This window comes from Diadema setosum, chromosome 22, assembly GCF_964275005.1.
Source record: "Diadema setosum chromosome 22, eeDiaSeto1, whole genome shotgun sequence".
NCBI lineage: Eukaryota > Metazoa > Echinodermata > Echinoidea > Diadematoida > Diadematidae > Diadema > Diadema setosum.
In genome coordinates, this window is record NC_092706.1 from 22,947,535 (window position 1) to 23,091,713 (window position 144,179).

At 38.6% G+C, this 144,179-nt stretch overlaps 3 protein-coding genes and 1 long non-coding RNA gene across 6 annotated transcripts; 2 read left to right on the top strand and 2 right to left on the bottom strand.

Moving 5' to 3' along the window:
* Window positions 1–16,520: 16,520 nt before the first annotated feature.
* On the top strand, window positions 16,521–50,253 carry LOC140245419 (tyrosine-protein phosphatase non-receptor type 23-like). Its single transcript, XM_072324997.1, has 23 exons — window positions 16,521–16,647; window positions 20,297–20,371; window positions 21,070–21,182; window positions 22,888–23,014; window positions 24,041–24,172; window positions 25,551–25,766; window positions 27,849–27,953; window positions 29,216–29,354; window positions 30,720–30,900; window positions 31,906–32,048; window positions 33,194–33,285; window positions 34,062–34,263; window positions 35,741–35,901; window positions 36,567–36,718; window positions 37,161–37,348; window positions 37,739–41,286; window positions 42,491–42,587; window positions 43,461–43,663; window positions 43,883–44,073; window positions 44,547–44,651; window positions 45,282–45,420; window positions 45,940–46,000; window positions 47,000–50,253. Exons 1-23 carry the CDS (start codon window positions 16,561–16,563, stop codon window positions 47,872–47,874), a joined length of 7,332 nt encoding a protein of 2,443 aa, XP_072181098.1. The 5' UTR covers window positions 16,521–16,560; the 3' UTR covers window positions 47,875–50,253.
* Window positions 50,254–51,953: 1,700 nt separating this feature from the next.
* LOC140245013 (lupus La protein homolog) lies at window positions 51,954–77,077 on the bottom strand. 2 transcript variants are annotated; one of them, XM_072324604.1, is made up of 13 exons: window positions 76,977–77,077; window positions 71,266–71,367; window positions 70,272–70,341; window positions 68,345–68,451; window positions 66,505–66,606; window positions 63,838–63,945; window positions 61,867–61,967; window positions 60,318–60,389; window positions 59,393–59,435; window positions 58,147–58,287; window positions 56,764–56,953; window positions 55,532–55,684; window positions 51,954–54,218 (listed from the first exon to the last, which is right to left on the bottom strand). In XM_072324604.1, exons 2-13 carry the CDS (start codon window positions 71,332–71,334, stop codon window positions 54,106–54,108), a joined length of 1,269 nt encoding a protein of 422 aa, XP_072180705.1. In that variant the 5' UTR covers window positions 71,335–71,367; window positions 76,977–77,077; the 3' UTR covers window positions 51,954–54,105. The 2 variants fall into 2 exon arrangements, with proteins under 2 accessions (XP_072180705.1, XP_072180704.1); XM_072324603.1 differs by having other exon boundaries at window positions 71,266–71,408; window positions 76,977–77,072.
* Window positions 77,078–81,299: 4,222 nt separating this feature from the next.
* Window positions 81,300–95,290, top strand: LOC140245215 (uncharacterized). The gene is made up of 5 exons (XM_072324803.1): window positions 81,300–82,269; window positions 82,848–82,966; window positions 85,587–85,753; window positions 88,306–89,021; window positions 94,304–95,290. The coding sequence occupies exons 1-5, from the start codon at window positions 81,300–81,302 to the stop codon at window positions 94,597–94,599; spliced, it is 2,268 nt and encodes a 755-aa protein (XP_072180904.1). The 3' UTR covers window positions 94,600–95,290.
* A 24,967-nt stretch (window positions 95,291–120,257) lies between these two features.
* LOC140245064 (uncharacterized) lies at window positions 120,258–126,816 on the bottom strand. 2 transcript variants are annotated; one of them, XR_011902316.1, is made up of 4 exons: window positions 126,695–126,816; window positions 123,959–124,034; window positions 121,923–122,075; window positions 120,258–120,310 (listed from the first exon to the last, which is right to left on the bottom strand). It is a non-coding gene; the product is annotated as an uncharacterized lncRNA (long non-coding RNA). The 2 variants fall into 2 exon arrangements; XR_011902317.1 differs by having other exon boundaries at window positions 126,700–126,806.
* Between the last annotated feature and the right edge of the window lie 17,363 nt (window positions 126,817–144,179).

Here is a 144,179-nt window from a genome sequence, read left to right on the forward strand (position 1 = left end):
CATTGACGCACGCGCGGAATTTTGAGTTTGACGGGCCCGTATGACGTCATATTGAGTCGGATCGACTTGAAACTTGGTAGAAATATTCCTTGACATTTTGGACATCCCATCCGTGTAAAAAAACTGAAAATTTCTATTGCATACTAGCTGTGCGTGCGAATATGTGCGCGCGCGTACGCGTCCGTCCAATTTTTTCAATTTTTCAAAAAATGCTCCAAATGATCTGAAACGTGTGCAGAAAAATTTTGAGCTCGATTTGAGCATACAAATATTTTAACGCGCGCGTACGCGCGCGTTTTAAGATAAATATGAATTTTTGAGAAAATGAGTAGAACCCGCTTGACTTGAAATATATGTGACGTAATTTACATTAAAAAATTCCATTCCATTTATGAGATATGCATGAAAATGTGTTTTCATATAATGACGTCATAGTGACGTCACGGTCGACTGATCACTATGATTTTACTTGCGCTGTCGTCTTTGCGACATGATACATATATGGTATAAGTTTGACATTGATAGGCAATGCACTTTCTGAGCTTACTCTTGCACAACTTTTGCGGAGAAATAAAGAAATAAAGAAAGAAGAATAAAGAATCAGTACAGATACAGAAGGTGATCCGAGAGGATACTCGGATCACCTAAAAATAACAACTAGGCATTACTAAAAGTATTTATTTGAAGAATCTTCTCACCCCCCTTCAAACGCACTTACCACAATGACGATCAAACTCATCGTCAAACCATGTTTGTAGAGAATCTTCGGGATGTCAGCAAGGGTGAGTCGTCGATGGACATCCCTCGAGTGAGTGACAGACAGACGGACAAATACACACACACACACACACACACACACACACACACACACACACACACACACACACACACACACACACAACACACACACATACACATACTGTTGCAACTGTGCAAGCAAAATGTGTTTACATGACGTACACTCGGTGGTGTACGTTTATAACGCAGGGGAACAGGGAATTTCCCACCTCATACATATTCAATAAGGCTTCGGCAGTCAGCGCGCCAGCTCATGAATAATTAATATCTGTGACCTTTGGTGAAACTACTTCCCGCAGAGCATTCTCGCCTCAAAAGTGCCTACCATCGAAAACGGGGGAAAAACAATTGTACGTAGTTCTTAAAGGCGATCAAAATGAAAATTTCTAAAGCAAATTTTTAAATTGATTTTGTATGAAAATAAATAAATTCAAATCTAAAAAATATTTTTGTGACATTTTATTTGTATGATGAAATATTGTTGATAAAACACTACAACTATAATTGTTGTTGTAAATTGGCACTGCAAGTTCGTCCGAGTGGGAAATCCCCGCCGCCGCCTCCCCGATCCGATCGCGTTTGTTTAAAGACGGCACAGTTTGGGGCATGGCGTGTATTAAACCTATGGGAAACACGTTGGGTTAGGGCTAGGTTTAGGGTTTCCCTAGGGTTCGGGTTAGGGTCCCCAATCTGTGCCGTCTAAAAAAAACACGCCCCCGGGCCGCCACGACTGTATGCATTTCGCGTGTCGACAAAACAACGAATGAGCGTATGGTATGTATACAGTCGCACTGCAAACGGAAAACCATGGTAGCTCCATGGGGCAAAACTGTCAGAACCCGGTACCTTAAACTCCCGCCATAGTTAGGGCGGTAATCATTTCACCTCCCTGCACCAATAGAAGGTATGCACGATCTTTACAGGACCATGGGGTCTGTATAAGGAATCATGTACCGAAACCTCCGTGTCATGTAGCATCTCAAGCTTATACTCTCTCTTTCCCCCTCCCCCATTTCTCCCCATGCGCCCGTCTTAATTGCCTTCTCCTCAATGAACGCTTTGTCATGTCGGCAAATCGTTAGAATGATTAAAAGCGAGCCTCCGTTCGTAAGAACGTTCAATATTTGCACCGTTATCCCCTATCAGTGACTTTTATCTAGAATGATCAAGATGAAGGTAGAACGGCAGTTCTTCCAAATTTTCTTTGTCAAATATAAGGGTTATCGCCAGACATGAAGATTCTGATACTGTCGCTGGTTTATAAACAGCTGGCTGGTAATGAAGGCTGTAGTCACTGCAATTGGAAGTGTCTGGTGACCGGGTTCTTCCATGTTTCACCATGTTTCACCCACAGGGCTGCCAACATTGGAAAATAGTTGAGAGTGAGACTCCTATAGGCCAATACTATAATAAATTAGGAGTCAAAAAGAGTGAGATCAATAGAAGTGCATTAATGTAAATGAAATAAAGTTTTAGAGTGAGAAAGGACCAAAATGAGTGAGTCTCACTCTCAATGAGTGAGAGTTGGCAGCCCTGCACCCATGAGTTTCAACTTGTCAACATACTCAATAAGCTATAAGCATGACGTGGCTGCATGACATATTGGTAGCCCGTGTGCACTTAGACTCTAGATATAGAAGTACTATGTACTCGGATCTTTTTTTTCCTCCTGAACACGACCCATTCGATTGTACCAACTCAATTAGACCTTAGAATAACGCTCCTCAATATTATAGGCTATCGCCTATATAGCCTACAACAAGGTAGATCTACTCGTGTTTTTCGATCGAAGATTTCACTGCTTTCTGCTATTATTATAGGAAGAGATCTAAGTGCTTTCAAATGAGAACAAACATTAACCAGCACCAAAACACCCTTTTACTAATAATTTAAGCAAAATGCTAAAGCTTGTTCAATATCACCAGTGTTTTCCTCTTTTTATTTCCACATTCTCAGGCCATCATTTCATGCATATGGGTTTACGATGTGCGGTTTGATGCATTTCCCCTTCATAGACTGATATTCCTTTCATTTGCCATCGATTATAGTCATTGTTGATAATGAATTTACTTAAAGTAAGTTCTGTTTATATTGTGTATCTGTTGTCAGTAATGTTGAAAAAATATAAGTAATGTCATTTTTTAATGAAATGTTGAAAATGCGGATTATGTTTCTTTCTCTCTTTAAAAACAAAAATGAAATAAAAATCAAACAAACAGAAAGATGGAAATTTCATTCAAATCAGACACGAAGTGAGAAACTTTTGGGATTCAAAGACCCATTCAACTTTCGTATCATCACCGCTGGTCGTCAATTTGGGAAGTCAGTTGTAATGGTGTTATGCCATCCAATCCAAAAGCAATACCCTTTAAGAAACCTTTGCCACAATTCCTCTTCGATGAAATAAAACATATCATTCATTAGATATGTAACAAGATAAGCATTGCTGACTTGTAATGGGAGGGTTTAACAGATACTGTACTCAGTGTACAGACCGGGACTATTATTAATATACTTGTACAGTACACAATAGCAGTGGGATATGTTCAGTGCGTCATGCAGTAAGCTTGTTGAAAATGTCACTATGCTCATTTCTCATTGATGATTACACGTTCTTAACCCAGATTCAATCAATAGTGTTGTTCTCTGTTCATGTTCAAACAAAAATTCAAATTAATACTACTTAACAATATAACTTGCCTGATTGAATCATTTAACCTGTTATTTTTTATCATCCTCTTATATGTATGGTGGATCAATTTGAAGTGTAGACACCGCGTGAATTGCTTTACCTCTATGGTTACAGCGTTTATGCTCTCATAATCATAATCATTACACTTAGTTCTCATATCCTGAATTCGTTATGAACTTGATGGTATAGATATATGCCCGAATATTTGTGTATTTACATGCTGTTTTTTTCACTCAGTCCTTATTCTTTTTCTTTTCTTTTTTCCTTTCTCTTTCTCTTTTCTTTTACTTCTTTTGCCCTTTTCATCTTGCAATTTTAGCTGTCACATAGATTTGTCATTAGTGCTTTGTGTCCTATATCCATTGCAAAACGAATTCACTTTTTTTTTCATGGAACCCGTGGTTAAAATCTTTGCTTTTGCGGTTCCTTCATATTTCACATTTTATTGAGAATTGTTTTTTTTTTAATGTAATAAAATCATGGTGACACACTTTCTAGTCATAATCCACTTTATATCATATTTTGTATCTTGCTTGTATATATATGTAATATATATATATATATATATACATATATATATATATATATATATATATATATATATATATATATATATATATAATTGGCATGGTATATATTTATATATATAACATCAATGTCAAGTGAATTATGAAAATAAATGCGCTTGAACTGTTCACCGTGTCTCGAGTGTAAGACCAGTGCAGTTTCAGTAATTCAATTCATTTCAGTTCAGTTCAAGTCAATTCAACCAATTATTTAAGCCTATAGATTTACTCTGAAATGTTCATCTCCGAAGCTTAAAGTAGAATGGTGACGTCTCGACAGAAATTTGATACTAGAAATTACAAGATTTATTTTCCCCCACAATGCATAGAATTTCATTGCAAGTGTCAGGAAGATCATTACATGACTATTGTGTATGATTTACCGCGCACTTATACTTACAGTCAAAATCTGTAATGTAATGATCGCTTACGGGAAGTTAACACATTTTGCATGCTCAGTAGGCGTTACCACATACAGTTAGAATGTGACAAATAAAGCCAATAAATTTCGCATTTCATCTTTAATCATGATTTTAGCTATATCACACAGTACAATATCACCCCCGTCCTCTCAGTTTTACTGATAAGACTCACAAAAGGGAGAAGTTGCATAACTATAGTGCAGAAAGTTTCAGCTTGCGGTAGTTTTCAGGTATTAGTGGTGGACCAAAGTTTGGTAGAGATTGATTTAACAATTAAATGTGCATTATATATGCATATATATATATATATATATATATATATATATATATATATATATATATATATATACATATATATATATATATATATACACACACATATATAGGCCTATATAGTATTCTAACACGGAAGTTCATTAATCAACAGTAAACGACATTGAGGTATCTCACCTTTTAGATATACAATTTTAGTACCACACCATGTACTCATAATCCAGTAGTGCTGAAAGGGAATGGGTGATTAACAACGGCAAACTAATCTTCCAGTGCACAATGTGAACGCGACACAAGCAAGAGAGAATGTAGGCAAACTTGCTCTGGAATAGATCGCTACGGACCAAAGTGTTCTTCGCAAATCAGGTGTCACAACACAACTTGTGGAAGAGCGCGAACGAACCCGGTTTACCGATGCGCGCGCAAGACATTATGACGTACCCAATCGCAGCCTGACCTTGGTGCATAATATTATCTTAAGTGACGTTTGTCATTGGTAGTCTCTGGTACGAAGCATTTTCTTTCTGATGCGGGTAACGTTGGACATGTTTAACTTTTTTTAAAGGAAACCAAAACCCAAAGAGAAATATGGATTGAGTGAACGCGGCAGCATTAGTAGAACACATCAGTGAAAGTCTGACGAAAATCGGACAATCGATGCGAAAGTTTTGAATTTTGGTGTCCGGGAACCGCTAGATGGGGACTACTAGAGGTTATGACGTCATGTGTGGAGAACAATTTAAAGAAAATATAAAGGGAATTCCACAAAAGTTCACTTTCTACCACAATGAAAGAGTACTTGTCTAACCGCTTTCAGAAAGCAGCGGGAATAATAATTTGCTACCCTTAACATGTGTCAGTATCAAGTTGATGGAATGTGTAATTTTCATGAAAAAATGAATTGGTATTATGTGTAAAAGTTACTCTATTTTGATTACAGAAAATCAGCAACATTTGTAATGTGAGAAATAGATAGGCCTAATAGAAGACAAAAATAATAAGAATATTTACTCGTCCACTTCCTTTATAAAAAAGAATGAAGTCATATTGAATTCAGTTCAGGTTTCGAATTTCAATCATCAATCACAGCGCATATTCTTTTCTTGCTCTTTTCCCCGTGAATAATTCATCTTCTGTTTACGAGACAGGTTGATGACGAAAATCACGAAATGACATTTCTCGCGGGGAAAGCAAAATCAGGCTCTCCTCTTCCTTTTGTAGGGACTTACATAATTTTGTATTGGGCCTGCTGGGGAAGCAAATTTTATCCCCCCCCCCCGCGCTCGTTTTCAATCTACTTTGCGCAACTATAAGAAAATGCAGCATATATTATAATCATACTAGGGCTCACATTTACACTATAAAAACACAATCTTTAAAAAAAAAATGGTTTATTAGATCCTCGGTGTATTGGACTCCTGCATAGGTCCATCGGCTTGTTACTGAGCAGCAGAGGAGCTTGGGGCTTGAGATAGAATCAAATGGAAGGAGGGGTCTGAAATTCAAGAAAAAAAAACACACACACACACACACACACACACACACACACACACACACAAAAGAGGGAGAGAGAGAGATAGAAAGAGCTGCCATAGGTACAGCGCCGCTAAAGAAACGATGCTATGGAAATCCCCGCGGGCTGAGACGGGGAATTCCAGCTTTTAGAATTGGAGCTGTTTGGTGAACTCCAGTACTGTCCCATAGATTGCGCAATGTGTGGGTGAACTTTGCTACTGCACCGCGCACATTTCACAACCTTTGTTTTCGTCGTGATGTTATTGCGTCGTGCTTACGCTCTTTGTTCCGCATTTTCCTGTTTTTCTCCAATCTTTTATGAGAGTCTGTCTCAATTGTACGATAATATTCCATTACTTTCTTCATTTCATACAAGACTAGAACTCTCAACTGCAAGATAAACTTTTAAACAAATAGAATGGTTGACCAAGATCGATAAGGTATTCAAATAGAGTGTTTTCATTCAAAAGACAAACGATTTCTTGTGAATAAAGGCAATGTGATAGCTGTACGGTATGTTATGCACTTTACAAAGTGTCTAACTTCTCTATACTTTATTTCGACTGCTCATTTGTATTTGTCCTTTAGTTTTCTATTTTTTTGTTTTTTGTTTTGTTTTGTACTTGATAACTGAAGTATTTTCGGCTGTAAATGCCGGAACCAACCCCGAGAACTAGTGAGCCCTGAGAAAGACCAACAATGTATAGGTATCCCACAGTCTCCCTACAGATGAACCTATTATTTACAAGATCGTTAAAGCTTTGCAGTACGTTCCTATAGCTCCCACTTTATAGACCAAACACACTTTTTTCCTTTTTTCTTCCCATCATGATCGATGCTTATAGCATATCTAACTTATATTTTCAGATTGTGTCCATTATTGCCTACTTTAGAACGGGTAACTACTATCTTTAATTGTCTTTCGCGTTTGTCACTGTTCCATGTATGATTCATCTCCGGTTATCCTTCAAGCCTCTTCAGTTTGTGTCATATCTGTATACGCGACAAAAGGTAAATTGAATTAAATTCTGGAAATAAACGTCTGCATGTCATGTGAGAGTCTCCTGTCACAGTGTAGCTATACTTCCGTTTGTTATTGTTTTTTATCAATCTGTTTCGACACTAGTTGTTCTTTGCTTGTATAACTTTATCGGATATTAAAAAAAAAATGGAATAAAACGAAATGAAATGGCAAATAAAATCTTTATTTAAGTTTCTTGATGTCTACAATATTAGATGTTGTGCCAAAATGATCTGACCGTCTCCTGAGATTAAACCTATATTCTTGCTTTCGGGCATTCCTTAACCATCGATTCCATTTTGAAAATCCTTGCAGTTACTGTCGTTCATGCTATCAATGGCTTTGATGATGTATATCATAGCAATGAAGGGATTGAAAATATTTAGATTATAATTGAAATGCTTTAAGAAGGTTGAATTATTCTGCGCATGGTTTATAGGCTACCATGTTGTTACTTTTCGAGGGTTTACATTACTTTAGTGTTAGAGTGAACCGTTCCGGTGCTGTTTATAGCAAAATGATATTTCAGTTTTATTCACAGAATAACTTCATTGAAAATGGCAGCATAATTATGATAGACGTTACAACGGCGAAATCATTAAACAAAATGCCTTCTAATAAACTCAGTGTAAGAAAATGCCCGTGAAAGAGGTCATATAATGGTAAAAGCTAAGGGTAGTCAAAATTTGTAGTAAATAAATGGCCTTGAAAACGTTAAGGCAAATCTTCATGTGAGAAAAACAAATGGGACTTTGCTGGTACATACATTTTCTGTGGAAGTATAGGTATTGCGGACACCGTAGGCCTACATCATTGCCACTACTCGTATACGTGCTTACACAGAGCGAACATGAAGCGATACCAGCGAGGATGATCTTTTGTCGAGAACGCGAAGCTATATATTGTTCTTAAATTGCGGAGTAAATGAGTTGTAGAAAACAATTTGTTTTTTTTTTTTCTTTTTTTCAGAGGATAGTAGATAAAATTAGTTAGAAATCAGCTATAATATCGTTGCAAGTGATTGTCCTAAATCGACGTGATTTGAATAAACTGGAAGGCACTGCTGTATAATACAATCTGCACAAACCGACCAGGCGTAAGTTTACGAGAAGCATTCTAGGTAACTGTTGCTGGTATGATGGATGATCAGGGGCAAATGGACTTTATGGATATGATGTCACTTTACCATTATGATTTACTGTATGTTATAGGTATCTCTTTATGTATTCACATAGTACCCAAATTGCTTGGGTATTATAGTTTCCATTAAAGAAAAGCGTGCGGGGTAAGACCCATGGTCAATGCTTTAAAAAATTATCTATTATCCCAAACTAAACTATACAAGGCTGAACTACACTAAACCTAACTAAACTAAATTACATAACTAGATTATAACTGCTTGCAAAGAAAGTGAAACTGACCAAAAAGGTATAATATTGAACAATAATAGTATAGCGATATATTTCAAACAAAATTCAAACTGAAAAAAAAAACGGTTTATAAAAGATATATTTTTGTAAATCTCTTTTTTTATTCCTTCCAATGTTCATGTTATTTCACTCATTCCAATTATTACGTTTCCACATAAATCATATTTGCCAAAGATATATACAAAACTCATCTCGTGCTTATACATTTACCCATTCTCGAAATACGAAATCAGGATGTGGTATATTAGGAAAATGTAAAATGGGGAAACAAAAGAAAACTAGAAAATAGAAAAGTAAAAAAGAACAAATGAATAACAGTGAGAGGAAGCGATCACTTTTAAAAATGAAATATCAATTCCTATACAATTGTTGTCTTATATTCTTCATTGGGCTAGCAGATGTTGTTGTGTATAGAGTACAATATGGATATGTGGTGTCGTACACAGGATAAACTTATTGTTCAGACTATTTCTCTCCAATGGGAAAAAGGGTAAACTTAAATGAAATACGTACACCTTTATGTAGTCTTTCTGAGAATGCTCGACCGGGAATTCCCAAGAACTCCTTTTTGGTATTCATCGTTGCTGATGTGGCTTTTCCGAAATACATGATGGAATGCGGGATTCTATAAACCATCAAAGGGCAATTGTTGTTTGTTCATTCTCCGTCTGAGAAGATGGCTGGATAGCCCATACTCAGCTACACTAAACTGGTCTTCCATGGGGTCCAGTTGGATGTGACGCTGTGAATGAAAGTTGCTGAATATGAGTTGAATAAGAAGAGCGGAATTGCTGGAATAAACATTTCATAAAATCGGACTTAGGAAAGCAAACAGGTTATACTTACAGGTCGTTATTTTACATGATATGCCAATTCCTAGACAATGTATGAAACTGTCCTTTTTTATTTTACACGTGAAATGAAATCAGAAGTTTGTATTATTTACATAAATAATAACACCATTGTTTATACGTTTGCTATTGATCATACTATAATTGGTAATTCAGCTCTTGTATAGCGAGTAGTTAGTGATGAGTGTCACTGTCTCTTTGGAGCATTGCTGCTTAATTATCCATCATTGGCAGTATGAATCATTACAGTTTTTACAAATACTATCATTATTGTTTGTGTTCCCACAGCCAGTATTTCTGTCATTGTAATTATCATAATTTGCATTGTCATAACTGATTATCATTAAGTCGTTTTCAGCAGTATAAGCCATTTGGGAGTTACATGTGCACATGGGTTCAAACAACTTTCCTTTTTTGTTTTTCATCTAATTGCACTTCACCTGCTTTCAAGGCGACTAAAATGCCCAAGCTTGCTCGACGCAACAATATTATTTATAGAAATCATCAGTAATCGTATATTAAACGAAGTATAAATTGTACGTAGACCAGGTGATCACAATGGTCCATCAATTAACACTTCTTCCTTTTTTCCAATTCCAGTTCACTTCAATTGTGCTTTTATTTTCATCCAGTAGCAGGGTATAATGTAAGTAGTGGCCTACAAAGTATACATTAATGAACCATATATTGTTAACAAATTGTAAGCAATGCAGATCATAATAGTTTAGGTCTAATGTATATATAGATGAACGAATGAATAGAAAGGAACTTGGGAAACTCCTCAAAATAAGTTCTGCACTTAAAGTTTGATATATCATATTTCTCTTATGCCCGCATTATCTTAATTAAGTATGACATCATAAGAAAGCCTGATTAATCCTCTTTAAAATTACACCTCACTTGCTATGACTGGGTATTCCTGGAATGCGCAGTATGACTGACTATGAGGAAAGGTCAAATGTGAAATGTTGGAAAATAGAGCAAATGTGTTATGTCAAACAGAATAATTCCCATTTGCTTTGTCCTTTCGTGGAATTAATGTGCTTGAAAAGAATGCATTTTGAGATTATCATTAGATTCCATGGCAGGCTTCATCCATGAATTAAAAACTGCAGGATTAATATCTGTAGATTAAAATTAAACATAAAGGTTGACCAAACAGTCATCTAATGTGTAGGAAAAAGGTATGGGAGTTTTTGAAAGTGCTGTTTTAAGCATTGCTTATTCCAGTGGCCTTTTTTCATCAAAACTGTACATTGTAAATAGCAGAATTGTTGCAACTTTTCACTTTTGATCTGTCCCCATACTCAGCTGTTTTGCACATTCCAAGAACACCCAATCATAGCAAGTGAGGTGTCATTTTAAAGATGATTAATCAGGCTTTCTTATGATGTCATACTTAAGATAATGCGGACATAAGAGAAATATGATGTATCAAACTTTAATTGCATAACTTATTTTGAGGAGTTTATTTCAATATTTGCATGGAATATATTAACAATCCATTTCTATTGATATTGCCAAATGCACCACTTTTGCTGTCAGGTGGATGTGCTGACAATCATCATTATATTTTTAAGGATTACATGAATAATTATTACATAACAAATGATTATATCAGTGAAACCAGCAAAGTTACCTATGTGGTACCAACGGCCACCTGCGTATGGCTTGGTATAAAAAAAAATACCATCCCATGTTTTTGATTTTCCAATTTGAAGGTATACTTCACTTTATTGTGTTAATATAGAGTGAACCATTCAGGCAAAATGATATTTCAGTTTTGTTCACTATAATATCAATAATTGAAAATTACAACACAGCCGCTACAACAGCGAAATCATCAAGAAACATATTTCATAACCCAAACTGGCTTAATGTTATCATCATTATCGGAGAGAGGATTTTTACTTTTGCACTTAACTTTTTTTTTTCATAATCAATAATGACACACAATGCCCCGCATAAAGATATTTTCTTGTATACATCGTCATGTATAATCTTTCTATCAGCATGACATGAATACTAGAGAATTACTGCCTTAAGAAATACGTTGTTAAGATTTTATAATCCAATTATACCTTTTTTTAACTCGCTTTGATGTCTGACAGGCGTCTTCGCCACAAGTATACACTCAATAACAATTATGATAATAATAACAACCGCAATTTTTTGCGCATGCAAGGCGACATGAACCTACCCCTTTAGATAAAGTCATCTTAAACTTTGGGTAGAATGTATTTACTTTATTTATTTTTTTTTTTGTGTGTGTGTGTGTAGAGCATGACTTCATTACTAAGGTCATTAACACGAGCCGAAAATCAGCCAACACAGTCACACGAGAGAGAAACTATGAACTGTGACGTCCGATCCATGGGACGGGTCGAGGAAGGAAGTGTATAGGAAAGAATGTGCCAATGTATTTCCGTCTATGGGTCGTTTTTATAGATAAACCACTGTCAGTCATGACCGGATGATGTTTACATTATGATAATATGTTTAATCTTTAAGCGGCGGTGAGGGGTCGAGCAAGACTGGGAATTCCCACAGCTGTGCATGTATGTGGGATTCCCCACTTACTCCCTGCATTGTCTGCGTGCAAATGCTATAGATTCCACGAAGCTTTGATCAATATTATTGGTGTCAGGTATAATATGAAAAGTATAATGGCGTATAGCTATGAGGATGGAAATCATAATTATAATGATAAGTTACAATGTATTATCATAAATATATTAAGATTATAATCATGACTATGATTATAATCATGATCATGAACATGATCATAATCATAATCATAAACATAAACATGTGATCATAATCACAATCACAATCACAAGCATAATCAGCAATGTATGTGTTCTTCTTTCAGACACACATAAGGGTTCGTATGATGATAGTGATCTGGTGATGATAGTTACGATAATACCATGGAAGAAAAGGAGGGAGAAGACGAATAAGACTTTCAGTAAAGCATACCTGATACTTAGCAGAGCTAGACCTGTTGATCAATTCATATTCTTTGCTTTTAGCAAACGCTAATGTCATTCGCATACGATAGAGATTTTTTACCGTCTGCAATAAGTTTTTTTTTTTATGTGTGCTTTTTGTAATTGACGGTAACTAGATATGAATAAAACTTAAGAGAAGGTTACATCAAAATGATTATTATTTTCTCCATTATGTCTAACCTTTAAATTTAGCCCCATCGTCCGTCCCCCCCCCCCCCCCCCCCCTGCAAGAGGCAGTTTGATCCCTCCACTCTACGAGATCCGCGGACGGGTCGTGCATTGAATGGGAAATAGGCCTATCCTAAACATGATGGATCTATATGAATTCAGAAATATCATTATAGGAGAACACACCAGCACTGAAATTTGAGAAAAATCAATTTCTAACCATCTGTCTTCATCGCAGGATGGGAAGACTATAACAATTCGTGACGTCAAATGTTTTGCCAACCATTGTTCTGGGGCCTGTTGCATAAAAGTTACAATTATGGTAACTATGCTATCCAATGGTAACTACCATGGCAACAATACTCAACAGCCAATCAGAATCAAGAATTCCATGGAAGTTACCATTGGATGGCAAAGTTACCATAATTGTAACTTTTATGCAACGGGCCCCTGGTGAGAGAAATCGGGGCAGCATTCTCATTTTCATGAATCTTGTTAGTCACTGCACACATTTGTTGTAAGCTACTGAAATCCTCGCATCTGATTGGCTGAGAGCAAATTTGTCAGTGAAAATCCGTGACAAAGCATTATTGATGAACAGGTACTGTTCCCTGGTGCCTCCCATAGGCCACAAGGCGATGTGCAGAGAGAAGGATGTCGAATCGAAGATGAGTTTCTATTCTTCACCTCCGTGGTGCAACCATTAAAACGACAAAAATATGAAGAGGATTCTACTTATGAAAAGTTTTTTTTTTTTTTGTGAAACGTATTCGTTTTTTCGACTCGTTTCTTACTTCTGCATGTTTTTAATTCAGTTTTTAAATCAATCATTTATTGACTTCCTGAAAGAAAATACATATTTTACTTAAGGCGATCAATTCATCTTTTAAACAAGTTGAAAGAACAAACCATTACGTATAATACAAAATTGTGTACATTATATTGTAACAAAAGGAGATATGGCGATGGAAAAGAGTGAACCACCTAAAATCACAACTTGCAGAAAGTGGATCACTTGAATGAAAAACAAACAACAACCCCAATACACCAATGTAACGTATTTATGCAGCCGTTGGAGCATACCATTGGCGATCATCATGGTGATAACGACATAACAGTATATCCTTATCAGCATTTTTTTGCTTAGAAGTACAAACAACATACAAACTCAAGGTAACAATCAATCATAAGAATGTTAAAAAATCAAAACATATGCACGCATGAACAAAATTCGCAATACACTGTACTCATTATTACGCCTATACTGCGCAACGGAGAACTCATCATGTTACATGCGAGGTATATTAAACTGCCAAAATATTCATACTATACTTTGTATTATCTCAAACGCATACCCAAACCCTAACTCCCGAAGTACGGTTTCCGGATCCCTATACAACAACACATTCACAATGAAAGCATTGCGTTCGCACCTTCTGAATACTTGGTACGCGTGTATACATTAGCGCAGTATACCATCACTGCGTGGAGCACTATACGTCATTGCCTCTATAGGGCCCTAATATAGACAAAGAAATTCAACAACTTTAAAAGCCAATCTATTCAATTCCACTTTTTATAGTTGGTAACATCACAACACAGCAGGAGATTATAATATTGTATTGCTGTAGAAAGTAATGTAGATTTTTGCGCTAAAAAACAACTGAGTATTCAATAACGTAAAAACCTGTTGTTTTTTTTTTCTGAATGTGCTACAATGATCGAGAGATGTTTCAAATGAGGTTGAATATGAGACAATGGCGATGGTGATAAAATTGTTAATGATTGTAATGATTGTGATGATAATGATAATGATAATGATAATGATAATAATAATTTGAATAAATAATGATGCTATCTACAAGAGTAAATAAAAATAATTACAATTAATGGTGATAATCACGTATACACATGATACACGTATGTTTATTATTATGTTTGTTTATGAAGTCAGGGAATTTAAAGACCCTCTATTAGCCGATAAGGCTGCATATTTTCTAGAGAGGCCGTGAATTCGTAACAGATGAGATAACATATTAGGGCGTATAATGATATTATATAGGCCCTACATGTATGTTCTGCACACATTGATTAATTGATTAATTGATTAATTAGGTCCCTGCAATGATTAGTATTCAAGCCCTGTTGTTCTAGAAATTTATAAGATAGATATATATATATATATAATCAATATATAGATTAAAGGCTACCAAAAAGTGAAACGAGTGTAAGATAATTAAAATGCAAGAAGGCATGTTATATCAACTATAAAATAGTGCATACCAGAGCATTTCTTATCTAATAACATGAAGGACATTTTGTGACATAAAGGGCCTAGATTGCTGTATGCCAGAGGAAGGGCACGAAATCTAAGCGCCATCTGTGGGAGCATTCCGTAACCGCCTAACGGTTGATCACAGTGGCTAGTCATTATTTCTTCAAATTTGTTTTATGTGCTTGTAAATATCTGTAAATAAACTGTATTATAATGTAAATAACACAGTCTGCAAGAATCTTCAGTTTATTGAAGGAGGCAGACTTAACCAGGGAAGAAGAAGAAGAAGAAGAAGAAGAAATTATGTGCTCCATGAATGTGTCTAAATGTCGTACAATTCCAACTATTTTCAAATCGATGTCCAGGCCTATATTATAATCTAGACTATGCTGCATGATGCGGGCGATGATAAGATACATTTATAGTAATGTATATTTTACTTTAGGCCCTATATGGGGCCTACTAGGCCTATTTTGTTTGTTTGTTGTTGTTGTTGTTTTTTGAAAAGAAATGTCTTGTTATTTTCATTTATTTATCTATTCTTATTTAATTATTATTATTATTATTTATCTTTTTTGTTGTAAGAGTCAAAAGAGCGCATAATTATGTGTTGGGGAAGGAGGGGTGGGGTTTTCGTGGTTGGTATTGGGGGTTGCACCCCGCCCCCCCCCCATTCCTCAGGCCCTGCAATGCACCACTATGCATTACTTCCATAGTCATTATGTCTTATGATAAATTATAAAGCTATATAACAACAAACGAGTGAAGCAAGGGGGTTCATAGTTCAAGTGGTGGCCAATGGGGCCAACGTATCTATCTGGACAAGATTCTGAACCTGTACTTTTTAAAGTTAATGCAGTAAGTATTATTTGAACAGCCTTATAAAACGCCTCTTTGCTTTAAACGTCTGTATTTTCAACAGATATTTAACGGATCATAATGAGAGAGCAGTGATTGTCAAGTGTGGTACGTGAAGTAACCCTGCAATTTGGTTTTTGTTTCTATACCTAATAAAATATGATTATCTCTTTCGTTCTTCGTCGTCTTCTAATTCTCTGCTTTATTCAGCATCGCTATAAGAGAGACACGGTATTATATTATGCTTTAATTACTTTATTCTTCGTTATGATTAGGTATTTCTGCATACCTCTGACCCTTTTGGTTTACACTATTTTTTCGATGATGATAATTTTGATCCTGAACCATTCTACTCGTACTCTTTTATACCGAGTACTTTGCGCTGCGAATAAAGATAGCAAGAATACGTCATACGAGTACTTGGAGAGGAAATTATGTCAGTTCCCGATAAAGTAACATTACTTCGCTGCTAGATGGCGCACTACTATCTCGTCGGGGCGGATCGAGTTCGTACCTGGCGCTGGCCGTGATGGGCATGGTTATGCAGCATGCAGTAGTAAAGGGTGTACACCACCACTGACACTGTATTGTATTCTGCGTAGACGGATTTACAGGGCCGGGACAAGTACATACAATGCGAAGTTAGCCAGCCAAAATCACCTTTTTTACCACCTTCAAAAATGGAGGCGCTGCCTCGCATGCAAATGCTGAGCGTTGAGCTCAAGGAGAGCGCAGAGAGAGTTGAATTTGGGCCCGAATTAAAACAGGTAGGTGGTGTTATCACGTTTCAGCTTTCATCCGTCTAAAATTTATGATTCTACAACACTACACAAGGCCCTGGGGTAGGGGCAAGGCTGCCATGATTCAACAACAAGTGAACTAGCTAGAACAGAAGTTGAACCTTTCTGGTGTAGTGAGCGTAATTTTTCCTAATCCCATTCATTATCAACATGGTTATCGACCGAGCATTATGACGATGTGGGCCAAAGACAAAGTTCTATTCCATTAACAAATTATTCATCACACACCGATTGAAGAGGCCGGGGTGTGTTCTGCAGTTAACACTAACATGTATTGTTGGGGCCTAGGTGTTAATAAAGAGTGCTTGTTGTGGAGGAGTCTCGACTTCAATATTGATCTGAAGAGAATGAAAGCGAGGGGGAAAATAGTGCAAAGTTGACAAGCCAGCTGCCAGCATGATTTGTGAACACCTGTATACTGACTATAGACCAATAGCTAGAGAAAAATTGCAGTAGACGTCTAGTCTTGACATGGACAATTTACCACAGCTCTGTATGCAGCAGAAGCTGTGGAGTGAAGGGGTGCTAGTACCGGTAACCCTGGAATGCTGTACGTGTTGGGGTCGTCGATGCGGTTAGGGCGCTAGTAGTAAAGTTAAATGTACAGGGTCTGCAGTATCTAGACCCGAGGCCCTAAGTATTAAACTGTTCGTCTACTTTCGTTTCTAGTAGGTATCTTGACTTGTACTGAACCAAATTGCTCCAAAATTACAGGATAGATTGGATCAAAATACTGGTACCTGGTAACTTATTTTGCAATCATTCGTGAATTTTATTCATTATTACTGACTGTACCAAAGCGTCAATATCGACTTCAACTTTTTTAGGTCGTCGCTCAAAACATAAATCAAGTTGCCATGAATGTGGCAAGTTGAAAGAAGGCGATTATTGGATGTGTAAGTCTGTCAATCAGTCAGTCTGTCTGTCAGTCTGGGGTCTTGTGAAATCTAGGATTATAGGAACTGTATTTCTCATCTGACTTTATTCAACTCGACATTGATAATTTCTTACATTGTACATTGATTTTGTCCTGGTTACCTGAAAGATTCGTCGCATGTAGATAGCTCACTTCAACTTCAGATTGTGCGGGCAGCATTCGCTGCAATTGCTTGTGAAAAGTGAGTTGTTTTGAGTGAAGACATGAAAGTTGACATTGATGTCGATGCTTCCCGGTGACAGATATTCAAATTCATGTGAATGTTTGCAAATATTTAATTTTTTTCTGTGATTTTTTGTGCAATTTGGTTCAGTGGAATTTGAGATGTATATCTCCATAGATACGAAAGTACTTAGCACTGCAGGAGGTAGCAGGGCTTTTTCTCTCTGAGAATATCATGTCAAAAATTGGACCACTTAAGTGTATTTTTAGTGTTATGTGTAATTACGTACCAATAGTTTTCAAAATAAAAAAAAAGAAACATAGTAATAGAGTCTGATGTACCATTACCAATATTATTGTTACCTTGGATGATAACAAAAAGTATGTTTACAGTGAGGATGTCTACTTACTGTGAAAGTATGAAATTTGTACAAAAAAAAAATGATGCAGATGTAGACACAGGGTTCATCCTTTGTACATACACTGTAATTGTAATGTCTAATGTAAGAGAAGTGAGGAGAAGATTGTTGTTATACTGGAGATAGTCTCAAGCTAACAGGAAGAGGTAGTCAAGCAAGAGGGCCTTTAAAAGACAAGTTTTCTCCAAAATACCATGTGGATTGAGTGAATTCAACCATATCAGTAGAACGTTACATCATTGAATTTGGAGGAAATTCGAACTACATGTTCAAAAGTTATGAATTTCAGTGTCAGTGCCGGTAGCCCCATCATCTCTGCATGAGAAGACTACAAGTTACAGTTTGTAACATCAATATGTAGAAAACATGAATAAATACAGAATCCAACGTACAATTTTGTATGTTCATAATTTCTCGCAAAATGAAAAAGCATGTGACTTTCCTCTTTCAGAAAGCAGGTGCAACGATATTGCCCTTAAAAGGTGTCAGTTATGAGTTGAGGGAATGCATGCTTAAACTTTTCATAAAAAATGAAATTTTGTGGCATTGTATTCTCCTGAATATTTTTCTTATCATACTGCAGCATTGTCACAAACTGTTGCAGTCTTCTCAACCAGTGATGGTGACATTGAAACTTTGAAAATTCATAAGTTTTGAACAGATTGTCCACTTTTCCTCATAACTCTGATTGCTACAAGTACATTCACTCAATTTACACATACAGTATAATTATTTGAGTGAACTTGTCCTTTAATTAGACCTGTTCGATGTCTGAATTTCTTAATCTACAGATTTGTATGTCTTTGAATTTACCGAATATTGCATCCATTGTTTGGAAGTCTTTTTCACGATCGTGAAGAATAATCACAAGAACTTTTGCACCTTTCGAAAGGCTTGCACTTGGCTATGACTGTGAGTGTTAACAGTATGGCCCTTCAGGGTCTATTGAGAAAGGTTTGTAGGTGAAGACTTGTGGGTGCACTCATTATGGCTTTCCCTTGACCCCCCCCCCCCCCTTGTGTTCTTTTTGCCACCAAATTATATACCATTCAAACCAAGGTCTTGTCTCTGGAATGGAGGGTCTGGTAGGTGCTGTACTGTGGATTCAGTGATGTAAACAGTGAGACAATTGGGGTATGAGGAAACTCTGCTAAATAGATGTATGTACACCTGCAGAGTTTAGGTTTAATGTGCTGTTGTCTGCTAAAGGTAGCCTTTCGACAGTATTTGATGTCAGTATAGTAGAAAAGCTATAAGAAAAAATGTCACTCATCTCAATTTCTTTATAAGGGAAGGCATGAAAAGAGCTGCTGGTACAGCCTGGGCTGTAGATAACCTATACCTTCATTGTACATAATGTACGGGACAATACAGATGAGTAAAGTGATCACATTCAATGCTAGCAAAATGTAGTGCTTTCAAGTCCTGGAAACTTCTTTGCAAAATGTTTTCCCCAATTTTTACACTATTGGGGAACACTTTCCATTTTGTAATGGTAGCATAACGGTGATACCCATGAGCTGGCTAGATTCCAATGTATGTTTTCTTTTTTTTTCTTTTTTTCTTTTTGAATGCCAATGGATGCCAAATTCTGTTATGCTGCAAGAGCAGCAACAGGATGACTGTGTAGTCACATTCTAGTAGTCCAAGATTTGTTAAATTGCTTTTTAATTTGTCCTGTCTTCTGGCACTGAGGTTGTTTGTGCTATTAAGAATCCAACACTGCAGCCATTTTGGGTGCTGTCGCTGGGAAATATAAAATGTAGTTTAGAAATGATGACATTTGTGAATGTGCATGATATGACTGCAGTGGATGACTAAAATGCTAAGTACTGCAAAGTTCTTGGAGTTTCAATTCCCATCCACTCATACATTCATATATCAAAATTAAAAACGTGAGATCTGTTTCAACAAGCTTTCCAATAGTTTACCATACCTTACTAGTGTAATACTTATGGATCATATCATAATACACTGCGCACTTGCTTTTGTAATGCACAGTTGAGTATGTTGTATCCTTTGCAATGTACGTTAGTAGTAGCTGCACATCTTAATTTTCCTTAATTATCATTGTCATTATTTCCACTATTTATTACAGCACATCTCACAGCATTACATGGAAGATGCCTCCAAGTACAACGAAGAGATAAGACAACTTGACCAACTCAGAATTGTAAGTGACAGTTCTAATGAGTTATGTCATTCCTGTGCTTCGAGTATAAAAGTAGGCCTACCTCCCAATAAAGAGTCTTGGATATTTTACAGTTTATGAGTGACCTGTTTCGGCACATTTTATGCATACTGGTATATACAGTCTGTACATTTATACCAAATGTTTTTCCATAATCTTGCCTTACCTGACACAAATGCATGCATACTGAATTTCAAGTGCTGAAATTTATTTGTGATGAACTTGGGAATGGAAGAGTGTCTAATTGACTCCTAGTGGGCACTACATCTATAAATTTGAGTGTCGGTAACATAAGCTATTGAATTACACAGCTATCATTATGCAGTATGTACACATAGCTACATATTGATTGATTGATAAGGTTTATTCAACACTTCTGTAAAAAGAAAAAAGAAAAAAAAGAGAGAGATAACAGAAATAGACGGCATTGCAAACAAAATCCATGAGAATTACAAAACAACAACAATCATGAGAAATATGGGAAGCAAAATACAGGTAATTTGAAAAGTGTAAGTAGACAAGCAGGAAAGCAGTGCATTATATTTAAGCCTGTCTCTGAATGAAACAATTGTAATCAAGGTATTATCATGAATCATGTTATTAAGAATATTGTTTTGTATAAAGTACACAAACATAACTCCTGTTCATAATGACAAATTTCTCTAATACTCTTTGTGCAGAATGCATGTAATGTCACAAGGGACTTCAATGGGATCAGTACGCTCAAGAAATACTATGGCCAGCTCCACTTACTGACCAGTCGTTTCCCAACAGATACCCTCACATTTTCCTGGTGAGTTTAATATGATGTCATTGGTGTAATGTAAATTGCTTTTTGATTGGCTCAGATACAAAGAGCTAGGTTTATAGCATTCATACAATGTGTTCATTTGCTTTTAAAGGGGATGATAATTTCTTTCGTTGCTTTTTTTTTGCCTTAGAAAGTGTGTGTGTGTGTGGGGGGGGGGGGGGGGGCGTTCAAATAGCGTTAGTTGGCATATTGTAAGGGGGTCCAGTTATTCAAATTAATTGTGCTATGGCAACATCCAAAGTGTAATTGCCTGTTGTACAAGGTCTTGTCATAAGATTTTATGCATGATGTCTATGACCTATGTGCTGTTTTTATCAGACTTTTTTTTTTTTTTTTTTTCAAGCCTTGTCCAGCTTGGTTTTATTGATGATTCATATCGTATCAGTCAATATGATTCCCAGCTTGTTTTAGTAGCACTGCATGTCATGGGCTTCTATCTTCTACAATTTCTTCAGTGTCCAACTTTATACAATTTTGTTGCTGCCCAAGCCTTGCTTGCGGACAGAAGAACAAAGAAATTGACCAGATATAATATCAGACATAAAAGTGTGCTTGGATTGGTGCTAGCAGGAAGAATGACTGAAAAGAGATCATTGTCCCATAGCATGAAATTATAATGAATTTACTGTTAGTGGCAATTTTGCAATAAATGGCTATTACCATACCAACACTATTCCATGTAACCAAATATGATAATAGTATACTGCTTGTACGTACATGTGGAGGAGGAGAAGCAGCAGCAAAAAAAAAAAACAAAAAAACAAACAAAAAAACTCGCTTAAGAATTCCAGCCAAAGCATGTTGTACTGATTGATTGGTACATGTACAAATGTACATATTGTACATGTATGTGGGTTTAGATGCATGGAGTGGAGATAGACTGCACCAACAGCATGCTGAGGTTTTGGTGTGTGGTGCATCAGTACAGTCTCTTAAAGAAATTATTTCTGTGCTGGTAATCTCTTCAGGAAGGCCAAGATTATGCAAACTGGGATGGAGGGATTTACACAGGGTGAGGATTGGGCCATCTTGCCGTAGGGTAGAGACCTTATCCCCAATGGCAAGTGACATAAATGAAAGTGCAAGTGCGCCCTATGTTTAAGATGAAGTAAATATTCAGATCAACCAAACAGAGTTGTAGAAGTTTCATCAAAGTCATGATGAAGAATTTACGGACCAAAAAAAGAAAGAAAAGTGGTATTCCATGTTGGTAACATTGTCATTCATGTGGGTATGAAAATCAACAAAACTGTTTATGTGTAATTGAGGGCTGACATGTAAGTTGCCAGAATATAAAGTCATATAAGCTTATTAATAGGTTATGATGTGAATTTCCATGTTTTTGTTGATGTACATATTGGATATAGAGGAGCAACACACCATATCAAAAAAGAAAAAGGAAAAAAAAGTGCAACTGTATGATGTGCTTCTAGGGGAGAGGGCAAAATTTTCTGAAGCAACTTGATCATTATCATTAGATGTTGTACAATTGTACATTGTATGTTATCAGGATTAAGGATTGTTATGTAATACATGAGTAGTACGTATTTAATTTTTATGTATTTTAAATCTACTGTATTTATAAAAATTCATCTTTGGGGGATTGTCATTGGTATTTCACTATTAGCCAGTGAAAGGGAGGAAGTGTTGATGGTAAACATTGTTCTTCTCTATGCAAATTTTGCAGGATTGACACTTACGATGAGGAGCCATACACACACACTGATGTCCACTTTGAGCAGTCCTGTATACTGTACAATCTGGCTACGCTACACTCTATCCTTGGCGCAATTGAGTCGAGAACATCGGAGGAGGTAATGAGAATATCTCTGTGCAACTGATTGACAAATTGCCCTACATCGAAGTCGATGTAGGGCAATTTTGTCAATCGGTTGCAATGGAAGCACCTTGAGGGAAGAATTTCATGAGTTTGGAGAATATCTCTGTGGTAGCATATTCATTGTGCTTCATCAAAGTTGCCTGGCAGTGCTTAAAAAAAAAACAACCAAAAACAAAACAAAACAAAACACTCCAAAAAACAAAAATACAGACCCAGAATAGGTCTGTAGGAGCATATCCTCAAAGCTTTCTGTCTTCAAACTCTTTATTTTGAAGTATCATTGCTGTACTGTATGTCACTTGAGCTCTTCAAATATGAGTTCTGCTACCAACCATTCTCAGATTACATACATACAAGTGTACATAAGCACTTTCAGATTTGGTACTCCATGGAATTACTGAAAGGCACTCCAGGGGGGCGTTTCATCAACGAGTTCGTCGGAGATTTCACCGACAAATTTGCTATCAGCCAATCAGACCAAGGATTTCATTAGCTTTCAACAGTTGTCAGTGTAAATCCTTGCGTCTGATTGGCTGATAGCAAATTCGTCGGTGAAATCTCCGACGAACTCGTTGATGAAACGCCCCCCTGATATGCAAATGTTTCCAAGAATTGGAAAAATAATTTTTTTTCCCCAATGTTAACATTTGCAGAACATCTTCTATCTGTTATTATGGATAATTGCTAATACTGTTATAAGGGGAATTGCCATTCATCAGTTTGTTTCTTGTGGTATTTTAAAGAGTAGATCTGTACTCTTGAATGCATTGTTTAATATTAAATATCAGTATGTTACTGTAATTTCTTTTTGAAGGTTAATAGTTTCCCTAGAGGGGCTCAAACTGCTGCAAAATGTACGTACACAAGAAAAATCCAACATTTCGAAAAAGATGTGATACAAGTGGTGCTGTATAAAAGTGTTCATTACAATAATATTGTACGCTCATGAGATGGTGAACGTGTAGACTGGTTACCAAGTTCTGTCATTTTTCTTGCACAGGAAATGAAGGTAGCATGCACGCATTTCCAGTGTGCAGCAGGAGCATTCACCTTTCTCAAGGACAACTTTCAGTGTGACCTGAGTCCCGACATCTCATTTGAGTTGATGAACATCTACATCAACACAATGCTGGTAAGATGCCCAAACATTTCCTGTGTACATGCCATTATTAGACTGTTTCTGTCATGTACAATTCATTGATGTTTCTTTTTTTTACAGCCTTAATGAAGCACTTCATTCACTTGCTTCCTCTAATTAAACTCCTTAGGTAGGAAATCACATACATGTACTTGTTGGTAGACAAGGCAAGTCTTGTGGTTGTTACGGTGACTTATGTGAACAAGCCATGTGTAGAATTTAAACATATTGCCAAAATGGCATATTCCCAAGCATGTTACTAAGCATCTGTGATATGATGATTATTCATGTATTCCTTATAAATGGTGCTTGCCAGCACATCCATCTGACAGCAAGCCTGGTATTTGGCAATATTTACAGGAAAAAGATTAATACACTCAGTGCGAAATAATGAAATGGCTGCTTCCCAAGTGCTTATTGACATTATTCTGGTTACCTCGTCTACGTAAGTTCATTCTTTATTTGAAGATGATTGATGAATTCATAAACTGTGATGTTCTGCAAGCTTATGCATTTTGTCCGGATCAGTCAAGAAAAATACTACTCAACAGAGTAGATATCCGACATTTGAGTAGCTTGAGCCGTGTGCTCTTGACTGATCGAACAGCTTTGAAAATGAGAAAAGTGCCCAACCAACTGAGAGAAAAAAAAGAAGGCCATTTGTACCAATGTGCACATATGAGCTACTGTACCTCTGAACTGGCTTATCCCAGTTGCTCTGTCAAAGTGATATCAGAGTTAATTTATCTCCCAAAGTGGAAAAAAGTGGAAATTTTCACGGTGTTGAAATTTTCGCGCATTTCGCGCAACCAGAAACTAGCGCGAAAATAAAAGCACACAAATATTTTTGCTTGCTATATGTGCCTGTGCGTGATGTCTTGATTCCGCGGAATTAAAAACATGCGGAACTCTTCTTACCCGGCCAAGCGCGAAAAATTAGTCGCGTGAAAATATCCACTTTTACAGTACACGTATGTCCTCATCCCATATCCTTTGCTCAGAATAGAATCAAATATTTTGCTGAATTTTTATTTATTTATTTGGCTGATATTTTGCTGTGCTACATGTCTGGTAGATATTAGTCATTAATTTAAATGGATATTCAATGTTATGTATAAATTGTGTATGAAAGCAGTGGTAGGATCAAATTAAACTACAAAGAAAATCTTCAATATCAGATGTAGACTTCCAAATGATATTGATTTATATTCATATAGGAAGTAAGCTTTATACATTGTTGTATGTGAGAAATAAAAGAGATGACCATTTCATAGATGGCTAAATATTTCTGCTGTATCCATGACCTCCTGACCTGTGACCTTGACCTCTTTCTCTTTGTGTGTGTGTGTGTGTGTGTGTGTGACCACCACAGGGGCAGGCGCAGGAGTGCCTGCTGGAGAAGTCAATGCAGGACAACCGGAAGAGCTCCCTGGTGGCCCGCATCAGCATGCAGGTGGTGGAGTACTACCGGCTGGCCCTGCGGGGTCTGGAGGACTCCAACGTCACCAGCCTGATGGGGTCTCGGCGGAGCAAGTGGTGGAAGAAGACCCTGCAGATAAAGGCCCTCCACTTCACCAGCATTGCCTATGTGAGTTCCTTTGCCCACTCAACCCTTTAACCCGTTAAGGATGGATTGAATTTGCGACAACACGCATTTCCCATTGACACATGCCCGAGTATACTTGGGACTCGTCCTCAATGGGTTAACCCTAACCAGGCCGGGCTTTTTTGGGTGTTCTGTGGCCGGGGAGGGGTTGATTCAACCCCCCCTGAGATCTCGGCCATTGATCGCGCAATTGCCATGAAATTTGGCACGTGCATTACCTGTGGCGTATTCTACCAAGCTATACAAAAAGAAATGGAAATTTTCGTCATGATAATTAATTATGCTAATATATGCATAAAATCATACATTTTGCTCTAAATCAGAAATTAAAGCTCCTAGAATCCCAATTTTTGGTGAAAACATTCTTTGTAGCATTCCTAACAATGTGCTTGAAAAAAAATTTGGTATCAAAATCAATTTCTTATGTATTTCATTGTTTTATGAATTTCTTATGTATTTCTTTGTTTTTTCGACCTTTTGTTTTATCATTTTTTTTTCCACAAAATTTATGACAGAACCTATTTCAAGCGTAATTATGCTAAAATTAATTAGTTTCAGCCTATGAAAGTGAAAATAATCATATCTTTATGAATAAGAAGAGAAAACTCCATTTGCATAGACTTTATACACAAAATCACGTTTTTGAGCCATTTTCGGTCTGACAGGCATGTATAAAACGTCATGCAGCATCGTAACGGTATGCGCAATTTTTGCGAAAATGGTGTCAAAAGATGCGCGAGACTTAAAAGTAAAAAGTCAGCGAAAGGCGCGGTCAAAAAATTTCGCGCGGCGGAGTAGTCGCGAAAAATGTCGAGGGGGGGTTGATTCAAAGCCCCCCCCCCGGCCTTTTTAGGGTTAAGGGCCTGTAAGGATTAATCCTAAACTCTTACAATACACTATGCCACATTATTGATGGTACTGAAGGGCATACCTGGAAGAGGTTGCTGCAAAAGTGGACATTTTTGTGGTGTTGAAATTTTTTGCACAATTTGCATGACATGGAACTCGTGCTAAAGTAAAAGCATGCAAATTTCTTGTTGTATCTAATGATATCTTATATTGTCGTGTTGCAGAATTTAAAACATGCGAAATTCATCTTTCCCGTCTAAAATTTCTGCTTTTACAATAATCTGCTGTATGTGCCTAGCGTTTATCCACTGGCTTGCTCCCTTTGCATTTTAGCTTATGCGTCATGAAACTAAATGACAGTCATTAGAGGCGAGAGGGCTATGGGCATGGTTACACCTGAGTGAAACACAAATTATGGTTGGGGGGGGGGTGTGAGGGAGGACGTGTATTAAAAGGGAATGCAAGAAAATGGTTTTGCAAATTACAGTTACGTGCATAGGCATGTAAAGCCAAGCTTTAATGTTGGCATTCGGTTGAGTTCTCCTAGACAGTGGCTGTGAAACACAACTGGATGAACCTTCTGGTATATTGCCTGACAGTTACTCATAAAAGTCTTTGTCCTGCAAGAGGGACAAGGAGATATGGATCATTTCCATTCATTGATGGCTGGTTCTAGGACATTGCTCAGGTCAGAGAACAACAAGCACTGGCTGAAGATAATACAGTCATCAAACGGAGCTCAGACAGGGCACAAGAAGTATAGATATGGTTGACTACCTCTTTCTATAGACACTGAAATAATTTTGAAAACTCATTCCTGTCTATGGACTTTAGTAATCAAAACACGATTCTTATTTAAGAGTTAACTGATCTATGATTGTGTCTCTTGGAAACTGAAAATATCAAAACAGATTCTGTGTATCATTTTTTTTTTAATGCTCCAATGCATTTTCCATTTAGTTTGATCAATAACATTTAGAAAGAATGTGTTCAGATGTAAAGATTTTCAATAAATGTTGCTCTGTTCTCACAATATATAACTGTATGAAGTTGTACAATACTAGGTTTTTAAAGACAACAAGAACAAAATAAAAAAAAAAAATCTGCTGCTATCCAACTCAGTACAGTCTATCAGTAAAATTTCACTCAATCGCATGCAATGTCTGCTTTCTGTGGTATGTTATTTTGCATGTTTTTTCGCTGCTCCCTTTCCAGCTTTACATGAGCAACCAAGCAGAGGAGCAGCACAAGTATGGAGAGAGGGTTGCATACCTGGCCCATGCCCAGAACAAGCACAACGAGGCAGTCAAGATGAGCAAGGTTGGGGTCTTCCGTTCATTTTCATTGCATTTTTTTTCACATTCCCAACAAAAATCATTAACACAACATGAATATCTGAATACAAAATAAGTCAAATATGTACATCTTTTTGCAAACTGGTATATAAGAAAGGAAGCAAAATGTAAACTTGGTCATATGGACTTACAATGTAATTCTTGTATAAAACAATAGGTAATTAGGTATGGTATTGGAAATGGAGGGGACTGCGGAAATCACATCGACATTTTACATATGCCGACAGACATCCCCAAATGAATGTGTGCTGATGTGTGATGACATGCGAGAATATGAATGGTAAGTCTTTCCCATGCCTGTTTCTAATAGTCCATGGATTAAATTTAATGTCTAAGGCCCATAAATCACTACAGTGTATTTGTTTTACTGATCCCTATATTGGCAACATATTTTAGAGGATTAAAGTGAAAAGATAAGTGCATCTTAATATATATGTGGATTGAGTGAATGCAGCAGTATCAGTAGAACACATCAGTGAAAGTTTGAGGGAAATTGGACCATCCATTCAAAAGTTACAAATTGTTAAAGTTTCTGCATAGTCACTGCTGGATAAGAAGACTACTACAGTTTATAATGTCACATGTGTAGAACAAGATAAGAAATATATCAAGAGAATATGACACAAGTTCATTTCTTGAAAAAAAAAGTACACATTCCTTCAACTTATTACTGACCTATGTTAAGGGTAATATTATTCCCCCTGCCCTCTAAAAGAGGAAAGTCAAGTGCTCTGTAATTATGTGAGAAAAGTGAAAATATGTTGAATTTTCTTTGTATTTTCTGAATATGTCGTTCTACGCATATGATACCACAAGCTGTAGTAGTCTTCTCTAACAGTGATGGTGGCACTGAAACTTCAAAAATTCATAACTTTTGAACAGATTGTCTGATTTTCTTCAAACTATTACTGATGTGTTCTACTTAAACATTGCTATGTTCTCTCAATCCACATGTGTATTAAGGTGAATGTGTCCTTTAATCTCTGTTCTTCAAAATGAGAGTTTGCTAGATTTTTCCCAAGTTTGTGCAGATCTCATGAATTTCACTGGCTCCATGTTACCTTTCAGTAGTATGTATGCAGTGAAATTCAGAGTTACCAATTTGATAACAGAAAGATGATAAAATCGGCAGCAAAATTTTCTTAGTACTTGGTGGTTAAGAGTATCTTCTGTGCAGTGTCAAAGAAAGAGCATGTGGTCATTAGCATGAGATATTCTCCTGTGCAGGGTCAACCTGAGAGCATCATAGAAGCGCTCAACTTTGCCAAAGACATCATTGTGGGAAAGTACCAGTCAGCCCAGAAGGACAATGAGTTCATCTATCATGAGAGCATTCCAGCGGTGGAGACCCTTCCTGAAATAAAAGGTGAGAAAAGCAGAACTGTATCCACTGATTCTCTGTACAGATTTGGAACAAGTTATGTCTATTTCATTTTTTTCTCCGACTTGATTTATTTTGCATTCTGTTAGAGACATTTCAGTCGATAGAAACTGTTGCTCATGTCAATTCTCAGGACTAAATTGTGAGGTATTTATGATTTTGGAGCAGTAACTAATTGAGAACATTCTTGTTTTGATTGGGGTATTAACCCTAACAGGGCTGGGAGGGGGGCAGAATCCGCCCCCCTCGACGTTTCGCGCTCTAATTCTGTAACGCGAGAAGGCCTCGTCACGAGGCTTCTTGACTTTCTTTGTTCAAGTCTCGCGCAACTTTTGAGACCAAATTTGCAACGTCCGTGCATACTTTTTCGAAGCCATGCCCATTTTTGTAACGGCATGTCGCCCCAGAACGTGCACAATTTTGTGATTTTGTGTACATTTCCTATGGAAAAAAGTGCTCTGTCATGAAAGTCATAAAAACCTGATTATTTCTACAATTAATCACTTTCATTGATTGATTTTATGCTAATTATGGTAGAAAAATGGTTAGTGACAATTTCCAATAAAAAAACAAAGAAAAAACAAAAGTTGAAAAACGGAGAAATACATAAGAAATTCTGAAAACAATAAAATACATAAGAATTGAAATGAGTTTTGGAAGTTTTTGTGGTGTACAATTGTTGAATATGCAAAAACAGATTTACAGACCAAAAAATAGACTCTCAGTGCTTTTAACTAGGCCCAAATATGATCTTGAGCTCAATTTGCATAATTAATTAATTAAAATTAGAAATTGATTGTTTCATAAAATCTTATGACATAATCTTGTAGACTATGACGTGGGTGTCACGCATGCCAAATTTCATCGTGATCACACCACTGGAATCCGCCCTCCTCCGGTTTTAGCATAGCCAAAAAAGCCCCGCCTGATTAGGGGTATACTAGTAGGTATATTATGAAGCTTGGAAAAATATCAACAACCCCATTTTGAGATGTTGTGACTGTGATGTAAACTTCAGTGGGATTTTCTTTTCCCTAACAGAATGCAGTTTTCTCAAAAAGTCATCATTCTTTGAAATGACGTACTACAAATGAACTCAAATTGACATTTGGGGTGAGGATAATTTTTTTCGCTTCAGTATGATTATCGTCAATTGAATGTGATTTATACAAAGTGCACACACAGATATGTATGAGTGGGACTGTTAGGAATTGTCGCATGAGTTCCTTCTTTATGTGTGTGTTTTGTTCTTTAATGATAGTCTAATCAGTAGGATTAATTTAGAAATCAGTGTGAATTGAGAGATGGTGCAGAATTCACGGGAATGCTCCAATCTGTTTAAATTTGCAGGCGCTTCGCTCGTCAAGGCGCTGACGTTCCAGCCATACGATGAGGGTGTGGCCGGTCCGGACATCTTCCGCAAGCTGGTTCCCATGGAGGCGCATGAGGCATCATCCCTGTACAGCGAGGAGAAGGCAAAGCTGCTTCGCAGAATCGGGGATGCCATCGAGGAGAAGAACAAGAATCTTGAGTATGGAGACTTGAAATATGAGTTGCTTTTATTCATGCAACTCCCACTCTCCCATAAGAAAGATTAATTGTTGCATTTTGTTCTTTAGGCAAATACAAATACATACATGTACGTATAGATTAATCAAAGCTCAGGCATAACATCGCATCATTTTGTTTACTCCTATCATGTTTATGCTCATGAGGGATTATCATGCTGTCATCAGCCAGTCATTTTGATCTTGGCAGATTGTGTTGTTTGCGTAACATGACGTACCTTTAGCTCTTGTGAAGTACAACACCCTGTTCTTGTAAATACAGTCAAACCTGTCTTGGTGACCACCTGTCTATTGACCGATTCTGTGACGCGCTATGTGTATTTTTGGCATGGGCAGCGCCATTACGCGGTGTCTCAGCCGATCCCCCCTTCCCACTCCCCACCCCTCTCCCTACATTAGCACGCGCGCAGAATGAAAAACTGATGCATGGTTGCTTTAGCCAATGGGCGTCTTGTACTGGGTGCGCGAATGCTTGCTTAGTGCGCGAACCTTTGTTACAAGTGCGCGATAAACATGTTGCCCTTGGGGTGGGGGAGAGCAGGGGGGGTCGACTGAGACACCGCAATTTGAGCTCATGGCTGCGCCCAGTGCCATAAAATGTCTGCTGCCCTCAACGAACCCGAATCGGTCAATAGCGGCCACTTGCTGTATATGACCACTGAAACCAATTTCCTCTTAGAGAAAAAGCTTGTTATAAAATCTGTCTATAACAGCCACTTGTCTGTAACAGCCACTTTTTTCATCTCTCTTGGGTGGCCACTATAGACAGGTTTGACTGTAGATACAATAATCAGTGATTTTTACTAGGAATAAGGGGAAATTAGTATTCACTGTTGATATGTTTTTCCTCTCAATTTGTGCATGTTTGATGTCAAGTATTTGTAACTTAACACAGGTTGTGATTCTTCGGCCATAACCACAAACTTCCTTTAATGGGAATGATTTTTTTTTTTCTCTCTTTCCCATAGTCAATTTCTGTCAGCCATCCAACTGGAACAACTCAGACTACCTGGCAACGATCCAGAGAGATTGCCGCAGGTTCTACTGGAGGTGTGTGCTGCCCTCAGTGTCAAGACGGAGCCAATCAAAACACTGGTCAATTCAATGCAAGGTGAATGTTATTTGATGGTAGAGCCATGTGAGGTATACACATCAAAAGGGAGCCCCTCTTGTATTTGATTGTCATTACCTGCTAGTGCTAAGTGATTCCCTCACCAAAACATGCAATTTCAGGCATTCTTTTTGAGTTCATGGCAGACATACTGAAAGCCCCCAGATTACATATCTTTTTGAATTTTTGTGAATGTTATCTATTAGAAATCTGTGTCTTTTTCATTTCATTAGTCATTGTATCCAACGTCCCATATTTTTTTTAAGTGTTTATTGTGAGTATAGAATGAAATCTGAAAAAAAAAACTTTGTGTAGACATGTGCTTTAAAATCACCAGTAAGGGTATTGCAGAATATGAATTCCAATATTTTGAGGTAATACTTTTTGGTAACAAATATATCTGCAAAATATGATCCAAGCTTTGATGTGGCTTTTACTCAAAATTGTTAGTATATTTATATGGCTTGCCAGTGCTTTTGGGTGAGAATATACCTTTGCTCATTTGCTGCCATAGTTGCTTGCTTTGGAGGCAAAACATAGACACATCCCTTACCAGCTCATTCTACTGAAAGTACTGCAAGGCAAAGACTTTGTGCTAGCTATAAATATGCACCACTCAAAAATATTCATAATTATTTTCTTCTTTAAAAAAAAAAAAAAATTGCTTCTACTTCCAGAAATGGACAATATTTGTGCAATCTTGTGGTGGGTTTAAGTTGTGTAACATTACCTAAAGCATTCATGTAAATGTAGATTGGTATATAGATGGCCCCTGCATGCACTCAGTCCAATACACTTTTATACACCACATAAATGCTGTTAACTCCATTAATTCTTTTTTTTTTTGTCTGTATTCCTTTCTTTGCAGAATCATAGTCATGCTATAATTGATGGACATGTGTTTTTAAGGCAAAAACAGATAAATGAAAGCTTTCCTGAGTGTGCATACCACATCATAATATGTTTACATACAAACAACAACACTTTTAAAGTTTAGGTGCTCTTCCTCTTGCCACAACTTCCATGCTGATAGAAATGCGCTGACATTTTTGCTCTCACAAAATATTCCAATTTTTACGGCACTACCTTGTTATGTATGGTAAGAAAGCTATGACTACCACTAGGCTTCCTTTTTGTCTTTTCAGAGCTGTCCGGGGTGGTGATGGATGTTGACTCCTCACTGAAAGAAATTGAAGGGCTCCTCAAGGAGGAGGAGAAACAGGAAGCGGAATTCCAGGTACTGGTGGCCTCTTCAATGACCTTATGCTTTTGTGATGAAACATTATATAGATGATGACTGGCGGGGAAGGGAACATACCGAATGTTCCACCTGAAGGGTTTGAAATGCTATTGAGGGAGGTTATAATTCGTCTCGGGACTTATAGCCTCCCGAAATAGCATTTCAAACCCTGAGGGTCGAACGTTTGGTATGTTCCCGACAACAAAAGTCATCATCTGTTATATTATATGGGTTAGTCAATTGATTTCACGCTCTGAAAGTGGCGCATCAAACCGTACACCGTACCTTATTGATATCATGGTACGCTTAGCGTAAAGCAAAGAGCGTAGGTTTCTACGCTCTTTGGCGTAAAGGTCCAGCACATGCACAACCACTCGATCGCGCTAGCTTGCGCAGAGCCAAATTCACTGTTTGCGCGGGTATTTGTTACGTGAAAATGTTTTCCCATGGGAGAACTTAACAAGAATGTTTGCCCATGGGCGAACATAACGAATGTACCTCCATCACGCAATGTGTTTAGCCAATCACTAACCGGTATCACTAACCGGTATTTGACTAACCCATTTGATATAATATTTTATTTGTTGGAACGTCAAGGGGAAGTCCACCCTTGATATATATTTGTTGAATGGAACCAGGATAGTGACAATCTAACCAAATTCTGATTAAAAACAAAAAAGAAATTTAAATTTTGATGATGTGACCAGTCAAACAGAGATTGAGAACTCCAATTTACCTTAGCCTTTGTTCTTCTGCATTTTCATCCGTAACAGAAGGAGTTTGGAACGAAGAGTGCAAAGTCGCTGGGCGAGATGAAAAAGGACCTTGCAAAGTGTCAGGAGCTGCATACGACAGCCAGCCAATCCAACACGGAGCTCCACAAAGCCATGCAGACCCACATGGAGAACATCAAGCTGCTAGCGTCTCCCGTCGAAACCCTCCAGGCGGCCCTGCCATCCTGTAAAGGTGCCAAGAGTGAGTCCTCTGTCTCATACTCTTCCCTGTCTGTCCGTCCGTCTGTCCCATCTGTCTGTCCATCTGTCAATCCCTCTCTCTATTTCTTCCAGTGAAGTCCATTGTGGACAAGATGGCAAGGTATACATCAATATCCTGGATTGCACAGACAGTTGTAGTCTAAATTCTGGATTTTTAAGAATAATATTTTATTTGAGCTGCTTAACCAGTGATGGCACATTCCCGAGAACCAAAGAAAAAAAAAAGAGTACAGACTCAGCTTGTAACAGAGGTCAAAAGTTAACCACATGCACTTGTATTTCGGTTCCATGACGTTTGCTTCAGTGACAATTTCTTCCATGAGATATTTGCACGCTAAGCCAAACATGTATTGTCTACCCACAAATATGACCCTAACCCTAATCCAAATCTTTGCATCAAACTAAACCGAAAACTCTATCACAGCTCTAACTCCAGAGCTGCCAAGTCTCCCTGATTCTGCAGGAGTCTCCCTGAAAATGTCAACATCTGTTCATGTCTGAATAAGAGAATATCAAAATCTCCCTGATTTGGGAATTATTTTCACCCATTGAAATGCATGTAACACACAGATATCTCCGTGATTGCTGTGTGGAAGCTCCCTGGTTTGGATGTGGGAATGTTTGCAGACCTGTAACCCTAACCTTTTGTCCTTGGAGAAAATAAAACTGGAGCAATTGTCCAGGAACAACTGTCTTGTCACTGTAAATTATGCTTACGCTCCTTCAGAATTCTTAGAGAAAGTCATGAGCTGAGAGCGATCAGTCTTGACTCTTTCCTTTCTTTCTCGTTCTTGGTACTGCTCCATCACTTCACTTTGACGCATACTGGTTATGCAGTGCTTGAATAACGATATCATAAAAAGATTCCAGAATCTGTCCTACTGTTATAGAAGCCTTTAACATCAAGTCAGGATCTTTTTTACTTCCATCTTGTATTATATGCATGGTCTGCCTGCACTGCAGGAAACACTCATTACACTTTATTCCCCTCATTACACCGCTACATTCAGAGTGATGGATCCTGTCAGGTATCAATGTAGAAATATAAAACTCATTGAAGATGAGTCCAGAGTGTACTCGGGCAGGTGTCTATGGAAAGAGAGTGTTATAGCAATATCGGTTCCTCCTCAGTGAACTGGCAAAAAGTTTAGAAGGGTAACTCTCCAAATTAGCTCTGTCATCATGTAGAATGGCATGGAGTGAGTTTGCCATTTCATCCCCTCCCTTAACCCGTTGAGGACGAGTCCCCAGTATACTCGGGCGAGCATCTGTGGGAAGTGCGTGTTGTAGCAAAATCAAACCGTCCTCAACTATTAAAGATTTTATTGGCCTAAATGAGCCACCAGGAAAAAAAAAAGAAGTTTGTGTCAAGTCCAGAGTATCATGATTACACCATGTCAAAGCAGTAGTATCAGCAGAATACCAAGAGCTCTGCCTCTCTTTCATGCCGTGCCCAGATGAGGGAGATGAGGAGGTGGAGAAGAAGATGCAGAAACTCCTGGACAAGGTGGAGGAGATGAAGACACAGCGGCAGACGTTGGAGCAGCAGCTCAGGGACCAGATCAGGAACGACGACGTGACGGGCGGCATCGTGACGAGGACGAGGGGAAGCATGAAGGTCAGAGGTCAAATCAGTTGTTCCATCACACAGCTGAATTCCATTATTTTTGCCTTTCTTGTCCAATTCTGTGCTAATTGGGTAGCATTGTAGGTATTGTGTTCAGAATTACAATTTTGATCTGGGGAAAAAGAACAACAGGTACAATTAGGTGAAACTATTAGAAATTAAGCATGTAGATATAAATGGAGAAATTAAGCATGTAGATATGAATGGAGAAATTAATAAATAAATATATACATTATTTGTGTGTGTAATATCTATTCATGAACATGAAAAGTAAAGTGTAGACTGTAAAACCAGAAATGATTGTGTTGCACGAAAGTTTTGCGAATTGTACAATGAAATACAGTTTGCAAAAGTTTCTACACAATCCAATACATGTAGTATACTCTGAATATTTCCATTGTTGACAATTCATGAAAGTTTGATGCCGCAAATATTTCGGTTTTTACAGTAAGGTGGTTGCGAATTGAAAGTTTATTGAACTGTGAATTAGCAATAAGACTAACATAATTACAGTCTTCTGTGATTTCTTGCTTTGTTTGTTTGTTTAAATATCTTTGCAAAGTTATCTTTGTGGAAAGTGACACTTCCTCATGCTGCGTGGTAGATGCTGAAAACTAAATTTGTTGACTTCATCTTGGTTTTTACTCTCACGACAGGAGTTTTTTGCAGAGGAACTCAAGAAGCATGACTCCCTTGTGACATACATTGAACAGAATCTCACGGCCCAGGACAACATCCTTCGAGCCCTGACGGAGACAAATGCAGCATATGCCGACAAACGCAAGATGGTTACTGATCTAAGCGCCAAGTAAGTCAGCATGCTTAGGCACTTCTGCGTGATTCACAGTGAATTCCTTACTTGTATGTGTGGGCAATGAATGAAGGTTGCATGAAATGACTCAGAGTTTACTTGACATGTGACTGTAAAGAAAAGTAACATGAACTACAAATTTGGTGAATGTTTATGGAAAAAGTCTACTTTTCATTATGAAACTATATTTTGCTTCTAAACCTTTGGTTGCATGTGTGACAACTTAAAAATACTGATAACATCCTCATTTCATATCCATAATTTTTCTACAATTTATCAATCGATTTAGCCTCCGTCAAGCTTGATCTTAGCCAAAAAGTTATGGTGTTTAAATCCTAGTGGAAAGACCAAGAAAACAGAAAAGAGCTTCATCTTTTTTCCACTTTGTGTCCATGGGTCACTAATGGGTGCTCTTTGTTTCAAACTTGCGTGATTGCAGAAGAGAAGAGAAGATCGGAGAGCTGGTCAGCTCCTACACCGTCTACGATGACCTGATAGAGAAGTCGAACAAAGGGATTGGATTCTACAAGAAGCTGGAGGGTACAGTGAGCAAACTGCTGGCTAAGGTCAAAGGTCTGACTAAGGCCAACCAAGAAGAAAGGCAGGAGAGGTACAGGAAGCGATACCGTGAGTAGACCAGTGGCCATAATTCTGCAGGTTTTTCTTTTGATACAAGTGTGTATTTGTGTGAGTGTCATGGTGGCTCAGACACAAGTGAAGTGGAAATATGTAATGGTGATTATGTTTTGTGTTAATTATCTTGGGCTCTTTTTGATATGCAATTTGTCTCATTGTTTTGAGCAATCTGTTGATGAAAATAGCACCTTGTGTACCAGAAGCAATTAGTAAGATTTGTTCCTCCTGAGAGCCTGCTCAGACAGGAAATGCTGTGGGTACAGATTTTTTGGGGGTTTTAGTTTTAATTGGAGGAATGTAAGGTGTAATTTTGTGTTCAATGAAACAATCTCTGCTTGGAAATTGATTCAAACAAGATATCCAATTATCCTTCATGTACAGCTCCACAGAGACCAGCGGCACCCAAACCAGCAACTTCCCTGGAAGGGTATCCTGCAGGGTTTCCTGCTGCAGGAGCAGGTCTGGCTGGAATACCAGGTGTTGCAAGCCAGGTTGGGCCTATGGCTGCTGTTGGACCATTGGGATACACGGGGCCATCAGCTCCCGACCCTTCAGCGCCTAAAGGACCAAAGCTCTCAGACTACTGGAAGCCCAAGACAGGACGGACGAGCAGTAGCGCCACCCGTCCACAGCCTCCACCATCCCAGCCCAATGTATACCCGGGAGTGTCTCTTCCAAACTCAACAGCAGCGTCTATGCCTGGGCAGCCTCATGGTGCTTACTCCCAGGGTGGCATTCCTACGTCAGGCGCACACCTTCCCCCTGGCTCTGCGGCTAATGCTCCCACTCCATTTACTGATGCAACAAGAGGAGCTGCAATACCACCAGGAGTTTCGAGTGCTCCGCAAATGAGTATGGCTCAGCCAGGAATTGCAGGTGCCCCGCAGCAGTACGTGATGCCAAACAATCTTGGCGGTCGTCCAGTGGCTGCAGTTCCAGCATCAGGTGCTGGACAGAAAGGCCCTGTCCCCTCTTCTCAGCACCCTGTGCCATCCTGCTCTCAGCTCCCGAATCAGATTCCCCACATGCCACCTCAGAATGTATCTCAAAGCCCACAGCAGTCTCCCAGTCGCCACGGCATGGTCCCACAACACCCTGCTGCTGCCATGACCAGGCAGGACAGCTTTTCCAGTAACACGAGTCAAAGTCCAGTGCATGTGCCACAGCCAGTGCCTTTGGGAGGCTACGTGCAGCCAGTGGCAGGGATGACACCACCGATGCAAGCACCTGCCTCGGGTCATCCAGGGACACCTCCCACACATGGCACAGATGCGAGATATCCACCAGTTGTACCAAACCAGGCTTACAAACAGCAACAGCAGTTTAGTCAGAACCAAGCTGTGCCACCTCCATCTAGTACACTGCAATCTCAGCAAGGCCCCCAAGCAACTCCCAGTCCAGTAGCACCCCAGGCACAGGTGGGACAAACCATGACAGGACCACAGGTGCTGTCATCAGTACCAAATCAATCTCAGCTGGCGCATGGTGTTCCTCCAGCATCATTGCCAAACCAGCAGCTGCAGCAGCCACCTCCCATGTATGGGTCCAAGGAGCATGTTGCTGCCAAAGCTGCCAGTATGGGCCTGTCCTCTCAGTCACCACACCCTGGAAATACTGCACAGAATATTCCTCCTTCTGCATACTCTTCTGCCCATTTGCCAAGTTCCACTAATACGACTGCCAGCAACATGCCAGGATACGTTCCACAGAATCAAGTTCCTGCTGGACAGCATAGTTCTGATCCTAGAAATATTCCAAGGCAAATCAACGCAGCTCCATCAAATAGTGGCCAAGGTGCCCCTGGACAGATTACAGGAACAGGTTCATACCCCAGTGGTGGTGCACAGGTAGGAAACATCCATATGCCATCTCAGTTAGGAAATCCACAACATCAAGTGCATGCCCAACAGGGGCAATGGCACCAGCAGCAATATATTGGGCAGCAACAGTCGCAGCAACCACGGACACCTGCTCCAGCAGCTGGTCAGCCCACTCCAAATGTTCCTCATCTTCAACAACAGGGCCATCAAGGACTGCAACCACAACCTGGTACTTCTCAAGCACCACAGCAGCAAATCATGCCACATCAACCACAACAGCAGCAGCCAGGATACCCCACTGCAACTTGTCAGAAGCCATTGGCGCAGCAAACCTTCCCACCTCAAAACTATCCTCAAGTTCAGGGTTCACATGGCCAGCAAATACCAGTATCTCAGCCACATTTGAGTGGAACCCCTCAGCAACTACATCCTGTGCAGCCAGCACAGCAGGATTCAGGTTTCTCTCATTCACCTCAGCAGTTACATCAGCAACATCCTCAACAACCACAGCAACATCAACACCAGCTGCAGAACCAACAACAGCCACAACCGCAGCAGCAGCAGCAGCAGCAGCAACCACAACAACCACAGCAACCACAACAACCGCAACCTCTACAACAGCAGCCAGGGTATCAGGTCCCAAAGTCCCTACCCACTCATACTCCACACACTATGTCGCAACAACAACCACAACACCAACAAGTGTACCAGCAACATCAACTGCAGAATAATTATCCTCAGCAAGGGTATAACCAGGTTCCTCAACCTGTAAGTCAACAAGCTCCACAAATACCATATTCCCATGGCCAACCACCAACATCCATTGGACAACAAATCACTTCTACTAGCAAACAAGACATGCAGCCCAGGCAATCACAGGGACATACCCCAATGAACAGTGGTTCACCTCACGTTGCTGGTCAAACAAATCATCAAAACATTGTCAGACCTGTACTGAACCAGCCTTATCAATCAAGCCAACAGCAGCCAGCGCAGATGCAACATCAAATTCAAACACATCACCAACAATCGCAGCACCAGCAATATCCGCAACAGCAAGTGCAGCAACCTCAACAACGCTATCCCCAGCCACAAGTACAACAACAGCAACAACAATATCCACAGCAGCAGACACAGTCACCACAACAAACCTATCAGCAGCAGCAGCCTAATTCCATGCAGCCTGGTGTACCACAAGGGCAACAGCAGGGATTTTCTCCACAACATGTGCCCCGACCACAACAGCCGTATCACCAGCAACAGATGCCAAACAATCAGTTTGTCCAGCATCCACGAATGCCACCACCAAACCAGGCCTATGTTGCCCAGCGTAACGCAAATACCACGTTCCCGTCAAGTCCCCAGCAGCCTTTGCAGCAGCGTCCCATGCAGCCAGTCAACCCTGTGCAGCAGATCAGCCAGCAACAGAACTTTGAACAGCAGAGGTTGACTCAACCGGTATTGCAGCCAATGAAGCCTGGTAACAAGCCAGCAACTGACCTTCTGTCTACAAGTCCAGATAGACAAAATCAGCCTCTAAAAGATGTCCTTGCACCTCAGACTGCCCCTGCCTCTTCAGAAGGGGTTCCGTCACTAGCTGATCCTACTTCAAATGTCTCTGTTCTTGCTAGTATTGAGATGCAGCCCAGCAACATTCCACTGACTCAGCCTCAAGGCGCGGCCATCCAGGCACCGCTATCCAGTACCAACATGGTGCCGACAACAGTTGCGACAACAGCAACCGCAACAGCTTCAACGTCGTCCACCACAGAGCTGTTGGCATCTTTGAAATTACAGCCGGCCCTGTCAACCCCACCGGCTGCAGCATCGCCAACACCTGTGTCCAGCGGGCAGCAACTGCCTCCATCCGGTGGTGCGTTGCTCTCAGGAAACAACCTGGCAACGCGGCAGGCAGTGCCACAGGCGCCAGAGGCAAAGTTGGCAGCAGGGTCAACTGTGGGAGATGGGAGACTGGCAGAGAATGATCCATACGCTAACAAAGACTGCCTGGATAAGTTTGTGGAGGAGGTGGATAGATTAGACAAGTACGTGGAAGGGTTAAACAGGAAGATGCTGAGTGGGCCGACAGTTATTGACAGACTGTGGAAGGTAAGAGAAAATTACGCATTGTCAATTTTGCTATCTGTCTACTCTAATTTAAGTGATCATCATTCACATCCCATTGAATATAAAACGGAGCTGTGTGTCATTTGCAATTAAATGCCATTATGCAATCTGTAATCGAATTAAACAATTTTTTTAACTATAGCATAATCAGTTCTTGTTATAACTTTCCTTAGAATAAAGCTTATGTCTGTTTGATATTTGATATAATGTTTTTACTTGTTACATGAATTACATGTATCACTCAAGTATCAGTTGCAAGCCTCATTTTCAAAGCTTTGATATGTTTGAGTGTATTTTTGTGTGTGTGTGTGTGTGTGGTCTTCAACATGTCCAGCAAAGTTCATCATTTCTATTAGATTGAGCCACATAGCAGACTTGTTAAATAATGTACCGTATGTCTCCCCTAAAAAATTACAACGGTACCTCCGCACTGATAACTTTTAAAATAGTGAATCAATCCAAGTACAATCTCAGGGTGTGAAACTATAGCTTATTACTCACATTTAAAAACAAACAAACAAACAAAAAACCCCACCAACATTCAATTTGCTTCAGTGTTCAAAGAGAAAGGAGGATTTTTTGTAGAGCATGTTAGGAACCCCTTCCCTCTCAAGTTCTGTTCATTGTGTTCATACATTAATATGCAGTTCCAAGAGCATCCAAGTGCTAAACTTGGAATAATCAAACCCATGACCTGCTTTACAGCAATCTACAGTTCTCTGTGACAACTTAACGAAATTGAATGGGGTTTTCTGTAAAATATAGCCAAGATGTAATATCTAAAGACCCTGAAAGAGCATGCAGATAGTTTAATCATATCGGAAAGTATCAATGCAAAAATCTGATTGTATTTTTTATTTTTTTTTTTCTGGGGGGGGGGGGGACGTACTGTATTTAAGACTCATATAGCAACCTTTTGTATGTCAAATTATTATCTTTTGCAAAGTTTTATTGATGTCACTGATATCCTCACAGTGTTCCAAGTCATTCTTTTACTTACAATAAATGCTGTGGATAGAAAATGTCATATGATAGAGGGTAGTATGATTTCGTAGGAGGGGATATCGGGTCATTTTAGGGTGTATAAAAACAACAGTATAATCTGTGGGGGCATATAATTTCTTTCTTTTTTTTGGTAAAGTCTCTTTGAATTACTCTATAACTGTTCCTTTATACATTCACACAGGAACTTACTGATTACCAGGACCGTGAGACGCGACAGTTCTCCATCGCCATCGCCAGGTGCTACTCAGTGAAAAATACGCATCCTGATATCATGCCATGTAAGTCAACAGCATAGTCTTTATATTGCAGAATATTTCCAGAATTTGCACCTGGCAACAGTAGGCCAGTGTACTGTCACAAGTCACGAGTTATGAGCTGTTCCTGCACTTCATTCCACACAGAATACATTCTATTACTGTATGGCCCCCCCCCCCCCCACCCCCCCCCCAAAAAAAAAAAAAAAAAAAAAAATTACACTGGGACCGACCAGCAATGATAACTTTAAAAATAGTGAATCAATCCAAATACATTTTCAGGGTATGAAACTATAATTTATTACCCATATCTTACAGAAAACCTCATCCGATTTGCTTCAGTGGTCAAAGAAAAATGAGGATCTTTGTAGAGCATGTCAAGAATCTCTTCCCTCCAAGTTCTGTCATTGTGTTCACACATTAATATGCAGTTCCAAGAGTGAAATTAAAATGCATACAGACATTCCTCATTTTACAGATGATGATTTTACCTGATTGCATAAGTGAGGAATGGAAATATGTATAATGTTGGTATTTAATGTGCCTTGATCAAATATATGTTTTTAGGTCATATACACATACATGTAGCTGCAGTGAGTCAATTTCTAGAAGATACCCATGTGAGATTTGTCAGAGAGGACAGCCTGTTAAAACATGCTCCACAAGATATTTTATTGTGATTGAACAGAAGTTTGCATTTATAGACTAATTGTAGTCATTTGTTTGTAGCAAGGAGTAACTTCAGTGTCTCATTGTGTATGATGTCGTCACTGAATGTTTACCCACCCCCTCTCTCTGATCCTCACACTCACCCCTTGCCCCACTTAGCATGCCGAGTAAATTTCTTCTCTGTGACCATAACGTGTCGACGGTGATTCCCCCCTAATTTCTTGACAGATGACCACAACAGGGTGTGTCTACGAGGAGCAAGGGATGACTACATCAACGGTAGCTTCGTGCAGGACCTGGTCCCATCAGGCCCCTGCTTCATCGCCACCCAGGCCCCGCTCCAGCGATCCGTGGCCGACTTCTGGCTGATGGTGTATGAGCAGCAGGCTTCTATCATTGTCATGCTACTCTCCAAGCCAGCTACAGGAACAGTGAGTTTTGGATATTCCAGATTTTGTTTGCTAAATGTATGATCAAACTGGCAATGACCAGTACTAGCAAAGTCAGATCTAACCTTTGAAGTGTATTTTATAGGAATAGGTAGTCTAAAAAGCCTGTTGCTACATCCTCGGGGGACATTTTTACATACATTTGAACACATTTACTAAATCTGCCTTTTCACACTGTCTACCTCATTTGTCCACATCCAGGGTTCCTTCAATTTCGTCACCTACTGGCCAGAGGACCGAGGGGCACCCTTGAAGTTTGGTGACATTTCTCTCAGCCTGCAGTCCAAGCGGACGACAGACTACCACGTGGAGCGCATCATCCATCTCACACATCTACCCACGAGGCAGATGCGGACCATTACTCACCTCCAATTCACAGCGTGGCCAGAGTTGTAAGTTCGTCATGATTCATACCTCATTGTCGTAGTTGTCTACTTTTTCACTCCTACGGAAGGGTTGAGAAGAATTGTCATTTCTGTTCAGTTCAGAGTTCATTTATATCCAGGAAACAAGATAAGTAAGTACAAATAACATTTCAATCAATTTGATCATGCTGGGGGCACATCTCAAGAAGTTAAGATTGTGTTTCGAGTGGGCCCTGGGCATAAATGTGAAATCAGTGATATATGAAATTATGCTACTGTAAAAGTGGTTATTTTCATATGAGTAATTTTTCATGCTCGGCTGGGTAAGATGAATTTTGTGTGCTTTTAATTCCGCGGAATCAAGACTTTTATTAGTGGAATATATGACGTGCAAAAATATTTGTGTGTTTTTAAGTTTGCCCTGGTTTTGCGATATGCGTGAAACTTTCCACACCGTGAAAATGTCCACTTTTACTTTTTCTCCCTGTCCTCTTTCACAGTGGTGTTCCAGCGACCCCCGGAGTTCTCCTTCAGTTCATCAGTGAAGTGCAGAACTATCACACCCAGCAACGGAAGCACCAGATCCCGCTGGTGGTACACTGTAGGTAGGTGATTCTTGCTATGAAGCCAGTTGTCACAGCTTTGGCTGATCTCGATCTGTTACTTAAAATTTTAAGGCCTTGGCTTCTTTGCTCCACTTGCCTATTCTCCTTTCTTAAGAGAACAATGAAGACAGGAGCTGTTGGGGGGAAAATCCTTTATTCTACAGGGTAGCAGAAATTAAACTTTGATGGGTGGCAAGCAACTGATACTGTATATGCCATATATTTTTGGCAAAGTTTGCAAGTCAGCTGCTGTTTGAGAATTTAAGAAGATGCAAAAATGTCAACTCTAATCCTGACACGAATGTCACACACACACACACACACACACACACACACAGTTGTGCATGTACTGGTACGCAGTACACATTAAACAAACAAGATGCGTGATAACATTGTATCCCATGATCGTGAAATTAAACACTCGCAAAATTGTCAGAAAATACTGATTTTTGACCCCCCCCCCAAAAAAATTAGACTCGCCAAGTATATGGCCTATGCAGTATATAGCTATTGTAATGGAAACCTCATATACTTGTAGAACTGTCAATCCGAATGTTGAATATGAACTTGACTCTGCATATGCCCATGTTCTCTGTCATAATATATTTTACTTTGTTTTTACTCATGCAGTGCTGGGATTGATCGGACGGGAGTGTTCTGTCTCGTGTACACAGCCGTGCAGGAAATCAACCAGGGTCATGGCATAGCAGACATTCCGCAGATTGTCAAGAAAATGCGTCTGCAGAGGAAGTGGATGGTAACAGAAAAGGTGAGAAGAGGAAGAAGTTCAAAGTGTCTAGATTAGACATGTCTGTTATTTCTTGGATTAAACCAGTGTCATGTTATTTCCTCAACCAGTTTCTCAAGCAGCAAAAAAAGCTTTGGTTGGATGGATAAAGTTACAAGAGTAATGGGAGTGGATTTTGTTTGTCTGACTGCCTAAAATCCTGTTCTAAGTGACATCGCAAGACATTCAGGAAAAAAGAAAAGAAACATGTACTCTGTCATATAAACAACAGAAAATCAGGTGGGAACTTCTTGTGATTTTGATAAGAGTATGTGCGTCCTGTTTTGGTAAAAATTGTCAGAAAGCTTTTGTTTTTGGTAATGATTCCTTTTGTATTGCTTGTAATTCCAAATTGATTCTGATTACCATTCTGTAAAAGATAATATGACAATAATTGAACACATATAAAAATTGAGAAAGATGCTCGTAAAGGTATTTTTTGACTTAATTGAATTCAGTGTTAGGTTTTACATGCCTTAAATGTTTCTTTGCTTTTTCCAGGAACAACTCAAATTCAGCTATGATGCGATCTTGTGCTATGCTCAGCATGCTCTAGCAAAGCGTAAGTGGATTTTCAACTCTTATCTTCTTATGTGCCCAAGCTATAAGATTAATTTACAAAGATCTTTCTTGCAATATATACCATGTAGATAGATTTTGCATCATTTAATGTTTAGTGTCTATGTAGTGGGATTTGGTTTTCTGCCAGTGCTCGTTGGGACATAGAGTAATGCACAATTACTGTAACAATGCTAATTTTTATGCCTCCACCACGAAGTGTCGCCGGAGGTATTATCAAATTTCATTTGAGATATTTCGCTGTCCTGGTGTTTCGTTAAAAGTTGCAAATTTTTCCTCCTATTTCAATCTGTATGTGTCAGAGCTGACCTTTTATGTATGTATTCAATGTGTAAAAGCAAAGAATAGGTAATTCAAGTGTCCCTGCAAAGGAGAGTTCAAATTAGACTTATGAAATGATTTGCTGCTGCTCAGAAAGATAGAAAGTCCAGAAAAGCATTGCAAAAAAATTGACTTGCAGTCAGTATGCCAGCACAGTATGTCATTTGTTGAAATGCAAACCTCATACAGATGTGGGAGTAGACCCTCCCAGGTCTTTAAGGGTATTGTTTACAATAATTGGGAGCAGCGATTCAAAAATGTTTGAGTTATCACATTTGATGCACATGTGTAGGTCAGTTGTATCACAAAACATCCTACCATTAAAAAAAGAAATTGCAATAAAGCCTGAAATTTAAGGACAGATCATTATTTTTCTCAATAAACCACATTACTGTAGACGGTTTATTCTAGAAACAATTTAATTACCGGTACAACTATTGTTCACATTTTGTATATTTAACAATACTCAACATTGATTCTACTGATTAGAATTTTACATGGGTGCTTTCTATCCCTAACTCACATTTAAGAACTATTTTGAAGGACTAAAGCTGGGTTTCAGTTTCATCTGTAAATGGTGAAATAATGCCTTTAAGAATGGTATGAAGTCTGTACTCTCACTTGTATCCACCAAGTGTTTTTATGATTCTGTTGGTTTCAGGTGGAATGTCCCAGAAGGCTGTAGCTCCAACCTCCCCTCTGGATGCCAAGATGAATCCATCGCGGCTGAATTCCTTTGATGTCATCATGGGATCCGACTGTGTAGACACACTGATTTCCCGCATCTCCAAGTTCAGCGTTAAGCCCAACCAGCCGTCAGGCATGCCAGAATCCCAAGTGGAAGCACTCAAGACCGCACCTACCACCACCACGGATGGAGCACCGGTGAGTGAGGTGCCACCTGCAACCGCAACTGTAAGTGCATCTATGCCTGCACCATCGGTGGCACCGATGATTAATGCATCTGGGGATGGGACAGGGCTTGAGGGAGGGGATGTCCTAGAAGGAGGGCTGGTGTTCCAGGGCATCCCAGAACAGCCAGGGGTGGGGAATGACCAGGATGTCCAAAGTCACGTGCCCCAGGACACGCCTAGTGATGCTGCTAGTGGCACACCCTCAGGGCCCAGCTCTTTCTCGTCCTCCCCAGCCCACCCCAGCCAGAAGCCCAAATCCCTGGACCAACTGCAGGCGAACAACCTGGAGGTGTTCTCGCAGACGCTGCAGAACTTTGTCGCACCGGATGTCGTGGAGTCCAGTACGAAGCAGGATGCCAGCGACACCGCATCCGATGGGGTGGGGTCACTGGATGGGTCAAACTCCTCTCTCCCCTCCATCCTGGCCGACCTCACGCCCCAGAACTTCTCCATCAAGGAGAAGGGGCAGTCAAAGCAGAGGGTGTCGAAGGCGGACTTTCTGGCCGGAACCAGTGGCCTGAAGGACAGTGTGGACAAGGCTGACCCCAGTGATCCTTTCAGCGGAATCGACCCTTTGTGGTCCCTTAAGTCAAAGGGCTCAGAGCAGCCTAAGCAGTCCTGATCCCAAGCAGTTTGTTGTTGTTGTTGTTGTGAGAATGCCTTTTAGTTTTAACCAGAGTACATGTACATTGAGGACAGCGATGCACATTGTATCCATCATGCATTATGATAATCACAAGGACATTTCTTTTTTTTTTTTTTTAGTGTAGTGTAGAATGTTATATGAGTGCAAATTGATTGATTGACGCTGTACAAAGGTGTACATATAACTACATTAGTTGGCTTTACATTTCCAGTGCTTGTGGTAATGCTATGAGGGAGGCAAACTGCTCACTTTGAAGTACAGAAATGAAAAACTGGAAATTAGCATGAGTGCTCATCAAACACTAGTTTGGGAAGGGGATTAGGTAGAAGACGTTTACCTGTCTCATTTATAGTAGAGTAATAAAAGGAGTGAAAATGTATGTTCTAATGAGATAAGGGGGGTATACACTATATGTATAATTGGTTGATATTGCAATAGATTGATATTATTTCTTTTGGAAGAGAGGATATTGTACACTGTACATTTGCAGAAATTCAAAAAGAAAAAAAATATTCCTACCAAATTTAAACAGATGGAAACTGACAGATAAGGTGGGATATTAATGTATTATATCAGAATGTAGATGCCCTTGAAGATGTACATTGTACCAGGCATACTTGGATTATGTTCACTGATTGTTTGTATGTTCATTATTATGCAGATGACATGCATGCTACAGATTCATTCCTTTTTCCCCCTTAATCTTTTCATTTAATTAATCTTTCTCATGAAGCCCAGTGCCAGGGAAGTTGCATAATGGCATATAAAAAGTATGCACTCTGTGCGTAATAGTATAGACACAGCATGCACAAAGATCTTCTTCTTGTTGTGATTGCATGTTATGGAAAGCAACTCAAGAATTCATCAAATCTGTGCTTTCAAAAGGTTATCTATTTCTTTTCACATGAATGTAAACACAAATTTGTTTACATTAGGAATACCAAGATCTGTCACTCAGAGACATATTCATGTTTTCTCATTTTAGTTGTCCTAGAGAGTGAGACAGAATTTATCTGTGGTTGTAGAGAATGATTTTGTCTTTTCTCTCGCAGCTCTGCTTACAATCCTTTTAGTAGCAATGAAATATGTCCTTCAATTAATCTATTGGCATCTTACAGAAAACGCAAAAAGATGAATGATGATTTGTTTTTCCCTTATATTTGGATAGAGGAATATTTGTCAATAATGATGCATCCTTACAATCTTATTTCATTTTGAATGTACCATGATAAAGAGCAAAAATTGTAAGGCATGTGAGGATTGTCTATACATTGCCATCATACAAAAACAAAAACAAAAAATATGGTACTAAACTTTTTGATGCTGCCTTTTCATACATAGAATCAAATTGCCATCCGCTCAACAGTAGTCCATTTAAAGTACAAAGCTCATTAGGGCATTTTGAAAAGGACTTGGGACTTAAAATGTATATCTCTTGTTGAAAGAATCAAAATTGGTGGTCCTGCTGTATTTTGCAATACTGTAAAAACAGGAATGTTCACATGCATTTTATTTTTGTGAATTTTACAAGAGCCAATAGATTTGGGAAATGAAAATGCATGTGAGAGTTCTTGCCTACATTATATGCATTGAATGCCAGTGACAATTCACAAAAATTTCTGCTGTGAAAAAGACCGTTGGCTCCAACTCGCAAAAATTTAATGCAGCGAAAATATCCCACTTTAAAGTACATATGTAATCAAAGTGAAGCTATTTGCTGTGTGTCAAGTATATGTAAACTTCAGTAGTTGTGAAAGAATCTTTTGTGCCATTTCTAGTGTAATTAGCTGTGCTTGCATATTATACTGTATATTACTGCCAAGAACCATCTGTTTATATTGTTTCCATTCCTGTTTATGTAAATATTCTATGTCATATCATCTAATATATTTTATATGGAGCTGTATTGGTGCAGGACAGCCACATTTCATTTACGTAGTTTTGAAGTACTGAGCTCTAAAATAATGTGCAATTAAGTTTATGAGGGTCAGCTTACACATAAAAGTTTGTGTCAAAATTTGCTTTTGTGCCCTGATTGTATGCCAGAATAACACAACATATGAAAAATATGTATCTTCGCAATTGTAATCCCAGACATGAGTGCTAATTGAAATACATCGCATTTAGTAATGCACGATAAACTCTTATTTTTGTGTATGTGTGAATTCATGTTCGTTGTAAGTTACAGATAAGTTACAAGTCTTGTAGTTCCAATATTCTCTCTGTTTATGGGGAACAAGTTGCAAATTTTATTACACACCAGTCTTCAAATAATAATGCTGCTTCATTTATACAAGTGTGTAGGTGTTGTTTATGTATGGATGTGTTGTGAAGTGAGAAATTATACTTAAAACTTAAACATGCATGAAATTTGCAAAGTTGGTAAGCTGTCCACTGAGTAGCGCATGCAAACGTGGCACATAGAGTTACACTGGAACAAAAATAAAAGAATGTAATAGGAATGGGTCCTGCAAAAATTACCTCGTTATAGCAGGTATCTCGCCATATCGGGCCTTGTTACGGTATTGTGAGGTTCCACTGTAAGTTTAAGTTGTGCGGTTCTTTATAATCACTTTAAAAAAGATCATGTTTGGAAAATAACTGCTGAAACATTTCAAATAGTGAAAAGTGTGTAAAAGGTCAGATTTCATGAGCGAGAATGTTTGTTTTCATCCATTTCATCATACGGCTCAGTCACTGAAGTTCAACATTTTGCAAGACATACTGAGACAAAATACAAATAATTTTTCTCTAATTTTATTAAAAAGTATCCCAATAAATGGCTTACTATGACACATACATGTCAAAGAGACTTAAAATCAACACTAGGACAACAGAAGCAAAGAAAAGATACACAGAGCTTTTATATGTGCATACTTACACTTTCAGCGCTGAATATATCTGCCTGATGATGTAACAGGCATATTGATATGCATAATAGATGGCACAAACCCCCTATCCACTTGATATGCCAAAAATAAAATTGACACCTTGATTCAAAATCTGCGCAAATATAGTTTTTACAAGGAAAAAATGAATGACACATGAATGTTTAATCTCATAATTAAAATCAAGAGGGGGTGGATGGAATAAAAATAATATAGAACAAATAAGTTTTACTCCAGAAATTTATTGTTACACTGTGTACTTAACTGCTTGTCTAGCAAGCAATTGCTCCTGAAAGAGTGATCAGCACAGGGTTCGCTTTATCTTTGTGCGCCTCACCTGTACACACATATTTAGGACAAACTTGTAACGATGCACAGTGCAACCAGAGGTCTGCTTCCCATACATCTAACACGTAGGGCCTACATGCTTGAAGTTAAAACACCTACCAACAGACAAAGATTGAATACACTGTACATGTCTGCAGATAGCCATTTTGTGGTTTAACATGTTCAGACTTGTCATGTACACTGGTAGGGCATCCACTATTAATACAGAATGAAACTTTTGTATCTTGGTACATGTATCATAAAAAATGGCAACAGGTAACAGATTAGGGCTTTTACAAAATGATCACTGAGTTATGTACAATCATGCCGAGATTTTGCAGTGCATTATGTTATATATTACAATAAAAGAATAAAAAAAAAAAGAAAGAGCAGGCAAATTTGAGAAATTAAAAGAATTGTTTGTACTTCCTTGAGTGTGTTCAAGAACTCAACATTAAGGACATTACTTTCCCTCGACTCTTTCTTTTGAACGAACTAGTAATAACTGTTCAGGACCACCAGTAAAACCATCACATCTCTGTTTCCAGCATGTTCAAAAATCTTGATGACTTCTCGAGCATCTCTACGTATGTACACATGGCTGTGATGTGACACACCACCACTAATGTCGGGATGCAGAACTTGTAGAAGGATAAAGAAATTATCAAACTTGATTTCATCCCCCCCCCCTCATTAGATCTTCTGTAAATTCTCCATCCAATTCCACCATTAATTTTGGCATGACATGACACGCTATTCTACTGTCCCCTGAGATGTCCTATGTTCTTAAATCCCTCCCCCCCCCCCCCAAAAAAAAGAAAAAAATAAGTAATACACATGATTAACAGTTCTCACTATGATGAGTAAGGAAAAAATTTTACACATTGATTCCTGATTTTGATGACTGTTCACATATTTAGCATACAGTATCTTTGAATTCTTGACAACACAGAGTAAACAAACTATTTGCACATTTTTCATATTTGTAATATGTGCATAAACAGCCACACCAGAAAATATTATTAAAGGATTGCCCTCACTATTTAAAGCATTTTATGGCTATGCACACTCCTGATTGATGCACAACTTCCAAAAAAGAAAGAAAGAAAAAGAATAACCATTACTACTTAGTGCATCTAATCAGTAATGACAAGGAAATCTTACTTCTGTGCATACTGTGCATTGGAAACTATTCCAATGCACAGTATGCTCAGGAAACTTCCTACCTAACATCAGAAACAGAGTAGCAGGCTACAGAAGACTCCAAAAATAATACTGTAAAAACCAGAAATGTTTGCATGCATTGTCATTTCACGAATTTTGTGAGAGCCAAGATTTGCAACATTGAAATACATGCAGAAGTTTTTGTCTACTTACTTAAACACATTAGATGCTAGTAAGAATTTGTGAAAAATTCATGTGGTGAAAAAGGATGTCGGATCCAATTCACAAAAATTTCATGCTGCAAGTATTTCTTGCTTTATGGTATCAATGAAAGTTACATGCAAATGCAAAAAAGGGCAGTATTTTACAACATTCTCAGGGGATGTTTAAGTCGCTTGAGCAAATTCTGTAACAGAACCAGCTGGAACAAGTGGAAATGGAAAATTTGAGAAAGTGCTGATGAGCTTTCAAATTCACAGCAGGCTGTCACTGATCTCCAGCCATTACGGATATCCAATTTGACTGGTGACCATCAGGAATACTGGTACAAAAGTACTTCATAGCTGAGCACACTGCAATGTACACAGCGATGGCTACATATGAGATCTTTAAAACAAACAAGCAGTTTACAAAGCATTTCATGGTTTGTTTGAGACTGAAAAGCCAAATGATACTTTTTTCATATCATGGCACGAGTAGAGACAAGAAGGAAAGTGAATTATCATGCCATGCATTTCGCCAGCAAAATATTTCACAAAGTGGGACTTGTAAGACAACTGTGTGTGTGGCTAAATTTCCAATCAAGAACCATAGTGAGGAAAAAAAGAGATATAAGCATTATCCCAGTAAAAATAAAAGAAAAATGACAATTTTCTCCTCTATGAGTTAACATGCAGTGCACTTCTGTTTGGAGAGGCAATATCTTTTCATGCCAGTCTTTAATTTCAAGAACATCAGTTGACACGCAAAGTTTGACAAAATAAACATACTGCTAAACATTATTTTACAGTATCTGTCCACACAACGTTTCTCCTTGAGTTTTTTTTTTCCAACATGTCTGAAATCACCACCGCTGAGCTGCTTTTGACATTTAAACATTGCCCACTGAACTTATCTATATGAGTAAGCCAGTGGATAGAGATTTACTGTCTCTTTGTTTTGCCTCCTCTCAAACTATGTGATAAAAGTACACTGCTGCTGAGCTGATACTGTCAACCAAAGTATTCTCCACTTTATAGTTTGCTTTTTCTTCTTCTTCTTTTTGCAACAAAGAATGGCAGGGAAAGGCAAATATCTGCACAAATCATTTATCCATACACACTACCTCACTGTCACTGAAAATAAATTCCATCATTGTGCATTATATCAAAGCGTTGTTTGAGGTACATCATTTTTTTGTTGTTGTTGCTGCTGTACAAACAAGTGGAGGGAATTTCATTCTTTCTTTTTTTTTCACTTTAATACTCATACATATTCCCATGATTTTCTTTCCAAATGAACTGATGTTGGGCAAATGTTGTCCTTTGACACACTGTTAACCCATTGAGGACGCGCTGATTTTGCTACAACATGCACTCAACAGGGTAAACATACATTCCCTGTCTTTTTTTTTTTTTTTTTTTAATTTACAAGGAGAGGAAAAGAAGAAGTAATGTCTCTATAAACCACACATCTTTGTTGCTTGTTTCTGTCCTGGAATCACAAACTGCAAAACAAGCATTGTCCCTTGAGATCCAGCTGCTAACGTTGTACCTCTATGCTGAGGGTGCAGGCCCGGTCTTTGCTTTTCCTAATTATTACCACGTCGGTCATCAGCGACAATCGTGGGCTACGCTTCCTCCTCCTCTTTCTTCGTTGTCGTCTCCTCCACTCTCCCCTTCTTCTCGGCCGGCTCTTTAGCACCATCATCCTCCGCAGATCGCTTCGTTCCCTGACTCTGTCCTAGAGTGAAAAAAGAAAAGAAAAGGGGGAGATGATGTGATGCTAATCTCAGGTCGAAGACAAATTCAACCTTGATGTACATTCCCTACACTTTCCCCTCAAGGTCTGTCATAAAAGGATGAGTTAACCTTAAAGGGATGCTACAGTTTTGGTGGCGATGAGAACTGGGCTTTTAACTTTTTTGCGAGATACCAAGAAAACACTTATGAAATAGTACAGAACACACCATTCTAACAGCAATTCAAAGTTTATTTGATGAAAATCGGGTTTGGAGTGTCTGAAACATCCAAAAACAACGTAAAACAAAGTGATCATAATAAAAGTTGGGTCCCACACTTTATTAGGATCGCTCTGTTTTGGATATCTCAGCCATTTCAAAACCAATTTTCATCAAATAAATGTTGAATTCCTCATGGAATTACATGCTTTTTCATATTTCATAAGAGGTTTCTCATTATCTCACCAAAAAATTTTACAAACTTGAAGGTAGGTCTCAACCGAATCTATATGATCCCTTTAATATTCACAAGAACTGAGAATGCAGCAATATAAGTAGAGCACATCACAGAAAGTTTGAGGAAAATCAGACAAAATCTGTTCAAAATTTAAGAATTTTTGAAGTTTTATTGCCGCCATTTCTGGACGAGAAGACTATGACAGCTTGAGATGTCACTTGCGCAGAACGATATGCAGGAAACATAAAGAAAATTCAGCATACACTTCGTATTTTCAGTTTTATTGCATAATAATAGAGCACATGACTTTCCTCTTTCAGTAGGCAGGGGAAATAATATTACCCTTAATACACATCAGTAACAAGTCAAGGGAATGTGTACTTTTTTTTTTCAAAAAATGAAATTTTGTGGAATTCTCTTCATATTTTCCTTATATTATCTATGCATAAGACATCATAAACTGTAGTCTTGTCATCCGGCAGAGATTGCATAAAAACTTTATAAACTCATAACTTTTGAAAAGGTTGTCCAATTTTCCTCGAACTTTCACTGATGTGTTCTACTGATATTGCTGCATTTACTCAATCCATGTGTATATTGTGCTGAACTTGCCTTTCAAACTGCATCATAACTGTTACTTGTCTTCTCTTAGCCATACACAGCCATACGGGAAACTCTTCATTCAAGATGTTCTGCATGGGTCTAGGGCAATTACCTCCTGAACAATTACCCTGGCCCTAATCCTAACCCTAACCTAAATTCTAACCCTAATCTTTACTCTAACCTTACCACTAACCAGTATTTAGCCAGGGGGTAATTGTCCCCAGAGGGTAGTTGCCCTGATATGGTTATGCATACCTTCTGTGTTGCCATTGGGAGCATCATCGCCATCACCTTCATCGTCGCTGTCAAACTTGATCTTCTTGTTCTGGGGTTGATTTCTGCGGTTGCCCCTGTCCCCTCCTCCTCTCTCACGTCTGTTGAATCCTTTCTGCTTCTTACCCCTCCTCCCTAGCAAACATGCAAAGTTTCATCCAAAAGCATCACAAAAACAACCGATGAAATGAACACAAATGATATTGGAAAAGGAACTTGAGTGCAACAAAGTCTCAAATCAGTCTCTTGGACTATTCATCTATCTACACAGCTATATTGGTATCGCCTATCCCTCTGCACTGAGCCAAAGTAATTTGGGCATTTCAATGAAAAATTGGAACCGACATTTTCTGGCAGGTCATAGACAATTAAGTGAGATTATTTACTTCCTTTGTAAATGGCCATGCAACATTTGATGCTTTCAAACAGTTCTTACCATTTCTTGGAGTTTGCACAAAGACTGATACATACAGTGGATCATCCCATTCCTTCTTCCCTCCTCCTCCCTTTTCTTCCTCTCCCCTTCATCTTCTTATTCTTCTTTTTCTTCACAGTTTTCTACTTCTTCATTTCCCCCTCCTCCTCATTATTTCCCTATAATTGTAACCATTTTCTTCTATGTCCCCGACAGAGACAGAGAAAAGTTAACAAAACTATACAACACACTGTTTTTCATGCACACAAGAGGGCCACTAAGGAAAGAGAAGGGTACCACACATCAATACAACATCTGCAGTCGCAGCAGACCCTCAGCTTAAAGGCATTGTTTACCATTTGCAGATGAAACAAAAACCCAGCTTTACTGCTTAAGAATAGTTCTGAAATGTGAGTTAGGGATAGAAACAACCAGTGTAAAGAAATTAATCAGTATAATCAATGTTAAGTATTGTAAAATGTACAATATGTGAACAATAGGTATAATAAAATTGTTTCTAGACTATTCGTCTACAGTTATGGTTCAGTGAGACATAAAGTGATATCTCCTTATATTTTAGGCTTTATTGCAACATTTTTATATGGTAGGATGTTTTGTAATTCCACTGACGTACACATATGAATCAAATGTAATGACTAAAACATTTTTTAAATCACTGCTCCCAAAGGTAAACAGTACCTTTAAAAACTACTAAACCGGCACCAAAGACATCTGCACAATCATTAGTCTGTATTTCAGCATTTTGAAAGTTTCTCTGCACCCCACTGCCCTCACTCACCTTGCATCTTTTTGATTCTGGCTCGCGACTTGTCCTCAAAGACCTTCTTCCAGTGCTCCTCTTCCTCCTCCCCCTCCAGGACTCTCAGCGTCAGCTCACAGTCCCGGATCTTTAGGACGCCCTCATTGGCAGCCTTGGCCTTATCCAGCACCTCCTGAGCTTTGGTTTCCCCACTGAAACGAATGGTGCCCTGGAATTTGGGGGTAAGTAAAGACAAAGGCTACATATCACCGGGCTACCATTTTTTTTTTTTTTTTTTTTTTTGTAAAAGCATAAATTCAGGCCCTGGTAGCACCAAAGTTTGGGCCTATTCTATTTAAGCAGATTCTTGTAGATGTAGCGTACTTAAGGTCCTCTCTTTCATTCTAACTGGTATCGCTGATATCAGTTATTTCAAGACTACATTTGCATCAGCTGGGTCTAAACTGTACCTGTCACAAACAATGAGGGAGCTGTTGTTGTTAACAAGGCATCATAGGAGTGCCACTTGGAGTCATGTAAGAACTTGAGAGGAAAATGAATCCATACAAAACCTAATGAGTTGCTTTAAAAAATGATTTGCAGGTAATTGTCGATGTCAATTTTTCCTCTGCAATCGACACACATTCGTACAAAATGTGTGGAGTAATGGTGAGAGCACATGATTTCAGTTGGGTAACGTCAAAAATGCAAAATATTCGCCAATAAGGTAGGGCGACAGTATTGCAATCTCAGAACATACCTGATTGCAAGGCTTTACCATCGATTATTGATAATCAACAAATTGGGTCATTGCAGTATCCATCAATTTTCCATGTGAGAATGAATCGCGTGCAACTCCACCACTGCCAGGGCATCAATCGTCATGTACCGTTTTACCCATTTACTACTAACTGGTGAGGGTGCTTCACAAACAGAAGTCGCGTACTCCGATCTGAGTCTTGATCACAAAATACTCCAAAACAAATTTGTAATTATCCTGGCAAATCGTTTCAGCCAGACAAGTTCCTTGGAAGACCCTTTTGATATATTGCAAGGAAATTCAAAATGGTGGAAGACGAATTTGAGCCCTTCTGATAACTATTCTATCTTTCAAAGAAAGTTCATATAAAATACAGGGTTTGACATTGGCAGCGGTCCAGTGGCCCGAGGCCACTAAAAATTGATGTCCGGCTATCAAATTTATCTTTGGTTGGCCCAATCAGGCAACTAAGATTCAAAATGGATAGTTACTTTAAATAGCTGCTTTTATTTCAGGCCACCAACATTTCAGGTTTGAAGATTTCAGTGGCCTGAACCAGCCACCAGACAAAAAAAGTTAGTGTCAGGCCCTGTTATGTTTTGCCATTATGTTAGCACAAAGATGTCGTGGGCAGACAAATGTCCATTGGTCAATATACCAACCTCTGTCTGACCTCTAGTGAAGTCCACCCACTGGATATCGCCGTGGTCACCAAACAGTTCCTTCAGGTCCTCCCTCGATGTCTGGTCGTTGACCCCACTGAAGTGAATGACGCAGCCCTTCTCGTAGTCGTCAAATTCGCTCTGGTGGAAATTCATACGATATTGTCAAATCAATCACTAAACAGGAACCACATGCAGCCAGTATCACTTTCTGAACTGTATTTAAGTATTATCTATTATGGTTTTCAATTTCAATTAGTCAAATAATCAGAAAAAAATATAAATAAAAAAAACAACAACAAATAAGGAAATATGCCCGGTTACACCTTGAGCAAACTATGATATCCCCGGTTGAGCGTCTTACGAGAATGTGTGTATGTGTATCTGTGCGAGTTTGTGGCAGATCACCTAATACAGGATTGACACCTCCCTCTTTGCAAGAAAATTAGGCCTGAAAAATACAGCCTCCTTTTGCATGTCAGACAGAGTGTATCAGTCTCTTACCAGAGAGGATGGTATGGCAGCGTGCAACAACACTCAGCTGGACTCAGACATGAGCCACATGATTGCAGGGCAGCACAGTACCCAATTCACCACCCTTAGTATGCCTTGAATGTTGACTACTGTACAAGCTGAAATTTTCGCGTACAGATATTTTCGCGAATTGCTACTTGGAGGACATTTTCGCGTGTAGTTAATTTCGCGGTTTCGAGGGTCTAACTGAACTTACTTATTTGCGTGTTGTTATTTTCGCAATTCGCGAAATTCGCGAAAATATAACCACCGCGAAAATTTCAGCTCGTACAGTATTTCATAATGGAGTAGAACAACCTTAGAGTTACAGGGCTGCCAACATTGGAAACTAGTTGAGAGTGAGACTCCCATAGGCCAATGCTATAATTTAGGAGTCAAAATGAGTGAGATCAATAGAAGTGCATGCAAATGAAGTAAAGTTTTAGAGTGAGAAAGGACCAAAATGAGTGAGTCTCACTCTCAATGAGTGAGAGTTGGCAGCCCTGGAGTTAGACCATCTCACATCTTACTGCTTTACAATACAAATTCATTAGCAGCAACAACAACAACAACAACAACAACAACAACAACAACAACAACAACAACAACAACAACAACAACAACAACAACAACAACAACAACAACAACAACAACAACAACAACAACAACAACAACAACAACAACAACAACAAGAACAACAACAACAACAACAACAAAAAAAGGTGACTTGTACCTGCATGGCTTCAACTTGGTCCTTCTCCTTCTGTTCTTTCTCTCTGTAAATAAAAATGATGCACAAAAATTAAAACAAATCAAGTTTACCAATCAGGCGCCGGCCTTAACACTGAGAAGTTGTTCCAGTACGTACTATGCAACTTTGTCCACCCGAAAATGAGACAGCTTCCACAATAGGAGAAAGAGATTGACAAGCCGGGGATGCTGTTTCATCAAGACATTTCCTCTTTAGTGGGTAATTTCACTTCTTTTGGGGACGTATCATCATACAGAAAATATGGAGGGTGACCCTCACTGCTTGAATCTGAAACAGAAAGTAGGTTCTTTGTCGCCTAGATTGGGGACCTCAAATATTGTAAACATCAAGCATTGATGGTTTTAGTGTTACATGTACATTAACACTCTTCTGTCAAACTGAAAGCTAAACTAGACTTTATCATTTTCAATTATGCACAGACAAACTGCTGATCATCCATAACTCTATGGCCTCTTGCCAACAGGAAAACAACAACAACAACAACAACATTCAAACTGTGTGAAGGTTTACACATGATGGCATATTGGATTTAAACCAGCATGTGACTTTAATCACGTCATGCTATATTCCTCAGCAATCCCTCAGAGCTGCGCTCCTCTTTTGCATTACACTTAATAATACATTGTAACTTTTCTTTTTTTGGAAATTACACAAAGGATTTAAATCCATCCAGGATGCTACAAACAGAAAGTTCAAGATTTATCTCCAGTGAAATCATGAAAAACATTTCTTCCAAAAGGTGAAATGACCATTTTTTTTTTACAATAACATAGCAGGTGACCAAACACGAGTGACACCTCTTCTGTGTGAATATGTCTGGCATTGATATTAGTGTTTTGTAGTATCATGGGGTGAGAAGAGAAGAACAAAAATTAGAAGAACTTACTCAAGTTTCTTCTTTTTCTCATCATCTCTCTTGACCTTCCTCTCCTCTGTTTTCTTCTTGAAGTAGTCATCCCTGTGCAGAAGGACATCGGAAATAAAAAAAAATGTTCAAAGGAAAGTTCAAATCATGATTACACTTCACTCCCTGCCAATCAGAATGACTCTATGTCATATTTTCACTTCAAAAATACTGGGACATACCCTTTACTTTTCTCCATTTTCTGTCGCTAAACTGTACATTGTCTGTGGTTTCCTTCATATGTGTCATGATAATTGCTATGTTAAACAACTTTCTAAACCATCACCCATCGGTTAGAATCTGTGTGGGAAAAGTCCCATAAATACATTATCTTACAAACAATGTATTTTTCCAACCACAGAAATTCAAGATCACTCCACTCATTCTTTTAAGAGTACTTGTGTTTTGCACCAAATTAATGTTAAATTATACATTCAATAGTATTCCAGACTGCCAGTGCAGCTGTGATCAATGTTGCTAGTCCTGTTACTCAGCTCTGTGCAACAACTTTTTCTGGGAGTTTTGCGTTTATCCCCTTTGTAGCACTTTACGGGCATTTATTCAGCAGTTTATTTCACTAAGTATCTATTTTGGTCAGTTCACATGTCAAGTGACAAACCCAGTTGGCTACTTGAGTTGGTACTACTGACCCTTGACCCAGCCATGAGCACTACCCTTGACTTCTCCTCCGCCCACAATCCCCATCACCACTACTACCACCACTGCCACCGCCACTACCACCACCATCACACTAACAACATTCTGTATCCACTGCTTGGTACCTGTCACACCATAGCTGTCTGCTTCACTCAAGGAGGCCATACATGCAAGTCATTTCACTTTTTCATTTCCTCTCAGACAGAAACCACTTGTCTCATCAGCAATAATAAACTACTTGCAAGTGCACTTGTAATTATCAGTACTAATTTTACACAAGTGATGATAAGTCACCATGCCAGGTGGAATGCCACAATAATGTAATTAATGTCTCAATGCTCACAACATATCTATCAGATATTAACTCTCTATGTGCCATGCCTGACTGAGTCGACGGCGTGCCAGGTTCGCATATTCTGATCAAAACGCACAAACCTGCTCAAATCTATCAATAAACCACCAAACGCCACAGTACAGCGTTTCTCTCGATTCCTTCCAGTCACACGTAGCTTGCATTTCATGCAGTGATTGACTATCAAGTGATGTTTCCGACTACATTTGAAAGTAAATTCTAAGTTCCTGTCACTCTTTTCTGTGTGCAAGAGTCAAGCATCCATACAATAATGTAGCTAATAGTTATTTCAGATTTTCACAAAAAAACAATCAATGATTTTATATCAAGGAACAGCATGGCATTTTCTCTGCTGTGTTGCTCATGACATAACCAAGGTAACATAAATCTATAAGTGTTAGATAGATTTGAAAAATAGAATGTTTTCATCACTACATCACTACATTGCTCGATCAGAATAACGTGGCACACAGGGGTTTACACCTTGGCACTAAAAGAGGAAGACTTCAGAGGTAGACTTACTTTGCCATTTTGATCATCTCAGTGCCATTGAGCTTGACATCCTCTGCGGAGATGAACTTCTCGGCCGCTTCTTGCGATTCATAAACGGCAAAGATGGACCCCTAAAATCAATACATTGATCAGATGACAAAATGCCTTCAAACATCAATATGCATAGGTGTATGTATGTACAAAAGTTGAAGAATCGGTCAAATCGTATTTGCCAGTAAGAGAGTGCATGTACCGATGATGTAAACAGGCAATGACCTGGAAAAACATACATTAACAAATTTGTTAAGTAAACTGAGAGATGATCGGGCTAATGCAGTTGTTACTGCTTAATCAAAGTGATTCAGGGGTAAGATCTCCATCCTGATTTGACATGCTCCCTGATTAAAAGAGATTAGACATTGATTCATCCAACAGTACGTCGAGTTGAATGTGATGGGCCCAACATACCATATACTGTAAAGCATGATATTTTTGTGGCATGAAATTTTTGCAAATTCGGGTGGACAGCCTTTTGGCGGCATGAAATTTGCTCGCCTTGCTGCTGGCATTCAATGCATATAGTGTAGACAAGAATTTTTGAATGCATTTCAATATTCACAAATCTTTGGCTCTCTTAACCCTAACTTACCTGGGGGGGGGGGCCATAATGGCCCCCCCCTCGACAAATTCCGCGACCATTCCGCCGCGCAAAATTTTTTGACCGCGCCGCTCACTGACTTTTTACTTTCAAGTCTCGCGCAACTTTTGAGACCAAATTTGTCGCGACCGGGCATACCGTTCCGAAGCCACGCCCCTTCAAAAAATGTTCGTCCACCCCAAAATTGCTCAAAAACGTGATTTTGTGTACAAAGTCAATACAAATTGTGTTTTTTCAATTAATTCATATAAAGATTCATATTTTTAATTTTAATGGCTGAAATAAATGTATTTTAGTATAGTTATGCTTCTAAAGATGTGTATGACAAATTCTGCTGAAAAAAACAACAAAAACAAAAGTTCGAAAAAACAAAGAAATACATTAAAAAATGATAAAACAATAGAAAACATAGGAAATTAATTTTGATACTGATTTTCTTTTTACGTACAAATGTTCGGAATGTCACTAGGAAAATTTAAAACAAAAATCAGCATTCCATAAGCTTTTATAAGCCAATTATAGACGAAAATGAGTTTTTTTGCATATATTTGCATAATTAATTAATTTAAAATAAAAACTGCAAATTTTTTGAAAATTGAACTTAACAGTCTTGTAGATTACATCCGGCTTTATGTTCATGCAAAATTTTGCGGCGATCGCGCGATAAACGGCCGAGATCTGAAGGGGGGGCCATAATGGCCCCCCCCAGGAATTCAAGCTTGCTAAATAGCCCAGGTAAGTTAGGGTTAAAATCAAAGTGCATGTTAATATTTCTGGTTTTACAGTACTTTATACCACACTTGATATACACAAGCTCATACCTATGTATCTGTATGCATTTTTTCCCCGAAAACCCCATAACTATTTTCTTGCAACAATTTCTAGTCTTAACAAATATATGGTGAAATAAAAAAAAAAAATAGAACTTCTCACTGAATGTTATTAATATCCACATCCTAAAACTGACGGATTTAGCTTATTCTACAATATTTGTGTACGATTTGATTGAAATATATGACGTTACCATGGTAGTTCATTGTTCATCACTGATTACAGGCGTGTTTTGATCACGTAAAAATTAGTTGCATGTGCCAAATTTCAAGTCAAATGCTCAAAACCTAAGGGAGTGACCAAAATCCACTGGTAATTTGTATAATTTAAAAAAAAATGTCAACATGGCAACACATTTTCAACACTGTCGAAAGTTAAAGTTTGCACATCTAAAAAACAATCACACATGTCAAATTTTATTCGTTTGGGACTCAAGCTTAGACTTTTGTTTCGCCCATCTCAAAATAATCCCTCCAGATACTAGGGAATGTTCACCGGGGGGAGGAACAGACCTTGAACTTCCTTTCCTTGTCCCTCCTCATCTGGATGTGGATGCAGGTGCCAAACTGGTCCATGAAATCTTGGATGGTGTCAAGGCTCTCATCCACAGCAAACCCTTTCTGTAAAGGAAGGATGTGACAGTTATACAGGAGTGTCATCCCCTACCCCCTAAAAAAACTTATCTGTTGTATCAAAATTTACAACACACCATAAAGTGGTTGCCTACATACTCAATCAAGTAAATCAATTAGTCAATTACCACCATTAATTAATATAAAACAGAGCTTATGCAAAACAATTTAAAGAAGAAATGTGTCTCTATAAATTGACCTTGCAGAATGTCGAACAGAGTCTGACATCCTGAAAGTGCCATTTCACACCACGTTCTAGTTGCTTTCGATGACTTATAATTAAAGATAATATAAAGTTTTGGTACCTCAAAAGTTTCCCTGAATTTCCTTGTCTTAGTTTGTGTTTCAGGTTAAAGTACCTTTCATATAACTAACACTGTGAGACTTACTCGCCCCAAAGTGCTCTCATGTCTTAGTAATCATGCAATAATGGTTTCGTACCAGAGCCGCCGCCATACGGCGGCGAGGTAGTACACATATTGTACGAAACCATTATTGCATGACAACTGCGACCAGCAGCGTGCAGCCTTATACGCATAGCTAAATGGGGCTTCGCATTGTAGCATTCAGCATTCAGCATCATGACAGATTTAGTATCGCGGGTAAATATCAACTTAAAATCCAAAAATGTCTTCAATTTGAAGACTTACCAGTTAAGTTGAAGTATTGAAAACAGGCTTCGGGCAACGTTTGGTTTTGCCAATAGTCCCTTTCTGTTCGAATTGATGACTGAATGTGACTCGGTCGAGAGGACCTTGGGAGAGCTACACTGAATTGACAGCCAGCGCATGCGCACACAAACATCTTATCCGTTCATGGATTTGAAATTTGTGCGCATGTGATGTGTGCCAATGCGCTAGCCGTAGTATTCAGTGTATGAAGCTCTCCCAAGGTCCTCTCGACAGAGTCAAATTCAGTCATCAATTCGAACAGAAAGGGACTATTGGCAGAACCAAACGTTGCCCGAAGGCTGTTTTCAATACTTCAACTTAACTGGTAAGTCTTCAAATTGAAGAAATTTTTGGATTTTACGTTGATATTTACCCGCGATACTAAATCTTTCATGATCCTGAATACTGTCGAGAGGACCTTGGGAGAGCTTCATACACTGAATACTACGGCTAGCGCATTGGCACACATCACATGCGCACAAATTTCAAATCCATGAACGGATAAGATGTTTGTGTGCGCATGCGCTGGCTGTCAATTCAGTGTAGCTCTCCCAAGGTCCTCTCGACCGAGTCACATTCAGTCATCAATTCGAACAGAAAGGGACTATTGGCAAAACCAAACGTTGCCCGAAGCCTGTTTTCAATACTTCAACTTAACTGGTAAGTCTTCAAATTGAAGAAATTTTTGGATTTTACGTTGATATTTACCCGCGATACTAAATCTTTCATGATCCTGAATACTACAATGCGAAGCCCCATTACGCTATGCGTATGGGGCTGCTGGTCGCAGTTAATTGCATGATTACTAAGACATGATAGCACTTTGGGGCGAGTAAGTCTCACAGTGTTAGTTATATGAAAGGTACTTTAACCTAAAACACAAACTAAGACAAGGAAATTCAGGGAAACTTTTGAGGTACCAAAACTTTATATTATCTTTAAATGAACAGAATGTAAAGGTTTGATTATAACTGGAAATAAAATAATAAGGTGATGAGATTTGTTAACATTTTTTGCCAGTGATAGTGGTTGCAACCACATGTACACATTAGAGAAGATGAATGCCTCACCTTCCTAGAGCTGTACAAAAATAGTTTCAAACTTTAATTTTTGTTCTGACATGAAATCCACGAGATTCGGTCGCACATCATTTGCATCAAACTATTGCAGTCTGGCGATAACCTGACAAAGACAATTAGGGGACAGAATTTGTAGTTGCTATAGTAGCAACCAAAAACATTACTGTTTTTAAAAACATTTTTTAGTTGTTGTTGTTGTTCAAGCAATGGGAAGGTGTGAGCTGATGTCACTGCCTATTCTAACTAGTGCATGTGGTTGCAGCAAATTTCACTATTCTGCAACAATGTGCAAGACTTAAGAATCATACAGCTTTCATATTTAATGTCTGCTTTAGATGAAACCTCTACCATTTTGTTCGTCTACTCTCACTTACAATTTTATTGGTTAAAGTTTCACTGAATAAGTTGCGGAGTTCCACTGTATCGCAACTACTTCAGCTATGCTCTATATCCCAAGTGCCCTAACAGTGCATTTCATAATTTAAAATCAAAGTGATGGTACCATAATGGCAATGACTTTAACTGAATCCAAAATGTATGAGACTGTCCGAACTGTCAGACGTAAATTGATTTAATGAAACTTGATTGACTGTTTCAGCCATCCACACAGTGTTTCTCTGACTGAAACTTCTGTTGTATTGGGAATTCAACCGATATGAATTCATCGTTATCATTATCATTATCATTATCATAAACGTCAATGTTTATGAAACAAGAATCTGTTTCCTCACGCAGGAATAAAGTACATTGTATGAGGAAATGTGAGATATTGGTGCAGGGAGAGGTAAGCAACTTACGCAGTATACGCTTCTGGCCCTAATGGACTTCCAGTAGTTTGCAGTCTCCTCCGGCAGTGGCTTAGAGGGCGCCCTTCGAATCTTTAGTTTGTCTTCACTAATCTATTAGAACGTTATTGAATTAAATGATGGATTATAAATCAAAACAATCGGTAACATTATTCATATTCAAGACAGACTCACAGTGACAAATTTTACATACAAAGGAAATAGACTTGAATTGATACATTTTATATGCAATCAAACATCAGATTCCTCATTGAATTTTAGTTAAAAGTACAACACTATTAGACCAAGAGAATGTTAGAATTTCTATCAAAATAAAAAAAAAGGCTAAGAAGAAATGAAAATATGTGTGTGTGTGTGTGTGTGTGTATGTGTGTGTTTTTGTTTTTTTTTTTTGGGGGGGGGGTGGGTTAGGGTTAGGTTACAACCCCTCCCAGTTATAGTGAAGCCATTACAGATCTACATCACTGATAGCTGTTCTCCAACAAAAGCTCCTACAATGTTTTCTTTAAATGATTTACCTTCCACTTTGTCATAATGCATTATCAATATCCTTAAAAGTCCTGTTTACCTTTTGGAGAAGTGATTTAAAAATGTTCAAGATATCACATTTGATGCATATGTGTCAGTTGTATCACAAAAAAGTTTTCGCAATAAAGTCTAAAATATATATGGAGATATCACTATATTTCTCGATAAACCATAACTGTTGACGGTTTAGTCTGGAAACATCTTTATTACAACTATTGTTCACATCTTGTATATTTAACTATACGTAACATTGATTATACCGATTCAAATTTTTACATAAGTTGTTTCTATCCCTAACTCACATTTTAGAACTAGTTTGAAGCACTAATGCTGAGTTTTTGTTTCATCTGCAAATGGTAAGTCATGCTTTTAACCCTAATCAGGCTGGGGGGGGGGGGGGGGCGGAATCCGCCCCCCCCTTGACGTTTCGCGCAATATCTTCGCATCGCGATAAGCTCCCGCCGCGATGTTTCATGACTTTTTTCTTTTAAGTATCGCGCAACTTTTGAGACCCAAATTGTTGCGCCCGCGCATACCGTTTTGACGCGACGCCCGTTCGAAAAAAATTTGTCAACCCCAAAATTGCTCCAAAACGTGATTTTGTGTACAAATCCAATGCAAATTGTGTTTTTTCAATTAATTCACATAAAAATTCATATCTTCACTTAGAATGGCCGAAATTAATTTATTTTAGCATAATAATGCTTTGAAAAATGTCTGTGACAAATCTTGGCCAAAAAACAAACAAAAACAAAAGGTCAAAAAGCAATGAAATACATAAGAAATTCAAAAAACAATAAAATACATAAGAAATTAATTCCGATACAGATTTTTTTTTATCCTATGTCTCAGAAGAATGATACAAGAAACATTTTTAAAAAGAAATTAGCTTAATTGGAGCATAAAGAAGTGATTTAGAGCCCCAAACTGATTTTATGCATAAATTACAATAATTAATTAATATAAAATAAAAGAAATATTTTTCGGAGAAAGCAACCATACATTTTGATAGAATACGTCGCGGGCGTCGCGTGTGCCGATTTTCAGCGCGATCGCGCGTTCGATAGGCGAGATCTGAAGGGGGGGGGCGTAATCCCCCCCCCCCCAGATATAGCATAGCCAAAAAAGCCCAGCCTGATTAGGGTTAAGCGTGACTGACAAACGGCTCTTTTCTCATCAAGGCATCTGGTATTCTAACATTGTAACAGCTTTCCAAAATAACTTGTCCTGTTCTGCATTGCAGACTACCCTGCAGGGCTATCGAAAATTATGCAAAATGCAAATTAGGACATAAGGATCTAACCTCCATGAGACCAGTTGGCGACTTTTCCAGGGCTGCAATGATGACACTGAAGTCTTCAGTAAGAGCCTTCAAGCGGTTGAACTTGATCATAACTTCCAGTGGAACCCCTTGTTAATGATCACTTAGGTCAAGGAAATTAATTTGGAACAAACTCAATTTGTTGCATAAAGAGACCATACAAATGCAATAAATGTTTGCTTATGTGGGATGCTAATTCTTTTTTGTAAGACCTTACAAGTTAAAAACCTATTGTTAGAATAATACAGGATTTTGAAATAAACAAACAAACAAACAAAAAACAAAACAAACAAACAAGCATGCCAATGATGGAGTTTGTTTCTGAATTACTTAATTTTTTCAAAGTGACCCATTCAAGGTTGCGTACTTCAAACAAACAGACAATAGCATTCATTTGATTACTGCTCACTTTCAGAAGACTCATAATAAATATCAAAATGTAATAGTTTGATGTTAAATACAACTAGAAAGGCACTTGGAGAGCACAGACCTCTGCCATTTCCACCCATACATTCATGCTGAGAATGGCTCTTATTTCCAAATGGTAGTAAAGGGAACCTTTCTGTCATATACAAGAGTCTACCTCATCAGCAGCTTACTGCATACTGCGCCTTGAGTGCACTTCCAGTGTGCGTATGCAAACCTAAAAAAAACCAAAACAAAACAAGCAGCTTGAACTCCCTTGTGTGTTGGCCCTATTTGCCAATCATGATCTTCCATAAAATAAGTATACTGGGTAGAGAAAGTTATCCAGATCACTATCAAAATTCAATCATCTGTTCTTTGTGTCATTGCCAACTTTTCCTGTAAGTTTCATCCAAATCTGTTCACGACTCTTCGAGTTATTCTGCAAAGAGACAAACAGACAGACAAACAAACAAACAGAAACTATCATAAAACAAGGAAAAGTAGAAATTACGCGGTGCGTAATATATGTCCCCGCCGGAAGTAGCATTTAGTAGCAAAATTTACAATATAGGTAAAAAGATGAAGGTCAAATGTCAAAGAAGTCAAAGGTCAAAATTCTATGTAGAAGTTTTGAAGCCCTCACCTAGTGCCATCACATAAAGCAAACGGAATCGAAATCGGGTTAGAACTGGCGAAGGAGTAGCATTTTGTAGCCAATGTACAATATAGGTAAAAAAATCAAGGTCAAAGGTCAAAGAAGTCAAAGGTCAAAATTTTGTGTAGAGGTTTTGAAGCCCTCACCTAGTGCCATCACATAAAGCAAACGGAATCGAAATCGGGTTAGAAATGGCGAAGGAGTAGCATTTGGTAGCAAAATGTACAATACAGGTCAAAAATCAAGGTCAAAGGTCAAAGAAGTCAAAGGTCAAAATTCTGTGTAGAAGTTTTGAAGCCCTCACCTAGTGCCATCACATAAAGCAAACGGAATCAAAATCGGGTTAGAAATGGCGAAGGAGTAGCATTTTGTAGGCAATGTACAATATAGGTCAAAAATCAAGGTCAAAGGTCAAAGAAGTCAAAGGTCAAAATTCTGTGTAGAAGTTTTGAAGCCCTCACCTAGTGCCATCATATAAAGCAAACGGAATCAAAATCGGGTTAGAAATGGCGAAGGAGTAGCATTTTGAAGCAAAATGTACAATATAGGTCAAAGGTCAAGGTCAAAGGTCACAACTGAAATTCTGTATAGAAGTTTCAAAGCTCCCATGTAGTGCTATCATATAAAGCAAACAGAATCAAAATCGGGTTAGAAATGGCGAAGGAGTAGCATTTTGAACATTTTGATCACACACGGACGCACACACGGACGGACGGACGGACACACGGACGGACACACGGACACACACACGTACGGAGCCCGTTTCATAGTCCCCTGCTCGAACTCGTTCGGCGGGGACAATAAATCCTCCTTGGTGGAGGTTACAATGAAGCTTTGAAAGGATACATCCATTGTCCTCTCTGATCTTCAGTTGCAGGAACCTGTCCCTCTTCAGGTTTGAATCACCAAAGTAATACTGCAAGGTAACAAACAAAACATATAATGAAAAAAACAACAACAAACATTTGATCCTTACATATTTCAATAGCAGGGCTCCTGATGATTTGCAGATTGTTATAACAAAATCCTCAAAATAATTTACCATATTTTCATGCAAAGATGGCTCAGAATTTTTACAGATCTGCAGAGACACATCTAGAACTATGGTTCAAAGTACTGTTCATGATCAGATACAGTTAATACCAGTATGTGCACAATGCTGCTCCTCCGACACTCTCACAGCATTAAAATGCCCGACAGTCTTTGTTTTGAATTTGTATATTGAGAAAGCCTTGAACTGAAATGCATGGACACAGCATGTTGCCATGTTTTGCCCTAGTTTTACATTCTACAGTACAAATGTTGACTTTATGTATTTTGACTGACAACTGATTTGACTTATGATGCATACAGCCACTGAAGTAAATCTTTACCTTCAACTTTTGTAGGCACCAAGTGGATTTACATTCAAATTAATACAATGAGCCATGATACAAATGTAAATAGTTATCTTCATCTGCATACATCACACTAATTATCTTGTCCTAAAAGAAGCAAAAAAAAAAATGCATGAAGAAAGTGGCAAGAACAAAATAACATACATATACATGTGACAAAAAAACAGATACATCTTGTAGATGTCTTCGTAAGTTCTATACATGTGAGGGTAAAAATTTACATAATGAAAGTTTAGAAACATGTGTCTACCATTTTACGATGTTTATACACACAAACTGCATCAGAGAAAACTCAAACAAACAGGAAATTATTTCTTATTCTACATCTAAAGCAGCTCAAAACATGTGTATGAACAGCTTTAATTGGGCGATAATTCAATGTTCCTATTCCTAAGAATTTCAAGATATAGGCCTACATGTATTTCAACGTCTAATAGTCTTACCTCAATCTGCCTGGAGATCTTCTTTGCCAAAACGTCATCTCCTTGACATTGAGAGCCTGTCTCTGCCATTTCCAGCTCTTATTTTTTGTTGTCTCCTCAGCACTGAAGGAATGATTTGTGTATTTAGCAGATACTGAACAATCCTAGAAATAATAGATATGATGAACAATGTCAGTGATAACATCGAAGTTCATTTACATTCAATAGTCAACAACACTCAGTCAAAAACATAACACAAACAGTTCAGTTGTCATAATTTTCAATAGAATCCAGGGCCCTGTTTCATAAAGCTGTTCGCAAAGTTACAAACAACTTATGAGCGACTGGTGATCAGTTCTTCTGATGGGCTATATTTATCAGAATTTCAATAATTCAGCACAAGAACATGATCACCAGTTGCTCATTAGTCATTCGTAACATTACGAACAGCTTTATGAAACACCCCCCATGTCCTATAATTCTACTAAATTTACATAATATATTTACTAGCTTTAACCAAGGAGGTGTTATACATGATTGTTTACCTCCCTGACCCTGATTTAATTCACTGAACTGAAAGTGTTGGTGTTAAAGATAATAAAAAGTTTTGGTACCTCAAAAGTTTCCCTGAATTTCCGTGTTTCAGGTTAAAGTATCTATCATATAACTAACACTGTGAGACTTACTCGCCCCAAAGTGCTCTCATTTCTTAGTAATCATGCAATTAACTGCGACCAGCAGCCCCATACGCATAGCGACCAGCAGCCCCATACGCATAGCGTAATGGGGCTTCGCATTGTAGCATTCAGGATCATGACAGATTTAGTATCGCGGGTAAATATCAACTTAAAATCCACAAACTTCTTCAATTTGAAGACTTACCAATTAAGTTGAAGTCTTGAAAACAGGCTTCGAGCAACGTTTGGTTCTGCCAATAGTCCCGTTCTGTTCGAATTGATGACTGAATGTGACTCTGTCGAGAGGACCTTGGGAGAGCTACATACACTGATTACTACGGCCAGCGCATACGCACACATCACATGCGAACAAATTTCAAATCCATGAAGGGATAAGATGTTTATGTGCGCATGCGCTGGCCGTCAATTCAGTGTAGCTCTCCCAAGGTCCTCTCGACCGAGTCACATTCAGTCATCAATTCGAACAGAAAGGGACTATTGGCAAAACTAAACGTTGCCCAAAGCCTGTTTTCAATACTTCAACTTAACTGGTAAGTCTTCAAATTGAAGAAATTTTTGGATTTTAAGTTGATATTTACCCGCAATACTAAATCTGTCATGATCCTGAAAGCTACAATGCGAAGCCCCATTTAGATATGCGTATGGGGCTGCTGGTCGCAGTTAGCTACACAGTATGCGTATGGGGCTGCACGCTGCTGGTCGCAGTTATCATGCAATAATGGTTTCGCATAATACGTGTACTACCTCGACGACGGCGGCGGCTCTGGTACGAAACCATTATTGCATGATTACTAAGACATGAGAGCACTTTGGGGCGAGTTAAGTCTCACAGTGTTAGTTATATGAAAGGTACTTTAACCTGAAACACAAACTAAGACAAGGAAATTCAGGGAAACTTTTGAGGTAATACCAAAACTTTATATCATCTTTAAAGTTGGACGATTGTCACCCCTAAGTGTGCGTTTTTTCGTAATCTCCTGAACGACAGAAGTTTGTGCATGCAATTGCGCAATGCCAGACTCGGTGCTATATCCATAAACGTGTGGGACAATGCTGCCACACTACGGTTTGCACTCCCACTGTTCATGAGCGATGACGTCATGTCTCGCTCAGCGCACTGCACGCACCATGCCGTTGATCCCTACCATAGCAGACGACGGCAAGCTAGTATCGGTTGATGATCGCTTTGCCATTGCTTTCAACTATGAAAGGTTTTCCCTCATTGGTCAGCTTGCTCTCCCACAATGCCTTCCGAAAATGACATCATCGCTTTTCGTTGATACCATGTACACCTCCATGGCTTATTGGAAAACAACGTAAATTTTCCGTATAATTTTGCCCAATATTATCGAATTTTCCAGCAATCTGTGCCAGGAATGTGTCATCAAAGGAGTAGTTTTGGTCATACATGCAATTTTTTTTCATTCTTGTGATATTTTTTATTGTATTTTCGAGCAATTTATCTATGTTTTGATACTACTTTTACCGTGTGCGAGTATGTACAATGTATGTATGAGGATATTTGAAGTGCATAGATCAATGTTGAAAATGTTAGATTTCCGTAGCAAGCGACCAGTGGTGCACTGCGAGGCTGTTTTAGAGTACATACAAATGGGTTACAAGAGCGGGATAGTGTGCAGTGACTACACGCGCTGTGCATGCTAGCGATGCAGCAAGCGAGACACGGTGCTCACAATACACACGGCCAATGCAGTTGTGGCTCAGCCAATCAGCAACGAGGTAAGACCTGGCAAGGGCATTGCGGAGCGGAGAGAGCCCGAGAAAGAAGAGGCCAAGATATTTTTAGCTCTTCCTCGCTGCGATCGCACAGTTGATAGTCGAGATAACGATATTCTGTACGCAATCGGGAGTTGAGTGGTGGAGTGGCAGGCATTCTCAGTGGGTTCTGGGGCGACATGAATTATGCATGTCAGGGATCTGTGCTTGCGCTCTGTTGACTGAGGCGCTGCTTAAACTGTGTACGGCATACAGCAGTCAAACCGTAGTGTGCCACTGAGACACATGTGTGTGTGCGTGTGTGTATGCATCATACACAAACATTGTGACCGCGAGCTACGGTGATTGGAGGAGAGAGACCAGAAGATGCGTGGCTCTTTTGGCCTCTCTTCATGCGCATGCGCACTGAGAATGTGGCTCGGGCAGTCATTTTGGGTCAGGATACTTGTAGTCTTGTAGTGTTGTTTGCTGACCCATTGAGCCAGCGCTATTCTCATTCGGTGTCACTACATTTGATATAACTACACGCAGCCCGGGCTGCACGTCTACCCTATTCGTATATGTTGTCATTTTCAGCGCTGGGTGTACGTTTCCTTCATGAATATCTTTATTAATTGTAGAAAACTAAAATATAAGGAATCCCCATAGTCTATGATATTCATTCAATGATCGGTATGCGATTTTTAATTTTTTTTTAAATTACGTCAAAAACCCACCAAAATCTGTTATTAAAATCAGGTCTGTAAGCGTCCGTATTGCTTCACTCCTCATCTTCTGCGTGTTATTTGAATGGCAATCACTCTCGCTACAACGTAGCGAGTCGGAAAAGTTCATGACCTTGTCGGAGCGGAAGTGACAGATGAAAAGGTCAAATCATGAGAGCAGCACGTGCGGAAATACATGTACGTAGCAGACGACAAGCTTTAAGTAACACACAAAACGCACGGGCGTATGTAAATGCTACCACGGTACTTCCGGTTGAGCATTCGTGGTGCATGTAGTTCGTTGATTTTGTAAATCATTGCACAATCTACTCCAAAAAATTCAACTATAACTTTATAAACTTTAAGCATAATAAGGTCTGGATACCAACAAAACACCAAATTCAACTCAACCATCAGCAAAATACGATGTAGGTGAGTGGTAAAAATCATCTTATTGGTAAAATAAAACAAAATAAGAGACATTTTAATGTGATTTTGCCGTCAAAAGCGAAGGTCGTATACAACGCAATGCAAAACACTAGAAACTAGGAACCTGTCCTAGTAAATTTTACGTCACTAGAACTAAATTTAACTAGAGTAACTGCGTTAGTAAGTGGCCGTGCAGCCGTTCGCGGCAGGTACAGCATACACGGTAATATACAGCTAAACACGGCAATGCAATGTCACATGCACACTACACATATACTAACACACTAGCAATCAACAAAAACCAACCGATAAAATGGGCACGATCTCTGACGAAAGTGAAATTTTCTCACGTAAATGACAACATATCGCATCCAAAATGAAATTTTTGGTACTTCTTAACATAACAGTTAAGAAACAATGGTCCAAGAAACTGTTTTTTTTGTCATTTTCTCGATGTTTATGGATTTTGGAAACATATCCTCACGTAAAATAGAACTTTCGCGAGCCGATGTGGGCCGCCATTTTTTTCGGAAAGTGGATGTTACCATTGAAAAAAATGAGAAAAACGCGAGAAAGATATCAATAACACCGCCAGAATTGCGATCTTGTTTGCGGCCAATGCATGTGCGCACGCTATTTTCACGTGCTTTCGCAATGGGAATTGGGGCTTACGCAATGTTCGCGAGACATGTGAAGGCGTTCAGCTACAGATCGCGGAGAACGCGCGTATTGCATAGGGATTGTACATCGTGCCGCAAGCAGAAATACTACGTCGCATATCGCCCTTGACGGCCTTATCGGCAAAAATTGTGCCGGGTTTTGTCCTGGTAAATCATGAAAACTGCGTTGGTCAATGGTAAATCATGAAAACTGCGTTGGTCAATGGTAAATTTCTTTCATGAAAACAATTGCGTTAATGAATAATCTTGTCTTTGATATATGAAATGGTTGAAAATAATTTGCCTGATTTGTTTACAAATTGGAAAAACCCTTAACAATGCTTAAACTGCCGCAAACGGGATATTTTACTCTAGGGTAAGGGCACCAGTATTCGGTCAGCCCCCGGTATTCGGTCACTTATCACTAGTCACCAGCCAGTAAGTTCAACTGTCACAACACACGCAAATCACATTAATTCACATACTTCCACACTCATTCACAATAGGAAACTCCCTTAGCCCCCTCCAAAAATCCATCCAAAATCCCAAATTTTACCGTCAAAAGAGCAGAATCGGCGCTACTTTCCAAAAGCGCGCGCGGATAAGGCCCAGTTATAAGAGTACGGGTCGCCGAAAAAGCGCTAAAAATCGAGAAATACGCCGTTCTCTCGCGGGATTTTTCGCTTATCGCAAGCTTGGAGTGTAATGGTATCCTCAAAAACGCAAAAGAGAAACAAAATGTCCGTACGTGCCGATACAGTGTCCCAATGTACAAGGGTTGAATGCAAGTGCCGAGGACCCAGTATTCGGTCACCAACGGTCGCCGCAACGTCCCCGATGCAATTCTGCGCCAACAAGGTAGCGCGCGCGCGCGTTTTTCAGCTGCCTTGAACACGCATTGACTTTGAACGCGCACATCGCGTGACCGAATACTGGAGCCGATGACCGTATACTGGGGAATTTTCAAGGTGAAATATTTCGCGATTTTGTGCAATTCTGTGAGATATTTAACGAAATGAAAGTTGAGATTAAAGAAATTTGATATATTTCACATACATTGCTGTAGATATGATGTATGTATGTATTATTTTAGTTTGAAAAATATTGCAAAAAAGCTTAAGTGACCGAATACTGGGGATGTTACCCTAGGTTTCTAGATGTCGACTGCTGTGGCAGTGCTCTGCACAGCGGTCTGGTCAGGCTACATTTGATACAGAATGGGGGAGGCAGCGTGTTGCGTTCATCTCCGTGCCGCACAAACCACTGGCCACGATTGTAAGGCTTTAAGTTGGTAAATTATATCTAGTGAGAACACCATCATGCAACAGCAGACGCACACCGTTTAATTACATGGCTACAGTACAACTGACGTGGATCTCTATATGTGGGACCTCATCTAAACAACGAGGAACGATATATCGGTAAATATCTATTAAATTCTTTGAATTAACTTTGTTAATTACTCTATTTAAGACGTAGAAGAATACTACAAATAGTGCACTCACCACAAGTTGTCACAACCTTTATGCAAACACGTGAAATGGATCACTTCGGCGAAGCGAATAGAGCTGTAGAGGTCTATCTGATTGCAACACTAACCACGTTGTTACAATGCACTTTCATCATCACACATGGTACGCGTGGGTGGGATCGATACTGTACCCGACCGCTTACCGTGCGATGATGCGTTGCATATGAATCGGGGTGGATCGTATCCTTTTGCAAAGGCAGGTTACAATGGATTCGCTAGGACTCGCACGCACACAGCGATCGGATCGGAGCGAGCTCGCTAACTCTCGCAGCTCGCCGGTCGTCGCGCGCTGTGTGTGCGTGTGCTGAAATATGGGACTGACAGCGCTGAACAAGGACTCCTATTATTATTTACATTTTTGTGTGAAATAAAAAAGAAAAAAAAAGGAAGGGGAAAGGAAATTTATAGAGCGGCGTTTGGTGTACATTTTCCAAAGAGAACGGAAAACGCCACTAAACACAAAACAACAACTACAACAACAACAACAACAACAACAACAACAACAACAACAACAGCAACAACAACAACAACAACAACAACAACAACAACAGCAACAACAACAACAACAACAACAACAACAGCAACAACAACAACAACAACAACAACAACAACAACAACAACAACAACATTTTGCCCGCTACGTCTACGAGTGAGTGTGTTCATACTTCAGACTAATGAGAATCCGATACTAGTTTGCACTACTTGCATCATATCGTACTCAGTATTTTAGGGCCGTATTCTGCAGTACCGTGGGGGGGGGGGGGGGGGGGTGTATACCATATGCAATATGAACATTCAACCGTGTGAGAACAATTGCCATAGCCTAGTGGGTGGAATAATGTTGCTTGGTCATAGTTGTTTTGTTGTTCAAATTGATGATGTTGATGGATTTTCAAAGTTAATCAATGCCAAGATATAGACCAACAGAAAACAGCTAATAACCATTAATTTCACATAAGATCTTGCAAAATACTTGCAAATGAATTCTACCAAGGTGCTATAGGCGCTAGCCCGATTGCACTGGACACGTGAAATTGAAGTCCGGCAAGTGTTCTGGAACAATGAGAAATTATGCTTTCATAAATTCATTGCGCGAGCAAAACGTTTTGAATTCACTTTTTTTTTCACTTTTCCTCCATTCAAACCCATGAAGTCCAAAGATGAATAACTATTATTTTAGTGATGCAACGTACGCTACGTGACAAAATAATTTCTTTCAGCAACTTTCACAACGGAATGCATAGTTCAGTGTGGTTGAGACCTCACTTCACGTTTCTATTTCTAGTGAGATATTAATGAATAACCTCTCATGAAATATGAAAGAACATGTATTCAAAGAGGGATTCAACATTTTTTAATGAAAATCCTTTTAAAATTTGATGAAATATCCAAAACGGAGCATTCTTGGTAAAAGGTGGGACACATCTTTAATTAGGATCGCTTTGTTTTACTTTGTTTTTGGATGTCTCAGCGATTCAAAACCCGATTTTCATCTAATAAACTTTGAATGACTGCACCACGACTGGTCGCAACAATAAAAAAGTTCAACCAACCCCTCCAAAAGGAATAATGAATATATTATGATGAAAATAAACAGGATGGATTATACAATATTTTGATGTTTTATGTAATAGACCCATTTTTGAGAGATCCCCAATTACGATATATTTCTTTGCGATGATTAATCGAGTTACATTTGGGACACTCAAATTGATATAATCTATAACATTTTTTTTTTTAAAATTAAATTCAGATTATTCTTCAGTTTTATTCTAAGATCCCTTGACATGTTTATAGGCCCTTTATACATCCCGATGACGTAAAACATGATACATAAATTGTGCAACCTTATTGGATTTATCTGGTCTGATAGACCTACTTCCTATATTTATACAACAACCCAAATTCACAATGTGCTTTGATTTCTTTTCTTCTCTGTTCTGCAATTTCCCTACAAAGACATTTAAAAAGTCCAGCACTTTCAGTTTCTGCCTCTCCTTTTTAACACTCCCTTAAAAACAAACAAACAAACAAACAAACAAACAAACAAACAAACAAACAAACAAACACATTTCGCCAGTTTGCCTATAGAGGGCTCTTCACTGCATGATGCATCATGTTTTTCTATAGTTGTGATCCCCTGATTACTGCCTATTATATTATCATAGGTATTACTCCAATCGCATTGTCTAAACAAACGTTAACCCTATGATCTTCACTAGATTCACTTACATTTCATGTATAGGCTATATAAGTCAAACACTCGAGATCGTGTGGAGTGAATCGAGCACTCTCTGTTTGTTATAGGTCCTATAACATTCTTATCACTACACGCCAAATCTATCACTTGTACCGCAACAAAATAATGTACATAAAAACCATTTGATATTTTCTGCATGCATGGAGATATGTTCCTATAAGATCGGGGCGGATGAGGGAATATACAGAGGGAAATGTTGGTGGTGGTTCTATTTTTTTTTTGTTATTTCATTTGATATATCGTTTTGATGTATTGCATATTCATTTATTCTAACCAGTATACTGAGTAGTTGATTTCTACGGGAATGATGGACATAGATTTATCAGATTTTTTTTTTCTTTAGATTAGAGCGTTCACAAGTATAGAGTTGTGAACACTCTAATAATAATAATAATAATAATAATAATAAAAATCACTTACTCTTCTGTGGTTGTAACCCATTATTTAAATAGATGAACCCCCTCCCCTAGAAAAAAAGCAACAAACCAAACCAAACCAACACCCCCCCCCCCAAAAAAAAAAAAGAAAAAGAAAAAAAAAAGAAAAAAGAGAAAAATATTTCATATAGCGTACCACCTATTACTGTAATTATACTGAAAAAACCCCAATAACAACAACACACCAATAACACAGAGACGTTAGTACGAATGTGTAGGAGGGATGGGCTGGGTAAAGGGGGAGGGGGATACATCCCCAACCCTTACCCCACCCCCTTTCGAGTCGTCTTCCATGCACGTGCAACGAAACAAAACGAGGTTGATAAGTTTAGAATGATAAAGCGTCTGGAGGACAGACTAACCAATTCAGGTTTGACCTTCGACCTATTTTCTTCACAGTTGCCCAGTTACGACGACGCCGCCTCTCGAGCTGTCGCTGTTTTACTGCAAATATGGTATGTCAAAATTACTTATTTTATCTCATGGATGCCATGAGAAACTCTAGCCATCCGTCGAGTCGATCTTAATTACCCCAATGCACCACCACATTCATGAAATATATTGATGTAAGCGTTTTTGGTCGTTGGTTTTCTACGAGTAGTGTGTGGAGCGACAACTGGCTGCATCGCGATGGCAATTTTGGGTTGGGCAAATAATAGTCCCGCATCTTACTTTTCCTGTAAGTCCGGACTTCCCTGATAAGGTCTACTGACGTACCGTGACCTGTGAACCTTGAACGATACGTTTGCTGCAAATGTGTTTGCCCGGACACAAGAATAGGACTTAAGAGGATTACCTGGTTCCTTTGTGAAACACAAACGATAGAATAGATCTTGAACTTTGATGAGCTGAGAAGTGAGATATAATCCCTGACCCTGAAGCAGCTCTTTCTCCTGAAATTTTACGCTAACTGTAACGTTAGTGTTAGAATATAGATCTATCTAACCGGCTAACGTTAGAGCCTAGTCTGTTGTGAGCACTTAAATAGCAGCTCTTTCCGAACTAAACAGACTGTGCTGAGTGTGAGTGACAGTACGTGTCAGTAGTATGACGATGCAGTCGTAACATTGAATATTTAGGGCCTGCAAATAAAAATAGTGATGTGCACACTACTCACTAGTTTCTAAATCTGTGTAACGGTTAGACAAGGCAAGGGGTTCTATACTAGATCTAGAAATTAGTAACATTAGGCCTTCTATTAAAAGTTCTAAATGGTTTTCATGGGAATGAGAATCAGCTGACAATTAGAAAAAACAGAAACTAAACTGCAATAGGCTCCTAAATTTTATTTTTCTAAAATCTCTATCTGTCTTAATTCTACAAAATAGGAAACAAGGAGTAAACCCAACAGCTAGGAATGGATTTGGAAACCATAGAGGAGATAGATGATACAGGACTGGGGGAGTTCAGCCATGACAACAACAATGAAGAAGAGCTGAAGGGAGAGGAGTGTCAGGGGAAAAAACAACATCTTGTTGAAGATGGGACGAGAGAGAATGAAGATTCTACCATCAGAGACGAAGATGAAGATGGCAAAGAAGATCATCATGTCGGTGGTGCAGAAGAGCCTCCCGTTAACAATGGCACCAGTACTACGGAGATGCAGACAGTCTCATTTGACAATGACACAGCACCAGAGGAGGCAGGCGATGCAGGCCAGTGTCAAGCGGAGGAAACCGTGGTTCTCGATGTCAGTACTCTTGTGTATCGCGACACAAGAGGTAAATTCTGCCTCGATTTGTCAGAAGAACGCATTGTGGAGGTGCCACCGGACACGTTTGATTTAGACTTCTTGAACCACTTTGCTGTGAGCAGCATCCCATTGTATAGCATTCCAGCAGAACTCAGTTATCTGCAGCAGCTTGATACCCTCATTCTGAGAGAATGTGCCCTTGAGGAATTCCCGAGGAGCATCTGTTCACTTCCTTTGCTGGAGATCCTGGACCTGAGTGGTAATGACATCCAAGAAATCCCCACAGAAATTAGAACACTCTCCTCTCTCCAACAGATCGACCTCTCTGACAATCAGTTGGTGGTGGTGCCGAGTGAATTCTGCTACCTGCGAGAACTTGTGTGTGTCTTCTTGTCGCAGAACAAGCTTGCCACGCTGCCCACCAATGTGTCCCAGCTGCGCAACATTCAGGTGCTGGAGATGGAAAACAACCTGATGAAGTGGCTGCCCAAGCAGGTCTGCCTCCTAGACCAGCTAGTGAAACTCAGCCTCTCTGGGAACTACCTACAGACGTTGCCTCCAGACATTGAATACCTGTTCAATCTCAGGGAGCTGCACTTGGAACGCAACAACTTCCACTTCCTCCCCATCCAGGTCTACTGGCTGCCAGAGCTAGAAGAGCTGTACCTGGGCCAGAATCCCATCCAGGAGATTTCCCCGGAGATTCAGAAGCTGGAAAAGCTGCGCGTGCTTGATCTGAACCATAACCAGCTGGACTCTTTGCCGCAAGAGATCTCCTCGCTCTCCAATTTGGTGTTCCTCAGCGTCAGCTCCAATAATCTGAGCTACCTGCCGGAAAACATGAACAGACTTTTCCAGCTGGTGGAGTTTTATGCAGGTATGAATCAACACAGAAATTGTGTGTGATTTCTAATCAACTAATTTAAATGTCTCTACGTGTACATGTCTCATTCTGTCACAAAAACAAACAAACTATACCAACAGGCCAAGAAATAAAATGGACACTGCAGAGAGAGAGTAGAAGGAAAATATGAGTAGACCATTATGTATGTACCTGGTCAGTCATTGAGGAATCACATAATCACATTTTACCCTTACATCTTTAGAACTAGCAAGCTTTTTCTGCTTGCTTTAAGATGGAATTAGAAATCATGTTTTCCTCATATTCAAGTCGCATATTCGTAGTCAAACCTGCCTACGCTTGATTGCATGAATGTAAATGCTCTGTGCGAGTTAAAACCCACAATCTCCTTTTTTTCTGCTTTTTTTTTTCCCTGGAGTCTAAAACCATGCCACCTTCCACTGTATTAGGCTGCATATATACTGTACCAGTTTGACATTGCTTCGTCCTGTCTGAATTTGCGTGACATGGGGGTAGCAAAATGTATGTGATAGCTTTTGTTATCAGTGCCAAGTCCATGTTGGGTGACTTCTTTTGTTTGTGAATAATTTCAGCCAATAATCAGCTTATGACGGTGCCAGATGATATGTCGCTGCTTCCGGAGCTCCAGGTGTGCGACCTCTCCTGCAACCATATCTCTGGGCTTCCCATCGAAATTGCCAGCCTTAAACAGGTGAGATCCGGGTGGTGAAAGTTCTCCTTGTTTACGAGTGCTCCCACTTTTATATACCAAACTTTCCATGAAGTTGACTGTCCTACATGTATGGTTGAGGGGTCTAGATATCGCGCACGAAAATTTGAAATTATCTTATAATAGAAGTTATTCCATAATCGTACCTGAATTTCTCAATGAATATCACGAAAATGCAGAAAAATCACCTCCCAAAATCTCCTGATGATACGATGACGGAGTAGTGCGCTGTCGCCGTTTGTATGTCGGACTTTTTTTTATGCGTTCAATTTCTCGGGGTATGTAAAGATCGCGCAGCTGCCCTCTGTAGTTTCATGCGTGAAAGTGTCTGCCCCTCTGCGGCTGTAACGTGCTCCGGCTTTCGTACTCGTAGAATATTTTTTCACTTGATATTAAATTTGTCCCTGTTAAGCAACAGCAGTATTATCATTGTTATTATTATTATTATCATTATTACTATTATCACCACCACCATCATCGATCATCATAATCATCTTTTTTTCTTTTTTTTTTATGAGGCAATGTCATGCTGAAAGTACAGCTCGATTCTTTTTTTTTTTCTTATGAATGCACTGTCATGCTAAAAGGACAGCTCCATTTGATTTTAATGAAAGTAAGTAAGCAGTGTATGTTGTTTTTTTTTTCGGTGCGTTGTATATTCTTTACGAATGCACTGTTTCTGCTGAAAGTACAGCTTGGTTTGATTTCATTATAATTGTGTTTTGTTGAATCGTGGATTCTATGATACATGTGATTTGATTTATCATGAAACTGTATTGAATATGGAATCAATAAAAGATTATGGAAAAAAAATCATCATCATTATCATTTTCATTATTATTATTATCACTTCCACCACCATCATCATTTTATCATTCTTATTATCATTATTTTTATCATTGATATTTTCATAATCGTTAATGATTTTCATTTATAAATTTTTCTTACAATATTTCTCATCACTTTAACCAATAATATACACGTAATATATATTGGAAAAAAAGTAAAATATGAACATATATTTTGTATGTGTGTGTGTGTGTGTGTTTGTGTGTGTGCTTACCCATTCGTCACCCTCTCATTTTCGTCACCTATTTGTCACACTCTCATCTAATTTGTTTTCTTCAGTATCATTATGGCCCTCCCCTGTCACAAATATATCACAAGTTAGCGCAAGAAATCACAAGCAAATTCAAATTGAAATCACACTTCAACTTCGATAGACTGAAATATTTATTCCTTTGTAATATTATAATCGTTGTGTTAAAAAGTTGACTTAAAACAACATTTGTTAACAGTATTTCAGCGTAGCTGGCAGCATACATTGTTCTTGTGTATGATGACATTACGTGGTAAACGATCGATCGAACAAATTACGAATTCTATCGACTACGAACGAGACAAGCGAGACGACACGTCTAGGCTACAACATCCTTAGAACAGATTTTAAGGGAAGGTAGGTTTGTACAAGGTAAAAAAATGGAAATTTAGTGGAAAATTTGTTGGAAATCAAAATTTCTTACCTGCTTCCTTCTCATGTTGAGCGGTAAGTCAGGTATGTTTATTCCATGGGCGTATCGGCAAATTTTGCGCTTAGTCCTACGCGTAATATCGCTTGCTATACGCAGTTACGCTATGCGCGATCATTAGGTGCCTGCGCGAGACCTAGTACCCTTACTATACATGTAGAGTAATTTCCGCCAGGATTCATGTGAAGACTATCTTTAATTTCTTCAGCAACACAGCCTTTTCCAAGAAATCAAATTTGTGGCTAATGTGGACTTCTGATAGCACCAGTTCTACAGAAGTTGTCTTGACTAAAGGCAGTGACATGTAGAACGGCACTTAGATTAAGTGGGGGACAAAAAGATAGGGAATAAGACCTGTAATAAGAGATAATGTGAGAGTGAATATCAGAAACAAATCCAGGATGATGTCCCATAGGCATGTAACAACTACAGCCATCTCTTTGATTTATACACAAGTTTTTATCTGCTATGTCCATGGAAAGAAGAGGAATAAGATATACAAGTTGTATGTTTTATCTTTCTTGTATTATCTATAAAAAGAGATTTGATTTGGTCTGTTCTGAATATTGTGCTAAATCATTTGTATTTATGGTATATAATGTTGTGATGCTCATCGTGGAGATACTGTTCCTTTTGAATTAGTGTTCAGTCACTGATATTCTAGCATGGAAAAGATAAAAGGAGTCTAATATTATATGTATCACACTCCAATGACTAAGCTGGTTCTTTTGCAGTTATCCAAATGAGCCTATAGATTCTAGATTTTCATGTGTACTTATACCTCACAGACAGTTGAATTCTCATATTTTCATGATTTTCTTGAGTATTATATATGTATTCATATATGGTATATAATATGAAATATAATGTATAATATATAATATATAATACATAATATATGATATATAATATATGATACATAATTATCATATATAATATAATATTTAGGTATTATATGCATTTATGAAAATGTATCACAATCTCTTATCAGTGTCATGCTTGGTAATTTGTAACATATTAATTCTCATCAGATGTCTAGCCCGATATCTCAAACAATTGACATTCTCCTCCAGGTTGCATCGCTGTCTCTCCATGGCAACCAGATTGCCAAGTTCCCACCCGGTGCCTGCCTCCTTAGCAACTGCCAGGAGCTGTCCTGCGACGACAACCTCCTGAGCCGACTGCCGACGGAGATCAAGCATCTTGTAAATCTACAGAGCTTGACAATCACCAACAACAGGTAACATTGCTTCTCTTCATATATTCTGTGATGTATTGTGTGTCAAACTTATAAAGTGAAAGCATGAATCATTAAGATCTGCAAGAACCGTATGTGTTATAGCCTAAAAGCCACAGAAGTGTAAGTGTATGGCAACTGAGTGGATATTGTTAAAATCCTTTAAGTGCAAGGCACGGACAATGTAGCTTAGCTAGCTTGCCAAGCATGTTCATTAGTTATCTTATAAGCCATGCAAACTTGACCTAGTTGTGGATTAGCAAGTACAGTAAAGTGAAAGCCTGAATTGTAAAGATCTCCAAGAGCCATTTGTGTTGTAGCATAAAACACACAGAAGTGTAAATGGTAACTGGATGGATATTGTTAAAACCAGGCACTGACAATGTAGCTTAGCTAGCTTGCCAAGCCTTTTCATTAGCATTCTGAAAGCCAAGCAAACTTAACCTAGTTGTGGAATTAGCAAGTAAAGTAAAGTAAAATGAAAGTACGGGTATAAATTGCAAGATCTGCAAGAGCCATTTTTGTTGTAACCTAAAACACACAGAAGTGTAATGGCAACTGGATTTATATAAGTGCCCAGGCACTGACAGTGTAGCTTTAATTGCTAGCTTGCCAAGCCTTTTCATTAGCATTCTTTATGAAAGTCATGCAAACTTAACCTAGTTGTGGATTAGCAAGTACTATTATAAAGCCCACCAGGGTAGAGCTATGTCCAAAAGGGGTGAAGGCCATGATGGTACAATAGGGATTAAAGGGATAAAGAAAACTCATCTACTCATTGATGGTTACTTTCTGAGCCAATTGATGGAGAAAGCACTCCATCTTGAGTGCCAATGGCTGGACAAAGCACAGCAAGGATTCAGTGGTATGGGCTTGCGTGCATGACTGTATGCATTTATGAAAAGATGGTGCCTCATTAAAAGCTCATTATAGGTCATTTGCACTTCATCTGCCTTTCAGCAAGATGGTAAAACTGATCATATGGCCACTTCCCACTTAGGAATATGCAAATGAGTGTGTGGTAGGATGGTAACTGTTGATTACGAATGTATAAACTTTGTGAGGATGTCTTGGCAAGCAAGCATTAGGGCAAGGAATGGGCTGCATAGAGTGGAATGCAAACACATTAAGCACTGGCTTATCACCATGACCCTCAGTGATCATGATGTGCACAGTTCTTTATCAAGTACCACAATGTTCAGGAGTAATCTTTAAGCCATGCCAATTTGACCTAGTTGTGGATTAGCAAGTAAAGTAAAGTAAAATGAAAGTACGGGAATGAATTGCAGAGATCTGCAAGAGCTGTTTGTTTTGTAACATAAAACCCACAGAAGTGTAAAAAACTTGATGGATATTGTTAAAACCTTTAAGTGCCCAGGCACTGACAATGTAGCTTAGCTAGCTTGCCAAGTCTTCTCATTAGCATTCTGTAAGCCATGCAAACTTGACCTAGTTGTGGATTAGCAAGTAAAGTCAAGTAAAATGAAAGCATATGAATCGCAAAGATCTGCAAGAGCCGTTTGTGTTGTAACATAAAACACAAAGCAGTGTAATGGCAACTGGGTGGATATTGTTAAAACCTTTAAGTGCTTAGGCACTGACAATGTAGCTTTGCTGACTTTTCATTAGCATTCTGTAAGCCATACAAACTTGACCTAGTTATGAGATTAGCGAGTAAGCCCACCTGGGTATAGCAGCATCCAAAAGGGGTGAAGGCCATGATGGTACAATAGGGATTAAAGGGATAAAGAAAACTCATCTACTCATTGATGGTTACTTTCTGAGCCAATTGATGGAGAAAGCACTCCATCTTGAGTGCCAATGGCTGAACAAAGCACAGCAAGGGGTCAGTGGTATGGGCTTGCATGCTTGACTACACCTGTTGATGAAAAGATTCTGCCTCATTTATTGCTCATTATAGGTCATTTGCACTTCATCTGCCTGTCAGAAAGATGGTAAAACTGATCATATGGCCACTTCCCACTTAGGTATATAGTCAAATGAGTGTGTTTGTGGTAGGATGGTAACTATTGATTCAATACAAATGTATAAATTTGTGAGGATGTCTTGGCAAGCAAGCATTAGGGCAAGAAATGGGCTGCATAGAGTGGAATGTAAATGCATTAACCAATGGCTTATTACTGTGACCCTCAGTGGTTATGATGTGTAATAAAGTTCTTGAAGTACCACAGTGTAACATACCCTGGTGTCTAGAAGCCCACGATGGTGATTGTGGTGACTGTTAATTCAATTCAGTTCAATACAAATAAAATTTAATTGTCAATAACACATGTTTGTAATCGATACCGATTACAAAACAATACAATGTATTACAACAACAAAAATATGCATTGAACTAATTGTCATTACTCCTGTCCTTAAGTCTTCTTTGATGAGACACTAACACTTGCTCATGACTTGCTCATGACATTCTCTGCGTATGATGCCTCCACTTTGGCACAGATGACTTGCGTACTGCTGTGGTATCGCTGTCTGATTTATGACCACTTTTTCTGTGAAGTAATTTTCTCTGTCAATACATCTTTTCAATATAGGCTGGATCATTTCCCAAAAGAAATTTGCGATGTGCGCACACTTCAGTTCCTGGATCTCAGCCGAAACAAGATTACATCCGTCCCCACAGCCATACGCAGGCTTAACAATCTTCAGAAGTTGATTCTGAACGAAAACGCTTTTCCCGCCATTGCCCCCGAGCTCTGCTCTCTCGTGAACTTGCGCTCACTGAGCATGTCCGACAACCAGCTGACCGAGATCTGCGAGGAGGTCTGCAAACTGAAGCGGCTGGTGGCGCTGGACCTCTCCAACAACCAGTTCCAAGTCTTTCCTCCCGAGGTCTGGACGATACCTCGCTTGAAAGTGCTGCACTACATCCAGGAGAACGGCATCAAGGCCACTTTCCTACAACCGGCCCTGCACTATTGCTCAGATCTGGAGGAGCTCTACGTTCAGCACAACCTCCTGTCCGGGCTCCCGGTTACCATCCAGGCCCTCAGCAACCTCCGGGTGTTCTCTGCCTCCGACAACCGCCTCGAGGGCCTTCCGGAGGTCTTCTGTGAGCTGCGTCGGCTGGAGGTGTTGAAGCTGGATGGGAACCACCTCAAGTCCCTTCCACTGCACTTTGAGCAGCTGCAGAGCTTGAAGGAACTATGCCTGGATGAGAACCCCCTGGCCTACCCACCCTGTGAAGTCTGTGAGGGTGGTGCCATGGACCCCATCACTAGCTTCCTGCAGAAGGCTGCAGAACGTGAGGGTAAGCTGACTATGAGGGAATTGCCCATTCCTTTCTTAACCCTGTGTGTGTTTTTAGTATTGATTGGCACAGAAAACCGCATAGCTTTGTACACATTGTCCAAAGTCCCTGGCACAGAAAGGGATAAACAGCAGAGTTGGGACTGGCTTATTTCACCCTTGAAGATAAAATCCACACACTCTATTTATTAATGAGTTTACTGTAAAAAAAAAAAAGAGTCAACAACAATAAATAAGCTACAGTAGAATGAATGATACAGTCAATAGTTACGTTCAGACGGCAGGCCCTATCCTCGAGGTTTAGCTCTTGCTCTCTAACTACAACGTGTGTCCACACGACGAATCTTAACCTCGAGGTTATGAAACCTCGAGGTTATGAAACCTCGAGGTTATGAAACCTCGAGGTTAAGCTTCTGCCCCCCGTAACTAAGAGTGGGTCCCACTCGATGTTAAACCCACAAAACCGGAAGTTTCAGCCCACACTGCTAACAAGGCATCTATTTCTTTTTTAGTCCAACCCTGTCGGACTCGCTTACTGGTACTCTTTTTCCCAACGGCGGCACCAGCTTCCTCTGTCATAGTATGCAGAGATAGCACTGCACTGATGACTTTATGCTTTATGAAGATATTCGTCAAAAACAAATTTTTAGCGTCGGAGAAGAATATAGAATACAGCAGCGAGATCGACGTGTTCAGTTTCAGAGATCAAGCGCATGGGAAGAAAAGATGATGTTGTTGTGATGTGCGTCATAGGTTTTTCACCTCGGGCGCACGTGTAGTGTATTTGTGGTGCACGTTTGGAAGGTTGACCTGGAAGCAGAGGGAAATTGTGGGGGCTGGAGTTCACGGCGAGGTCACTCTTAACTTCGAGTTTGTTGTTTTTTTGTGTCCACACGGTGCTTAACTACGAGTGGGGACCCCCTGCGGCTCGTGGTTAGAGCGCTAACCATAAGATTTCTCGTGGCTCGAAACATCGAGCAAACCTCGAGGTTTGCTAACTACGAGTGCGTCTTCACGGTCCCTAACTACAAGCTCTAACCTCGAAGTTTCCTAACCTCGAGGTTAAGGGCTCCCGTCTGAACGTAACTAATGAAAGTGAAAGATTATTAAAGCGGGGGGGGGGGGGGGGGGGAGACTTTATCACTTGTCTCTCTCTGAACAAGAGCATCATGATTAATTGGGTTATCCTGCTGTATATCGAATAAACGAAAAGAATGATAATGCACTGTAGTACATGGTGAAAAAAAAAGAAATCATAGTAAAGTTTAAAATAGAGACTTATGTACAATATCAGAATTTGAGAGCTTGGGTATTTGTTCTACTATACAAAGTTCATCGTGTCTCTGCTGGCAACCAGGGATACATGTAGGTGGTATTGTTACTGCCCGGAAAACACTACATGACATATTAGAATCCCGCTGGTTCCTTATTTTTATGCCTCCGCCACGAAGTGGTGCCGGAGGCATTATGTTTTCGGGTTGTCCGTCCGTCCGTCCGTCCGTCCTTCCGTCCGTCCGTAATGAATTTTGTGGACAAGGTAACTATCAAAACCTGTTGAGGTATCCTAATGAAACTTGGCATGTATGTGTATTAGGGGGTGAAGTTGTGCCTATCAACTTTTGGGTGCACATGCTCAAGGTCAAAGGTCAAAAGGTCAAGGTCAAATACATAAAATTTCACTATTTCCACCATATCTATTGAATGCCTGAAGATATTTTCTAGAAACTTAGTGTATACATGTATTACCCAATCAAGATTCTCTGGTGAAAGTTTGGGTCATGAGGTCAAAGGTCAAAGGTCAAAAGGTCAGGGTCAAATACATGAAATTTCACTATTTTCGCCATATCTATTGAATGCCTGAAGATATTTTCTTGAAACTTAGTGTATACATGTATTACCCAATCAAGATTCTCTGGTGAAAGTTTGGGTCATGAGGTCAAAGGTCAAAGGTCAAAAGGTCAAGTAAAAATATCAAAACTTCTTTTTTTTCTCCGTGCCTTGGAAAATTGTTCAAGGTATCTTCATGGAACATAGTATATACATGTACTGACTGGAAGTGATTATCTAGAGAATGTAGGGTTCATGGGGTCAAAGGTCAGGGGTCAAAGGTCAAGTGCAACACTTCAAAATTTTACTATTTCCCTCATATTTATGCAATGCCAGCAGGGTTATTATTTTTTTACACTTGGTGTATGCATGTGTAACCTAATAGAAATTCTTTGGAAAGTTTTTTTTTTCTTCTTTTTTTGCCTCAAAGGTCAAAAGGTCAAAGATCAAGTGAAAGTGCTGAACTAACTTTTTCCTCCATATCTCGAAGTGGCTCAAGTTATCTTGAAACTTAGTACATATTATGCATGTTCTACCTGAAAGTGATTATCTTATGAATTTTAGGGTCAAGGGCCAGATGAAAATGGTAACAATTTACTATTCAATTCAGAAATTGCACTTTTTCTCCACACCTGTACCTTGAAAATTACTCAATGCCTAAATGTATGAATGGGTCAAAGTCAAGTTAAAGTCCTTAAATCCCTAGATACATGCTCTCCTATTCATCCAATTAAACCTAGGTCAAGGAAGGTGAACATTCAACACATTTGTGACAAACTTGTCATTTCAATATTTTGCCAATTTTGTGAAAATGTAATCACACATTGTCCACATGTACTATCTAGACCTATTGGGAAAATCATGCATTATGGCGGAGGCATACCAGTCGCCAAAGCGACATTTCTAGTTCTGATATGTTTCTTAAATTATAGATCAGTAGTTGCGATCTTACAAATACATTTGTACAGAGGGAGACAAGTAATTCTATTCTTCATAGAGAATAATATGGTATGTTTTGAGAAATATCTTAGATATCTGTCACAATCATACTATGCAAATAAGGCAGGATAATGACACAGAAGTTGAATTGTTGGGAAGTAAAGATTTGATAGAATTAGTGAGCACTTGCTGTCAGTAATTCAGTTGCAGCAATTATCTCTGCCAATTGTTCAATTGAAACCACTTGAGGCAATTTGTCGTGCAGGATACATCTTCTCGAGTTCATGTCTGCATCAATTCGAAAAGTTTCCTTCTAATTTTCCTATATGTGACTTCGGCTGGTTTCACATTTCTCAGAAGTTATGAGAAACTTCAAAGTGATGCTAACTTTTGTATTGTTTGTCAATTTCTTAATGGAGTGGTTCATGCTTTTGATTTGCTAACCTTTTATGCCATCTATCTAAAACTTGAACGTGGAGTGGATTCCCCTATAATGAATTGATAACTGAGGTGGTTACACTGTAAAGCAAGATATTTTTGTGGCATGAAATTTTCGCGAATTTGAGCCGACAGCCTTTTTTGCGGCTTTAAATTTGTTGCCAATTGCCACTGGCATTCAGTGCATATACAGTAATGTAGACAAGAACTTTCACATGCATTTCAATGTTGTGAATCTTGGCTCTCACCAATCTCGCAAAATTAAAATGCATACGAGCATATCTGGTTTTACGGTATTGGCAAGGACTTTGTGTGTTTGAAGTTATACACTGAAATGAATCTCAGCCAAGAGCCTCGATCTTCCCTGATAATGATAGTGACTGCATGCACTAATGTAACCCTGTGTTTCAATGCTTTTGGCAAGAGTGATAAAGAATGCAATTACAAGCGAAAGTACACGTACTGCAGAGATGCATCATTGTTGAATATAGCACACAAGTGCTATTTGAATACTGTACACCATCACAGCCAGGGAGTGGTCCGTGCACATACGTTATGGGCAAAGTTTCTGTCTAGATATTTTTGTGCATGGGTTTTATGTATGGCATGAAATGTGGTGCTACACCTTGTGTTTTCTGGGGCAGACAGAGTATAGTCAATGGCAAACTGAAAAGGGAGTCCCTCCATGACCTTTGCCAATTTAAACTCCCTTCTTGTTCTAAGCAAAGAGTTACAATGTGGGTTGCAGTGTGGGGTAATAGCCTTTTTAATGCCTTGCATTGCTATAACTTTAGGGCAATGAAACCCAATGTACAGCATATGTGTGGATTGAGTGAATGTAGCAATGAAGTGGAATACATCAGTGAAAGTTTAGGAAAATCTGACAATCTGTTGAAAAGCAATGAATTTTCACAGTTTGATGCTGCAATCAGTGGATGAAAAGACTATAACACTGTGACATCACATCTGTTATGAAAAACAATATGAAGAAAATATAAAGAAAGCCAACATACATGTATTTTCACTTTTCTAGCATAGTAAAAGAGCACTTGACTAATATACCTATTTGTATTTCAGAAAACATGGGAAATGATGTTACCCTTAACATGCATGTACTATATGTCAGTAACAAGTCAAGGGAATGTGTACTTTTCATAAGATATGAAATTTTGTGGAATTCTCTCTATAATTTCACAATAAACAGTATGTCACAAAATGTTGACATAGTATTCTCATCCAGCAATGGCGGCATCAAAATGTTCAAAATTAAAACTTTTCAAGTGATTGACCAATTTTCCTCGAATATTCGCGGATGTGTTCCACTAATATTTCTGCAGTCACTCAAACCATGTGTTGTCCATTCACCTTTAACACCTCATTCAAATCACAAATTACATTGTACATGATAAGTAAGCCTGGATCTGAAGGATTACTGTGCAATACTATCAGAACTATCAGACTATTGCAAGCCTAACTACCTTTAAATCATAATTGAGCTCTTGCATGTTCAGAAGTGCTCTCTGATGTCATTGAAACTCCATTAAATGATTCTTCATCATGATTAAAGCCACATTATTATCTGTACTTTATCAAAACTTACTTTCATTTCTCTATAAGTGATGGATGCTGATTTGTGCGATGGTTAATCATGTTCTTGTATCATGACATTTGTTTGGTTCATATATAAATCAATATTTTGCTGTACATGTATGTAACTTCAGTGCTTTATTATCGACAGGTACATTTATTTTTTTCTTAAGGTATGAAGTGCGTTGTAGAAGCATACTAGGTTATCATTACGTACAGCCTTGGTGTTAAACAGTCCAATAGATTTATAAAAGTACAACTTTTGATGGTGCTACTTCTTTCATTTTGCAATTTTTATGTCTTGTGTGATACGAAACAGAATAATTATGTTGATAATGAGAGAAATATAGTGTCACCATGTAGATATATCTATAATCATAATCCAATCAAGTTTAAGGGATAAATGTGAATTGCGAAGTTGGACCTGCTGACAACAATGAAATTAAAACCTTGATGATACAATATGTATCATTTTACTGTTTGTTCCAACAGAGGCACTGCTTGGAAAGATGTTTGACTGCGTCGCTGCCAATATCCGTGAGAGGGAGGCACATGACCTGATGCGAGTCTTTCGCTTTCCGCGTGACGACATGACCAAGATGGAGAGACAACACAGAGGGAGCCCTCCGGATGCCTTGACGATGTCTGTGCTGAAGCGCTGGCGAGAGGAGAGAGGCAGGAAGGCATCACCGGATGAGCTGATTCGCTACGTGCGGTTGATCGACATGCCGGTGGTAGCCAGCAGACTGAAGGGCATGCGCGTGGACTCTCAAATTCACCGGCTCTGAGGTACGAGGAGCGTCGAAGCCAATCTCGTAGTGATCTCGAGAATTTTTTGACTTGATGCCCCGCTGAGCGGGGAGCTGTGATTCTTCAGCTGACACTTTGCATCAGTGGAGAAAGGGAAGGCACAAACATGGGTCTGTAGCCAAAGAGTCACTTCCTCACTCATACTGTGTGTTTCTGTTTAGCTGATGAACAACAGTCTTTCATGGCATACAGCTTACGGAAGATGAGAAAATATTCATCTCTAATTTCATTCCATCAGTGTATGCTATCATGTACATCCTTGTGAAATTTCCCTTGAGCACACTCATTTACACGTAGCTCTGACTGATGAGCACAGTTTATGTGCAAAGGCAATGAACTGTGCTGAATGAAAATAAATACTGTTATAATATTTCTCCACACAGCTTGTACCTGATAGAAAGAGCTTTACATCATATTCTGAGTAGCAATGATCTTGCATGCATGCTTCAGGGAATGGGCTCTGCACCATAGACCAGCAACACACAAAGAATATTGGGTGCAGCAGGCTATCAACTCTGGGGTTGCAGAGAAAGTCAACTCTTCCCAATCTGTTGCTTGTAACACACCAAGCTCTGACTCACCAAGTTGAAATTCTATACCTCAAACTCATAGATTCCTTCCATATTGAGATAAGTTATCATATTGGACTTGCCACAATGATATCCTGATAAAGTCACAAAAAAAATAATAATAATAATAAAGCCGAGTAATAGCAAGATTTGCTATTTTTTTTTTTAAAAGCAACATTTTACATCTGTTGAATGTTTAAAGAAGTTGGACTTTTTAACTACCTCCTGCCTGACCTTTAAGGTCTTTTGAAATGTTTTGAGGTTGAAAACTTTTTTAGCTCTTTTTTTTTTTTTTGCATCTTGTGTCCTTGGTTAATTGAGTGCTAAGGATGAACTTAATTCTGTTTAGAATTCTTAGTTTCCTGCATGTTAGCTGCATTTCTAAAGTGCAAAATAGATTTTCTAAACACTGTTTTTATTCTTTTTATGGTGACTGGCTCACCTATCATTTCTCCACCTTTCATTTCCTTAAAAGAAAATAGGTTTGGTGATTTATTCATATCTTAAGAGCTTAGAATCTGAAAGTTTTAGAAACCAAAACAAGGATGTAAACCGTTTGTGACTGTAGTACAGGCTTTTGTGATGATGCGTTCTTACTTGTAACGGTTCAGTATTCATTGCGCTGCTTTGTCTTGAGTAAAGAAGCATCTTGGAGTGTTTTTTAACAGAGAGAGTAGACAAACGCTTTTCAGAAAAAAAAAAAAAAATTACACTACGACCTTTACCAATGGTGAATGCCTTGTGTTAGATCAAAATGAATCAGCATTCACCTGGTGAATGGCATGTAAAAAGCAAACAAACAAGGAAATATTTGCAGTGACAATCAAATTGAATAAATCAAAACAAAGCACAGGGCAAACCTCTAAAACACAATTGTAAAAACAAACAGACAAGGAAGCAGTTGCAATGACAATCAAATTAAATAAATCAAAGCAAAGCACAGCACAAATCCCTGATACATTTTATATCTTGAAAGTGAAAAGAAATGAAAAGTGTAAAGCTTTTCCAATTGCAGCTGGTGTGTACTTTGTAAATCAATCCAATACTGAAAAGATAAATGACAAGTTGTAATTATGCAGAGACAATCAGATGTATTAAAAAAAAACAACCAAGGCACAGCCAAAACTAAGACAACAATTGTATTCTATCCCTTTGTAGTAATACATTGTATTAATGAAGCATCTTGAGATATTGACAAGACAGGTGATATTGTCATTCAGAGTAATGGTCATAGTGGTAACTGTAGTGACTGAGGAGTTTGATAAAGGAATGATAATTATGGTACTAATGATAGCAAAAATGGATTCAAAATATCAAAGTAATGATTACGTGTTGATATCATCATCATTTCTTCTCTTTTACAATGTATTGCAACTAGTGTAACTCTTTTGTGAAGATGTTTGGAAGTGGAAATCCTGCAATTTTCTGAATTTGTGTCCAATTTTGATTGCGCCAGTCTCAGTCTGTATTTTGATTCATGCTTTATCTATCAAGGCCATTTTGAACATACAATATAAGATTGAATTACACTCTCAAATCCCCGACATATGTATGTTACCCCAAGTGTCCGCAGTAATAGTCTCACAGAACGTCTCGACTTGAGTCACACAACATATTGAAGAACATGTTTTACACATTGTGTATAATCAGCTTTAATTATCTTACATGGTGTACCTTTCATTAAGAACATGATCATATAGTTATATTGTCAATTGCCCAAGCAGCGGGGATTTGCACCCCATTACTCAGACAGGCAGTGGAGTAACCTCATCTAGATAAAATTAACTTCTTGTCATCCTGGGAATCAAGACAAAACTAAATGTTATAAGCTGACATACTGTTGTAGGCAACAACATCCTTGGACATAGAAAGTGATAAGGTTTTAATCATGGACCCAATTCATCTTTCAAACCTTTTCTTTTTGCTCTGCGTGGACTGTTTTGTGTTCATGAGAGTGAGAACTGTCATTAAGCCAAAATGTTTTGAAAGTGGTTTCAATACCTTCACATTCTTAATCATGAAGAATGCTCCTGGGTATGTTTTCCAGATTAAAGGAACAACAGCTGGCTATTTTGTGTGTTCGCACAGTGAAGATTATGTGATATACAGTACAGCAGTAACATATTGCACTGTGATATATTTGTGTACATCTGTATAAGTGCACATTATGTATGTATGCATGTTTGCATATCTTTGGCTGAGAAGTGTTTAAAAAAACATACCGAAGTCTTGGAGAAGAGATTTAAAATCAAAGGAAGGAACTTGAATGAATTCTCAGCCACATTTCATACTATTGCATTATGTTCTCATGTAATTTTATTGCCCTATGGTGTTCCATGTTTTGGAACTAACATCTATGCCGGATCTTTCTCTCAATGCACTCACAAAGCATGTATATATTATATTTCAGGAACAGAGTGCAGAGGCACCTATTGTCATATATGTCTGAGGCTGTGTCTCTGCACTCCAGTTATTCTTCTTGTTTACTATGAACCACTGATTAGGCCATGGGGTCTATCAGTAGTGCATTGCTGTGCATGCTGGCTTTTGTTGTCCCCGCCGAACGAGTTCGAGCAGGGGACTATGAAACGGGCTCCGTACGTGTGTGTGTCCGTGTGTCCGTCCGTCCGTCCGTGCGTCCGTCCGTGTGTCCGTCCGTGCGTCCGTGTGTGCGTCCGTGTGTGATCAAAATCTTCAATTTGCTACTTCTCTGTCATTTATGAGCCAATTTTGATTCTGTTTGCTTTATATGACAGCACTACATGGGAGCTTTAAAACTTCTACACAGAATTTCAGTCGTGACCTTTGACCTTGACCTTTGACCTATATTGTACATTTTGCTACAAAATGCTACTCCTTCGCCATTTCTAACCCGATTTTGATTCCGTTTGCTTTATATGATGGCACTAGGTGAGGGCTTCAAAACTTCTACACAGAATTTTGACCTTTGACTTCTTTGACCTTTGACCTTGATTTTTGACCTATATTGTACATTTTGCTACAAAATGCTACTCCTTCGCCATTTCTAACCCGATTTCGATTCAGTTTGCTTTATGTGATGGCACTAGGTGAGGGCTTCAAAACTTCTACACAGAATTTTGACCTTTGCCTTCTTTGACCTTTGACCTTGATTTTTGACCTATATTGTACATTTTGCTACAACATGCTACTCCTTCGCCATTTCTAACCCGATTTCGATTCCGTTTGCTTTATGTGATGGCACTAGGTGAGGGCTTCAAAACTCCTACACAGAATTTTGACCTTTGCCTTCTTTGACCTTTGACCTTGATTTTTGACCTATATTGTACAATTTGCTACAAAATGCTACTCCTTCGCCATTTCTAACCCGATTTCGATTCCGTTTCTTTATGTGATGGCACTAGGTGAGGGCTTCAAAACTTCTACGCAGAATTTTGACCTTTGCCTTCTTTGACCTTTGACCTTGATTTTTGACCTGTATTGTACATTGGCTACAAAATGCTACTCCTTCGCCGTTTCTAACCCGATTTTGATTCCGTTTGCTTTATGTGATGGCACTAGGTGAGGGCTTCAAAACTTTACACAGAATTTTGACCTTTGCCTTCTTTGACCTTTGACCTTGATTTTTGACCTGTATTGTACATTGGCTATAAAATGCTACTCCTTCGCCATTTCTAACCCGATTTTGATTCCGTTTGCTTTATGTGATGGCACTAGGTGAGGGCTTCAAAACTTTTACACAGAATTTTGACCTTTGACTTCTTTGACCTTTGACCTTGATTTTTTACCTATATTGCACATTTTGCTACAAAATGCTACTTCCGGCGGGGACATATATTACGCACCGCGTAATTTCTACTTTTCCTTGTTTATTTATTTATTTTGTTCGTTTGTCATTCCTGATGGGCTTTTCACTTATGCCTTTTATCTAAATATGATATATGCACATATAAATATGTTATACATGTCATACAATTTGTATATCCAGGAGAAAGTTAAAAGCTTAATTTTCTAAAAAGCTCACTGACAGTGGAGTGAATATAATGTACTGTGGACAATACAAGATGACAGCACATCTTCTTGGAAGGCAGTTATGCTTACAGTATTAACTTTAACCCATGGTCATATACAGTATATATATTTTAACTTTTGTTAGATGTTTATTTGATATTGAGCACATGATCAACATGCAAACACTTGTGACATAACTCAATATTGAAAGCATGCAAATTGATTCTTTAATGACCATAAATATACTGAGTAACATCACAGGGAGCCACTACGTGTGTTGCCACAGCCACCAATGGGACCAAAATGACCAAAAAGTAAATTTGGCAGTGACATGTGCTGGTTCAATGCCGGTGTTTATCGGACCTGATATCTCTATCATGCCGTCCCGTCAATGCATGTACTCCCATTATGATTGATATCCTATATCTTATATCATTAACAAAGAGATCATGTGCATTATGTTATTATGTAGGATGTTCTGTGTTCTACGAGCATCGGAGAATTGTTCACCACTATGATATTATAAACGGAAGTGACGCAGGAACAAATTTAAGATATACTACATGCTACATGTACATGTATGTTCTGATTAACCCTATTTGAGATGCACATGCGGTGTGAATATCATAGGAGTGATCTGTATTTGACAGAATGATATAGACCAGAATGCACTACTTCTGCGGTCACGCATAAGTGAATAGAAATCTAGTGGATACCGCAACTCGAGTGCTATTGATGATTCTGTCATAGAAAATATTAGCCTCAAAAACTCGGAAATGGAAAATATGTGAAAAATAGATTGCATTTCATGTATGTTTAGGCCCAACCGTCATATCAGTAGAATAAGTAGTTACATAGAGTGGTTTTCCTGTGTTTATCAAGGATACTACACATATGTACTTTTCTAAGTGTCTGAAAGTGTGTGGCATTTTCTGATTTACACAATGTTATACATGTACTGCACGTCATAGATTCAAATGAAATTCCAGCAGGATGGTGTTTGTTTTGTTTTTTCCCATAATTCATTCCAATGAATAGCAGTTATGAAAATAATATTCATATAAACTGGAACCTCCTTGAAGAATAAGATCTTGTCTGATGGTCATTAAAATACTAAACTGGGAAATAGGTTCTAAACATTTGCTTTGTTTTTTTTTTAACCTATTGGAACAGTACAGTTAGAACAAAAAACAAACAAATAGTATAGAACCTTCTTGTTTACTGTACCATGTTATTTTTTTATTTGTTTTGTTTCATTAATTTTCATCACTTTTTTTTTTTCTGACAGCGATGATGACATTGCTTGAAGCTCGGTTTAAGGTGAATTTGTCTCAAAGGATTATGCTCAATATCATAGGGAACCAGAAATAAGAGATGAGTAAAGATTGGAGAAATCCAAAGGATTATGCTCAATATCATAGGGAACCAGAAATAAGAGATGAGTAAAGATTGGAGAAATCCAAAGGATAGCAAGGTACATGATATGTGCATGATATATATATATTTTTTTAAATGTATGCTGTCATATCTTACAAGTGTGTTTTCATGATTCCTGTATGTCTCTCTTATATCTTGGTTTACAAGAATGTGCATGTTTACTTGTATTTGAAGAGTTTCATCGCGAAGCGATTTAAATCCTTTTTTTTTGTCAATTTGAGATCTGTGCGATCAAATTTGCTAAAAAACAAAGATGATTTCTAAACATATGCTATAATCAGTATACTTCAAGAATATTCCTTGTTACGCAACAGGTGAGATATCACAGGTGAGTTTTTTTTTTTCTTATCTTATAACGCTGGACTTATATACTTTAAAATGTTTAAAGATGACGCTTAACCCGTTGAGCGATCAAACACTTCATCACTATCTTGAAGAACAGAAATATGTATAGAATTCAGGTAAGTATACAAAGCTTTCAGAAAGATATGTACAAATTATATTGTGAAAATCACTGAGAATATTGTCTATCCTAGATAAATGTACATTGATCACGCATTCGATTGAATGATGGCTGTATATATTATGTTTTGTGACGTTTGCACCTGAGCACAAAATGCAGGGTATTTTGCAAATTGATTACGTAAATGGCGTAAGTTTATGATGTGCTTAATGGAGTTCAGTTGCTGAACAGGGGAAAACAAATTAGTTCTCTTAGATGTCATAGAGAATGTAGGAAAAGAGCGTATTTGTGTGATTTCTAAATATCTATTCTAAACTGTACAAAATACTTTGAATGATGTCATTATATGAATGATATATAAAAATGTGTTTCCGTGACTCGAAGATTCCGTCCAGTTACAGATCTCATTCCGGTGCGCAGACCAAAGCGTTTTCAGTTTCGCCGTCATCGAGGTACATGTTGGACAGTATCTCAAAATTGTATTCCATCCCTCCTTTTTTACACACATTTCCACAAAATTAATTGAACAAGGACATGCAATACTAAACACGATATATATCAGTTTGAATCCAAATGATCTGAATACTGTACTTTTATTCTGTGCTAGTAGAAGTAGAGTAGTGATGACGGACGAACAAATTATTATACATTGTACTATACAAGACTGTAGTTCTTGCATAGGAAGCATGTCAACTGCCCACTACATGCAGCTAGTACATGCATCAGCAAAGAGATAAGCATGCATGTTGAACTCGTGGCGACAATGATTCTATTTGAACAATACAAGTCGGAACTATTATTACCCTAAGAGGAAACTACACTGCCAACCAAAAACTGATCAGAGTTTCGTGACAGGGAAGACGGGTTCGCGGTTTCTCATGCACTTCCATGAATCAAAAGTATGACGTGTGATATTTAGTGGCTCGTTATGCCAATGTGAAGTGCTTAAAGAAGCTTTCGATCAAAATGTTTCGTGAGAATGAATTCAATTCCAGAGGCTGTACGTACCAAGTATTAATCATCAGGGACGCCCTTAAATGAGTTACTCCCGTGACTTACATGCACTTTCACGTAATCATTGAAAACCGTCCTATGTCTATTTCCAGATATTGTTTCGGATACAATGGTGTACGCGTTTATTCACATGTTTCTTTTTATGGAGAAGACGAATGGGTCGTCTAGTAAGTAGTATAGCTGCAAAGCGTATGGAGCTCATAATTAGGCTTATGTAGACCTCTAGGAGATTATTAATTCACTGATTGGACCATTCAAGAACCTTCCGATGTTCTTGCACTTATTGGATATTTTCATCACAGTATATTCGTACGTTTCATATTCATATCAATCATTCCGTTGAACATAGTGTATTCAAAGATTGTGTGATATTTCTCCGTCCGACTTTATACAGTGACAAAGTGACAATGGACAATGGACAAATAAATGCTTTTATATATAGCTCAACTCTCGACAGATTTCAATTTGTGTGTTATTACTTTAGTTGTGCTTTGTGTGTCTGACCCGTTTTTACGAACTTTTGTTATCTTCATACATTTCATATAAGTAAGATCCAACGCAAAGTGTCAGTAAGCAGCGTGCTAATTGAGTCGACCTTTGATAAGTCTATACGTGTTATGATTTTCTTTACAATTGGACTCGACACATGTTCCGACCGTTCTTTGAATTATTGCAGTGCACTGCCGTTATAACAAACATGGTTACAGTATAACGAAATTGAAAAGAAGTAAAAATTCAGGCCGCAGCTTTATCCAGTCTATGTATTTGTATTGTTTATTTGTTTGAAATTTCGATACAACGAAAGAAATCCCGAGGACTCCGTTCGAACTTGAGTCCACTGTATACGACTGGTAATTCGAATACAGTGGAAATCCGATTCAAAAGAAGTTGTGGACCAAGTCAATTTCCGTGTTGTAGCCGGCAATTCATAATACCAGAAAGCATTCAAATCGCTTTACTAAAAACATATCTAATCTAAAATATTTGTGTGTTACTATGTGCAACAATGATCAAGCACTGAAACAGCCAAGTATAACCTCTTCAATGTCAAGGGGGGAAAATGTTTGCACCGATGAAACGTAGTTCCTAAGTCCATGTTGTTATTTCCATAAGGCCTTGGAAAGCTTTTTTATAGTGATGCCGGAGGCATGTTTTCGGTTCGTCTGTCTGTCCGTCCGTCCGTAGTCGATTTTGCGGGGATGCCGTTGAAGTGTCCAAACAAAACTGCATATGTTTGTATGAGTGGACCGACATGCTCAATTAAAGGTCAAATGTCATTATATCTAAGTGAAATTCTAATATTTTACTATTTTCCCATATCCCAGAAATGTATGAAGGAATTTCTTCAAACTTGGGTTTATCATGCGTTCCCAGATAGGATTCTGTGTAGATAGGGAATGTTTTCGGCCATGGGGTTGGAGGTCTTCAATGCTGAAATAAGTTATTACACTACTTTCACCATGCCTTCGGAATTACTTAATAAATGCACTTCATTTCAGTTAATTTCATTTTATTTCCACAACTATGCCAATAATAAACAATACAAAATTGCATATAATTCATACTTACAGTGTAAACTTGTTTCATGCATTTATTAGTACCGCACCATGATGCCCATGGCGTCATAAGTCAAATATGCTAAATCATCTATCTTTTTCGATTTTTTAAAATGGTTAAAAGTATTATTGATTAGCCAATGATGTAGAACTGTCGTCTCACACTTGTTGACAAGATGTACTGTAGACCTATTGGGGAATAACTCGATATAGCGGATGCAGACGCCATATATAGCTGGTCATAGAGTTTTTTTAATATAATATACATAGCAATTAGAGCATTGCTTTGTACACGCCAACAGCAATAAAAATCATGGATCAGAATCATCACTGTTATGGCTATCAGGTGGAAACTCTGTAGTATGGTGGATCGTCGCACGTGTAGCAACCAGGATAGTGTTGTTGGTTCGAATCCCATCTGAGTATGATGTACGCCCATTATGATTTTTATCAAGGCTGTTAATCAAAACACTAAATAGGCTAATCGATGTAAATTCACGTCGGTGCGTGAGAAGGGCATTTAGAGTTGCAATAAAACTAACTTGATGCCAGACTCATCAATCTGAATGTCCGACACACCGATTTTCTCCTGTATTATGTTCATTGTTAACCGCTTAAAATGATGCATTGGTAATTCACAGTACAATGTAGTACCTAAATACTGTTTATGTGGCGGTACCTGCCCTCATTTTCAACATCTTTATGTGGTGTATATCAATTTGTCCTATGAAGACTCAGGGCGTTCTGTGTTTTCGAGAGTATGATACAAGTGTTGCGTGTAAGCCGAAACGTGGTAGGTATGCGCGCGACGTCTTTGCTCGACGACCGTGGCGAACTGGACGTCAGTGGACAGGTCCGTCGCGTCTCCGGGAGACCTGCCAGGGACATAATCACACACGGGCCAACGAGAGTCCTTGTCGTCTCTTGGATAAGGCGACTGCGAAGGTCTTTCGACAGCGACACCAGTTGCATGGCCCGGTCTCTGCAAAACACTCAGGGAGCGTGAGCTGCAGAGGGGTTTACCATCGATGGGTGGTTGGTGTGAGTTTCCCACGCGTGCCGATGAGTTTGTAGCCGATGGAGGTCCGTTTTGTGCCGCGTCGAATGACTCGCTCCTGTCGGAAGTTGTAAGTCCTAAGTCGCGGTTTCCTTTTGGCGTTTGGCCGGAGAAACTTTCTTCATAGCGTCCCTGCTTCAAGTACTTCTGGTGGCGCAAAAGGTTAGGAAACATTTCGAATCGGTCACTGGGATGACCCCCGCGCTCTTCTCTGAAGACTGAATCGAGATTATCGACTGATCTGAGTCCGTACCCATGTCTCGAAGTCGGTTCGTGAAAGGATATTTGCCGCAGCCCCGAGTGCGGAGTACCACCTGGACGAGGGAAGTATTCTCGCTGTCGGGGAATGTGGCAAGAGCGGGTGCGGTACAGCGGATTATGAACCATGTCGAATTGCTGTTCACTATCAAGAACAGCTGAGACCCTTAGATTGTCGAAGGAATCCGTCAAGTTGTCACCGACCGTCGTGTAGGTGTGCACTTCGCTGGGTGTGAGGGTGTCCAAGTAGGGATCGTCATAGCGAGAGTGATGGAGCGAACGATCCCTGCATCCGCTGCCAGCCGAGTGCATCCTGGACCTAGAACTTGTGTGAGGACTAGCAAGAGACCCTGTTTGACTGTCGGAGCGTGGTTTATGCAGGTGAAGAGTGATAGGAGGTGGTGTCCACAGTCCTTCTCTGCTCCTGAATAACAATGGTTAAAATTTATTCATAAAAGTTATGCGAAAGGACGGGCCCAACGACAATGACGGACAATGAAATAAGGGAAGGAAACCATAGTTACCAAGAAATAAATAGATAATATTTCAATCTTATATGTGTATATATCATATATATATATATATATATATATATATATATATATATATATATATATATATATATATATATATATCATTATGATATACACACACACCATGGTCGGCGCCACGTTTTCAAAATGGGGGGGGGGGGGGCACTTCAAACTTCTGGTGCAACTTCCGGGTTTCATCAGCTAACAAGCAAAAAAGTGCAACTTCTATAGTTCTGTAGAATGTCACTTCTGGGTTTCTTGAGCTGACAAGCAAAGCAAAACAAAACAAAACAAAACAAAACAAAGTCTCCAGCGCAAAAACAAAGGCCTTACCGCTCTCACACTTCAAGGTTTCTATCTATTTCTTTCCATTGCCACTTACGCACTTCCGGGGTAGGGGGGGGGGGGGGGAGTGGTCCAAAGTGGTGACACCTTATGTATTCCTTTTTATGGTGCAAAAAAACAGTGCTTCCGCTGGCCCTGCACAAACACACACACACGCACACACACACATACAAACACACACACACACCGTGGAGGAATGCTCATCGAGGGATCGAATGTCGGATCCGTTTTATGTGTGCGCATTAAGTTTTCTTTTCCCTAAGAGTCCTGAGTGATTTCTTATATCCATTGTGTAGAAATGTCCACGAAAAGGAGTGAAAAGCTAAATCTAAAGCTAATGCCAATATACACAGACGATCATGTATTAGATTTACTGTTGAGTGCAATGATTCTACGCTCAAACACGCAAACTTCACACTACACTGCAGCATCTGAAACCTAAATCTGAAATTTAACGCAAGTGGCGCGTATAATAATATGCATCTCATTGAGCAATTACTGTAAATTTATCAGCTTCAATTCGACTGAAAAAAAACCCCATTAAATCAGGAAGTCACAAAGTTATGGAAGGATATTTTGATACCTTTTCCTGACGTACTTGTAGATCCAACAGCATATCGTAATCATGATGACAATGGTCACTAACGAAACAATCATCGACAACTCCTCCACCGTGATCAAAGAAGGTCTGTCGTCGGGCTCTGGAGGGGGCCTTGTGGTAGCAACAGGCGATGTTGTCGTATTCATTTCGCTTGAAGCTGCAAAATGAAACCGAACATCCTTTCAGGATTCTGGTTCAGGAAGAACTATTAAAGTGCAAGGTGAAAGTGACTGACACGCTGCAAATTTTAGGATAAACCCTCAATACACATGTGGATTAAGTAAATGCAGCGATATTAGTAGACCACATGCAAGATATAAGTAAAAGTTTGAAGAAAATCGGGCAATCCTTTCAAAAGTTCTGATTTTTTAAGCGTATACTGGCGCCATTGCTCGATGAGAAGACTACAATATGACATGAGTAGAACGATGTTACACAGCAGAGAAAATACACGTATGAAAATTCTACGTAACAATTTCACTTTTCTCGCATAAGGAAAGAGCTCGTGACTTGCCTCTTTCAGAAAGCAGGGAGAATAATATTAACCTTAACGTACATCAATAGAATATCGCGGGGATGTATACTTTAAAAATAAAATGAATTTTTGTGCGGAAATCTCTTAATATTTTTGTAATATCGTTCTAAGTATGTGACGTCACAAACTGTGGTATATAGATTTCTCATCCAACAGTGACTGCACAGAAACTATAAAAAAAAAACGTAAATTTTGAACGGATTGCCTGATTTTCACAAGCTTTCACTGATGTGTTCTACTGGTATTGCTGCAATCACTCAAAACACATAAAGCTAGGTAGTGATGGCTTTAAAGAAAAGAAATGCTATGAAAAAAAAAACCTCACCATCAACATTGAAATGATAATTACGGAAGGTAAAAAATTGACCAATCACGAAGTAACAACTATAGGCAAAAAGAAGGATTCATTTGTTTTCTATAAGGAAATGCTACAACGTATTTCTCTATTCACATATTTGAGTCTCTTTGTTTCCCCGAATATACCTCTACTTTTATTGTGTGCAGAATTTCAAGTCAACAGGCTGCAAATTCCTTGACGCATACTCTTTTTCACTTTTATTCTATTTTTTGAAATTCGTTTCAACATGACTAAGGAAGTTCCATGCAAGCGTTATTTACTCCGGCAGTATTTGAAAGGTTCTTAACCATAACTTCAGACAGAGGCTTAAGATTTTTGTCATGATGATATATAGGATTAGTTAAGAAATAACTCAAAAGAATATGTGAGTATGATTATGAATATTTTGTTGTCCTACTTATTGCCAAGTGAGGAGAACTGCGATTCTTCTGATCTCTGAATATAAAAGAGAAAAATTTATTGAAAACAGACTGAGAAGAACATTCTCATCTGTGATTTAAAAACAAACAAGCAGACAAAGCTCTGTGAGTTACAGCCCCAGATTACATCAAATAACTTTTATAACGTCCTACTCTCTCAAACATTATACCGAAAATCGTCGTATTCGGGTTGGTATATAGGGTCGCTCCCAAGGTTCATTACTCAACAACTTTCCGCATACAACAAAGATAAAATCAATTAGGGACCTGCATAAATCAGGGAACCTTGCATTTGCATGGCGGCATCTAAACTGTTGAGTGAAAGCATGGATGATTCAAAATCTGTGTTTACATTAATAACTCTTCTGGAGAGCGAGGAATGGCGTGAAAACTAATTGTCTAAGTACACATAAGGAACGACACACATCTAACAAACAAACTCAGATGAATGCATTTATTGTATATTGAATATTATATCGCATATAGAAATAAAGGCATTTGAAATTATACTTACTCATTTCTTTTTCGATGCTGCAGATGAGAAAGCAGATAACCAGCACAATTGTACTCTATTTTTCTGATGTAGAGAAGCGAATAAATGCTCTGTTTGAGTGCGACGAAAATATTTCCGTTTCCGTTCTAGATCATTAACGCGGTCAAAATGATCTCCTGCGCATGGCAGAAAAAAAAGACAGCTTTTTTATCCTTAATGAAAATAGCGATAATTAATCATTTATAAGACTTTTCAAAATTCCTGCACAGAAGAATGGAACCGGAGAACAGATTTCGATAATATCACAAATAAATTGTTGGCATTCATTACGTGTACTCGTCTTGGAGGATCGCGGCCAAATGTTCTGTATAGTCCACCCTGTTATGTGATTGTATGATATACGTTTGGGGATATGTCTCGGCTGAACGAAAGTGATGTCAGCGACGTGCCTTGCATAGATCTTTTATGAGGTGGTCTGAAGTACTTAATCATTCGAGATTATAAGTTGTCTGTTTTGGAGCAGGAGATCCCACGGTGTCAAAAGACTTTCACTTTCATCCCGAGTCTGAATTTCTTTACAGATGCAACGGTTACGTGGTCATCTTTGCAATGCATTGTTAAAGAATGTCCCTGCAGAATGTCCTTGTAGTACAGAACTTAATATGCCAATACAATGTCATGCACATTACGTTGACACGCATAGTATTTCACCCCAATTTATTTTGCTTAGTTTTTGTTTAGCGACCTTTCACTTAAGTGAGAAAAGCATGATGAAACATCCTTGCGGGAAAAGTATTTGATCTTCTTCCAAAGTGTCCAGAGTTTGAGAAGTTCTGTTCGCTATTGCCAAGATTATTAGGCATATTCTGTCTTTTATTTTTATCGGTACGAATAGCATTCAATATTCTATGACTACAACTTTTACTGTTCCTTACAAAGCAAATGCTTCTACCTTTATATTACATACAACTGATGATTTGAAAATCAATTCAGTTACAATTACTTTCTATTTACTCGGCCCCAAATTCTGCCCCTGCCTTTACTACTGTGTATGCGGCGACACCACTTCGGCAATATTTCGTAAATCGTCATTGGATCAACCAACAAAGGAACGATTTTTGTCAAAAAAGAAGAAACAGCAACAACGACAAAATCATTTTTTTTCTTCTTCAAAACCCAGAAAATCGGAATAAAACTCACAAGTCTGCAAAAACCAGGATTTCTTCAGGGAGTCAAAATGATGATCTCGTTTATTGAAATAAAGATAGAGTGTGAAAGTCACATTCAATGATTTAACGCACAAAATGCCTCTTGCTTTAGGCCCTGTCACACCTTTCCGGGCAGCGAATATTTTTTTCGTATACTAGTACATTGAAACGCTATGGGATATGAATTATTCATAAGTTGAGCTGAAAGACTGAAGTGCGCAAGCGCGTGGACGCTAAAATTGTATAAACAGACTCGACTCGCACAGGCCTACTCTCTTCGTGTACACATGCAGCGCGGTAGGCACTTTTGAGGCGAGAATGCTCTGCGGGAAGTAGTTTCACCAAAGGTCACAGATATTAATTATTCATGAGCTGGCGCGCTGACTGCCGAAGCCTTATTGAATATGTATGAGGTGGGAGATTCCCTGTTCCCCTGCGTTATAAACGTACACCACCGAGTGTACGTCATGTAAACACATTTTGCTTGCACAGTTGCAACAGTATGTGTATGTGTGTGTGTGTGTGTGTGTGTGTGTTTGTCCGTCTGTCTGTTACCCACTCGAGGGATGTCCATCGACAACTCACCCTTGCTGACATCCCGAAGATTCTGTACAAACATGGTTTGACGATGAGTTTGATCGTCATTGTGGTAAGTGCGTTTGAAGGGGGGTGAGAAGATTCTTCAAATAAATACTTTTAGTAGGGCCTAGTTGTTATTTTTTTATTTTTTTGTTCGTGGGGGGGGGGGTGGGTAAAATGGGCTGGGTCAGGGAACACAGAAAAGTACACTTAATGAAATCAGTCATTCTCTTAAGTTCTAATTGAATCGAAGTTCATCTCAATCAACCGTTAAAAATGACAACGTCTATAGTAATACCAAAGAGCTGTATTAGAGCTCTATGAGTAATACATGCTCTTCTAATGCCTATGCGTTATACACAAAACGAGGCGACAGGAGAGTGTGGGGAGGCGACATTATAGAGTGCGGTTTGGTCATATTGGTGAATTTACCGATGAACTTGCATTTTTAACACTGATTATTTTTAGTAGAGTGACAAATAAAGCCCCTGGAGCCAAAACTCATGCCTTTTGAAGCGAATCGACCGTTAAAAGTGACAACATCTTAGTATTAAATGCTCTTCTAATGCCTATGCGTTATACACATAAAACGAGGCGACGGTAGAGTGTGGTGAGGCGACAGTAGAGTGCGGTTTGGTCATATTGGTGAATTTACCGATGAACTTGCATTTTTAACAGTGATTATTTTTAGTAGAGTGACAAATAAAGCCCCTGGAGCCGAATCTCAAGTCTTTAGAAGCAAATCGACCGTTAAAAGTGACAACATCTTAGTATCAAAAAAAATGCTCTTCTAATGCCTATGCGTTATACACATAAAACGAGGCGACAGTAGAGTGTGGTGAGGCGACAGTAGAGTGCGGTTTGCATTGGTGAATTTACCGATGAGCTTGAATTTTTAACTTAAATTATTTTTAGTAGAGTGACAAACAGAGCCCCTGGAGCCGAAACTCATGTATTTTGATGCGATTCGACGCTTGAAAATGACAGCATCTATAGTATTACGTGCTCTTCTAATGCCTATGCGTTATACACATAAAACGAGGCGACAGTAGAGTGTGGTGAGGCGACAGTAGAGTGCGGTTTGGTCATATTGGTGATTATTTACCGATGAACTTGCATTTTTAACACTGATTATTTTTAGTAGAGTGACAAATAAAGCCCCTGGAGCCGAAACTCATGTCTTTTGAAGCGATTCGACAATTAAAAGTGACAACATCTTAGTATCAACAAATGCTCTTCTAATGCCTATGCGTTATACACATAAAACGAGGCGACAGTAGAGTGTGGTGAGGCGACAGTAGAGTGCGGTTTGGTCATATTGGTGAATTTACCGATGAACTTGCATTTTTAACACTGATTATTTTTAGTAGAGTGACAAATAAAGCCCCCGGAGCCGAAACTCATGTCTTTTGAAGCGATTCGACCGTTAAAAATGACAACATCTATAGTATTACGTGCTCTTCTAATGCCTATGCGTTATACACATAAAACGAGGCGACAGTAGAGTGTGGTGAGGCGACAGTAGAGTGCGGTTTGGTCATATTGGTGAATATACCGATGAACTTGCATTTTCAACATTGCTTATTTTTAGTAGAGTGACAAATAAAGCCCCTGGAGCCGAAACTCATGTCTTTTGAAGCGAGTCGACCGTTAAAAATGACAACATCTATAGTATTACGTGCTCTTCTAATGCCTATGCGTTATACACATAAAACGAGGCGACAGTAGAGTGTGGTGAGGCGACAGTAGAGTGCGGTTTGGTCATATTGGTGAATTTAGCGATGAACTTCAATTTTTAACATTAATTATTTTTAGTAGAGTGACAAATAAAGCCCCTGGAGCCGAAACTCATGTCTTTTGAAGCGATTCGACCGTTAAAAGTGACAACATCTTAGTATCAAATGCTCTTCTATATAATGCCTATGCGTTATACACATAAAACGAGGCGACAGTAGAGTGTGGTGAGGCGACAGTAGAGTGCGGTTTGGTCATATTGGTGAATTTACCGATGAACTTGCATTTTTAACTTAAATTATTTTAAGTAGAGTAACAAACAGAGCCCCTGGAGCCGAAACTCATGTCTTTTGATGCGATTCGACGCTTGAAAATGACAACATCTATAGTATTACGTGCTCTTCTAATGCCTATGCGTTATACACATAAAACGAGGCGACAGTAGAGTGTGGTGAGGCGACAGTAGAGTGCGGTTTGGTCATATTGGTGAATTTACCGATGAACTTCAATTTTTAACATTAATTATTTTTAGTAGAGTGACAAATAAAGCCTCTGGAGCCGAAACTCATGTCTTTTGGAGCGATTCGACCGTTAAAAGTGACAACATCTTAGTATTAAATGCTCTTCTAATGCCTATGCGTTATGCACATAAAACGAGGCGACAGTAGAGTGTGGTGAGGCGACAGTAGAGTGCGGTTTGGTCATATTTTTAACTTAAATTATTTTAAGTAGAGTAACAAACAGAGCCCCTGGAGCCGAAACTCATGTCTTTTGATGCGATTCGACGCTTGAAAATGACAACATCTATAGTATTACGTGCTCTTCTAATGCCTATGCGTTATACACATAAAACGAGGCGACATAGAGTGTGGTGAGGCGACAGTAGAGTGCGGTTTGATCATATTGGTGAATTTACAGATGAACTTGAATTTTTTACTAAATTATATTTAGTAGAGTAACAAACAGAGCCCCTGGAGCCGAACTCATGTCTTTTGATGCGATTCGACCCTTGAAAATAACAATATCTTAGTATTAAGTGCTCTTCTAATGCCTATATATGTGTTATAAAAAGGCGACAGTAGACCGAGGTTTGGTCATATTGGCGACCACTAAAATTGGATTAACAACAAAATATTTTGATAATAAAGTGACGAACTAAATACACTTACCTGACTTCTAAACTCTGGTGTTTTGATGTGATTTTAGCATAAAAAATGACTATCATGTTAGTATAATTGTTCTTCCAATGCTTGTGTTGTACTCTCAAAAACCAGGCGACAGTATAGGAGTGCTTTGAGGCGACTGTATAGACTGAGGATTTTGGTAATATTTGTGACATTGCCAATGAAATGATATTTCTGTATGAATTACTTTATGTATAAAATGACAGACAAAGAACCCAGAGAAAAATGACAACATCCTGTATAGATTGTTCTTCCAATGTCAATGTTTTGTACACAATGCACACACACACACACACACACACACACACATATATATATATATATATATATATATATGTATACATAAGAATCATATAACAAATATGATTCAGAGTTTCTTCAAAACTAAAAATAAATTGAGAAAAAATTGAAGATGCACTGCCTTAGAAGTGGATTCTGCTCTATGCACACTCATCGATGGTTTGCAGTCAACCCTTCACACTACTTCTGTTACTGATTTCTTTCCGTGCAAACAATGGCTGAAGGGAAAATCCAGTCGAAATATACATTAGTCTCAGAATAAAGAGTACAAAATTATGTGTATAACAGTAAAATTCTGATAAAAACGGAAGAAAAACAATGAAGTTGTGACATTTTGAAATTTCGCGAATTTCTCACGAAAGAGTTCTTGAACAGTCTTTATGAATATACAAATGGCAAAATGAGCATGCCTTCCCCTCACAACTTTCCATATTATTTGTAAATATGGACAAACTTCCCGTTTAAACCGCATTTATGCCCAAAGCTGAAATCCTGATATACCTATCTGATAACTATTCTGAAGTTATTCAACACGGAATAACATCATGTTTGAGATTTCACTGACGGAAACATTGAATTTTCATTTTGTTTTTTTTTACACAATCAGTAGAAAACTGTGAGATTGTAACATGGTTATATAACTCATTTACATAATATCCACTGTACAAGAACTGTTTTGCAGAAATTAGCAAAACTTCAACATTTCATAACTTCTTAATTTTTCATCAGTTTTCAGTCAAATTTCTACTGTTGAACTTGTAAGATTTTACTTTTTTTTTATTAAACTACTTACTTTTGGAATGGATCCTGAAATCCCTAGGAACTCTCATACTATAGAATGCAAACACAAGAGCAAGGTTTCAACTGTTTCTTATACCAGGCCTCAGACTTCTGTATTTGTAAAAAAAAAGAAAAAAGAAAAAAGTAGCTAAAATGTTACCAGGACACAAGTTTTTGCTTGTCATAGAGAAGTCTTACACAACTTAACTTCACAATAATAACATGAAACATATTTCCCCTGAATTGTCGACTAGCTGGAGAAAAACATGAAGTTGCAAGACCTTGTTGATTTGCACCATAATGTACTCGTACCATGGCAGCATATTGTCTGCTACTCATAATAATCTGACCTGCACAACTTTGCAGAATGGAAGCATGTTATATACAAACTTGTGATGCACTTGTGCCACTCTTAATGCTTTGTGGCCCACGTTGACACACCATTCTTGCTCTCATACTTTTGCATCAGAAAACAAAATAACTGAAATTATTTTACTCGGTACATGTCTTTGGCTTGTCTAAAAAAAAGTCTTACATAACTTTACTTCACAATAATCACTTGAAACATACTTCCTCTTAATTGTCTACTAAATACTTTGTGGGCCACATTGACAGAACAGGCTTATTTTAGATGTTGTGAGCAAAATGTCGTAATTACAAAAAGAATAACATACATCGTAGTCATAATTGTACAAAAGAAGGTTGAAAAAGAAGAAAGAGATAGATAGAGATGTACACCCAATGACCAATTCGTTGAAAATTCAATCAAAACAAGATGCGAACATAATATGTGATTTCAGAAGCTTTTTAAATGTTTCAATGGTCTCTGCTGATCGGATCCTCAGTGGAAGAGCGTTCCAGAGAGATGGGGCTGCAGCAACAAAGGCTTTTTCTCCGAGAGTGGAGATTGTTCTTTTAACCGTTAATTGTTTATTATTACATGAACGGAGATTTCTGCCAGGGACGTATTCTGAAACAAGGTTTTGCAAATATTTTGGAGCTGAAGAATGTAATACTTTCCATGTATGAAGAAAAATTCTAAACTCTATCCTCTTGGATACTTATAGCCAGTGGAGATTTTTTAGAACTGGGGTAATGCTGGAGAAGCAAGATGTTCCACTGTGGACCCGAGCAGCAGAGTTCTGAGCACGCTGCAGTTTGGCCAGTTGGTAAGATGAAGCCTTGAACAATAATGCATTTCCATAATCAATACGAGACAAAACATACGAATGAATAACAGAGGCTGCAACTTTGTTTTATAAGGATTTCCTGATACTTATGTGAATATTGCGTAAATATAGTTGCAAATATACAGATCGACATGTGTTTGTAATGTGCGTCGCCATTGACATTTCATGGTCAAAATAAACTCCCAGATTCCTACAATTTGATACAGATTGTACATTGACACGTCCAATTCGTAATGATTGACTACGGACCTTTGCTGGCAGATGTTCTGATGCAATCATTATGAATTCACTTTTGTCATCATTCAGTTTGAGTTTGTTCCGTATCATCCAAGCTGTCATATCATTAATACATGCTTCAAGTCTATGTCTGGTAGAGGCCTCACTTAAAGGATCAGATGGATCGAATAATCACATGAAACATACTTCGTATGAATTTTCTGGTAACTGGAGACAACTACCAAGCTGGAAGACCTTGTTGATTTTGCAGCATAATATACTCTTACCATGGGAGCATACTGTCTGTTACTCATAAGAATCTGACCTGTACTGCACAACTTTGCGGAATGCAAGCATGTTGAATACAAACATAACTGGTGATGCACTTGTGCCACTCTTAATGCTTTGTGGTCAAAGCTTGCAAACCATTCTTGCTTTTATCCTTTTGCACTGGAGAAAACAATAACTGAAATCATGTTACTGTTAACATGCTTTTGGCTTGTCATAAATAAGTCTTACACATCTTATTTTCAAAATAATCACATGAAACATATTTCGTCGGAATTGTCTACTAGCTGGAGACAAATATCAAGTTGCAAGACCTTGTTGATTTTGCACCATTATATACTCTTACCATGGTAGCATACTGTCTGCTACTCACAAGAATCTGACCTATACTGCACAACTTTGCATACAGAATGTACGGTAAGCATGTTCTAAACAAACTGGTGATGCACTTGTGCCACTCTTAATGCTTTGTGGCCCATGGTGACGCATCATTCCTACTCTCATACTTTTGCATTGGAAAAAAAATCTGACATAAAATTTACATAACAGCAAAGCTAGCACTCTTCTATGACTTTGAGCTGCAACAGTTTTAGGATAAATCAATTGGTGCTATAGTTGAAGAATGCATAGTTGTATTTCTTTCAAGTGGGATTTCTGAAAAAATTAATGTGATAGCGTGCAAGCACATGTGGCAGTAAAAACTAGGGGAATCAGACTTTTAAACATAATTCAAGCACATTGACACAGACATTTTGTGGTGCCAGTTTTGGGGGTCATATGGCTCAAATCTGCGGAAAGATAATACGAGTACACCACAGTACTTTGCGTCTGTGCTTCTTAGGGAAAGCTGATTTACATTTACAAGCCATATGGAAATTTGGCGAGAGTACGCGAAAGACACCGATCAGGACAATGGCAGCTATGATGGAAAAATGATTACTATGTATCGTTTGCGCTACATGGGCAAGAGAAATACCCAGTTCTTAAAAAGAATCTTAGTAGTGCCCAGAAAGCCATTTCTTACACTTATAAACAATATGGCCACCAAATAATACTTCTTTTTAATCTTCATGAATCGTTACCAACAATTCTTTTAAAGAACTGAAAATTGCAAGGCAAAAGAGATTTTATCCCATGCATGATGAGAAGGCCTGTACATTCAGTGTAGACAAACTGTTCATTGAGTGTTGATGAAAGTTTAAAGAATATAAGGTACAAGGTCAATGAATGAATAAGTGAATGAAATATATGAAATAATTTGTTTGTAAATAAGGGTAATTGAGAGGGTAAACTACTGATTTGATTGAAGATTTTATAAGGTCTTAACTACGTGCATTAACGGGACGAATGAATCTACAACTTCTAAAAGCAGGTAACAGCATGATTAATACTTGTCTTATCTCATTAACTTTGTATACTGGATCTCCGTCCTTTTTTACTTATTTTGTTTTCATTATTTTGTCTAATACTATATACTTGACTTAAATACTGTTCAGGTGCTCCTTACTAACCATGAAGGGTTACAAGAAAATATCTGATTACATGTTTCTCACAAGCATGTTGCAGCCAAATATGCAAATTAGCAACTTCAGAAAGTTATGTCCTAAATGGTATATGTGCACATTTTCAGAACAGGCATTTAGTGATAGTTTGATGAAAATCATCTATGCTTTTATAACAAATGCATTTGCATTTACTGTTTTGTGTAATGGGGACTTTGGGCGATCGAGGGGTTAAGCTTGGGCACATGCATGTGTAAAATTTTCACTTAGACTTTAGGGCCATGTCTCCTTTATCAATTCAATTGCATTTTATGGAAGTATGAGTATGAACAACTGTATAAAGGCATGTACAAATGCATTCATATCAGGATAAAGTCTCTATCAATTACATTAAACATTCACTGAAAATAAAAGGATCTTGATATACAGCCAGGAAAACATTTACTGGCATGTGCCTATGGTATTTTGCCATGATATACTACATATTTCCTATAATAAGATGGTTGGAGAAGATGCATTTCTGAAATTGCAATCTATGCTGATTCAGCCGCCATTTTGCATACACAATTATGATTTTATGATTTGGTATACTAATTTTGGGCAGAAGAGACTGTTTCCCCAAGTTATATTTACAAGATTGAAATGTCATTATGACCTTAATGCAAGCCTTTTTCAAGAAATCCCACTTGGTAGAATAATGCATTATAATATATATACTTGGAGAACTGATGTCTCCATCCAGAATTATTATGTGACATAATGTGACCATGCATCACAAAACCAACAAAACGTTGCCAGACATTGACATTTAGTTAAGGGCAGATTCTTAACTAAGCTTTAAAATGATGTATCACACAATTCAAATGGACTCCCCTAACCTATCTAAATACTAGAACGAAAGCACACACTCTGGAAAAGTGTGAATTGAGAAAAGAGGGTCTATTCAAGCACTTAATCTTTACCAAGCCGTGCTAGCTGTGCAATGAATGTAAACCTCTGGAGCTACCACAATGAAGGGATTATCAGATTAAGCTGAAATTGAGCATGCTCCTTTAACATATTCTATGCATGTTTAATGTCAACTTTCAAATCAGTAGACTTATCGTTTCAAAAGTTATTAGACTTAAAAGTAAAGAGTGTGTAAATAATTTCAATAAATGAAAAGGGGACATACCTGATCGTTCTACTCTTCCTCCAAAAAGGTTGAAGAAAAACTGCTGAAAACACAATTTCACATTCATGTTATGATCCCAAACTAAAGAATTATGTAGAAGGATAGCTCTTTCTGCAAATATGAAACACACAAGATTGACTCAGTTGACCCATTTCCCCTTTCAAGAGTCCTCACGTAAAATCAAGTGTATGACTTTTTTTTTTTTTTGTGATGCACGGTCACATATGGAAGATGGGCCTCTATATTCACCTACTCATACTGTGCCTTACACACAGGGCATACAAAGTCACCCTTTGGAGGTCTGTAGATGTCAACAAATATGAGGTGACACCACCTCCCACACACCTCACAACAAACCCAGTCTGCTGGCAGAGGGGGCTTGCTGCACCCCACAGCATCACAGATTCGTCTTTGCTTGGGTGGTTTCACTGCTGCTGCCAGTAATGCCCTTAGTACATATCCCTCATTTTTCTTGCATGTACCTGACCAAGGCTAGCTGGATTCAGACCTCTTGTGATCGCTAATGCGTTCTAAAGACAAAGACAAATAATAATAATAATAATAATAATAATAATAATAATAATAATAATAATAATAATAATAATAATAATTAATGAACATAACTATGTATGTATGTATGTTTGTTTGTTTGTGTGTACAATGTATATATATATATATATATATATAGATATATACACACACATATACACATATATACGTATATTCATTAACATTTATGTGAGTAAAGAAATACGTAACCAATCACGTGTACTATTACATCTAATTAGGAAATACAATCATAAACATATTCCTAAAAAAGAGTCAGGAGACTAGTCAGGAGACTGGCTCAACAAATGTGATAATATCAATAAGCAAACTTGGAACATCAACATGCTGAAACATGTAAAATTCACATTCTAGTGTATGAAATCTATATGTGAATGTCTTATTATAGTCAACTAGTATTGATAAGATATCAACATGAAATCATCAAGCTCGTCTACCTGGGTTTAAAGGATCATTAACAAAGCTGTTGTAAGTAAAAGATGAAGTGTATCTGTAATTGACGTTGTCAAAGTAATAAATGTCATTACTGCAGACACATAACACTAAGATTTCATGTTCTAGACTGACCTTGTAAGAAAATAGCAACACAGCATTCAGAGGAAATATTCATTTCAACTCCCAAAAGACAGGTCAGTTCAACTGTCACACAGACAGAAAGACAGACGAAAGGACAGACAGAAGGACAACCTGAAAATATATAATGCCTCAGGTGACACTTTATGGCGTATCTGAGGCATAAGAACTTCCTGAGAAAATTATTGTCAGTCAGTACAACCATATGAGTAGGCCTACAGTTTCATGAAGATAAACCTTTAGCCATTTCTGAAATATGGTGAGAATTCAGTTCTACTCTTTTCTATGATTAACCCCATGATTTTAAAGGCGTGTAGGCCCTATTCTTTTTGTTAACTGTAGTACTAGCATACCTATCTATACAATTCACATCAAACCTTTGATCTTGAGAGATTTAGCCCTAGACTAGTTGTTAGTCTCTGTAGCAGATACCATGGTCAGCCAACATAAAAGCCTGTTTGTTGTTGTTGTTTTTGTTTTCTCTAAACTTGCAATTAAGTGTTATGGGATGGACAAATAAACAACCTGAAAGCATGCAGTACCTCTTCACTTTTACATGATGGGCACAAGAAGAGAATATATTAGTATATGTTCTTGTTCACAGAATATTTGAAATAAAGAAGAATGCTAGTCCTGTTTAATTACCAGCATTACAAAGGCACCACACGAACTTCCATCCTTCTGCAGTGCAGACGTCAGGGACTCATCATGGCTCCACTCACCTTGGAGCTCCCCTGTTTCTTGGACCCTCTGTGCCATGGAGTGCCTTTACCAACATACAGAAACAAATAAAGGTAAAGGTAAAGGTTTACTGAAGAGCTACAGCCAAAATGCAAAAAAGGAGATAAGATTGAGGTGGTGGGGATGAGGGCTTGACTCTCATTAGCTTCAAAATGAAGTCAACTTGTTGGCATTACTTAAGTAATTGGATCTATTAATAGATGACAACACTCTATTTGTAATTCATAAAAATATATATATATATATCAGCGTTGATCTAGACACACACATAGAACATCTTTCTTATGGACGAAAAAATGTATTTGATTTGTTTTTCCTGGCTTATGTTGAGGTTAACCAAATACCCTATTGGAGATCACAAGTATAATATGTGACCCGCTACAACAAAAGGATCCGAAGGTCGGGGGAGGACAATCTTCTGAAAATGGCATGACATCATTCCCTTACTCTTCTACTCTGATGTCATATTTAGTACAACTCGTAAAAGTACTCAATTGCGGAGATGTCAGTGATTATATTAGCGCATGTCAAGTGGTTGAGGAAATCAGAGTTTCGAGAAAAACACCTTCAAAGTTTTCCTTCCGACGATAACATGATCAAGGGGTGGCGAGACAGTTTTCATTGCTTGACAATAGAAGGCACGCTCCCAGCATTAACAAACTCATGAACCTTAATTGAGAAAGTATCAAGTGACAAAGCAATAAGAAATTTAAAACAAAGCCTTTTTTGATATATTTTCTAGTGCATTTCAGGATTCGGTGTCATTTGCCACTCCTCCGCCATTCATTCCATTTTGTCCAAATTTGGTGACTTTTCCTCAAATCTTATTACAGACATTTTGATATATAATTTAGCTATCTTTGCTATTGCTGGTTGCAATGGCAACTATAAACTGACAACCGTGTCAGTCAGACTTTGCATCTTTTTTATGTTCCAATTTCAATTAACAATATTACACTGTATGAAATTAGTGTTTCTTCGCTGAAACTTTCTGAAGAAGCCAAATGTGAAGTAATAATCTTTTTTAATGAAAATGTAATGTTGCCATGGTTATGCGTTATGATATCCTGACTACAAAACACTCTTGTGGTCTGTACCTCTACCTATGAAAGCAATTGAAACTCGGGTCAATTGTAAAAAAAAAAAAAACTGAGGGAGTTAGGTCAATAAACATATTGTCCTTTGATTTGTAGAACTGTGAAAAAAAAAATGTATACGTACATGACAATGTACTCACTATAACATATTCATTTAATGGTTCATTAAACACCACTGAAATGGAGGGAATAAAAGTTTGGTATCAAAACATAACATATATGTCCATTGGCATTCTGTACATTATCTTTGAAGAGACAAGGGGGTTTGTTCTTCTCCTATGATAGTAGTTGCACATGTCAAGTCTGGGGTCAATTGTTAAAAACCTAAGGGAATATAGGTCAATACACATAATAAATGTTCCTTTGATTTGCAGAACTGTGAGTGAAAAATTGAATGTACATGTTTATATACTCACTGTAATAAATTCATTGAATGGCGTACTAAACACCATTGAAATTAAAATTCTAAGAATAAAAGATCGATATAAAAACATAACATATGTCTATTGGCATTCTGCACATTATCTTTGAAAATCTGACCTGAACTTGTCCACGTATAGATGGTGTGATCAGATCCCGAAGGGAGTCAGGAACAGACATTTTCATTTCTGGAACATTTGCCACAAGAAGGATCTAGTGGCTCTGTCTAATGTTGATTGGCATAAATGCCCACTTGAACTTTGAAAGGGTCACCTACAGGTAAATAAACCAATACTCTCATTTTAAAGTGAATGACAACTTTTCGTCATTAGTTACAATGTCTAGTAGTTCAAGGAGGTATATGTGGGTTTTTTTCATACATCATTTCAACGATTTGAGGATCGATGTATGTGGGCATTTTATATTTTATGATTTTTTTTTTCAAAGCGTGGAATTGGTTCTTTTGACAGATTTCGATCTGCTCAAGCAGTTGATAAGCTTTATCTTCTCATATTTTTTTAATTGCCAACAATTCTTTGTTACTACACAAACCCACTCTTAGAAAAGTGGCATTTACTTGCTGTTCCTAAACTTTACATAAATTTACGTTCAAAATTAAACTCTTGATGATTAGCTTGTAGTTAAGTGCCGTGTGAGTGCACTCAAAAGCTAGCAATCTTAAAGATTAGTTGATGATTAGAAACACATCATCAGTGAGTACACAGAATAATGTTAGTAATTTTTTATTATCACTATTAAGCACCTTTATCTAACAAATCATTGAACACAGCCAGAGGCTGAATTAAAATTGATTTTACAAAAATGAAGAAACAATATTTATATGCAATATAACATGAATATAAAAAATGTGAAATTACTACAGGCTCATACAAAACAAGGAAAAAAAACCGCATACATAGTAGGGAAATAATGAAAGCTTGAGTTGACCTTTTAATTGGCCATTGACCCTTGACCTTTGACCATAACATTTTCGCAACAATCACTGCCAATCAGTATTTGCATATTCACTAAGTTCCATGAATGATGTATAGGCCTACCTTGAACCATTTTCGAGATATGAGGAAATATAGAATTTTCACGTTTTCACTCAAGGCTTTACATTTGATTTTTGACCTTATTGCCCAAAATATTCTTTCTCTTTCTCTCGCTCTAAACCCCCCCCCACAATATTATGAGTGCTGATACTCACTCATCTGAGTACAAACCCAAAGATTGTTACACAATACACACCAGTGCCCAACATCACCTCACAACAATAATCAACGAACTTGTGAGTTTGCGTCTGAGTCAACCTCCAGCTGCGCTATTTTGCATGGGTATATTAAAGGTTAAGTGACAAGATTCTGCAATTCCTGTACAAAAATTGAGCAGGATTCACTCTTAAAGGACAAGTACACCTTCATATACATAAGGATAGAGAGAGTGCAACAATATTAGTAGAACACATCAGTGAAAGTTTGGGAAAATTGGACAATCCGTTCAAAAGTTACGAATATTTTAAGTATCTGCGCAGTCACTGCTGGAAGAGAAGACTACTACAGTGTATGATGTCACATGCGTACAACTACATAAGGAAAATAAAAAGAGAATTTCACAAAACTTTACTTTTTGAATAAAGTGCACATTTCTTCGACTTGCTACTGACGTATGTTAAGGGTAATATTATTCCCCCTGCCTTCTGAAAGAGAGAAGTCCAGTGTTCTTTTGTTATGCGAGAAAAATGGAAATATGTTGAATTTTCTTTATTCTTTCTTTATATAGTTGTACTCATGTGACATCACAAGCTATAGTAGTCTTTTCATCCAGCCGTGACTGAGCAGAAACTTAAAACATTCATAACTTTTGAACAGATTGTCCGATTTTCCTCAAACTCTCACTGATGTGTTCTACTAATATTGCTGCATTCACTCAACCCACATGTCTATGAAGGTGAACTTGTCCTTTAAGTTTTATCTTAAAGTTTTGTGCACATGTGAACATGCATTGTGAGGTCAAGACTGGAGCTAATCATCAACTGCTATACGTAAGTTTCATATTTAGCAACTGCGTATGAAAGTAACTTCAGTCTTTTGTGTTGGTAATAACACAACTGCTTTACAGTAGAAAAACATTGCCTGCAAAACTCGTGACCATACCTTCTTGAACTGCCATTCCACGGACATTCCACTGTACAGCAACATACGAGGGTATGATGAACACATGTCCATAGTCCTGTACATTGATTTCATTTCGAAGAAGATGGAGGTACTCATTTATGACCTAACAAAATATAATCCAAGACAGAAACAAAACCTTCCGGTTATCACTTTTAAACAAAATCTTGTATTCACAAAATCAAGGAATTATTAAAAATGTATGACAAATTAAGGAGGAACTACAATCATCAGCACTCTGCCCCAGGGTACATAAAGAACAAAGTAAAAAAGTCACCTATTGAAAGTAAAATGGATGGCACTGGTTCATATACCACTTTCCTATCTTCTTCTGAGGCTTTGGTTGTCAACATGCCCATGTACTTATCTACTTTTTGTTTTGCAGTAAAATAATGCACAAAAAATGGAGAATTCCTTAATTAAACTGTCCAGCAAATAGCTCAATATTTCCTTCATTTTTAAGACCTTGAGATCTAATCTGGTGGGAACATTCATTTGTACACTTTGTTTTGTAATGCCATCTTCTCAAGGGAATGTGTAATGCTACGGCATGGCACACACAGAAGCAAAAAAGAAATACATTGTATGTATATATCAATATACATAATTATATGCCCACATATATATATATATATATATATATATATATATATATATATACTCCTAGATGGGTCATTTGGAAGACATTTCCATTTGTTTTATATGCAAATTTATTATTACATGTTCAATGGCAGTTTACGCAATGGAGACACGAAAATTGTCTCCTTAATGACCAGTTGTCTCCCTAATGAAGACACTTCCCCCCAATATGTCTCCCTAAGGTGCCAACTAGGGATATATATATATATATATATATATATATATATATATATATATATATATATATAGAGAGAGAGAGAGAGAGAGAGAGAGAGAGAGAGATACGCGGGGAAGGCATCACCAAATTGCACTCCTGTGGGCTTGTTCTCACAGTCCCATTTTTGTGACTGTCATCACCATCATTGCCACACATACTGTATATTCCAACATAGGGAGATTTCAACAATTGGTGTGTAGTTCGGATCTGACCTCGGCAGCTTTTTTTCTGTAACCAAAGTTACATATTCACCAGATCTATCAAAGTGTCACAAGATATTTCAGACTTCGAAGACTATACACTTGGACTGACTGATGATGAGCAGCAGGCTATAATCATCATTTTCAGAAAATGTTCTTCCCCTATATACATAGCTTTACCGTAGGTCTGTATACTCGGCGAGATCTAAAATTCAGCTCCCCTTCTCACACTTAAAAAGCTAACCTCCACAGCTAAGGACAAAGGACCCTCAAATACAATGTCTTCCACAATTTCCCAAGTTAAACGTAGACCTAATTAAAAGTTCATTCAAGGTGGCCAACTTAATTCCCTAACAAAACAGCTATTAAGTTTCTTGGCTGTTATTTTATTGTATTTTGCACAACTGCAGGATATTATGCAGCTCGGGTTCATCATTTAGTTTACTCTCAAGTCGGGTATCATTGTACTCAGACTGTTTAGGACGGCTATATATCCACTTAAATTTGTACTTGCCGATCGTACCCTTCCATATCAGATAAAACAAGTGCCGCTGTCCATTCGTTTACTGCATGCTGCTGTAAACATGATATTCATAAGATGAGCGGACGTGGGGAAAAACCTAGATTGGCGATCGCCTATTTTTGAAGTTACAAGTGGAAATGAAATGGGTGGTTCTTATTATGGTCCATCAAACCAAGTTTTGGTGATAAAAATTAAAAAAAGAGGGAGCAAATGAAGACAAAAAAAAAATAAATCTTCTTTCTCCCATAACGTGGGAAAAGAAATATTAAAGAAAAATTACGAGGCCCTGAGACCCATGGATTCCCACGGGTGATTACTTATTAAACCTAATGACTATGATCCCCCTCCCAAAATAACAATAATAATTATAATAACAATATAACAATAGGGGCCTAATAAGAAGAATAATATGATAATAATAATGATGATGTATAGTCTGAAGCAGATAAACGGATGATTCTATGATCTATCAAACCAAGTTTTGGTGATTGAAAACAAAAAGGAGGAAGCAATTGAAGACGAAAATATAATATTTTTCTCCCGTAACGGCGGAAAACAAATAGGAATGAAGAAAAATGTTAGGCCTTGACACCAGCCGTGGATTCCCTCGGGTGCCTGCATGGATGCAAGAGCAGGGGGTATAGGAATATGTTATATTAATATCAAAGTCATAGTGTCAATAGTATCTCCCCGTTTTGACGGGAAGAATCTGTGGGCAGAACTTTCGGAGAATCTCATAAGCGCTTTCGGTAATGTTTCTCTGAATGTTTGTTTTTGTTTGTTTGTTTGTTTGTTTGCTTGTTTTTTCTGCGGGGGAGAAAATGTGTGTGTGTTTTTGGGGGTTGGACGGTGGTCATGGGTAGAAGAGAGCACAAGTAACGAAAGAATGAGAAAACTTTTCTCTTTATTTCATGTTCTTTATCATCATTCTTTATCCATATAATTCTTTATTTTATGTGCAAAATCGTATATATGAGAAAAAAATGAAACCCCTCAGACCCGTGGATTCCCACAGGTGCTGCTAGTATATATATATATATATATATATATATAATACTCAGTACTATATACACTCACCTCACACATTCACATCAACACACATTGCATTCATATATCTAACAATGCATGCTGGCACATACCTTACCGTTCAACCAATTGGGATGTATGAGGGTTTCAAAGTCCCGGTATTCCAATACATCACCACACGTGGTACCGAGCTTTCTTATGCATGGGCAAGGTGACATTCTCCACATCAATCTCTTGGAGAAGTTTTCTGATGGCACCTGCAACGATTGATCCAAGCAGAGTGAGTAAAAACTATATTATGTGTTAAAGCTGTGAACCTGATATTTCATACTTGATGCTGTATAAATCTTACTTATACATCTTCACGAAGTAATACTGGAATAAACTACAAATGTATCATGAGGGGTGTCGACCATAGTGATGCACTCTTTTTTTTTTTTACAAAGGCAAATGCCAAAATGTGTCTCGCCCTTAAGCGTAGAAGAAACTAGAATTATCACTGAAGGTGATTAATACCCCCGCCCCTAGTGTTGCTTTATAGTATGTGATGTCATGAGGGCATTGACGTTAATACCAAGTTTGTGCACTTGTCGAATTGGAAACAGAATAATTTTAGTTTACTGTACAATTACAGAGTTGACAATGAGTTCCACAAGGTTTGGGTAAAAAGTGAGGTTACCATGGCAATACATTGTCTGATACAAACACAAGGGACATTTTGCATAACTACACTTAAAGACCATCATACACACCAAATTTCACCTTCATAGATTAAATGGCTCAATTTGATACAAAAATGAGTGGTTACCATGGCAACACATTTTTCTCATATTAACGCATTGGTGTCTTGCATAACCTTTAACAAAAACCCAGGTTCATGATTGGTTGTTGCTATGGGAAGTTGCAATTCCAGCAATAGTTGCCATCCTAACATCTTTTATCAAATGGGGCCCATACAGGTGTCACAAGTTGATTTTCATGCAGTGGCAGACTTGCAATCCAAGTGTTGGCCTGAAATATCCTAAATATGTTCAGGTAGACAATTGCATCTTCTATTTTCCACACTGAAAGCCAAACAACAAGACTTTCAGCAGCAGCAGCAACAACAACAACAAACAGCAACAACGCCACCACCACCACCAACAACAATAACAAACCTTGCGTAGGTCTCTGTCTTGGTATTTCCGGGGGTGCACTCTTGTCGATATTCGCAGAGGTTTCTTTTGGGTAAAAATGGAAGAAGAATTCATGATAAGCACAAACTAGAATTATCACTGAATGTGATTAATACCCCCGCCCCTGTAGTGTTGCTTTATAGTATGTGAAGTTATGAGGGCAATGACGATAATACCAAGTCTAACAACTAGAACAATCTGAGTATCTCTGTTAAAATCTAAATTAGATCTAAACTTGTCATTATAAAATACATTTTTTTGTTACAAAATACAAGGCCACGAAAGTATTATCAAAGAAGTATTTATCACTTGCACCATTCAGATATTGATATTTGATTACCAAATCTGATGTTACAAAAGGAGAAACAAAGAATTTTTTACGGGAGGGCCTATACTCAATGTACATCTCCATAGTTTACAACACGCCCGCTACTAACCACTGCAACAACCAACACATGCAATCTACAACTAGAGATTGTAATTTGTCATCACTGACAAATTAAGGTGATCCGATTTTTTTTTTAATCAATGATTCGAGTCCTGATCGTAATAGGCATGACAATACAAGTTTCATCTGTGTTTAGAGACATTGGCCGTGTGAGGTTTGGATTCTCATTTAGAAAAGGGAGTCATATCTGTCATCTTTGGTACCAATTCTGTATACACTTAATAACGAAGATACAGCAAAGAATACATATGACCTTTGACCCACCTTTACACTCCCAAGATGGCATCTGAGGAAAAAGTGGTTATTTTGTGAAATGATTCTTGCGACATCGTCTATATTCGTGTGCAAAATATGGCAAAGATAGGACAGGTATTCACCAAGATGCAAAATGCAAAGTCTTAGCTACAACATAAAATCTGGGAGAAATTCACCGAAGGGTAAGTGAGAGCTAGTGCTCGATAAAGAAAAGCATGTTAATTTTCACATTAAAAAAAAATCCCTCCCATAGAGATAACACGTCATAACGACAACATAGAAAGAAGTACATATGACCTTTGACCTCACTTTGCACACCCAAGATGGCGTCTGAGCAAAAAGTGGTTATTTTGTGAAATGATCCTTGTTACATGGTCTTTGTGTGTGCAAAATATGGGAAAGATAGGACATGTATTCACCAAGATGCAGGATGAAACATTTATGACCTTTGACCCTAATTTACATACCCAAGATGGTGTCTGATCAAGTAGTTGTTATTTTATGAAATAATGTACGTGACATGAACTAAACATGTGCAAAATATGGGATTGATAGCCATTGTTGTTGTTCATCTATTGCACAGAAAGTAGTAGAAAGAAAGAAAAATAAAGAAAAAATATGTTATTTTATAGAAATTTGAAGGAGAAGCATAAAAAAATCAGAAAAAGATAAAGTTAGGAAGGGAGATTAAGACTAACTAAAGAAAAAGAAGAAAAAAAGTGTTTAACAATTGAAAAAAAAATATTGGCAGGGGTGAGCCTCGAACCAGGGACCTTAGGTTTACGAGTCGGATGCGCTATGCAATGACCTATTTCATGCTCCATAGGCCCTGTGTATTAAGCAAAATGACGCTGCATCGAAGCCACGTGCCATTTTCAACCAAGTTTTTCGACGTGATGCCGACGTCGTATGAAAAAATGAAGGGCACAATTACGATAGCCCAAAGTCTCAGCTACAACATACTAAAATCTGGGAAAAATTCACCGAAGCAAAAGAGAGCTAGTGCTCGAAAAAGAGAGTCATGTCAATTTTCACTGCCAGAAAAACTGCTCTCCCATAGAGATAACACGTAAACTGGTCAAATTCTACAAGGATACATTCAATCCATTTTTACGAGGCGATGACGTCATTCAATCAAAATGTTGTTTTTACATTAATGAAAGAACATTTCATCAGCTACAACATACTGAAATATGGGAGAAAATTGGCAGAGGATAAGTGAAATACGCTCGAGTGAACTTGTAATTTGATGACGTCATTTTGAAAATTTACTTTTTTTATTTTATTAAGAAATTTTATATCTTTTAATCATTTTGTGAGCATTGCCTACCCATGAAATGACATGTAGAACTCATCAGCTTTCAATATATGTAAAGAAAATGGGGGGTCACCGTCCATCCTGACGAGTAAAATCGGATTTAAAATTGGCAGTTTTTTGGCTTAGTTGCACTGTATATCGCCATTGACGCGCGCGCGGAATTTCAACTTTGACGGGCCCGTATGACGTCATATTGAGTCGGATTGACTTGAAACGTGGTATAAATATTCCTTGACATTTCAGACATACGATCAAAGTGAAAAAACTGGAAATTTCAATTGCATATGAGCTGTGCGTGCGTATATGCGCGCGCGCGTACGCGTCCGTCCGATTTTTTCAATTTTTCAAAAAATGCTCCAAATGGTCTGAAACGTGTGCAAAAAAATTTTGAGCTCGATTGACGCATACAAATATTTCAACGCGCGCGTACGCGCACGTTCTAAGAGAAAATATGAATTTTGAGAACATGAGTAGAATGCGCATAACTTGAAATATATGTGACGTAAATTTCATTGAAAAATTCTTTTTCATTAATGAGATATGATTGAGAATGTGTTTTCATATAATGACGTCATAGTGACGTCACGGTCGACTGATCACTACGATTTTACTTGACCCGTCGTCTTTGGGACGTGATGCACATATGGTGTAATTTTGACATTGATAGGAGGAGGACTTTCTGAGCTAATCGATACACAACTTTTGAGGAGAAATAAAGAAAGAATCAGTACAGATACAGAAGGTGATCCGAAGGATACTCGGATCACCTAATAATCAAGATTTGTTTTTCCTTTCGAGGACCATCAGACTAATGCCAAAACTTCCATTTCCTTATATTTATTCTTCTTCCTCGATTAGCACTTTCTTTGTCTGCACATGGTTACATCAACTGAGTAAAACAATAAAACAAACAAACAAGCACGTAGAGTTCTCCATGCTTGCGTCCACATAATATTATAATGGCTGTGTAAGGAAAATGATAGCAAAAACGCACAAGGACCTGAATTTCTTAATATTTTTCAACTTTATCACATATTTTTAGTTATCTGCTTAACAACGCATAGTCATTAGAAGAGCAATTAATACTAAGATGTTGTCATTTTCAAGCGTCGAATCACATCAAAAGACATGAGTTTCGGCTCTAAGGGCTTTGTTTGTCACTCTACTAAAAATAACTAATGTTAAAAATTCAAGTTCATCAGTAAATTCACCAATATGACCAATATAGAAGAGCACGTAATACTATAGATGTTGTCATTTTTACGGTCGAATGGCATCAAAAGGCATGGGTTTCGGCTCCAGGGGCTTTGTTTGTCACTCTACTAAAAAATAATCAATGTTAAAAATGCAAGTTCATCGGTAAATTCACCAATATGACCAATATAGAAGAGCACGTAATACTATAGATGTTGTCATTTTTAACGGTCGAATCGCATCAAAAGACATGGGTTTCGGCTCCAGGGGCTTTATTTGTCACTCTACTAAAAATAATCAATGTTAAAAATGCAAGTTCATCGGTAAATTCACCAATACTGTCGCCTCACCACACTCTACTGTCGCCTCGTTTTATGTGTATAACACATAGGCATTAGAAGAGCATTTCGATACTAAGATGTTGTCACTTTTAACGGTCGAATCGCTTCAAAAGACATGAGTTTCGGCTCCAGGGGCTTTATTTGTCACTCTACTAAAAATAATCAATGTTAAAAATGCAAGTTCATCGGTAAATTCACCGATATGACCAAACCACACTCTACTGTCGCCTCACCACACTCTACTGTCGCCTCGTTTCATGTGTATAACGCATAGGCATTAGAAGAGCATTTCGATACTAAGATGTTGTCACTTTTAACGGTCGAATCGCTTCAAAAGACATGAGTTTCGGCTCCAGGGGCTTTATTTGTCACTCTACTAAAAATAATCACTGTTAAAAATGCAAGTTCATCGGTAAATTCACCAATATGACCAAACCGCACTCTACTGTCGCCTCACCACACTCTACTGTCGCCTCGTTTCATGTGTATAACGCATAGGCATTAGAAGAGCATTTGATACTAAGATGTTGTCACTTTTAACGGTCGAATCGCTTCAAAAGACATGAGTTTCGGCTCCAGGGGCTTTATTTGTCACTCTACTAAAAATAATCACTGTTAAAAATGCAAGTTCATCGGTAAATTCACCAATATGACCAAACCGCACTCTACTGTCGCCTCACCACACTCTACTGTCGCCTCGTTTTATGTGTATAACGCATAGGCATTAGAAGAGCACGTGATACTATAGATGTTGTCATTTTCAACGGTCGAATCGCTTCAAAAGACATGAGTTTCGGCTCCAGTGGCTTTATTTGTCACTCTACTAAAAATAATCAATGTTAAAAATGCAAGTTCATCGGTAAATTCACCAATATGACCAAACCGCACTATACTGTCGCCTCACCACACTCTACTGTCGCCTCGTTTCATGTGTATAACGCATAGGCATTAGAAGAGCATTTGATACTAAGATGTTATCACTTTTAACGGTCGATTCGCTTCAAAAGACATGAGATTCGGCTCCAGGGGCTTTATTGTCACTCTACTAAAAATAATCAGTGTTAAAAATGCAAGTTCATCGGTAAATTCACCAATATGACCAAACCGTACTCTACTGTCGCCTCACCACACTCTACTGTCGCCTCGTTTTATGTGTATAACGCATAGGCATTAGAAGAGCATTTAATACTAAGATGTTGTCACTTTTAACGGTCGAATCGCTCCAAAAGACATGAGTTTCGGCTCCAGGGGCTTTATTTGTCACTCTACTAAAAGTAATTAATGTTAAAAATTGAAGTTCATCGGTAAATTCACCAATAAGACCAAACCGCACTCTACTGTCGCCTCACCACACTCTACTGTCGCCTCGTTTCATGTGTATAACGCATAGGCATTAGAAGAGCATTTGATACTAAGATGTTGTCACTTTTAACGGTCGATTCGCTTCAAAAGACATGAGATTCGGCTCCAGGGGCTTTTTTGTCACTCTACTAAAAATAATCAGTGTTAAAAATGCAAGTTCATCGGTAAATTGACCAATATGACCAAACCGTACTCTACTGTCGCCTCACCACACTCTACTGTCGCCTCGTTTTATGTGTATAACGCATAGGCATTAGAAGAGCATTTAATACTAAGATGTTGTCACTTTTAACGGTCGAATCGCTCCAACAGACATGAGTTTCGGCTCCAGGGGCATTATTTGTCACTCTACTAAAAGTAATTAATGTTAAAAATTGAAGTTCATCGGTAAATTCACCAATATGACCAAACCGCACTCTACTGTCGCCTCACCACACTCTACTGTCGCCTCGTTTTATGTGTATAACGCATAGGCATTAGAAGAGCATTTAATACTAAGATGTTGTCACTTTTAACGGTCGAATTGCTCCAAAAGACATGAGTTTCGGCTCCAGGGGCTTTATTTGTCACTCTACTAAAAGTAATTAATGTTAAAAACTGAAGTTCATCGGTAAATTCACCAATATGACCAAACCGCACTCTACTGTCGCCTCGTTTTATGTGTATATAACGCATAGGCATTAGAAGAGCATGTAATACTATAGATGTTGTCATTTTTAACGGTCGAATCGCATCAAAAGACATGAGTTTCGGCTCCAGGGGCTTTGTTTGTCACTCTACTAAAAATAATTTAAGTTAAAAATTCAAGTTCATCGGTAAATTCACCAATATGACCAAACCGCACTCTACTGTCGCCTCACCACATTGCACTCTACTGTCGCCTCGTTTTATGTGTATAACGCATAGGCATTAGAAGAGCATTTAATACTAAGATGTTGTCACTTTTAATGGTCGAATCGCTCCAAAAGACATGAGTTTCGGCTCCAGGGGCTTTATTTGTCACTCTACTAAAGATAATTAGTGTTAAAAATTGAAGTTCATCGGTAAATTCACCAATATGACCAAACCGCACTCTACTGTCGCCTCACCACACTCTACTGTCGCCTCGTTTCATGTGTATAACGCATAGGCATTAGAAGAGCATGTATTACTATAGACGTTGTCATTTTTAACGGTTGATTGAGATGAACTTCGATTCAATTAGAACTTAAGAGAATGACTGATTTCATTAAGTGTACTTTTCTGTGTTTTCTGACCCAGCCCATTTTACCCACCCCCCCCCCGAACAAAAAAAAAATAAAAAAATAACAACTAGGCCCTACTAAAAGTATTTATTTGAAGAATCTTCTCACCCCCCCCCCCCTTCAAAAGCACTTACCACAATGACGATCAAACTCATCGTCAAACCATGTTTGTACAGAATCTTCGGGATGTCGGCAAGGGTGAGTCGTCGATGGACATCCCTCGAGTGAGTGACAGACAGACGGACAAATACACACACACACGCACACACACACACACACACACAAACACACACACACATACACATACTGTTGCAACTGTGCAAGCAAAATGTGTTTACATGACGTACACTCGCTGGTGTACGTTTATAATGCAGGGGAACAGGGAATTTCCCACCTCATACATATTCAATAAGGCTTCGGCAGTCAGCGCGCCAGCTCATGAATAATTAATATCTGTGACCTTTGGTGAAACTACTTCCCGCAGAGCATTCTCGCCTCAAAAGTGCCTACCATGCAATGCAAACCATGCAGCGCACGCCCGATGCAGCGCCGTATATGAAGAGAGTCTGGCCAACTCATAAATTGGACGCCATGTCGTTACCCAGCGTACAGTGCGCTTATGGTTTTAGCGTGTGCGCTTGGCGAGGGTTAGCGTCAAAGAAAGTAGAGATATTTAAGATACGAAGGCGCGCGATAAAGATGGACACAAAATGGCTACCCTACATGACGATACAAAAGAGAGCTAAGTACAAACTCAGTACACCTAGGAACATCACTCATTTCGAAAGGTAGTGGTATTCTTATTATCTTAAAAAGATTTAAAAATTATAGTCGTAACTTTTTTTCGATCAAGGGGATTACTTTGAAGAACGAGATTTTAGAGTAATAAGGATTATTTCCTGGAGGTAAAAATTTGGCAACAACATGATCTCACAATCAAAGACGCTTGATAAACAACAACATCTTCAAAGACAGCGCGTCTCAGGCAAAGACACACATCAGATATATTGTATTCTTTCAGAGTTATTTGCAATTATCATTTATTGATATTATAATGTGCTATATGTTTTTCACTGGACTCCGATACCCAGAGTTTGGGTTGTGAGTAAATAAACTTTCAAACTTTCAAACTTTCAAACTTTCAAACCTGAGACGCGCTGTCCCTGAAGCCGCTGCTGCTGTTTATCAAGCGTCAAGGCAGCGCGTCTCAGGTGATGTGCGTAATACGCTTGAGGTCCGCGCGCTGTCCATTTGTTTTGTACAGGATTAGCGCGCACTTTCGTGTCTTATTAGTTAAGCGTCTTTGGTTAGCGTGTACGCGCAGGCGTCCCAAAGGCACGGTGTTGTGAGAGAGACAGGGGGGGGGGGGGTAGGTTGGGGGAGGGACATTCTTTCATTCTTTCCATGTTGAACAAAGCCAACAATCAATCATTTTTACACATTCAAATAGACACGATTACACAGGTATACAGTATAAATAATAGGGAAGCTGTCTAAAGGACATAATTCCTGAATATACCTATTGCTGTAAAAATAAAAGAAGAATTCACAGTAAGTCGTATCGTAAACATTCACTAGACTGTAAGCTATGTATATTGTATTTAGCAAGTTGTCCAGGGAACAAGAATATTGTATAACAAAATGATATAAAGATTTACAATTCTAGCTGTGAACAGACGATAGACAAATTCCACAGTTATTACTGTTTCGCATGTAAATAATCATCAATTACCATCCTATTTAGTCCCATGGTTGTATGAAACTGACATGAAGGCCTACTAGTATGTAATTCAAAAGGAATACACCTATGTACAATGTATAACATGAAAACGTCATCGATATTATGGTATGTAAAATGATCTAAAATTGTTTAAAGTGAAAACTAAGTTCTGGTAAGGGCTTGAGAACCCGTCTGGCACCATTTCATATTTGCTTGCAATATATCGAAAGAGTCTACAAAGAAACTTACCTGGCTGACGCGGTTTGCCGGAATGATGAGTCGTTTTGGAGTATTTTGAGAAAAATAATAAAAGTCGGTAAACCGACTTTTATTCCAGAAGGCTCCAGACTAAGTCGGTCTCAGGGAAAACTCGACCCTATTTCAGACAATTTACACACAGTTCGTGATCGCCATGTTCATCAGTATGGTAGGGGTCCAACCCACCGACCGGGTCCATAACGACCGACCGCGCATTATAATGGCATCGCGCGTGCAGAAAGAAAATGTACGCATGGGACTACGCGCAACGGTGTTCGATTCTTCACTGGGCTACGCTACCGAGTAAAATGTGGCGAAAACAACTAAGTATTCCCTCTAAATTACCGAAATTTAGCAAAATCGAATAAGGTTTATCGTGTAACTACATATAACTAGGCCTACCTTTGCTGACTCGTTGTTAGATGTAGAGTATCCTTCCGTAATAAATTTGACGATTTTGACCGCAAAATTGTCACCGCCGCTTGTACGATCGTGCACACACGTTACACATACACATGACATAAACATTTTGTCGCGCTACGACCGTACGAGTTGATGCAGAAACGAGAAATGAATGTGAAAAAACAAACTGACTCATCTAATTTATTTCAATTACGATGAAAAGTTTCCTAATGAAAATCAAGTCAAATTCATCAAACAGTCCTTCAAAAGTAATATCGAAGGATTCAAAATATATTTAAATATTATTGGGGAAAAAAATTACGACTAGAAAAAAACAGCAGCTTGTCGAAAAAACGCGTTTAAGTACGCTTTATACGTATTGTCAATAGAGGGCGGGGTGGTCGGTCGATATGAGCCCGGCAACTGAGTGCGGAAAAAATGACACCCCACGCGTTCGAAGCCGCCATCTAGAGCGCGTACCGTTAGTGCACCAGTTTTCAACAGGACCCAGATTTCGACACCCAGCAGATACTAGTAATTCTCATAAAATTTTATACTCAATACAAATGTCTGACTTCAACAATCAACCAAGTTATCAATCACATTTCTAGTCTTATATAAACACCGTTTGTCACTTGTCATCATAATCCGATGGTAGAATATTTAGGAGAAAAGCAACACAGTGTCAGCAGAAATGTTAATGTCAGCCATTTTTAGGGGTTCAAAACAATATGACGCATTTTGTATACATCGCCGTAAAATTAAATTCACCCGTGACGGTTATCTTGCTTTAGTATCAGTTTGTTTGCCAAATCTTGATGTTTGATTTCATAATCGTCTTTAGTAATTTCATGGCTGAATTCGTGATAAATGAGCAAACTTGTAGAAAGAGTTGGCTTTGAGAATGTGGCACCAGATTTCGACATTCCCATATCAAGACACGTTATAGAGGAAACAACAAGTTCTTGCGCCGGTATGATTGCTAGTTTGCGTCCACAATGCAGTGTACGCGTACTGTACGCGCCATGTGATTTCTGTGTGATGCGCGCTGTGATTGTGTTGAAAAATGATGTTGGGTGTCGAAATCTGATGCCAGCGACGGCGTGACGGAAATCGCTTAAAAATTGAACGCGAGTGCATTCAAATGGGAATTCGTTTAGGCATATCATTATTGGCCTTTGTAGCTCAATTTCATATCGAAATTCCGAGGTAAAACGGTGCAGTATTGATGGTAAACAAGGAAATGTGCTAAAGTGTCGAAAACCGGTGCCCTTACTGTACCTCAGATCGCATTTTCAGTGCTCGCTTGTGAATCCGGAGTATTTTCTCCACACGTGAGTAAAATTTCAGGCAAATTGTGAGATTTTTCACGTTTCTATTGATAGAAAAACGTTAGGTGTCCGATATTATGAACACCCAACCATACTGTTCAATCCAGAGGGAAAACCAGTAGCAGTACAGTAAGGGTACCGGTTTTCGACACTTTAGCACATTTCCTTGTTTACCATTAATACTGCACCGTTTTACCTCGGAATTTCGATATGAAGTTGAGCAACAAAGGCCAATAATAATATGCCTAACGAATTCCCACTTGAATGCATTCGCGTTCAATTTTTAAGCGATTTCCGTCACGCCGTCGCTGGCATCAGATTTCGACACCTAGCATCATTTTTCGACACAATCACAGCGCGCATCACACAGAAATCACATGGCGCGTACAGTACGCGTACACTGCATTGTGGACGCAAACTAGCAATCATACCGGCGCAAGAACTTGTTGTTTCCTCTATAACGTGTCTTGATATGGGAATGTCGAAATCTGGTGCCACATTCTCAAAGCCAACTCTTTTTACAAGTTTGCTCATTTATCACGAATTCAGCCATGAAATTACTAAAGACGATTATGAAATCAAACATCAAGATTTGGCAAACAAACTGATACTAAAGCAAGATAACCGGCACGGGTGAATTTAATTTTACGGCGATGTATACAAAATGCGTCACATTGTTTTGAACCCCTAAAAATGGCTGACATTAACATTTCTGCCGACACCGTGTTGCTTTTCTCCTAAATATTCTACCGTCGGATTATGATGACAAGTGACAAACGGTGTTTATATAAGACTAGAAATGTGATTGATAACTTGGTTGATTGCTGAAGTCAGACGTTTGTATTGAGTATAAAATTTTATAAGAATTATCTGCTGGGTGTCGAAATCTGGGTCCTGTTGAAAACTGGCGCACTAACGGGCAGTAAGGGCACCGGTTTTCGACACTTTAGCACATTTCCTTGTTTACCATCAATACTGCATCGTTTTACCTCGGAATTTCGATATGAAGTTGAGCTACAAAGGCCAATAATAATATGCCTTAAACGAATTCCCATTTGAATGCACTCGCGTTCAATTTTTAAGCGATTTCCGTCACGCCGTCGCTGGCATCAGATTTCGACATCCAGCATCATTTTTCAACACAATCACAGCGCGCATCACACAGATATCACATGACGCGTACAGTACGCGTACACTGCATTGTGGACGCAAACTAGCAATCATACCGGCGCAAGAACTTGTTGTTTCCTCTATAACGTGTCTTGATATGGGAATGTCGAAATCTGGTGCCACATTCTCAAAGCCAACTCTTTCTACAAGTTTGCTCATTTATCACGAATTCAGCCATGAAATTACTAAAGACGATTATGAAATCAAACATCAAGATTTGGCAAACAAACTGATACTAAAGCAAGATAACCGGCAAGGGTGAATTTAATTTCACGGCGATGTATACAAAATGCGTCATATTGTTTTGAACCCCTAAAAATGGCTGACATTAACATTTCTGCCGACACCGTGTTGCTTTTCTCCTAAATATTCTATCCTCGGATTATGATGACAAGTTACAAACGGTGTTTATATAAGACTAGAAATGTGATTGATAACTTGGTTGATTGCTGAAGTCAGACATTTGTACTGAGTATAAAATTTTATGAGAATTATCTGCTGGGTGTCGAAATCTGGGTCCTGTTGAAAACTGGTGCACTAACAGTACGTTCGGTTGCCAGTGCGGTGATGTGCGTGCTCGAGCTGATCAACGATGTGACTGTGAGCTGCAGTTGATTGTGTTTTCTGTCGTCTTTCTACCTAGCTGTCTGTACATGAATATGGACTATCACTTCCTGTTAAAATGCAAGTATACATTGTAAATTTGGGTAACATTCAGTAACAGCGTATAAGGTTAGATTAGGCACTGGAAAAATTCTAGCGATTAAAGCATCGAGTGCCACTGTAAATTCGTGTGATTCGTACGGTTCGTACGGTAACTAACTCGTTAGACACTCTAAAAAATGATTATTAGGAATGAGATTACGGGAAATAGACAGGTAGAACTAACGTTAGGCTTAACTAGCGCTAACGTTAAAGCAGGCCTACTATCTACTGCAGTTTCGTTTGTCAACATCTTTTGGGTGGGTCGCTCGAGTTAGTGAACTGCGAGACCAACTTTCAAACGGCGAAGCATGAACTCCCCAAAGGCCTACGGTACGTTGAAGAACCCTAGCTTGCTTATTGTTGTCTAATTATAGATCTACGATATCGCCTACTCTGTTGTAACGTAATGCAATTTTTTCTTTTTAGGTAGAATGAGGGCTTTATAAGAGTCTCTCTGAGTCTCTCTAACGTAACCCGTGTCGCACTGAGTGTATGCGTGCCTTGTGGTTCTCGAGAAGTGCAGTGATCTAAGGCGCCGCGATACCCATTCATTTGTACATGAAATCTCTCGCGAAGCAAAGGTGCTGCGATACCCATTCATGTACACGTGAAATATTTCGCGTCGCGACGCGAAGCAAAAAAGGCGCGAAAATCACCAGCGTGGTATAGTTTTTACCATTTCCCTAGGGAGTATAGTCATTTGTATGGTAGAATTATGTTTTGTTGTTTACAGTGCTCTCGACCAATCAGAGGACGAGAAGCAATTTGTGAGGGATATAATGAGGAATATCCTCAGTGACATCCGTACCAAATAATAAAAAACTAGAAATGTCGCTATGGCGACTGATGCCTCCGCATAATGTATGATTCTCCTAATAGGTGTATAGTATAATGTCTTCACAATGTGAGATAACAGTTTCACATAACTGGCAAAATATTGAAATGACAGGTTTGTCAGAAATATCTTGAATGTTCACTTTCCTTGAACTACGTTTGCTATAATTGTCTATTAAAGAGTGCAGGTACATGTATTTGGAGAATTGAGGATTTTTACTTGAATTCTGACTGACCCTTTTATGCATTGAGTAATTTTCAAGGTATAAAGAAAGAGTGTAATTACAGTATACTTTTTTTTTTAAAAAGAATATAAACCTGGCTTTGACCCTTAACCTTTGACATTTGACCTTCTGGTAGGAAATTTCAAAGAGAATCTCCATTAGGTAATACATGTATATTAAGTTTTAAAAATAATGATGCAAGCATTGCATATACTAGTATATGAGGGAAATTTTGACAAGTTGACCTTGACCTTTGACCCCTGACTATTGACCCATGACCCCTAAATTCCATAGATAATCCCTGCCAGTCAGTACATATGTACCAAGTTCCATGAAGGTACATTGAACCATTTGTGAAAAAAGTGAAATTGTAACATTTTCACCTAATCTTTGACCTTTTGACCTTATGACATGAAACTCTCTGGAGAATCTTTATGCAGTAGTACATGTCTACACTAAGTTTCAAAAAACACCTTTGGGCATTGCATGGATATGGGGAAATAGCAACATTTTTAGCATTTGACCTTGACCTTTTGACCTTTGACCTCTTGCCAATGTCACTAAAATTTACTCAACTAATTGCCGTATCATACATCATCCTTGGACCAAGTTTGGTGAAAGCTGCTTCATCCAGTTTTGAGTTATCACGTAAAAAGATAAATTTTAGGATTTGACCTTGATCTTTGACCTTTGACCTGTGTCCGATTTCACTCAAAAATTAATCAAGTAATTGTCCTACCATACATCATCCTTGGACAAAGTTTGGTGAAATTTGCTTGATCCAGTATTGAGTTATCGCGTAAACAGATACAATTTCATGATTTGACCTTGACCTTTGACCTTTTTACCTTTGGCCGATTTCACCCAAAATCTAATCAAGTAATTGCCCCATCATACTTTATACTTGGACCAAGTTCGGTAAAATTCCAGTCAATATTACTCAAGTTATCGCGTAAACGAATACGGACGGACGGACGGACGGACGGACGGACAACCCGAAAACATAATGCCTCCGGCACCACTTCGTGGCGGAGGCATAAAAAACAAATAAAAATGTCCTAGTGGCGACCGGTATTCCTCCGCCATATTACATTGTTCTCTTAGCAGGTGTAGAGTACGTCTTGACAATGTTACACGACAGTTTCACATAATTGGCAGAAAAATGGCAAATTTGTCACAAAATTCAATGCGTCGAGTGTTTACTTTCCTTGAACCATAAGGTATGAATGGATGACTTTTATTGTTTAAGAGAGCAATTATTAAGGAATTTGAGCATTTTTACTTTGCTTACTTCTTCTTACTACTTTTTACTTACTACTATTTTCATGGTAATACTTTGAACGGTTATTTTAAAAATAATATGTAGAAAATCCTGTCATTTCAGTATTTTCACGTACCGTTGACCATCATGGCCAAAATCTTTCCCTATCACGCGTCAATGTGTAGTAATGATGGCATGCAAATACGTGTTACCATGTTTGGTTTTAAGTTTGTGAATTGGGTAATTTTCCAAGGTAGGCCTATGGAGGAACTGCATGGGTAATAATATTTCAACAATAGAAAGTAGAATTTTAACATTTTATCTGACATTGATCCTTGACCCTTGCCCCCCCCCCCTCCCATACCCCCACCCCCACCCCCACAAAAAATAAATATATAAATAAAATCACAAGAAAATCACGGTCAGGCAGTAAGTTTCGTCTGGAAATACATGTAGGCCTACTTACCTTCAGAAATTGCATATAGATGTGGGGGAATAGTGATATTTTAAGAATTTAACCATTATATACATGATTTTGACCTTTCATTTTGAGCGTGTTTACACAAAAGTTTACAAGCTAAAAACAAAACTTCGTCCACTCACACAAGCATACATGTCAAGTTTAATTACCTCAAACGGTGTCCACAAAATTGATTACGGAATGAAGGACAGACGGAAGGACGGACGGACGACCAAAACAAATGCCTTAGGCGACACTTTCGTATGTTATGGCGGAGACATACAAATGTGAATCAAAATTTGGATAGTCTGAAAGACACCGCGAGGAAACCAAAGAAAACAAATCAGACAGTTTTCCCGTCGCACTCTGATTTCCCACTTTTTCCTTTGTTTTGGATCTGTCGGAAACGGTTTTAAAATATCATTACACTAAGAGCCAGGTCGGTTTGCGCTAACGCCATGCTGCGCAGGAAGGCATGACGAATTTCAGTTTATCGCAGTAAGATATCAAAATATCTTTCGTATTGTACCTTCTATTTACTAGTACTTCAATAAAGTTGACAACGGCAATGACATATCCCCACTGCACCATGACTGATATTCAGGGGAAGTCCCCAAGGCAAGCAATATTAGCGCGTAGCTGCGCGTAATGAACAATGGGCACTGCGTATGAGCTCTGCTCGCGCCCGCGTGATTGACTTTGGTAACGACATGGCGCCTGTAGGTCACGGGACCAGCTTTTGACCAATCACAGGCTTCAAAACGCCTAAGCTGAAAACCGAGTTGGCCAGACTCTCTTTATATACGCCACTGGCTATTACTAGGAAGCATAGACCCCGTTTACAGTGCGAGGCTCGGCCGCGGCTCGGCCCAGCCCCGCTTCAGTGTAAACGCGCAAAAGGCCAAATGCGAGGCCAAAATTGGCCTCGCATTTGGCCTCGCTCTGGAGGTGGTCTCGGCCGCGGCCGAGCCGCGGCCGAGTCCGGCCTTTTCTCAGTGTAAACGCAAACTGGGCCAAATGCGCGGCCAATTTTAGTCTGGCTTCCAAACCCTCTGTCCGTACTATTTCGCTATTCAGGATATTAACCCCCTCAACGTCGAAAGCTAGTATAGTTTAAGGTGGTTTTGTCCTGCAAAGGATTTTTCCTTCGGCAAAGGCCTTTGTCCGAACGGCGACTTCGTCGCCACGGAATCCAGTTGGCAAAGGGTCTGAAAACCAGACTATACCAAATTGCGTTTGTTTACGAGCAGAGCGCCACTACGACAAAATATTGAAAGGTTTGAATTAAAAGCGCGGCCGAGCCCAGCAGTGTAAACGGACAAAATTGCGAGGCTCGGCCGCGGCTCGGCCGCGGCCGAGCCCGGCCCCGCACTGTAAACGGGGTCTTAGTACCTGGAGATGTGTATGTGTGTGTGTGTGTTGTGCATGTATATGCGTACGTGCGTAAACATGTCACTGCACTCACGAGGTTCGTCCGATCAATGAACAACATGCAGGAAACTGAACTGTCGCTTGCGATAGCTCTACAACACACATCACATTGCACACACATAGTACACTGTACATCAGGGCCCCGTTTCATAAAGAGTTGATATGATAACAACTCTTGCTGGAATGTCAATTGTCATGGCAACGACAAGAATGCAGCATCCTGATTGGCTGTTGCTATGGGAAGTTGTCATTCCAGCAAGAGTTGACATCCTAACATCTTTTATGAAACGGGTCCAGATACATCACGCTCACATATCACGTACGTCTAATTGACTAATCAGTTTGAAAACACAGAACTAGACTCTACTCAAGCTCGGTCTACTATTATTAGCTTACATGTGGATTGGTAATGATCTTATTGTTGTGATTCGAAAGTGCACTCGATGCTCGAGTCACCATGTTCAC

Excerpts from the sequence above, each read along its gene's own strand:
- LOC140245013 (XM_072324604.1), bottom strand. The coding sequence starts at position 71,334 with ATGGCAGAGACAGGCTCTCAATGTCAAGGAGATGACGTTTTGGCAAAG. Across the intron at positions 56,954-58,146 it reads TCACTAGAGGTCAGACAGAG|GGCACCATTCGTTTCAGTGG; the intron begins GTTGGTATATTG and ends CCCAAATTCCAG. Across the intron at positions 54,219-55,531 it reads TCCCAATGGCAACACAGAAG|GACAGAGTCAGGGAACGAAG; the intron begins GTATGCATAACC and ends TTTTCACTCTAG.
- LOC140245215 (XM_072324803.1), top strand. The coding sequence starts at position 81,300 with ATGCAGACAGTCTCATTTGACAATGACACAGCACCAGAGGAGGCAGGC. Across the intron at positions 82,967-85,586 it reads AAATTGCCAGCCTTAAACAG|GTTGCATCGCTGTCTCTCCA; the intron begins GTGAGATCCGGG and ends ATTCTCCTCCAG. Across the intron at positions 85,754-88,305 it reads TTGACAATCACCAACAACAG|GCTGGATCATTTCCCAAAAG; the intron begins GTAACATTGCTT and ends TTTTCAATATAG.
- LOC140245419 (XM_072324997.1), top strand. The coding sequence starts at position 16,561 with ATGGAGGCGCTGCCTCGCATGCAAATGCTGAGCGTTGAGCTCAAGGAG. Across the intron at positions 23,015-24,040 it reads AGTCGAGAACATCGGAGGAG|GAAATGAAGGTAGCATGCAC; the intron begins GTAATGAGAATA and ends TTTCTTGCACAG. Across the intron at positions 43,664-43,882 it reads CCAAGCCAGCTACAGGAACA|GGTTCCTTCAATTTCGTCAC; the intron begins GTGAGTTTTGGA and ends GTCCACATCCAG.